Source organism: Gymnogyps californianus, chromosome 11 (genome assembly GCF_018139145.2).
Source record: "Gymnogyps californianus isolate 813 chromosome 11, ASM1813914v2, whole genome shotgun sequence".
Taxonomy (NCBI): Eukaryota; Metazoa; Chordata; class Aves; order Accipitriformes; family Cathartidae; genus Gymnogyps; species Gymnogyps californianus.
Genome location: NC_059481.1, coordinates 13,551,413 through 13,667,585, shown reverse-complemented (window position 1 = coordinate 13,667,585; position 116,173 = coordinate 13,551,413). Strand labels below are relative to the sequence as shown.

Genomic DNA, 116,173 nt, shown 5'->3' with positions numbered 1-116,173 from the left:
TAAGAGTATAGTAAGTTAATCTAGTTAAAACAGTGCATTAAAGACAGTGGTTCCAACTAAACTAACCATAGTTGCCTGCTGCCACAGGAACAGTCCTGTAAACGTGTCTGTATATTCACGCTGTTTCAAATCACATAATACAAATCATATAAGACTGGAGAGAAGCAGCTCAATAACATTGAATTCAAAGGAACTGAATTAGCTGTTCATTAATGCAAGCAGGCATTCATTTTGCTTTGACTAATTTGCATCTTCACAAATTTTTCGGCATAAGAGGCTCTTTGGTAAGAGCTCTTCTCTTGAAGTAAAGATATGATTTTTTAATGAAAAACTGTATATATACAGCCATTACAAAGACATTAGAAATACTATATCAAAGAACTTCAGACTACGGCCTCTTCACAGCCAGGACATATGATACCCTATCCTCAAAACTGAATAAAGATTTGATCCTACTGTTAACTAATATGTACTGGTATGCCAGTGAAAACATACATACAAATTTGTACATACATATATATGTATATATATATCTCTCCATGTCTAGCACAACACCATAATTTAGTGAGAAGTCATATTATTTTTAAGCCTGACAATCAGAAATGGAAAAATAAAAAAAAAAAGCTCTGAACAGCACTGAGACATCAACTGGTGACCCCTACATTGGTGAATCAAGGCATCAAATACTTGTTACATAAAGAAATTCACAGACAGAATCTTTATATGAATCAATTTACATAAAGTTCAAGCATGGGATGTCACGTTACTGTGTTGATATTGAGGAGAAGTTTAATGAGTATTTTCAAAATATTGTTTACAGAATGGGTATGGCAAAAAAAAAAGAATTTTGTGGGTCAAATTTATAACCACTGTTAACTCCACTGGTTGCAGTGGATTTATAGGAAGAATTCATATGACACACTTTGTTCAAATGGATTGGCCTGTTCCCTTTGGCATAACGGAGGTCATTCCAAGACGGTGATATTTTATGGAGCAAGTAGGTAGCAGCATTCAAACCTCAAATAAAATTCAGTTACATATTCTGCTTACTTGAAGGATAAATATGTACCAGTTGAATAACCAGCACTCCATAGATAGTTCTCATTCAACAAAGAACTAAATGAAACAACTGAATTTATTACAGCTTCTTCAAAAATCCTTTCCCAAACACATTCCAATTCCCAAATGCATGGGATTCTGCTGCACATTTCCACAATGCCAAAACTTTCCCCTAGATGCTAGTATAATTAGCCTTAGAGACTATCCTAGTTTCAAAGTTATTTCCATGATACAAAATGTGGAAGGAAAGACAATGTGAGTATGCTGACATAAGCAGGTCTCCTTGGACCCATTCCTGGGATAGTGTTATTTACAGTGTTTAGGAAACTATCTGATCTCTGAATCTGTTTGTCTAGTTTAGTCTAGTGAGTACACACCTAAGTAGTACACTAGCCTAGTCTAGTATTCAGAAAGCATTACTGTGTTCCTAACCTGATCATCCCAAGCTTATGCAACTGTGTTTTCTGCCTTTCCCACTAACTTTTAAATCTATTGGCCAATCTCAAACAAATTTGATAGAAGAGCAGCGATCTCAAAGATATTAAGTTCTACCCAGCTACATGAAAACTGATGACTAGATAGATGACTGGCCTCATTAAGGGAAAAACTGCAATGTGAACTCAAAAGTTCTGTTTTGTCTGGCTTACCAGCTGGACAATCAACACACATACAGCTCATAACCAGCCACAGGACATGCTGCCTCTTGCCCAGCTAGTAATTAGGTATAGCAATGAGACCTCAGGATACTGTGTATGGACAGTGAGAGAGGACAAGAAAGCACAGGTGGAAGATTTGAGGTGCTGGATGGAAGAATCATAAGGTACGTGAGAGGAGGTAGCTGATATTACTATCGTGGAGCTGTACAGAGACATAAGATTAAAAGGCAGAAGTGTGGGTGTTGACTTTTGACAACATTCTTCATCACAGGGAAGGTGTGTAGTTGGTGGTTATCAATAATGTGCAACTCTTCCTTTTTGATTTTTAAGAGAAGAATGCGTATCTGAGAATCTGATATCTAGGTTAGATGCTCAGTCCGAAGACAGAGCTAAGACGATATTCTCTGCAGAACATTTATAGCCTAAACCAGAAATTTTCCAGAGTGTACTTTAAAGGCAAATCCTGCACTGACCATGTTACGTCAACCCTGCTACAAACTGTACCATTGCGTAGATGTCACCAAGAACAGGATTTGGGTTTAGAATATTTCGCAATAGTAAAATAGGGAGTTTCCACTGGCATTCACTGCTGTTGGACATCATATACACAGGTGGTATAAGTTACCTTCTAGGTTACACAGATGCTTGAAGTTATACATATCAGAGTATACTAATAAAATAAAATAGGGACTACCTGGTGACATGCCATAATGCTCCATGATAATATCTATAAATACTATGGAACATAATACCTCTTCAGCAATATGTGAATATATTGACCTATTAAGGTATATGTTGTATAACCTAACTACAGTGAGTAGTTACACAAACACTGTGTATTTGCATGGTACGCTTTACTCTCTGATAATGGTGCATATTCTCATCATGACCTCCACTTGTTAGTTTTCAGTGTGCTGAACAAAACTGAAGAAAATGTGCTAAGATCACAAAAGTGAAGTTACATTTTCAGTAGTTACCCTTTCTCATACAAAACTTCAGTAAAATTCTTCCCAACAGAATAAGGAAAAATGTAGAACTGGATTCTTTTCTTTGCCCAAAGATCCCAGGGTGCAGATGAACTGCAATGTATGGAGCATTGCCATTGCAAAGGAAATGGTACTGATCATGCATGGGGTTTCTTCTGAAAATAATTCTGCTGATTTTGAGTGGGGCACCCGAGTACAAAACTGGGCCCTGTAGTGTCTGAGTGCTCTTGAAAGACATTTTTGACACAAATTTCATGCTTTCGTAGACCCATTATGCTATATGACTAAACAATAGGGATACTTTTCTTATGACACCTTAAAAAAAGCTATCATTATGCTATTCTCTCCAAGTAAAAGGAAAGCAATGACTGTACAAATAATTCAGTATACGGTAAGAGAATAAAGGCAACAATTTTGATCTGCATCTCTGACTCACGTTCATGAATTCATTAACCTCCGTGGACTCATTCACCTCTGTCCAAGAGTAAAAACTATTCTCAGTGAAAGATTAAGCTGCAAATGGTAACATTTCCCCAAACTCGTGGCTGACAAAAGCCATTTCATTGTCTGGTATATGTTAGAGAGCCGTTAGGGTTGCTGTGAATTAAATTCCTCCACCTACAATCATCAAAGGACTGATGCTTCAGCTGGGGATCAACAGACATACACACTAGTGACACTGTTGGAAATGCTGTATATGAAAAGTTATTCAAAAGGAATCGACATCTGGAGATACCTACTAGCTTTCTGGTTCCTTTGTATCCCCAGAACGATACATCCTGCTCAGAGCTCTTGAGCAGGACTCAGGAATTAGCCCCTGATTAATTTATCCATCTCAGTACTTCTACTGGGCTCATCAACATGATAACTTGTTAAGATGTGCTTAACTGCTTATTCAGTTGAGCGTTATTATTGCCATCAGCATTTCTTGTGGATCTTTCAGTGAATTTACAATTAACCAGTGCACAGCTTGAATCCACAAATTCTTGGCATCTGCCACTAGCAATGGGGCGATTGGATTCTTCAGTTCATAATCAACAGCATTAAATAAATATCACTACAGTGCATAAAAATCTCTATTTTCCCAGAGCAGAACAAAAAGCATAACCTGCCTCTTTCCTTTTATAGTCCATTAAATTATATGTACTGTACTTCCCTATAATGAAGTAAAAATACTATCTGGTAACACTTTTCCTAACAAATAGCAGTGCCCTGAACAGTCTTTACTACTGTAACTTCAATGTTTGTAACAAAGTTTATAAATTGTTTTCTTGAGAAAAGTTCAGCTTACACAATTAAATGTTTAAATTCGCAAGCTCTTTTCTAAACTACTTTAAAGGAGATCATGTTCTGACATATTTGCTCTTGGTGCTTCCTGATCCTTAATTGACTAACCAGGGAGTGTTATTTTTGATTCGCAGCTGCAGATTTCATTTACACAATTTCAGTGTTTTGTGCTTGCATTAATGAAATCTGTTAGAAGCAATCACCTGTGGCTGTGTCTTTTGCTTTTCCACATCTTGTAGATTAGCAGCATGAAAGAGAAAATATTTACACAGAACTACTAATGCAGGTGATTTTTGTCATAAATCAAAAAACATAGTCACAGAGCCATTTGTCTCTTTCCCTGCAATGAATTCCTGTTGCTTTCTAGATTGTGACTTTCAAGGCTTCTCAGATCTATTACATATATAAAATATTTGTGCCGGTCTTTTGCCAGCTGACAGTTAAAACCAACACAGCTCATTGTGAAAATGTTCTGCCCGGGTTTTAAAATCAGATCTAGGGTTAAACTAAAGATTGTACCAACTGTATGCCTTAAATCCATTCATTCCATCTGACCTGCAAGTACACATCTGCTGCATGTTAGCCTTACCCTGCTGTCTGACAGTGGCACACATTTGAATCCTCATCATTTTGATTAAAGACTTGGTTTTGTTAGGATGTCATGTACAGTATATCAAAGGAGATCAGTAACCCGTCTGAAAGTCAGATGACAAAGAAAACAATCAGCATATGCACAGTTAAGCAGAGTTTCATGAAAAGAAGGCTTAATGTAATGCGTCATAATTTGGAAAAGTGTCTGTAAGTGGTCTCAGTACTCAAAACTCATAGTGGGCAGTTCAGGATTTTAGAAACGGTTACTAAGTATGGATAGTCTGTGCTACTCTGAGTAAAAATTGGTTATCTATCTCAGATCATCAAATTGTACAGCATTGAGACTTAGGACAGGCAAAGCACAGTACATTTCAAAACATTTGGTAATGACTTTTTTAAAGTTTTTGAGATTTGTCCAGCTGTTCAGTAAATTAATGTAGATTAGGAAACTGTCTTTCCTTTAATCAATGGATAATGAAGAGCATTTGTTTCAGACTTGTAAGACTATCCAAAATACTAACTCTGCCTTTTTTTAGTAAAAATATGATTTTTTGCCTTACCACATTAAAAAACCTGCTGGTTTCTGCCTTCCTGACTGATTTCTGGTTTTAACATCTTAACCTATTATGTTTTCTATTTGTGTTTATTAGTGTATATATGAGCGCATCTGTGTCTGTGTGTCAAGATCATTATTAATCATAGCAACGGCAGGAAAAAGAAAGAAAACTTCTAAGCCCACTGGAAGAGCAATAGTGTTCCAGTAAGTTCAAGGTCTGCTAGGATTAAGGTTTGGCTGATCTGAGCCACCTGTTTTTCAAGTGAATGCAAAAAGATGTGAATACAGTTCCTGAAGAAGAGAGCAAGGATTAGCTAGTCTTAGGAAAAGACAAATCCAGATCTTTGCTGAGAAGAAATGGTCAGTATTAGCTGCCAATCCTACCAAAACAAACTTTAAGGCCTGCTGTTTGTAACAGTTTCTTTGATGGCTACCTCTCTACATGTCTTTATGTGATATTTAAAAAGTAACAATTATTTATGTAAGACCTTTATATATGTGTCTATTTCTCAAGGTATACAGGAAAATTTGTTACCAATCTTTCAGTTAACTTTAAAACTGTGTGATTATGGTTCCAATGGGTATACTCTTCACTAGGTAAAAAACTGGCTGGATGGCCGGGCCCGAAGAGTTGTGGCGAATGGAGTTAAATTCAGTTGGCAGCTGGTCACAAGTGGTGTTCCCCAGCGCTCAGTACTGGGGCCGGTTCTGTTTAATATCTTTATCAATGATCTGGACAAGGGGATTAAGTGCACCCTCAGCAAGTTTGCAGACGACACCAAGTTGGGCAGGAGGGTTGACCTGTGTGAGGGTAGGAAGGCTCTACAGAGGGCTCTGGACAGGCTGGATCAATGGGCCAAGGCCAATTGTATGAGGTTCAACAAGGCTCAGTGCCGGGTCCTGCACTTAGGTCACAACAACCCCACGCAACGCTACAGGCTTGGGGAAGAGTGGCTGGAAAGCTGCCCAGCGGAAAAGGACCTGGGGGTGTTGGTTGACAGCCAGCTGAATATGAGCCGGCAGTGTGCCCAGGTGGCCAAGAAGGCCAATAGCATCCTGGCTTGTATCAGAAATAATGTGGCCAGCAGGACTACGGAAGTGATTGTCCCCCTGTACTCGGCAATGGTGAGGTCACACCTCGAATACTGTGTTCAGTTTTGGGCCCCTCACTACAAGAAAGACATTGAGGTGCTGGAGCACGTCCAAAGAAAGGCAACGAAGCTGGTGAAGGGTCTAGAGAACAAGTCTGATGAGGAGAGGCTGAGGGAACTGGGGTTGTTTAGCCTGGAGAAAAGGAGCCTCAGGGAGACCTTATCGCTCTCTACAACTACCTGAAAGGAGGTTGTAGTGAGGTGGGTGTTGGTCTCTTCTCCCAAGTAACAAGCAATAGGACAAGAGGAAATGGCCTCAAGTTGCAGCAGGGGAGGTTTAGATTGGATATTAGGAAAAATTTCTTCACTGAAAGGGTTGTCAAGCATTGGAACAGGCTGCCCAGGGAAGTGGTTGAGTCACCATCCCCAAAGGTATTTAAAAGACATGTAGATGTGGTGCTTAGGGACATCGTCTAATGGTGGACTTGGCAGTGGTAGGTTAACGGTTGGAATCGATGATCTTAAAGGTCTTTTCCAACCTAAATGATTCTATGATTCTAAATTCACTAAATTGTTTTTAAAACAGAAATCAGTGTTTTTATGATCCACCAGTCCTTTTGGTTGTATCACTTCAGGATTTCACAAGTGAGTAATTCGTAATCACTTCAGCTGTCCACTGAAGGATCAGGCTTCCATCCAATATACCTATGGCACTTGTGCCTTAAGGCTTTGGGTTTTAAAGCCTGTAAAGAAATGCAGTCAGGCATAAAGCGGACTACCTGTGACCAAGAAACGTGCTCATTAAAGAACACCTCTGCAGGATGGAAACAGTATGGCAGCTGGGAAAGCTGCATCAGGGTGGATTTACTTGGGTCACTATGTTAAACGCATTTGGAAGAAAAAAGAGCAGCTTCTTGCACAATAAGAAAGATATTACATGAACACTCCTACTAACTGGAAAATGCTGATCTTGAACATATGATTAATGTATTTCCCAGGTTTCCTTTTAAAATCATCTGTGTTGTTTTAATGCAGTTAAGGGCATCCTGTCTTGTATCTTCTGCACTGACATCAGTGGAAAATTTTCCATGGTATGCTAGTATTTGTGCATGATCTTTGGCAGGAAGCTATCCTTTGGTCCTCTAAGTCATGTGCTATTTATTATAGAACTAGGACAGGAGCTGATATTTTCACAAGCAATTATGAGAATGGGGACCACAAGCCCTTTTGACTTTCAGTAAAACTCACCTGAAACATTTAGGTATTCTGAAAATTTCAGCAACCGAGTTTTGAAAGAGCTTTTGAAAGAGCATGAACCCAATCCCGTGCTTCACCTTTGTGAAAGAAATCTTTTCTTTCTTTTTGATACTCAATCCCTCTGTATCTTTAGACCAGGCTACAAGCAAAGATAACATTTACTTACCAATTTGAGTTCACAAGGCTTTGTAAACATTAATTTACTAATAGAGTAATAGTTTCATTGGGATTTCCTTGCAAAGATTGACTGAACATGTTCACAGTCATAAGAAAATGTGGATTGCTATATTGGTGAGCCCATCACATCATAAGTGATTTTGACTTGTCTTGCTTTTGTAGACTTCACTGCCCTAAAAAACATCCAAGTATCTTATCAGACCGGAATCCATAGATTAATAGGATGGCTGCGGTAACTGATTTTTCTGTTAGTGCTTGTTTAAGCTCTGTTAAATCATTCTCTCTGTCTTGAGTCACTGGAATAAACTTTGGAAAAAGGTGGATTGCTCTTACTCAGCAAAGTTCTCTTTGCTGCACATCGCAAAAGAATTAAGGTGATCTTTATTGCAATGGACAGCATCAGAAATTATAATGCAGTTTAGGCTCTCTTATTGACTGAAGCTAAGGTACATTCATTAATCCTTTTCCCTTCCCCGTCAAGCTTTTGTTTCTTCAGCGTGACCATAATCAGATGTCTGCATCCTGGGACATCCCTCCAACAATCATCCTCTCCCAACATTAGTTTATTTCAGGATTTTCCTCTTCCTTTCCCAGGCCATTTGAGAGGTTTTGTAGAGAATATATTTTTATATATAAGATACTTTTCAATTCTTTAACATATTGAAGTCTATTAATGTGGTTTTGCTGTATTAATACATAGATAAATCACAGGTTTATAGTAAGAATTCTTATTCAGGATAATCTGCAGATGCAATACCAAATTTGTGTTCAGTTTCAATGATGCACAAGAAACACATGCTCGTACTCCTTAGCTATCCTATAAGCTACTCCTTTACATCCATGTAGAACAAGTGGTACCATGGCTGTACACATAACATCAGAAGCTTTCCCTCAGAAAGCAGTGCAGTGTAGTTCCATTTAAAGAACGAGGGGATGAATCAAGCCCCGCTGATTATTTCTAGGAGATGTGTAGCATCTATTTCCATTAAAAGGACATTAGAACATGAAAAAGAGCCTACTGAGTCATGGCAAGAGTCTCTCCTGCCCTGTATCCTATCTTCAACATAAATGGACGCCTAGGGAAGAGGAGCAATAAGACAAATTCTGCAGAACACAACACAGTCTTAGTGCTACTGATGCACTGCATCTGAAAGCAAATCTTTGCTTAGCTCCTTTTTCAGTGAGCATTGCCATTTACATTTAATCTGATGTTTTCTTCCAGTTTCTACAGTGTCATGCCTTTTCACTTTAGCAAACTGTAAAGTGTTTTAGGAAATTAAGATGCTACAACAACAAAAGTGCATATTTATCATTAACAAAGCAGACTGACACTGGTAGAAACCAAGAACTTTGTAAACACAAAATAAACTCCACAGCACTGTGAGATAATATGTGTCTATAAAATGCAGTTTTCCAATTTTCTGTCTTTCGTCTCACTTAGGAAAAAAACAGAACATTTCAGTAGCAAGTTCATGGAAGCCCTCCCTGTTATAACAAGAGACCTTCAAAGGTATGTGCTAATTCTCTTACCTGGTGCTCAGCCAGCAGATGGGGCTATTAAAGTCACATGAATGAAACAGAGAAACAGTGTAATTTGCAAAATTAATGAAACTCTTTTAGTATTAAAGGACAGAATAAAGTATACTCTACAGCTTAGAAGAGATTTGGATGCATTCAATAATGCAATAATTTACCGTATTTTTTTAAAACAATGTGCATGTGTTGGAAAGTGAACTAAAGGTATTGCACATATTCATTTCTTTTGTAAGGGGCTGATCTTTCCAATTTTATTGCCTGGGATAAATCTCTTCCAGAAACGAGACCCACTTATGTCAATGTGATAGTTTTCAATTAAGATCTACAAAAAAAAAAAAAAGAAAACAAAAAAGTAAAGGTGTCATGATTGCACACCAAGTACTAAATCAGTATAATTTCAGTGTTTTGAATCACCATGGGAATAGCTGAGTTCCCATCAAGTTAAGTCTTGCATAGGTAGCAGACATGCTTCTCTTTTCCTAATGGTGCTACCATCACTCCCTTCCCTGTTGACTATTGTTCAGGTATAATTATAATGTGCCTGCAGAAATCCCATTAAATGTCTAGCTTTTGTTTGTAAATTACATGTATCGTAACGTTTATGAACTGATTTGTGTGTTAAAAATTCACAGAAGAATTCCAACTAAAGAGCCTTAGAATATTATTTTTCAGTAAATAAAAACAGCAACAGTAGAAGCCATGTCAGTATTTTAAAATGGAGATTTGGGCCCTTTTCTCCAGCTCAACCAAACCTGCCTTTCAAATATTACAAAGGACAATTGGGCATTGCCTAAAGGCTGTCAGTTTGCAAGCAACAGAGCCAGTGAGCAATTTATTTATTAAGGGCACAGCAGACAGGTCATTCAGCTGCACATTTTGCCCAGACCTAAACCCAAAAATACTGTTAAGGACCTTAAGTTCTTGAATTGCTCCTGACCCTACCCAAAATATGTTGCTGGAGTACAGTTTTGTTATCAAAGTTGATCTGAAAAGTGATACAACCAGAAAGAGGTTTCTTGTTTAAAAATAAAAGTTCATCTGCTCAGAGATCTGAAATCACATAGGACACTGAAGAAAATACATTAAAAAGAAAACAGCGAAGGAGAAAAGAAGTGACATATTTGATGAAGTATGAGGTCATCCTGCTGTCTCAGCAATCTTGTCTGTTTCTTTTTATCACCGAACTTGTGTATTGGTTTTCCACATATCTTATGTCTGGAAGGTTAGGATTAATACTCGCTGAAGGGTATATGGTCCACCAAACATTCAGACTGCCCAGCTGCACCGTAACCTGCAGCTGAGATTTGTACTTTTATAAAATTTAAGCTATCAAAACTGTTACCTGATTTCTTAAAGGGCAAGGATTACACATGAGAATTTTAAACCCTGCATCTAATGTTTCTCCCTAACATGACTTTCAAAACAGGTGGCTTTTATACATCAATTAGTTTTTGTATATTTAGATGGACTGAGACGGAGAATTACGTCCAATAAATCTGGAACTAGCATACTAGTAGACATAAGACCAAACCCTAGCTTTTCTGTAGTGTACTAATTTTTACCTCACTCTAGAGCTGAGAAACATGGAAATGCTAGTACTGGTACATCAAAGCATTGGAAAAATTTAATCAACGGCACCTTCAAGCTATTATGCATATCAAGTGGCAAGATAAAATCATGAATAACAAAGTTCTGCAAAGTGGTTGCACAAACAGTGTTGAAGCAATCTTATAAAAGCGTAGTTTTGCTGGACTGGACATGTCCTCTGCATGGAGGACACTAAGCTCCCAAAGGAAAAAACGTGTAGTAAACTTTTAATGTGTGAAAGATCAAGAGACCGACTGAGGCAGAAGTAAAAAGATGCCCTGGAAAAAAAGAAAAAAGAACCTCACCCATTGTGACACAGGTAGCAACACATGTGGCAAACAAAACATGTTGGCGAGGCCCATTAACATCTGCTGCAGAAAGCTTGGAAGAAAGACATGTAAGCCAAGAGGAGAATAGGGTAACTGGCAAGCAGAGAGAATGTGAGAGTGGGAGCACGTGCAGAGAAGCTGCAGAAACAGCCAGCAAAAATGTTCCCAACGTACGGAAGTTGATGTCACACAAACTCGTGCTTCTTCTTTCGTCTTCAGAACAACAGGCATCAACCAACGATGACAACTCCACATTTGGACCTTCATGCCAACCCTTAATCTGTGGTGCAGCAGCTAATGTTATTCTTGGAGCTACACAGAGTCTTGCCTAAACAGAAGTAGCCTAAAAGTGTTGTGTTCACTTCAGCTCCATTAAAAAATGTGGGTGGAGTGAAATACATGGGAAAGAAGCAATCATGAAAACAATCCATAAGGAAGTTCATTTCATGCTTCTAAAAAGGCTTTGGCAATAAGCAATTGGGGATTTTTTGATTAGGGAAAGGTCCTTCTACTAAAAAAAAAGAGAGACCATTCATACAATAGATTTGAGAGAGAAGAGGTTCAAAGGCATCCATTTTTATAAAAGAAATCGCCTATTTTTTGCATTTTCTCCTTTTCCCCTGGCAACGCTTGCTCCAATTCTTTGTTACTGAGCTTAGGAGACTTTTACTTTCACAGGAGACATGAAAGAAGGACATTAAGTTCACGTCACATCTGTGAACATGTTGCCATGTCAACAGGCAGTACTTTGTGGCTTAATTATTGATTGACTCATGTTCCTTTAGGACATAACACAAGCAATAACAGCACACTGAGCAGCTTTTCTAACTTAGATACCTATTTATGCCATGTAAGAGGTGTGGTACTTCCAGCCTAAGCATGGCTAAGGTCTATATCGGAGTCTTATTATAAAAGACCCTACTGCAGTCATCTTGCATAAAGAATATGATGGTCTCAAACATACATAATTACATTAATCACATTGATAAAGAACTAGGATTAGAGCCTTTGTCTTTAAGATCAAAATCCTTAGCCTGCACAACTCCAACTAAAGAAGAGCTCTTTTAGGTAATGAATGGATTAGTTCCTCAGTCATTCAACAGGTTAGACACAGCAACCAGAACAAGTTATTTCCAGGCATTAACTGTGAAGTAAGAAAAGGTAAGAATTTACAGTGTGTTACCTAATCCACGGTAGCTATTCACGCATGCACTGTTTTCCTGTGGTGGGTACAAGGTCGCTTAGCCCACTTTCATTGAGCAGCAAACTACCTAAAATTACCTTATGTTTACCAAGATGTAAGAGCATATACCCTAACCATTAACTATGCAGTACCAAACGCTACAAACTACCACCCTAACTTGCCCCACAGGAAGTTGTTCCCACAGTTACGTGCCAGTTATGTGTCTATATGCATAAAGCAAGGGGACTACAAACAGGCAGAGAGGAGCATTGAGTAGTTCCAAGAACTCTCAGTAAAGTATGGGGAAGATAAGCAGAATGGGAAGAGAGGAGCAATATTTTTTAAGATGATAGATCTGGATCTGATCTGTTTCACATAGCACGGTAAATCAGGATTATCTACGCTGAAGTCTTATGAAGTCTCCTTTGCAAGAGCAAATTCGGATCCTTTATCAGAAGCATAGTCAGGCAGGATTCTTAGGCACTCAAAACCAAAGCAGAACGGTAGGGAGGGTATTTAAACTGGGTATACGGTAAAAGGCATGTAGGAATGCAAGATGGATCTCTAGTCTAAAAAGAGAAATTTTTTTTAATTTTTTTTTTTTTTTACAGTATAGGTAATTCCTTTGAAAATTTCATCTACCACTTATGATTTTAAGCTTAGTATGCTGGGAAGTGGATGCACAGAAAGAGGCAGCCAGCATCTTGGAACATCCTTTTGATGTGTGTGGTCATGTTCACATCTTGCAAATTTTAGTATTTCAAACCCAAGTTGTAGACATAGTGGTTCTCACACTTGCTCAATTTGTCACTGCTGTACCATTATCTATATGCTGTGGGCCAAAATACTTGCTCTTTGCAGCTTAGTTCTTTTATTCTAACATATAGAAATAATTAAGATATGGCTTTAACTTAGAAAGTTATATTTGAACCAAGCAAGTTTTAATCAGGAATCTTGCATCATTTTTTGCAAGATTTTTTACATCATGGAGAGATAAGTCTTCAAAATGTGTTCTTGTAAGTCATTTATATATAAAAATTACATTTCTTACAGATGCATAAGTTATGCTGAAAGATATACTTTTACAATAAACTTTAAATCTCTTTTCTGGTTAGAATGTATATTTATTTGGAAACGCATTGCACGTTTGTTGGGCTGGCAATATTTGCTTTTCAGTACTTCACTGTTCTTTGGAATTTACAGTTGTTTCCTGTGAAGTATCATCTCCAAATCAGAAATCTGGTCTCATGACTAAGAAAATGTGTTCACACATCAGACCTACTGATTTTACTCTGTGGCTGGGATCAAGTCTGCCCAGGCCTCAGAACCTCCTCTATGTAATCAGGAAAATAACACTTCCCTTCTTCTACTTTTATTCTACAGTGTCTACTTGGCTGCAGGGACAGTCTCAATATATACAGTGCTTAGCACACTGGGATTACAAATCCTGTTAGGGCTTCTTAGCACTACAAATGAATGATAATGAGCCTATTTTAGGCTTTCAAAATGTATTTCAAAAGAGTACATTCATCCAAGCCATTTATGTAAACAAGTTAACTTGATACACAGAAGTGCTGCAGCCTTACGAGTTCTGTTTCTCCTAGTCTGTAAAAATGACATTTTTAGCTCCTCATTGTTCTTGCTTAGACCTACTTTTCAATTTAATGAGCGAACTTTTCTCTTGCCCCTTCCCTCCCCTCTCTTTAAGCATTAATCTCTTGGGTAAAACATTGTCAAATGACTCCTGAAAATCTAAAAATATAATGTCCATAGTATACCCTATCTTGGCACTGTTATCTTCAAAGAGTTCCAGAAGGCTAGTGAAGCATGACTTCTTTTTTCCTAAATCATGTGTATACAACTAATCAGGCTCAAGGATGCTTTTACTAGGTACTCCTTCTCCTCATCTGTTAAAATTCTTTCAAATATCTTTACTACAGATGAAATTAGCCTAACTGGTCTGTAATTCCACATGGTAAGATCTTTATTAAAGAAAACTCAAAGTGAAAGAAAATAATGTTACAGAAGAGCATATAATTTGTGAGGGCTTGACATACGCTGCTCATGCAGCTGTAATAGAGTCAGAAAAGTCCTCGTTTGCCTCAGAAAGTGTTACATGAGTTATTATGTCACAATGGCTCAAACTTTCTTTCCTCTTTTTAAACACTGGAATTACACTGACCTCTGGCCAGCTCTGAAAGAGCCATCTCACTGCCTGGGCAGAGAGGCGCCCACAAGAAGTTTCAATTGTTTTGTGTAACCTGAAGGAAGCAAAATTCAAGAGTACTCTTTTCTTGCTACGTTTGTTACAGAGATAGCCAGTAGAAAGGAAAAGAGCGATGGACCTGGTCCCCACAAAACTGATCAGTACAGTCACGTGTACACAGCAGTGGACATGCAAAATGCCTCCTGCTACTTCCTCTGGATTGATACACCTTGACATTACCCAAAACAAATTAATATCCTTGAAAAGCATATATTCATACATCTTAATGAAAAGTAGCATTCACTAATACTTTCTTTGTTATTTTCTTTTTTCTGCATTTTGTATGGTTCATTGTATGATGCAGCAATCCAACTGCCAACCACAGAATGACAAACCAAGAATTTGTTGTTTCATGCAATTCCTGATTTCACCATTGCCACTCACATTTACGGCCCCACAGAGAGAAGAATCTCTCAGCTGGCTTAAGACAGAGACTGTAGCTGGCATGGCATTACTAACCAGTTGTTTAGCTGAATGATAGCATAACCTTGCATGTTCATCCCGCAATAAAAGTACAAGAGGAAACAAGATGAACCAGAAGTGAAACAGCGCCATATCATTTTCAGCAGTATGATTAGACTGTTTATTTCTTTACAGCTGGTCATGTATCCTTCTTATCTACTAGCTGCAGTGAGTCAAAATGCCAAAAGCACAAAACATAGCTGTATGAGGTCACAGTGGCATTAATCAAATTTTTTACTCAAAAAAAAAAAAATTGAGATGCTGTTCATTCTATTGAATTTATATACTGATACATGATAAAAATCCTACCTCTACCAAAGATTCATGTAGGGACACTCTTCAGTGGCTCAACAAAAATGTGCAGCTGGCATGGATCACATGATTTTTTTCCCAGTGGTTAGAACTGTGAGTACTCTTAGACGCATTTTCCAAAGATTTTAGAATGCAAATAATTTACAAGCTTTGTTTATCAAATGCTATAGCTAATGTTTATTATGAAGTTACAATACAGTCATTATTATATGACAAGGCTAAGTGATTCACAACAGAACTACTCCTGTACCCTTTATTCTTCTGATAAGTACAACTCTTCTTTTTTCTAATGCAGTTCTAAACAAATTATGGGCAAATGTTGCTTCTCCCATATGTAGTACGTAATAGCATCTGAGTGACCATGATGGAGTGAAGTCATCACAGCTGGAGAACAGAAAATAACCAGAGGGTGAAGGGAGTCAGAAAATAATCTGATCTGGGGTCCAGAATGTCTCCTTGGCTGCTGGGGTCTGCAGTGGCAGTGTATTAATGAATTAAACACAAGAGTGAGAATAAAAGGTAATGATCTCTGGTATATAAGAAGTTGGACAATATAGGCTAATGAAACCTCTGGCCTTAAGTTTTATATGTCTATTTATTTTTATTTCAAAGTTGTATTTAGTCATACTTAAGGTTCAAAGACCCTGAAAAAAAGAATAATTTATCCAGGTTTATATTTAGTATTGTGTAATATGAATCTCTACACGACTGAAAACAGTTCCAAGTGATTCTTGACAAAACCTTCTACAGGTACAGTTCCTTACATTTCTTCCTCAGCCAAATATAAAAATTAACCTTGAAGTTTGGGTATTTATTTGAAATTTAGTGTTATGTTAAGCACTCCACTAGGCCCAGCCTTTCTCTCAAATACTTTTAAGCGGGCTTTCCCCGGCTTATCAATTTCCTGATTTAGCAGTCAATTCATTTACTTGTGCAAGTCTCTAGGTGTAGGACACTTATATCAACCAGCTGTAACTGTTGCATGTGGAGATTTTCTTGGACAAAACAGATGACTCAATGCCTCTTCTTCTCACAAAAATTTGAGGTGTGGTCACCTACCTCAGTATGTTTCTGTCTGGAATAGCAACCTCACATGACACGTGGCATGAAGGAACAACTCTTGTAATGCTTTTGCTCCTTCTGATCACTCTTTAACGTTCCAAATATTCATGATGTCCTATGCCATTTACTTCTGAACAAGAACATCAGTTAGGAACTGATAATTTTTCAGGAATACAATTTACTCACAGTTCTGCTTAGGAAAAAGTCCCTCCTTCAGCATTGTTCTTCCCACTTGGTAACCCAGACTGAACTCCTCCAAGCAAGAAATGCTTGCCTTCTTTTCCAGCTGCCCTAGAAAAGGTATGGAAGAGATGTCATCCTCCCATTCCTTGCACATTTCTTCACACTGAATGACAAAATTTGAATAATCCCAGTAGGATGATCCAATATATGGGTCCTGGTAGTATGGCCCAATACATTGCACCAAATACCTTAACGTGATAATCAGAAAGGCCTGGGTTTTTTTTCAGAAATCCATTCCTGGGGTTCTGAACAGTCAACAGTGAGCAACAGGAAAACAAAAGACAATTTAATACAACTTTTCTGAAAACCTTTAAAGGCACAGTTTCCAAAACTGCTCTCGAACTCTGAATGTCCTCTGCTAATTACTGCTGGCTAACCTAGTTTGTGGAAGTAGATCCATTGCCTTGTCTTCACTCTGTCTCCTTTTATTGATCAGGCATCCTTTGAAAAGTAGATAAAACACACCTGGAGATTGCAATTCTGGCTACACCTCAGGCAGAGCTCTCTAGTGAGGAGACCGTGCTTGCTAGCACACACCTCTCCATTTTAATATATGCATGTTTCAAAGTAAACAGAAGTGCTCATAACATATTTGCATTCCCAAATATTCACATTGATTTCAGAGTACCAGTACCAGTATTCAACAAAATACTGGGAAAAAAAATGCAAATAAGTATCATCTCAAACATCCCATTTTGATTTACTTTTTGTGGACTAACATCCGTAGCTGGTCACAGTCCTGAATTCAGACTCTCTCTGTTGTAGAGGCTGACTCTCTACTCCAGGGTCTAACACAACACTGCACCATGAAGGAAACACTAGTTCACATTCCAGCCCTTTCACTAAATGGAATGGAAACTGTATACATTCATTCCACGTATAAAATTAATCTCTTCCTAGTGCTCACTGGACTATTAGCTTGGCAGCCTTTCAGCACTATGCTTTTAGAGCATTGACTCATTTCAAAGAAGAAAATAATGAGTCTTTAAACTCCTGTTTATAGAATTGAAGATTCTTTGATTCTGTTTCAGAATCGTGATGATCATGACATAAAACAGGAGAGTTGTGTGTAGAATGAGTTCTCCATAAGATCTCTATTATTCACATGCATTTTAAACCTTCTGAATTTGAAAATACCCATTTACTTGAAGAAGAAACATTACGGTTTAGTGAACTTCACTATTTTGGTGATTGTATGCTAAACATTCACAAAAGATTCATTTAAGAGACTTTTTTCTGTTGTGTATTTCCCACATTTTTATTGCAAGACTAAATAAAGAGTAGTAGTAACTTCACTTGTAGCATTAAATCAATACGACTTTTTCCCCCAAAGCTGCTTGCTTTCTGAATAGTTTTAACACCACCTGGCATTAAAGAATTTCAGTGCAGATATTATATGTATCAGAAACCTCATATTATGTCCTCAGTTTGCCTGCTGTAATATGCTTAATTTATTTCATTATTTGAACATTTTTGTCTGATTAGAAAGTTGATTCTGTAAACACTTTCTCATGATTAACTGTGGATAGTTGGTTGACTTTAGTTACTGTTTTCACTAAGACTCAATGAGATTGCAGAGGGCATAAAGTGATTACAGGGTTCAAATTTTGTACGTCATATGAGCATCTAACTATATTCGCCTGTTGCTATATGAAATCATATACAGTGGTCCTTGTTAAGTACATATTATTTAACAAATAGTAAAACTGTAAAGGTGTAACTACATCCATGCAAACTGATCTTCCAGAACTGTATAATAACCTTTTAGCCTAGTTAAAAAGACTCTAGCTATTTTGGCAAGAAGGTACTAAGATATTTTCCCCATGTGTTCTATGTATACGGTAGGCACAAATATAATTTGTATATGGCACACAATGAATATGCAATAGCCTCTTTTTTATACATGTAGTGACCCATAGGATCCATACCTCGGAGTCAGTATTTCTAAATGAGTGTATCTTCTTGGGAAGGCAAATGGAATTCAGACAACTATTCACTTTTCTGTTCCTGACCGCATTGGTGGCCCCTCTTAGCTGTGGAAGCCTCTAGAAGAAGAGGAGGCAAAAGGTTAATTCTCTTGTCACTTGCCCAGGTTTTACACTGATGTGACTTCACACACTGATGTGGCATCACTCCCACTTTACACCTTTTTAGAAGTCAAATTCAGACTTTTCACGAAACTCTTTCTATGCAGGTGCACTGACTGACAGGAAAGGCCACCTCTTGTCAAAGGGGCCTGAGCACCTTCCCTCAGTGGGTGCGGCGGTGTGAAGAGGAGCCTGCCCCACGGGTGGCAGGTCCCCACCAGAGACTTCTTGGAGGAGTCAAGGACCGTGCTCCTCACCATACCCGAGCTGTGGCCTTCTCCAAGCCAGAAGCACTGCCTCCATGTCCAAAGTGGCTCCGAAGCCTGGCGGGGCAACACCCCGGGCCTGGCCTCGGCCCCCCTCCCACACCGCCCTCAGCCTGGCGACGCTCAGCCCCGCTGTGAGGAAACTCGCCGGCGGGCACAGAGGGCCAAGGGTGCCGCCAAACCCGCGCTCCTGGCGGAGCGGCCCGCAGCTGAGGGGAGCTCGCTGGGAGCGAGGGAGCCGCGGCGGCGGCGGGGTTGGCGAGGCGGACAGCCGGGATGGCGGCCCCCTCCGGCCGGGGCCGAGGCGGGCCGGGGCTGCAAAGCGCTCCCAGGTGTGGCGGGGCGGAGCGGGGCCGCCCAGCGGGGGGTGACAGCGGCGCAGGTGACAATCAGCCTGTCACCCTCCCCCGGCCAGAGGGAGCGGGCGTTAAATCATGAGCGGCACAGAACCGCCCCGCCTGGGAGAAGAGAGGATGCTGCCGTCCGGCTCGGGTCGCCTCAGGACCAGCCCCTGAGCCGGGTGCTTCGTGGCCCCGTCGGACATGGACCCCGTAAGTACCTTCCCGGGGGGTTAACGGGGGCGAGCGGGCGGCTTCTCCTCCAGCGGCGGCCAGAGGGGACGTCGGGGTTACGTGGCGCGGCGTTGGGAAGGGAGGAAACCCCGCTGGAGCCTCTGGGAAGGGCCGGCGGCTGAAATAGCGCCTTCAGGAAGGCCGCCTGGTCCCTGACTGGGACGTGCCGGCGGGGCTGGGTCAGGGCTGACTCCGCCGTGAGGCGGCCGCTTCGGTCCGGGCGGGCGGGCGCTCAGAGCCTGGCAGGCCGGCCCCGGCCGTCGCTTACCCCGGCCGGCGGCACCGCCGCGCCGACCGCACGTGGCAGCGCCCGCGACGCCGCGGCGGCTTCGGGGGCGGCGGGGGACGGAGCGGGACGGAGCGGCTGGGGCGGCGGCGGCGGCGGCCCCGTGAGCGCGAGCGGCCGAGGGCACGGTGGCCGCTTCGGCGGGAAAACAGGCTCTCTGTCGCCCCGTCCCCTCGCGTCCCCGAAGGCGCGGAGAGAAACGCCTCACGGGCGCATGCACGGTTAATTTCCCCTTACCCGTGCTCCGGGAAAGTACGAGGTTGCTTTTGGCCTCAATTTTTTTACCTTTTTGGTTTTTTTAACTGCCAGAGGACATGATTTTTTGCCCTTTCTATTAGGACACTTAGGCGTTACGCATTTAGATGATGGTTAATTGCTACCTTTTAAAGACTTTGATAGCAGTAATGTTTCTGTGGTCATAGGAAATTATTGAAATATACACGTATGTACGTGAAATCATGGAAAAATTGACAGCAATATCACAGGCTTACCATCAGGAATCTTCCACAAGACCCTCTGATTTCATTTTACTTGTTCCGCTATTTAAGATAAATTCTCAAGTTTTAATGAGTTACACAAACACTATGTTTTGGTGTGATGAGTTAATGTTTAAGGTTTCTTTCCTCCTGCATTCAAACATCCCATCTTGTGTTTTGGGAGTGTCTTTCCTTTCTCAACTACTGAGAGGCTGGAACCCGGTTGAGCTCTCTTGTCAGCAAACTTTCTGATTATGTTTATTACTCATCGGTGAATGTGACCTTTTCATGTACAAAGGTCTCTACAAACCAAAAAGGCAACTCTAAGGGAAGTGCAAAAATGCTTTTATCCTTTTTTTTTTCCTTTACATCCTAGTACATTTTCTCCTGGAACCCTTTTTGCAATTCCTCTTGTAGCCAAATCAGCACATGTGTTACCTTCAAAAGAATGAACTGCTTATCTGTGAAATAGATTGTCTTAATTACACCATTTCATTTGATGTGTGTTTCAGTTGGTCACTTCTTCAGTTGCTGTATGACTGCTTTGAAGGGCAGTTTTGAATTAGTGAGGTTTTTTTTAATCTTTCAGCGATGCTTCTATTTTAAAAAAGCAACCAAAAAAGCCCATAAGTCCTCTGGCTCTTTTATGGTCTCATGTGAATAAAGGAGTGGATAAAAGATATTTCCTCAGCTATTGGTGTCTATACTGGCTGTCCCAATTCTAGCTTTTTCCATCCTCTCCTTTATTTTTAAACCATTATAATTTGAAAAAGAGTGCTAGTATTAATGCTGGTTGGGATAGCAAACAAACGTGCAGGATTTAATGATTTTAGCTAACATAGCAGTCTCTCAGCTATATGTGCAAACATATAGCTGGGCGAGAACCTATGGCAGATAAATCACAAAACACCATTGTTCAAAGTCAGATGCCAAAAATAGTTTTGGAAGTCTTCAATGAAGAGAATTCTTAGGTGGGAAAGAAGACTGATTTTAAGTTTTGAGCATTTCATGAATGCCACCGACAATCCCAAATATGTGACCACCTTGCTAATGCAGAAAGCTGTACGTTTGAGAGAGGGGAAAAGAAAAGGCTGAAAAGCCAGGTTCTCAAATTAGGAATGGTGTTTGCCTGGACAATCTTAATCTGGCTGCCTTCTGCTTTATTGTACTCCTTTATTTATCATTATGTGCCTTCCAGGGGACACGGTTCACTCGGCACACATAGAGGATAATGCTGACTTACTGGGTATCTTTGATATGTCTTTTGTCCTTTTTAATGGAATAATCAGATAATCATACTGTAAGACAAAACCGAATTGTGGTGCACACATACATGCAAGCCCTTTGCATTTCTTAACAGGGGAAGTTTCAACGTTGCAACCTGTATTATTATTTTCAACATGTATTTTAATGTTATTTTTCACTTAAGCAAAAACTCTGAAATAAAACCCATAGAACCATGTTCATTGGCTATACAATAGGATTTAAAGGGCAGAGCCTGTAGAAGGAACTTCACACATACGATCCTCACATCACTGGGCTTATTGGTAACAATAAACAGGCTGTTAAATAAGCTAACTGGGGAGACATCAGAATTCTGTTTTGTAAATGTATTTTGTAGCTGTTTGCTGACAGCTGTTGTTTGAGAAATCTACATTCCTGAGCTCTGTACCCTTCTACTTTGGCCCATCTATTCCTATCCCCCCTAAAGTCTGTCACCTAAGCTTGCTCCTTGTCCTCTGTTCCCCACAGCAGGAGCAATTTTTTTTTTCTTCTTCTACACTGTCTGAATGTTTTGAACACAGTGTGTTCAAAAAAGGCATCCTTTCTCCTCTCTATTCTGGTACCTGTTGTTACACTGGCCACTTCCCTCATCTAATAGAGGTATTTTCCTTAAAATTCGCCTTCAGTCCTTGCATACCCTGCAGTCCAGAGCTTCTGCAGTCTCAAGCACTTTATAAATGTTTATGAATTAACTCTTGCTGTACCTTTGTGGTAAGAAAGCATTTATTTTCTTATGCACAGAAGAGAGGGAGGAAGGTCAACTGATGATTCAGAGGTGTGAAGCACTGGCAGTAGGAGCTGCACATGAAACCCCTAGTGTCCTTTGATCAGTTTGCCTAAGATCACAGAACAGATTGGGCCAAGCCCAGGAGCAGAACCTCCACCCAAGAGCTGTGCTTTCACCACCTGGTTCTCCTTCCTCAGCGGCCAGACCTTGTCTGCTAATTTTTTTTTGTTTTTAATCACATTCCTTCTTTAGTACTCCGTCATAGAAGCATCAGTTGCGTAGTTAATGGAAGGAGCTGCCCTCCACAAAGGAGCAGCACACAGTTCCAGGCTTGTTCACCTGAATTTAGTCTCTGTAGCTTGAATCATTTTACAGGGGGACATTTATATCCTGAAACACACAGCTTGATAAGTAAGTAATGATGTGATACAGGATTATATAAATCTTATCCGTTCAGCATAGGTTTTGCTAGAAAGCAAGACAGCAAGAGAAAATACATTTAAAATTAAGAGAAAACTGTAAGCCTAACTCTTCAATTTCAATCTCTGCCTAATAAAAACTTCAAACCCTTTTTAATTATAAAAGATTGGTTTGCTGTCTCATGTAATATTTGCAAAGCTTTGTAAACTGCTCTGAAGTCCTTATTGAAGTATTTTAGTTCACAAAGTTAATATAGTATCTTTGAATAGTACAGTTTTATAGAGATTTTTGCAGAAGTCATTAATTTGGCTTTTGAATAGCCTGGAAAAGTTGAGCACTGGCAAGCAGAATCTTTTTTTTTTTTCCTTTGTACTTCCTGAGCAAGTTCTGACACACACAAGTGACAACACATCTAGGTTGCGTTTGAAATAAGTATCTAAATGTTTTGTGACAAAAAAATCTAAACCAGAAGTCAATGCCACTATTTTTGCTTTTGCTTTCCTGCTGTTATTCCAAGCAGGAGTTTTACCTCCTCTCCTCTGTAGAATACACTGAAAAGAATCAATACTGTGCCTTTGTGCCGAAACCTAGGTCAGTTTCTGCCAGCTACTTGTTGGGCTGTTCCTACTTAAATCTTGTTTGTAATAATTCTTTTAAAAAATAACTTTAAGTGTTATGTTTGTGTTTAGCTTATGTCTAACAAACATTTTTAGTGCAAAGCCCTCAATAACATTAGCATTTCTTTCATTCTAGTCCAGAAAAGTGTCTTGTCACTCAGAATATTGATTCTCACAGTTGGTCTTTTATTCATCTTAGTATGCACAGAATTTCTCTTTATATATTTCTATGCCCTTTTTTTTAAGTACAAAGATACATATTTATAAATTAGTATATCACTATTTAGGTATAGACTACTTAGCAGATGATGAGGTACTTTTTAATTTTCTTTGGTCTATCCCATATTGATTCATACTTCCAAAGTCAGGTCTTACACCATGACTGGAACCAAATGTTACTTCCTAGTGAAAAGTAATGTATGATACATGAAGTGTCAGGCAATTCATTGGGAGTAAGGAGGAGATGGCCCTAAGGCAAACAGTTTGCTCTTTAGAATATAATGGTTACTTAACCCTTTAACTCATATAGCACATGTGTAAAGAACGAACTTGGGGAAGAAGATTCTTCTCAAGATACTGTTGCGAACCATACAATGAAATATTAATTCTCTGTCTTGAAATGTTAGTAAATGAGAACAAGCCCTTAGCCCATCAGTGTTGATATTTATGAGCAATTAATTTAAATTATAAAAACTGCATCTGAGTTTGTTTCTTGTGAACTGTGGATAGTTACTGTAAGTGTTTTTAACATTATTAGTGGCATGTTCCCCAAATGAAAAATATTTGCAGGCATGTTAATTTTTTCTGACCATGTTCAACACTGATTATTGTATGTTTCTTTTCAACAAGAGCTGAAATAACTATTACTTTTAGTGTAATTTCTTCCACAAATGATGGAAACTTGAAATGTATTCTTTATAACTGTTTAAAGAAATACTGATGTTCAACTTAAATCTCCTAGCCCATTGGAAAGCAAATCAGAAGCAGTTTTAGGAAGTACAATATTCATAAGTACATTTGTCAATAGTGCTAGCCTTGCAATATTTTCTACTGAGTTATTTCTTTTATGAAAAGCCACACACAAACTGGAGAGGTGAACACATTTTGTACAAGAGAGAGAAATGAAATTGCCTAGATAACTACTTTCAAATCCACAAAGTAAACTAGGTGAAGAATAGGGGCCAGTCTTACTCTGAGAGCTGTGACCACTTGCTTGCTGTTTATATCCACAGACACTTTTACCTGCAATAGTATACAAAGAATCTTGGATACAGTTCAAATTTATCATTATTATTTTTAAATAAAATTGATTCTGCCCTTTCATGTGAAGTGGTATGCATTAATATTGGCTGATGGCTTTTTAGCTGCTGTTTACCTACTGTTGGGTCAGTATGTGCTTTTAGGAATCAGTATGTTTGTTTTGTTACATTTTTTCCTTTGGTACAATATTTACAGAGGAAAATTGTTTTTAACAATGTTATTCTTTACATGGCTTCTGTTTTCATTTTAAAGTAGCTGTCTTAGACCCAGAGGGAACAAAGTACATAAGCACATGTGCAACTTTAAGCCCAGGGACTATTCACAAACTTAGAAGTTGCATGCAAATTTATGTCCCTGGAGCCAGATCAGACCCAGAGAAACAGTTGTAGAGTTTACCGTACGGATTTTGGATTAGAATTCCTGTTGATTTAAGGCCTGAATAGTCTGTTTGGCTGAAGGGCAGTTAATGGGCATTCCGATTCCAAGAAGGTAAAGCAGTGTCCTAGGTCTGAAAAAGTGAACATAAAACTGTTTTGAAATTTTTACTGTGTCATTTTAAATAAACATGTGGGACCACAGCATGGTATGAAAGAAGGAACGTTGTTTAATGCTAACTCTTAGCTTCTAATTCCTGTCTTTAAGGAAATACAAGGACTGATTTGCTAATTAACACTGATAGCCCACTATCTGTCTTCTAGTTAAAGTTTTATTAAGCTGGATTAAGGGTGGGGTTTTTTCCTCTTTCTACAAAAAAAGAAAGAGCGATTACTTAATAAAGGTTCAGCACAAACCCCTTAGTTACTCCTGAAGGGGTTAATACTGCAAAACTCTTCAAGACATCTGGCAGAAGCTGTGGGTGTTGGGTGTGGCAGATCCCAGGGCCGTACCAGTCTCTACAAGGGAGCTGTCATCCTCGTTGATTTATCCTTCCCTAATGTCACGGGGTATGGATGTTGAAACTGTGGCTAGAATGTGAAATACGAAAAACATGAAGATTATGATTTAGTGTCTGGGGAGGCTCATTGTTGGCCTCTGTTCACAAGTTGTAAGCATCGGAGGTAGCTTGACACAGGTTACAAAATCTGGTATGTAGCACAAAAAAAAAGGCAAGAGTATTTTGGCGTTTGGAACTCCTACATGTGTTAGTGCACAAAAATGAATGACGGCAACAATTAAATCAAAGACTGCGCTGATGATATATTACATTTACAAGCACCTTCGATGTGCCTCCAATAACATTTAAATAAATGTACTTTCTGGTCCTTCATTTGCAAATAAATATAACGGGTACAGTAGATGAAGAAAGTAGGGAATTAACTGTCTTTACTAACAACAGTTTGGATAATTAACTGATACATTAACAGAGCTCAAATGTAAGCATATTAAGTTCATGGTTTGGCATCTTTTTGAATCTGACATTTGTAGGAAGCTAAGTTTTAGTATAGGTTTACAAGCATTTTTTTCATAATAAAATTGACTTTATTCTTTACTTTCTTCTATCCTGACACAGTTAAATATTCAATAATTACAGCAGTTGGAACAAAATGAGTACTGTGGATTTTTGTCAAAATATCCCATATAATAAATGTTAACTAAGTGAAACAAGTTGGTTGTTTCTTTGACAGGATAGATTAAATTATTTTTGTCTCTTGAAGCAATATTTATTATTCTTATTGGAAGCAACTCACTGAACATTGTTGGTTTTCCCAGTATTCTTAATTTTCTCTCAGGAAATAAGTTAAGGCATAACCCCAACTTGCAGAAGTTTAATACAAAAGCAGTGGTCCTATTTATAGCATAAAATTGCTTTTCCTGCTTCATTTTCTTAAAGCATAATGATAAATGCAATTGTGCTTTCATGATGGTAGAATGCAGATGTAGTCATAGAAGCTGTTAGCACTTAAGTATCAACATCACGTCTAGTATCTAAAAAATTTTCTGATATAGCATGATGTATATAAAGTCTTACGGGTAAAGTTCTATTCTTTTGGACATATATATATCATTTGGATGATTTTCAATAACAGTTGTGTATTTTCAAAGTGAATTAAACCGCTCTCTGCAATCCAGTTTTCTAAAATACTGCTCACTTTAAAAATATCATAAGAGCTCAGAGCCTAATGTGATATCTATGCTTGAATAAGTTCTAACTTATCCAGTTGATGCTGACATTGGAGCCTGATTCATAATAAATAAGTTTCAAATTGGGAAACACATTTTGGTGGATTCAGGTATGAATGATATTCCTAGGAATAAAGGGTATTTGCACTGAAGTCAGGGATGCTATTTTTTTGATTTGTATTAGGATAAATCTTGTAACAGGACCTGAAGAACCAATCCTGCCTTCCTTATCATTATGGTAAAACTCATATGGACTGTGGAGCAAAAGCAGTGCTAAATCCTTATTGAGGAAAAGACACAATTAGGTTTTTAAAATATTATGTTTAATATATAAAACAATGTGTTTAAACCCATATTTTAAATATTTTTCCTGGGCTTTTTTGTGATCTGATTTGTTGAATTTGTAATTATTTTAAAGGGAAAAAGTAGTGTTGTGCTGTTATTGAGGTATTTTAAATTGAATTTTTTTTTTTTGCCAGTCACAGTTACTCACACTGACAGCCGAGTAGTTCTTTTAATTTTAACGCACCTGGATGTATGATAAAAATGCTACAAATCAGTTTATACACTCAGGAACATCTGTGAAACTACTGTTTTTAGAAATGCTTTGCCAAATGTGTTTAGAAATTTGCAGTCATTTCTGAGATTTAGGGTAGGACTGTGTTTTGAAACATTGCTGACATTATCACGTTCCCTAAGATGTTCTGCAGCTAGAATTGTACTGGGATTCTACATTAACCTGCTTCAAAGCACTGAAGTAGCTGCTTTTCTGGTACCTTTCTTTGTACACTGAAGTCTGTCTTGGCATCACTTTATATTAACTTTGCACAGGTCTAGGTGATATACCTGATGCAATAGAAGCTAAAGAGCAATGAAGACTTAGGTATCAAATATTTATTACTCAGTGGATTATCTTTCTGATTATCTTTGCTGTCTGAGTCTTGTTTGGATTACCAGGTCATTTGATTTCAGTTATATTTGTTGGGATCTCTGTATAATCTTATCTTTGTCTTCTTGTGTTCTCATATAGTACCATCTGAGCTCATATGCTGTAACTGTCTGAAGTAGTCTGGAATAGTGGAATACGGAGCCAATAAGACTTTATTAAAACAACATACCAGTAGTAAAAATGAAAAAGAAAAAAAACCAACCCCAAAACCAAAAAAAGAGGATCACAATATCATAGGTATTCTCTCTCAAAATTATGTAGATTTGGACTAGTCAGGACATCTGGAGGGAGCCTGAAGCCGGAGAAAATGGCTCAGCTATACAAGGTCAAATTAAAAAAAAAAAAAAAAAAAGACAGCTACATGGATTCATTATATATGCATAAAACAGGAAATGAACAAAGTGATGAAGTGCAAGATCACACAATGATGTGCTAATAAATAATGTCAGCCTACCCAGCATCTTTCATAAATGTGATATGTTTATAAAAACATTAAAATCAGCATTTTTCATAAACAAAAGCTTTACTTTTGTTATCCTGCCACCCCGCTGTATGCATGAAAGTAAAAAGTTTGAGAAAGCATGTACCAGCAGAGTTCTTCTACTTCCTTTGGTGTCTTCACAGTTGCGTGTGTGACTAGAAATACCATGCGTTACTATGCTTATGAATTATGTTACTCATGTCTTGTCATGATCAGGCAGTGGCCCTTTTTAATGTCCAAAGAGTGTTTTCCCGGTAAGTATAGGTATGGGTTTCTAACAGCCAGGCTACTCTGCTGTTTTGCATCACACCTACCTGCAAAAATGAGATCAGCTTCTTTTCCATTTATGGATGCCTTCATTTAGGAGATATGTTGGAACAAGCTAAAAGTTGTCATAGAGAGAAGGATCATTCCTACTAGCTACAGAAAGCCCATGGGCTTGTGGTTTGAACGGCCCTTTTAATTATAGGAAAGGATCTAGGCACACACGTAAATTCAAACCTGTTGGAAGTTGGTTTTCCAAAATCTTTGGATCTTTCTAAAATCACACCTTTCCAAAGTAAGTGCAGCACTTGAGGAAGTTTAATGCATTTTTTAAGAGCTCTGTTTCAGATAATGAGAATAAATAATTAGAAATACATTTTTACACCATCTTCCACTGGGTTGTTTTTGTTCACGTGGTCTACTCTCTACCTTACAAACTGATAATGAAGAATCTAGAGACCTAAATTGAGGGTGTATTAATTCTTATACCTGTCTTTTTAAAACAGAGTGGCTCATATGGAAAATTCAGTAGAATGCAAGCAGAAAAGAGTTTTTTGGTGGCAAAACTACTGCACGCTTTTCTGAATCTTGCTCTAGAAAGCAAAGCAGCTTTATTTGTGCAAGAAAAGGTAAAGGTTTTTAGAACACGAGTTTGTCTTACGCAAATCCCATTCAAGGCCATGAATATTTTTGCTAGCCCTGAATAGGCTTTCGATCGCTGGAGTCTTAATAAATTAATCATGTTTGGTTTATTCATCCTTTATAAAGAGACTGTTTGAATCACATGCTTTATTTGGAACATCCAGTTATTATTTTTTTCATAATGATGCTAAAAACAACTTGTTTTGTTGTTGTTTAGATTACGTCTGTGGGAAAATATACAGGAAAGTATAGTATATAGCCTACTTCAAGTCTAAACATGATTGCTAACGTATATACAATTAAATGAAACATCTTCAAGATTTGAATCTAGCCTGTCAGTTGGTTGCCACATTACAATAACTTAAAATCCATAGCCCTCCTTGGGCCAGTTACTATTAATAATCCAGAATTTGATGAGAATTCAAGCTTAGCATATTATCTTTGCTGTTCATTATTTGTATTTTAAGATGCAAGTTCATCATAGCTGAGAATTCAATATATTTTAAGGAATAACATTTCTATCTTAAGTGCAGGCTTTTGGGAACTTCTGGTGAGCCATGACATTCCTGACCACTGTAATAAATAAGATTCAGGTTGGAAACTACTTACTCAAACTGGAACTGTTCCTCCATTAAATCAGTGAAATTATTCCTTTGAGTAGCTGTTCAGCAGTGTGGATAAGAGATTCACAATCTGTCTGAAAAACCACATGCATATTTTCCAAGAGTGTTACACATTAGCTTCTGTTAGGTCAAGCAGTTGCTTTCTATGTAGCTAAATCCTCTTCAGTTTAAAGTAAATATGATATTCTTTGCTTTCTATACGTCCTGAATATTACGTAGGAGTTGTGTCTGCTGTTAAATAGCTTTCCTTCTCCACCCAGATGTAGCTGTATTTCAATGAAGAGCGAAATGATCCTTGTATATCTCTTTCCTCACTTTCCATAGAGGCAGGCGGGGGTGGGGGGGTGGTGTGTGTTAATGAATTGGTTGTAAAGGAGTTTGCAGTGCTTACATGAAGTGCGCTGCTACGGAAGTATGAAGTTATTTACTTTCAAGATGAATAGTTCTTTAAGAGATGGTTTAAACAGTCTGGCTAATATACAAGACGTTAAGTCTCTAAAAAGTCATTGTACGTATCATTTGAAACAGCATAACCCCTCCCTCCATCTTAAGTTTATAGCAATAATAAGCTTTGCAGATGCTTTTCCTGGGAATTAAGGACCAGCTGGGGTAAACAGACCTCAAACTATCCTCTTAGCCAGTCATTAATCTTCAGGGAAAGCCTGTGCTTTGATCATTATTGCTAAAATATGCCTAGTGCAGCCTGGTCTTACATGCCAGTAAAAGCAAAATAGTATTTTGCCAAAACATGAATATTCTTTTGTTTTTCAAGTAGCCCTGTGTCTTGGACTCATTTTTCATGTGTGTAAGCATGCTTGTGTATATGTGCACACATACAAACAGACATGAGGGGATGAGTTTACAAGTTGAATTACTCATTCTGCGTTTATACCACTGTAAATTAAGTGGGGTTTCTGACTCAACGCTGTTGTATCGATCAACCTTTTAGTTAGCTTTGGTTCTTCTCAAAACTTGTGAAAAGTGTTGGATCAGGTATCTTTGCTTCTGAAAATTGGTAAGAAATATTTTATCCATTTATGACCTTATGGAGACCTACTCTAAATTATGCCAGTGGGTCTCACTGAGGACCAGAAAGAATCAGGAACTGTGCAACATATTCCACCCCAGCATGGCCTTTCCTGGTGCAGCTAGTTGACTGAGAAGTATGTGCTGGTGATGTTGGTGCTCTAAGTCAAAAAGCTGACAGATTTCCCAAACCATTTTTTTCTTATATTTTTGAAAGGGACTTGTTGCTGTACAGTGTATCTGTTAAATAATCACAGGTTTTAGAAGTCAGATGTGGTACAGTATTTCTGCATACAGGTCACAGAGCTGAAAGTCCAGCAAGCAGTCTTCCTGAACTTCCAGGCTTTAGTTTTCCTGAAGTGTTGCAAATACAGAAATCTGCGAGATCGGAGGTCCCATGAATCACGCTGCTTCCCCGATTAGCTTGCCGTGTGTTATGCATTAGACAGTGAGTGTCTTCTGGTCAAGAACTAACAAGAAAACAATGTGTACTTCAGATATTTGCTGCTTTTTGCAGAATTACCTGTATTACTTGTCTATATTTTGTCATCTTAAACCTGGATTAAGGAAGGTATTCAATGTTTGTAGTGTTAAAATGGTTGTTTCACTAGAGACAGCAGAGACAGCAATTCTTGGTGAATTTCTACAAACATCCCTGAATTTGAGATAATATTGGTATTTCTTGAAGGAAGAAAATTCCCCTAATTGCCTTTTGTTGTAACTCTCTATTTATTGGGGGGGGGGGGGTTACTTTTTATTTTCTTCTGTGTTGTCTGTCAAAAGTAGAGGTCGTGCGGTGCCCTGTTCCATGAGGCATCAGGCACTGTAGCAACATAAAAGAAGGTGCAGTCAGGTACGTGGAGTTTACAATTGAATTGCATTGAATAGATCCAGAAGAAGAGAGCTGTTTCACAACCTGTGTCCTTTGCCCTAAAACAGACTTTTGGATCTTCCCTGCTACCGCCAGTGTTGATTTTCTTTGTTCTGTGTCGCCTAAGGGGAATCATCAAAGTAGCAAGAGAAGGAAATCATTCCTATATCTTCTTGCCAACAGCATCTTCCCTATTTTACTATAAATGAGCACCATGGAGGAAGTGGAGAGGGGGAAAAATCGTGCAGAACCTTAAACACCCTGAGCAAAATCTCTGCTGTTGCAGAGTGTGAAGCTTATGATTGCCTTTGAGAGCCCTGATGGACCTTCTTGCAAGAATCAGGCAGCTGGAATGAAGAAGGCTCCTGCTGGTAGAAGGCTGGATATAATCAGTTACTGTATGGTGTGATCAAAGATATAAGTATATTATGTACACCATATATAATGGGAACTTAGAATCATTTTTTACATGTTTAAATCATATATTTTAAATGGCAAGAATTCACCACTGTGATATATTGCTATTAGCTTCAATGGGCAGAATCCAGTTGCACTTCATTTGCTACCAAGTGCAGTTACAGTGTGATTTTTCATTATTGTATGAGAAGAATATTTCAGGAAACAGAGGTCTAGATACAGTTGCTTGATCTTGTGTCTTGGTATCAGATTTTTTTTTTTTTACAACCCCCCTCTCCCAAAAGTGCAAAGCAATAAATAGTTAGGCTCGGTGCTCTGTAAAAATAGGCTTTTGACCTTTCCATTTATTGGCATACCTTTAACCTTGCAGGTTTCTGACAGTCTTTCTGCTTGGTGCCGTTTTCCTCTGTGTAAGAAGAGAAACTGCTGCTAAAGTGTGGCAGCAATGCAGCGTTGGGTTGTTTTCTGAACAGTTCTTGAACTGTTTCTCATGTATTAAGGGAGTCTTTAATTGAAATTATCAGTTGCAATTTATCTCTTTGTATTTCAGCTCAGGCTGACTACTTCCCATTTAAAAACTTGATGCTTCTATGCAGTGATAGACTGTGCAGGCTATCAGTGTTTAACTAACTTGTCTGCCTCTATAGAAACTTCAACTAGAGTAGGTAAGTAAATCAAGGTGTCCAATTTAAATTCATTACAAAAGCTGCATCATTATTGTTTAGCCCATTCCCATCATCCCCTTGCAGTTACTTTGGTTTCCTTATTAGTAGACAACCTTGGATGTCTCTGGCCTGGAAAGTCATTTGAAAATTCCTGTCTGTTTCCTGTGCTGCAGGAAAACTGCCTACATGTTCCCCAGTCCCACAGAACCATTGCCAGCATTTTTCTTTTGCTTCCTAGCAACTGCCAATTTGGCAAAAATGAATGTGTGGGACCTGGAACTTTCTAAACTGCAAGAGATGCAGAAACAAGGATCTGTTTGTATTGCATGGATATGTTTTATAGTTGTTTCAATAGCAAAGAGGTGTCAGTGTCACCAGCCTGCCAGCATGAGCGATCAAGGAATAAATTTTCAGGGCAAAAGATATCCCTCCTCTGTAAGAAGTGTTTGTAGAAAGGAGCAAAGACAGTGTGAAGAAACCACTACTATGCAATGTGCGGTGCCATTTCTCTGTTTAACTAATGGTCTTCAGCCTTGGACAGTATGCCCACACTGCAGTCAGGAGTGTGAATGCAAATTTAACTGGGATGGTTTTAAAGAACTGTCTTATTCAGATACAGTGTTTTCAGCAAAGAGCTCATGGCAAGATGATCATCTCAGTATAAAACTGCCTGCTCACTTGAATTTTGCAGCTCACACTGAGTTTTGTGCATCTTCCATTACATTATTTTTGGTTTAAACTTAGTCTGAGGCACGTTGACACTAGCTGCCAATACCATGGACTACAGTGTGCCTGTGTAAAAACTGTCACACCTCTGGCTCATCCCTCACTCAAGTGACGGAAGACTACATTGTCTGTGTGGTCCTTGCCCTACTTTTCACTTTTTAAAAAGGTGGTTTGTTCCTCCCTCCTTAAAATTGCATAGGTCACTCTCTCTTTTTGATCTAGCCAATCCCAGTTACAAAATTGCTTGGTGCTTGTTTAAAAAAAAAAAACACAAAACCCCCAAACATTTGGGATTTTGTTTTCCTTATTCCTCCTCTCTACTTGCATGATCTGCAGTCATGCTTCTGCATAGTATTTATGATAAGAACCAGGAAGCAACTTGCTTTCCACTGAGAATTCATAATTAAATGTTCTTTTTTTAGTGTTTTGTCTCTTCAAGCACATTTAAAGCATTTGAAGCACCTGATTCATTTTTTTCAGAATGCTGGAAACAAGTTATCCCCTGGCTGAGATCTTGTACAAAATACTTCAGCCTGCAGCAAGCTTTTCTTTTTAATCTGGAGTTTTAGTAAACCCTCAAAAAATTGGGTTTATAATTGAAGTGACAGTACAACCCTAATTGTAGCACTTCTGGCACACCTCCATAACCAGAAGCATACATTGCTGCAATTTTTAAGAATAAAATTAATCCCTAGTATGCTAGGCAGTGGACTTTATGCTTCCTGCAGTTTTCTAAATTTGTTATATTTTCATAAAAATCTGAAAATTATAATTTGTGGCATCGAGGATGGACTAGCTATCTCTCCAGTTGGCATAAGTCAGTGTGATTCAACTGGAGGCAGTGATGTTGTGCAGATTAGCCGGAGGTGATAGAGTGGCATAATAAATTTTAAAAGTGTGAGTTTGTAACATGTAGGGAGTTTGTGTTTTCTCAGGTGGAATAGCTGGGTATGTTTGACTAGGGGGTTTTTGTGTACAATAGTACTGAGAGCGGCTGAAATTTCCAAGTCCCATTTTGTACTAGGAAACATCTCTTTAGTAAAGAAAATGGGGCAGCTTCCTTAACCACACTTTATGTAAAACCTTATCTTTTCTGTGAGTTGTTGAATTCAAGAAAAATAAAACTACTCTTTAAGAATTTGAATCATGATCTTACATTAGACCTAAGTGGCCTGAGCTGCTGGGTGGTCCTGAGGACACTGTAACCTGCTGGTCAGAATTTACATTGTATAGTGACAGAGGTGGGGAAGAAAAATAGACCAGTGTCATCTTCTCTTCTCATGCATGTCTTGTGATACTTGTTAGCATATTAATATGTAACTCTTTATATAATCACCTGTAATTCTCAATGGTGTAACACATCTAGCCTTGGGACTCCAGGTCTTTGGCAGGAACATAATTGCATATTAGATACTCCTTGTTATTTTCAGTTGTCAGGAGTGACAAGTGGAGCAGAGTATCACAACAGTCATATTCTAACAAGGGGGGGGGGGAAGTACTTTGAAATGCCTTGCATTCAGCTCGACAGCCAGAAGTCATGGCCGTGAGGGCAGTTTAGGGATCTATACTAACAGTTCTCAATTAGCTGATAGTCTAACCACACTAGAAGAAACAGGCAATCTTTCACACCTTGCCAGGGCTACTGACATTTGCCTCAGGACTTCTGTCACTTGCTATATACCTTCTTTATCACTGCCAGCAAAGCTTCTGCTGCCGCTGCGTCCAGTTTGAGGAGCAAGGTGCAGACACACCCAGGCTTGACCCTACATGAAGTCAGCATAGGTCTAGCAGAGCTTTTTCATTTGGGCTGTACGTGCACGACAGAAGGTGCACACTGCGCGATTACTGGAATTTGCTGATCTGCATGCCATTCCTTGTCCCTCCATCCTGTTTTCTGGAGATGTGCCAAGGACACAAAGGCACAATACCTTGTTAGCAGTTGGATACCCCTTCTCCCTGTGACAGAAGGGAAACTGAAGGGTGAGTGTTTATAGAAGATAAATGGTGGCCTTGTCTTGGAAGGGTCTCTTCTGGCCCAGGCTGAGGTCAGCCTGTGCAGAGAGAAACTTAAACTGCAGATACTATTGCTTGTCCTGCCTTTGTTGTATGGACTGATAAATATTTTGTCATTTAACATCTGTTAATCTAAGACACCTCACAAGTATGCCCTTAAAAAGGCACATAAATGACAGTATAAATTAATGTGCTTAACACTTGAGGCAAACCTGCATGTATTTAATAGTTTAACTGCATAGTTATGAATTTAATATTGCATTGCTTAACATTCCTTGATAGCTATTGCTTCAGTGTTGAGTCCTGCCCCTCAGATCAAGTAGCTCCATGCTTCCACCATAGTCCCTGTGGGGAGTTGTTCAAATCATATTTGATTCTCCCTTGAAGAGTAGTAAATGGAGGAGGCACATGACAGAAATCTGCCAGTCTGCATCACTTCCACCAGCAGTTCTCACTGGTGTTATCTCTGACACTCAGGCTAACTTTTTGTAACCATCATGCAACATCATGAGTAATAATCTGTTGTTAACACACTCTCCATCAGAAATGTTTACTCACAGAGTGACAGCTAACAGATCTGGACTACATATTGTGTTTGATCTGAAACACTAGACTCTCTCTACTGTAACAATGACAAAACCATGCCATGGTTGTGCAGTTCAAAGCATAAAATTTAAGGACTGTATTGATGTCTGATTTCATTTAAAATATTTATATAAATATAATTCTATTGGTTATTATAAAATATATATTAACAAGTATTGTATAAAAGGAAGAATATAATCTGTAGCAACAGACCTCTAATATTTACTTCAGTGTGCACCTTGACAGTGTAATTAGTACTACTTCAAAGTTAGAAAAATCATTCTTGAACTAGGTTTTATAAGTGTACTGTTTAGTGAGTGCACTGTACAGTAGAAGCATAAAACATATATAAAGTCTATCTTACTACTTCCAGTAAAGATCTTCTGTCAAACCACTCAGTTTTGAAGCCAAGGTATCTCCATTGTCATCAAAGTTGTATTTTCATGTAAATCAAGAACTGGGAGTTGTTGTGTCCCACACTTTATTGCAGAGAAGGATTTTTTGACATGGACTATATCTTTTGCCGATGTAAAGGGGGACTCTGTAGACAGCTCTCTCACCACCTGGGAGCCTCACACAGGGTTTTCTGCGGCCCTGGGTGACTCAGTGAGGGGAATACAGTATCTGTCCCCTGCTGTCTGCCTTTCTTTGTGTCTTTAGGACCCAAAAGGGAGCAGCAGCTTAGCCCCAGCCTGCCTGAGTCCGTGGTAGAACAGCTCCGGAGGAGTTCACTTTGCCAGTGAAAATAGTGGCTGTTGTAGACTCAGGCCAAACAGATAACATTTGCCCCCAAGCCTATTAAGTGGATAAGCAAAACCTGACCATTTGCCCTATTCATACCCTTAATACATTCACAGCTGCAACTGCATTTTTCTCTGAGGAGGCATTCTTTTCTTTTCTAGCCATAGCCTATAACTTTTCCAGTAGACTATCGTCGTATCTGCAGGACACAGGTACAATACTTGTCTGATTGTGTATACAGAAGAGAGCTTGCAAGCCAATAAAATATTTATTAGAAGAAACTTTGATGTTTAATAGAAAGATCATCATTTCGGATCAACTCATTCAATAAATTGTTAGCTAGGACATAGTGGTTTTGTTTTCTTCCAAAAATATAAACCATTGATATACTTCAAACTGATAGTTCATGAGACTTACCCTTATTAAAACTCACAAGCTATAGGTTTTCCTTTTAGATTCCTGGTGAAGTTTTCTCTCAAGATTTCCTTTTATTTACCCAAAAATGATATAATAACCCTCAAAAGTAGATATTTATGTTTTCAGAATGTAAGTGGAGGAGATGACAGCAGGGAAATAGGGATAACTGGAAGGGTACAGACGGGAAGTAATGACTTTTATCTATTTCTCTGGATCATGTTTAGCAGGATACAGTGTAGTAAGTTTTTTTGTGGATTGAAGAAGTCTGAGATGCTTATGTTTCTTGTTTAAGGTGAAGAATCAAATAGTGCTGGGTGGTTCATTTAGGATGATGCTGTAAGGCAAGAAAAAGCACTCTCCCATGTCACATGAAAAAAAATGATCAAATAGACATTTCATGACTGGAAAGACTACTAAAGGGGCTGATAAGACAGAAAAAATAATTATGCAGAGTTGTCTCTCAATTCTGCCTTTAATGATCATCCTCCCTTCTAGACGACCTCCACCTTCAGACAAAAATAATCATGAAAAGACTAATTTATATAATTTTATCCTCTGAAACTACTGTTCTTCATAAGCCTACGAGTGTCCTTTTGCAATAATTATTCATTCTAAGAGGTAAGGATATATGGTGGTTTTTTTCCTTTGTTCTTTTACACCCTGGGAAGAGCTTGTTTGGGGGCTTTTGTAGCGCTAGATGGTATATAAGGTGCACAGGAAAGATTAAGTTAAAGAGGAAAATGTAAAGGTAATTTTGGCATCTAACAGAAGTTAGAATCTTACTTTCAAAGTGATACTGAAATATTAAATGGCAGGGAAGGTACTGCAAAATGAAGAAACAGTGTGTAGGTATTCCCTGGAAAGACCTGATTTATGTCACAGGCTGAAATGAGAGGTCTTTGGAAAACTGGAGACCCAACTCTGAGCTCTTTTTCCTGAAGAGATCTGTAGGAGTGTCATGGGTTTCCTAACTGCAGTCATGAGCTGCTCGCTGGCAGGAGCTTTCAAGCTACCTGCCTTTTTCTGATTAGTCAATAGAAGAGATTTCTAGAGTGAAAGCAACTGGACTTGTGGATTCTTCTGCATCAGATGAGCGGTTGCACTCTAGGTTATCTGCATGTGAACTGTTTCTAGAAATTGCAGCTCTTCATGAAATTCCTTACCGTCTTGTAGCTTTAAAACTGTAGATGACTGTATGTCTTGTACTCTAGCTGTTTTCTGCAAGGGGATATCTGTGAGAAAAGCAGAAATACAGCAAACATTGTGACCTTGAAGTTCCTGATTCTGGATTTGCAACATGAACATGGAGCACTGCCACAGCATTCTGATGACCTCTTTACTTGCTTTGTGCAAGTTATAGAGATTAAAGTAATGAGGAAGCTGAGAGATGTTATCTTTTGTTTCTCTGCACAGAAGGTACTCTTCAATTTGTACTCAGTTGTTCACTTTATAAGTAGGTGGAACTATGTATGCATTAAAGGTATAAATGTGATAAACATAGCAAAGTTAAAACTAGCATTGAGAAAATGACTGAATCCTCTGGGCTAACAACAGTCCTCTTGTTTATGTTTTCATATATTTCATTGGACAGTTTTTATGTTAAAGCCAGCTGTCACAACCTGATGTTTCACAGCCTTCACTGTTGGAACATGCGTGTGTTCTGGCATCAGTCTACGTGGAATATCTGTTTGAACAAATGTAGTATCAGGGCATGCCAACTATGGCCAGTTGCATTTAGTTATAGCAGTTGCTGAATGTACCTGGAGGGTCGGCATTCAGCAGGAAATGAAGTCACTTTTGGCATCTCTCTAATAATACTTTGACTTCAAAATTTGTACCTCATCATAGTACATGGGGAAAAAATGACTTTTCTGTTGAAGCTGGGATAGCTTGCCTGGCTGCAGGACCAGCATAGCTGTGAGGACTCAGTTTGCAATTGGATCGTGAAGGACATTGCAAAGGCTTAAGTGAAATGCAAGTCTTAAACTGAAACACCGATCCCCAAGACCACTGTAAAAACCCCAAAACCATTAACTGCTCCCTCGATTGTCTCCTCCCACAGATTCTTTCTGGTTACAAGAGCATTTCTAAGTAGCTGTCCTGCTCCCATGAGTAACCCTAAGGTAGCAGCAGAGGTTTTTTGTTGCCCATAGTCCGATTTTTGTGACATTCTGTAGGAGCAGTATGTGTATAAGGATGCAAATAATTTATTAGAAACACCAGAATATACATTAGGCCTAACTGCAGCCCTAGCATTCAGAAGTGTAGAAGGTTCCCCTAAAATAACCCAGTGAGGTCACAACTTCATTCATGGGAATGAATGTAATGTACGTGCTATGCCATAAATGGTCCTTTCTAAAATATGCAGCATGTTCATCTTCTTTGCAGTTTTGACTGTTTGAAGTGAAAGAATCCAATAGTCTGCACTAGACTAGTTGTACACAAATCAAGTTGTCATTAATCACACTTGGGGAGAGGGTGCCCTTTTTGGAGTGAATTATTGTCAGAAAACTACAAACAGCACAGCTAGATCATTGTGTAGGAATAAAGATTCATACACAAAAAGAGTAACAAGTAAAGTATTTGGAAAATTAGTAGAGTCAAGTCAGTGAGTTAATGTGGGTTTTAAGAGAAATATTCTAATTAATCAGTTGAACCTGTAACGAATGTTATGTCTACAGGTAGGATAGATAAGAGATATTAAAGAAAAGGAAATATTTCCTTCCCCAAATGTAGGAAGGTTGATCCTGACAACTCCCACTGACCTCATATTCGAACTCAATGAAATAATGGATCACAGTTAATTTTGGGGCCTGTCTGGTGCTGGGAACAATATGGAGCAAATACACCTCAGGGTGGTTCTGCTGAGTGTTGTTTGAATACTGTCTGGCATTCCTGGGGAGCACAAGTGTTGCTCCATCTTGTGTCTACTTTCACAGTTCTGGTGGGATGAAAAATGAGACTTATTTATATCTCATTGTAACACTCCTCTTGGGGTGCAAGAAAAGAGCAGGAATTAGTTTGCACTCTGAAGAGTGCAAGGGCTGTAAAATCTAACTAACTGGTCCATTGAGGTGACATAAAGGGCTAGAAAAAGTCCTTGTTTTCCTTCAGTTCCAAATGATAAAGGAAAAGCCAACTGGATCTAAGCATGTTGAATACACTGAATCATGACCATTGTCAAACCCCTGCAAGGAAAAAAAGCTGAAGCTTCAAAGCAAACCCTGGAATTCCAAACTGCAGGCACCAGTCTATAATCCAAAGATGCCAAATCTACTTTATATTCTGGCGTGTAGAAGGGCCACTTACAGCAAAGTTACTAAATTCTGCGGAGTTATAACAGATAAAATCTAAATTTAAATACCAATATACTGCTCCTTGATATTTGGCACTGTCTGAACCAGTTTGGGGCTGATTTGCTTTAGGGAAGTGGCATAGCTACCCTTGCATAGTGTTTCTTCCTAGCTTAAACCCCTACAAGGAAGATTCAATGCAAATGTGACTTTACTGCTTCCAGGCTTGAACTGGTACCTCCAGACAGGTCTGCAGAGCTTTGTGAAATCTTACGGTGTGAGTCAGCACTCTGCCCCATGCACTGCTATGCAGTTTTGACATGAGCCAACATTCATGGGGAATCCATGGGCCAGGAGATATTTTGCAGGCTAAGTAAGCCCACCAGCTGTTTGCTTGGCACTCATGCTCTAATTCCATCTTCAGAAGAAGTATTTTTTCTGCTTGAGTACAGACCTCCATGATGATACACCTTTTGTGAGAGAAGGTTACTCATGGAAGAAAAAGTTTTACAAGATCAAGCCCAAAGAAAGGTCACATTGAATATAAGATATAAGGCATGTATGTATTACGCTGAAGTTGTATTGAATAAGGTATTACACAAGGAAAGCTCTGGAAAACAGAGCAGTAAGAGAGGTTCCGACACTGGCAGCAGTCAGGTCTAGTTCTCAGTCTTTAACTTCTTTCTATATAGTTATTCCACTGCAAGGTAGAAATACTGTTGATAACCACAACTAGGATAGGCCCTTAAAAATATTTATTTAGGCTATTTCAGAGCCATCTGAAATAATTCTGAACGTGTGTACAAACATGTTTTGATTGGGATGCGAGGGGGCTAAGTTTTAGAAGAATTTTTTTTCCTGGTAGATGGAGAGAGATTTTTCTCAGTGCAAAGCCAGGGGATTTTGGTTGTGGACATAACATACATAGTGCTACAGAATGGCTTACTCCGAAGAAGCAGAAGGACAGCCGTGGTTTTTTTTTTTTAACATTAATATGTGTAAATTCCAAATATAAATCATATAATGAGACTCTCTGATGGGAAAGTGGAGCACTTTGTCAAATACAGATTAGATTTCTATTGGCAGCCATGTATTTTCCTAAGTTCAGATGACAATGTTTTGTCCAAGGAGAAGTCTTTAATTTTCTACCTGACCTGAGTGATTTGCATACAAAGGATCTATGGCAAAAAAACCACTTAAATGTTGGTATTTTTATTGGTTTAAAAAGACTTGCGTCTGCACCCTTCATTTCAGAAGATCAACATCTCTCTCAAGATCTGTATATAGATAGCAATTACAGAAAGCAGTTCGCCCACACATACAGTGGCTTAACTCTTTAATAACAGTTTATTTTTGCAAAAAAGCATAAACATATCTCAGTCACTTAATGCATTTTTGTTGTTCTGCAGAATTTCTTATTTTCTTAAATTTCTTCAGGAGCACGAGCTGATAGCAGTGTCACAGCAGCACTAACTACTATTGTGCTTGCTAGTGTCCACGCACTCAGGGGAAAAAAGTGGTAAGCCTGAAGAGCTCTTAATTTATTCTCTCCATATTAGTCCCAAAAAAGAAATGAGCAATGAATGCTTCTACAGCACATAGTGCAGAAAATTGATGAATATCTTATGAATGAAGAATAATTTAACTTTACCCTAGCTAATACTGACGCAGCATATATAAAACCAGGAAAATGAATGCTATTATGTGAGGTTTCAATGGCATTTAGGTAGTGCAAAGCCATGTTTTATCTTATACTATAAGAAAACTCAACTTTATACCTGCTATTTTTTTGTGTTCTGTTGTTTCACTGTTACCTTTTCCTTCCCATCTCTGTTTATACTTTTGGTATCTTGCACAAGTGTTGATATTGTTATTTTGGCTCCTGCTGAATCCAGTCTTGCCATGACAGTCAAAGACAGTCAAAGACAAAGCCTTCAAGCACCACAGAGGTTGTCTTGAGGACCCTTTCACTTCCATTCCTCTACTAGCCTCCAGTTACTCTTCCATAGTAGCCGCAGCACGTCCTTTACCCTTCTGAGGAACAAAAGCTTTTTGGGTAGGGAAAGTAGCATTCAGCAATTCTTTCACAAAAGACGCAAGAGAGAAGGAGTTGTGAAAAAATCATAGTTATGGGGCTCTGCTTTTGTCTTATTCATTTTCTTTTGAAACCACTTAACTGTTCTCTCCTGTTTTTTCTTCTCACTAATACTCCAGCACCAGAATCAAAGAATTTGCCCTGAAACCACCACCAAATGTGCTTTGGAGGAGGAAAAGCCTCTGAAGCTGTGGAAAGGGCAGATGGGTGCTCTTGGGATGAAAGGGCAAATATGCTAATGGTGACTATGGATGATGCAAAGTATTGTATAGCTGACATGCAAAAGGCATTTGGTATAAGGGCAGTTGCCAGAAATCTTTTTTGGCCCACTATAAATTGCAGGTGAGCAAGGCAATGGAAAAATCAGAAGAGAACTAAAAAAAAAAAAAAGAAAACCAAAACCCAACCCAATTAATTCAAAACCTTTTTTGATCAACATAATTTAAAACATCCTTCATTATCTGGATAGGAGTAACACAGGAGACACGTGTGTGTGTGTGTGTATACGTGTGTGTATACGTGTGTGTATTTATGTACACACTTTTTTACTTTGTACTTCTGTTCCTGGCAGTACCATCTGCGTCTTGTATCTCTGCTGCCTCTCATCCTGTGCTTATATAGATTTTGGTCTTGCAGCCTTCTTTTCATAGTACATATGTATGATTCTGAGCGCAGTTACCAGCTTAGTCCTGATTTTAGGCTACAGAAAGCCTCAGTTATTAAGCAATGGTAATATTCAATGCTTATAAATGGAGAAATGAGTGGGGGGGGGAAAACTGCAGATGCACAGTGGGTGTTTCCCCCTTAAGCTGGCACGGGTTTTCTTAACTCTGATCTATGGTGGTTACTAAAAGAGTTAACTTTTAAATGACCAGGTATCGTTTTTTGCAAAATGGATTGCAGGATGGACTTTTCTTAAGGCAGAAGAGCCCTGCTTGTTGTTTGAACTTCAAATAATATTCAAGTTACTTTTTTTTTCGGCCTCTTGGGCATAAATGGAACAGGTGTGCATTTGCCACAGGCCACAGCTTGGGAAAGCTATGTCAAAGCACAATGAGGTCATTGTGAAACATCAGTGTTCTTCCAGAGACCTGGCTATTACAGACAGGAATACTTAAGAAAGCTCTGTGAACTGGATTCCAGGTGATAGACAGAAAAGACTTCAAGAAAAATCTTTACATCTGCCTAATTGTGTTTGCCCAGTGAGAACTACATCTTATCACCTACCTCTGAACAAGCTATTTGAAACAACTTCTGTTGACAGTGAAGTGGGTTTGCACATGTCCAGTGTTGGGTTGATCTTTGAGTGCTAAGGAGATCTGGTTTCTTTAAACAAATCATTCTGCATGTGAACAAGGTGAATATTTTCATTGTAAAGTGTGCTTTGACTTTGAGTGTGTCGGGAAATACTGTACCCACTAAATGATTATTAAATGGAAAGGAGGGAGGAGTTCCCAGGCATTATGGAGCCAGCTTGTGCTGCCGGACTCCTAGCTGACACCGACAGCACTCTGCCAGGAGTGAAAGAATATGTTGTATAACTCACTGGCTCTACCAAGTACGTAGTGGTACTCTGCAAATAAACTTTCTATCCAGGTATTTTTGGACTTCTGCCTCAAACCAAACGGATAAGGAGCATTTATGGCTCTAGCCATAAAATTCTGCAGATGTTCTTTTTTGTACGTGCAGTACTAAAAAGGAAAGCCATGCTATGCTTTTATCAGATCAACTTGAAATAAGTACAAGTGTAGCTCAGGGTTGGGATTTATGCTTTCGCAGCAACATATCTTTTTACTCCAAGAAGGCTTTCAGTGTTTGTGCTTAAAGTCCCACATTAAGCCCCCCAAAGTGACAACAATATGGTTTTCTTTGTGAGATTTGAATGTCTGGATTAGGTCACTTCACTCTTTTATAGCTTTAACCAGCTTCAACTTGTACTGTGGTGACACACATCTGCTGACTCGATGGATCAGTGCATTAAGCTTCAGGCTGACTGGTGGGCCATGCTTGAAAGACTTTTGGCATGTGCTGGTGCCTGCATTTTTCACCCTTGACTGAAAGCATATGCTTCATACAATTGAGACAGTGTTAGCATGTGGGTCTCAGGCAGCCTCCTACACATCTGGCAGAGCCTGGCCCTCCTTCCAGGTGAATCATCTCTCCTGGGAGGGTGGCTTGCAGCACTGTGGCATCTGCAGAGTGGCAGGAAGTGTCTGAATTCATCTGAGAGTGATTTTTATCTTCACATGCTTTTCCAATTTCATCAGGCCCCTCATGCTACATTCCAAGTGACATGATTAAACCTGCCAAAGGGAGGCCGATTGATAAAAATTATCTTTGACCCTTCACAATCTGTCATAGCTTAAGATAGTAGTAATAATAGTAGTAATGATGGAATGAAATAAGTGTTATGCGAAGGAAGCTATTATTGTTTGAATAATATTCTGTAAAACAGGATTACTTCCTTGCTTTTTGTTTCCATTTTATCACCCAAATTAACTTGTCATCAGCATAATAGAAGAATGGACTGTAAAGGATTATAAACTTTATGTTGACTTTAAGTGGCATTTTGCTGTGATTTCCATTGTCTTGGTTTTATTTTAACATGTAGGTTTGAAGGCACAATAAAGATGCAGACCAACAGCAAAGGATCAGTTTTCACAGAGGAGGTTAGACATTTAGGCAGGGGTGTTTTTTAACAAGGAGTGTATGGATCTATTTTTCTCAAAATGAAAAGAAAATCCTTGAAGGAAGTTTCTAAACCTAACTGGTACTGCACAGCAAATAGAATATTTTATAAGTACAGTACATAAAAATATTTTTATTCTTTAGTCTGCTGCACTAGTCCAGGCACTTGGGTTATATTTCCTCCCAACCACGCATCTGGACTGATATAGATGATCTGCAAGAAAGGAGATTAACTCTTTGCACCCTGAGATGTGTTGCAGATCTGTTGCATTTGCTGGCATTTCAGTAATGCCAGCGACAAAATGTTCTGATAGAAATATAGTCAGTCTCTTGCGTTCTTCAGAATCTACCCTTGATTTTGCCAAAGGAAAATGAAAAATAGTTAGGCCATAAAGCATATAGATATTTTGAAGTACAAAAAGTAGCACATCTGTGTAAGTTACAGTGAAAAGAGACAGTGCAAATTTAGCTCTTGGTTACTGTAGTGTTAATGATGGTAATTCTGTTGATTTCGTTTCAGTTATTCTGAATTAATGAATCTAGCGAGGGCAGAATCTGACCCACTCTGCTTTGATGTGTGCTCTGCTCTGTCAGGAGCTGCTAGGTTCTTTTGAACAGATGCCTGTATTCTACTGATATGCGGGGTCATTAAAAAGATCAAGATGACCAAGCCTGAGACATTCGGATAGCTGCAGACAGCTGTGCTTTGCCTCTGCAGTCTACATGGGGTGGATTCTCTATGAATTTTCCCTCTGAGGTTAGTTGTGTGTGGGAGCATTTTGCATATTGACCACTGCTAAGCCTCAGCCCGATGGCTAGATGTACGAATCCGGGCAAAGATTACAAGTTACAGCTCTTTCTGAGAAAGCAGTAGGTTCCCATGTATCATGTAGGAGGAAATCCATGCAGGGCTTTTGTTAGGCAGGCTATGAGAAAGTTGCAGGGCTTTTCCCAGAGAGACAAGACAGCAAATAAATAGTTGCTGAGTGTATTGTTTCTGTACTTACAAAGGTTTGGTGTTTAGTGTTCTGTAAGTACAGGACTTTGCAGTTCACTGCTACCACAGCAAAGCAGCTGGTCACCAAGTAGCTGAGTCAATGTTAGATAGCCTGCAAGGCTTCTTTCCAGATATTTTACAGAGGAGTTAAAATTGCACAGGATACTAAGATATCCTCAAGTGATTGCAATGAATACCAGCTATCAACTTAATCAGGAAATAATACTTCAAATGTTGCCAACTTGCTAACAAGAAACTTCTTTGGTGCTCTGGTGAAGAGGACAGTTATGTCTTACTAAGAACCAAATGCTTAATTCTACCTGTTCAGTGTTGTTTTCATGCCTTTTTATCTCTTTACTGCTGTTATAAGGTACCTTAATTCAGCATATGCTTCAGTAGATTGTACCAGCATGCATTTGTTCATTTTGTGATTTTTTTTCATTTAAAGTCTATTGGAGATAAACGGTGAATGACATTATTGCTTATATACAAACACATATGTAAGCAGAATAGCATCATTTAGCATAGTAAATACGGGGTTTGTTCCTCAAAGCAAATAAAGTTCTTCAGCTAAATTTAGCTCAAAACATTGAATACTTGAAATGAGAGCAGAATAAAGCTGTACTTCACTGTTAAGATAGCGAAGCATAATCTGCAGGTTTTTTAAAAAGTCGTTACACACTTGGGATCTTTCCCAGCTGTATTCCCTGACTCAAGAAATCTGTTGGTAAAGGCAGTAGGATGGGGCTCTGAAGAGCAGGGCTAGATGCAGCCATGATTTGGATGTGGGCTGGCAGAGCTACTCAGCTGTGACTTTTCCACGTGACCCCAGACACAAGCAGTGCCTTCAGTGGTGCTGTGGGGTGGGAGGAAAGGCTATCGCACTTTCCCCCAGTGAATCCATTCCAGCTGAAAAGACAACAACCCAGTGATGAGACTGGGCCACTTTTAAAGCACTGCGGTGGAATCCTGTGAGATGGCAGCTAAATAGTCTTTCTCATTTGGACCTGCATGGTTTTCCAGAAGAGAAGGAGAAGGGCAAAGTAGACTGACATTTGATCCTTCTCTTGGAAAGCCTCTTTCATTAAGTAGCTGCTGATAGGAAGTGTCAGTCAACAGCTATGAAGTCTGACAGTTGCAGATAGGTCTCTGGAAAGGCCAAACTGAACTTGAAGCCTACAGAACCGAGGAGGGGACGCAGGTGTAGGCGTGCTGAGGCAAAGCCTTACAGAACAGTACTCGTCAGTCAGACCAGTGTGCCACTTGCATGTCTTGTCCACTCTGCAGCCTGAAGCCAGGTAAAACTGTCTGATCTTTAGAAATTTTGCAGTAACTTGCATTTATGGCAAACTGTGCATGTAGTAGTCATTGCCTTTTTTTCCCCCCACCAGTTAAGGTGCAGGGGATTTTTTTTAATGAATCAGTATTTCTTGCCATTCACCATTTAGCAGCTTGTGTAAGTATGTAAGGATATACACGTACCATGCTTCTTACATTCAACAGTAATTCTCTTTGAAGATAATTGTAATAAGGCATAAAGATATACTCCATCGTGGCAGAATTATCCCATACCTGTAATAAAAGAAGTGGGCCTGCAAGGTTTTTTTCCCTGAAAACAAATACAGTAAGAATTGTTTCAGAATTCCTGTTTCCAGTATTCCTGACCTGGCCCCCATTTCGTTGGTCTTATGCTCCCACTTGGAATCTCTCCATTGTTCAGTAGGGTTTTCCTTCTTGTCTTGTATGCTTTAAGATTGCTAAGATAAGATATTTCAGATCAGGAAAAGTTAGAATATGTACAGTTGTTCATATATATTCATGTAGGTAAATTTAAATGTACAATGCTACATACTCTAACAATGTATGTGTCTATCCTTTTCCCTACTCAGTTGCACAGGTTGAGAAATCAGTGCTTGTGAAGTGACACTGCATGTGTAATTGTGAGCTAATGTAGCAAAATGTAACATTCTTGCTGTATTTCTTGGCACTTATATTTAATTGTAACCATAACACTGTATAATGAATTGATTAATTTAATTTGCTAAGTGCAGGGACTGCACTAAAACTTACTCCCCCCCATACCTCCGAGTGCCCTTGCCACTAGGCAACAGTCTTTTTCCAGCTTGTGTTCTCCTTGTCTGGTAAAAAGGTCTGACAAATCGATGCTGGAGGTGTGTGTGTGCATGCATGCACATGTGCATGTGTTTACTTTACTCTCATTTAGAGCCATTAAGAACTTGATCTCACGAGGTTCTGAGCATTTTTATTTCCTGCTGGCTTTTCAGGGGGAACACCTTGTAGGAAGCATTCGGCCTTGATGAGACTGTCCATTGCAGAAAAAAAGAAGGGGGGGGGGGGTAGCAGGGGAGATTGGAGAGAGTGAGCAGAGGAACATGACCAAAAGCACTGAATCCACCATTCTTGTTTCTGTCTGGCCAGTGTGTGTGCTGCCATTAGATTCACGACAGCCAACCAGTTTGGAGACAGGACTTTAAATAGATTAGTAGGTGTGCATGGCTTTTATCTACCACTGCCCTCTACTGAATAGAATATGAGATATGATATTTCAGCTACCTGTTTGTAATAATTTCAGTCTTGAGGTATCTGAGACTCCATTAGCTCAGACAGTAGAGGTCACATACTTCTGAACATCTTTAATTTTGTGCGGGAAGTGATATACAGCCTTCTGTCATCTAATGCAAAGGCATGCAGCTTGGACAAAACACTCCTACTAATGTTAAAAGCACAACACAGCTTAAACCCCTTATATTCTGTGCTTGTAGAATTAATAGTTCTCAAGTCAATGCATGAAATGTACACTTAGCTTTAGGAAATGTATAATCATCACCAACTCTTGTCACATACAAAAAAAAAAAAAAAAAGCACTAGGCAGCCTGTAAGTAGAACAAAGTTTAATTTTCATGTAATCTTCCTGTCCGTAAGAAATTATTTTAATAAATTAAAAAGAGCAGCAGTTGTAGCTTTTAATTTCTTTGCTTTAGACAATTCATGGCAAAAATTGTATTTGTGTTGTTTTTTAACCTCTGGCATGGAACGAAATAGTGACTGAAGCTAGATCTGGTCTAGGTTTCTCTCAATTACTGGGAAAAAAACTCTTTTGGGCTGTCTCACTGTTTCGTCAGCTTTCCCTTTAACTAAAGCAAGGGACACAGTTTCATGGTGAAACAACAGAAAGCAGTAAGAGAGCTTAACAGGGCCCTCCAGGTAACATGAAAGAGTGCCTCAGTCATCCTCTGTCTTGTTACTCTAAACACCAACTGCATTGTCTCAAGTCGTTTTCCCTTGCGGGAACACTTAGCCTTACCAAACACAGCTCAGCCTTACAGGTACATTCCCACCAATTAAAGAGGAGGGGTTCCTCACAAGTCCTGCCAATGCACCCACCTAGCTTGAGCAAAGATTGCCAAGTACAACAAACAGTGCCAAAGCGTGTGGTGGTTTTGGGCTCTGCTCCAACAGGGACCAAGATGAGACACTCAGTCACAACTTAGCCTTTACATAAAGCCAAATCTTTGTGTATTCCTCTAGATTAAACTTGGAGCTGTCCTTATAATGGTAATGGAGCTATACCTGGGCGGCTGCTGGCCTCTTCTGCTGGCCTCTTCTGCTGGCCTCTTCTGCTGGCCAGAGCTCCACCCTGGGAGAGACTGGGCAATGGTGCATGCTTCTGGTTGAGACTTAGTTTGGGGGTTGCCAGTTAGGTTGGCAAGTCTGGTTTGTGGCAATCAAAATTGAGATTCTCCTCCCAAGATTTTCAGCTGTGAAGTGTATGGATTTGATGAGGCCTTGCAAAACGCCAGCCTCCCAGAAGACAGAAAATAGGTACCTTCCAGTCTTGGATCTAACAAAGAACTGAACCCAGAGGGTGGGGTTTGGATGAAGGTTCAGATCTGGATTCCCTGTTTAGTTTCAGCATTGTGGTTTTGGACCATCAGTAGTGGTTACATACAAATGATTTTTCACTCTAAAGAGCACAGTAAAATGATATTATACATGCTAATCTCCTTTTTTTATATCTTGCCAAGTGAGGACTGCTATGCTGCAGCAATAGAGCTGGTATAGTGGAGGTGCCTGTGTTTTTGCCACTCTTTGTTCATGGTGGAATGAGGACAGTTTTCTGTACACAGTATTCTGCCCTCCCCTTAAAACATCTGAGTCACCCAGCTGTTTCCCAGTTAAATCGCAGGCTCAATCTGACTGTACATTAAGTTGTGTTATGCAACACAGGCTGGCAAATTTGGCCTGTGATACAAACTGCATAGAAAAATCTGAAGATGGACGAAATCCCTGGAAGTGGGTTTACTTCTCTTTGTGCCAGTGACACTTCCATTATAAGCTCACCCTGCCTTGGTTTGCTAAGAGGTTTGGTCACCATTATTCCTCGTTGCAGTAGGCTCTGCCAAAGACTGCTTTAAAATCTGCTTGAATCTCTGTAATAGAGCCCACAGTAAAAGATGCTTACACCACGACACCTTGGGTTGCCATAGCTATGAACCTGCCGTGGCCAGGCTGCTCTCTTAGTGCTGCTGCATTTAGACCCCCAACAAAGAGGAAGGCTGTGGGTGCTTTCCACTGCTACAGCCTCTCCCTGCTTTGCTGGCAGAGGCCGCGTGTCCTGGTTTACATTGGCAGAAGCCAGCATAGCTCAAGGATGAATTTAGCCCTTGGCACTCCTTGGAGAGCTGACTCAGATGACTGCACATGAAAACTACAAGCCGGTCTCTTATTTAATTCTCCTGAATGTTCAGTATTATTTTTTTATTATTATTTTAATTTTTACTTTTTGTAAAACTGTTTTTGTGTTCAGTGGGAGAGCTTTGCTGTTGGACTGCCTGGGATGTTCTGGAGTTATTACAAGAAAGGAGTAATAATAGTTTTCACATAGACAGCACTTTATCCCAAAGGATCTCAAGTCCTTCACAAAAAATAAATTCAGCCTGATCAGTGGGTCAGCTGATAGATAATGTTGTTTATCTTGTATATGAGAAAAGGAAAGTATGGAAATTTTAGGTGATGTGCTCAAAAGTGCATGGCAGATCCATTTCAGAACTAGGATAGAAGGTAAATATCACAGTTCCTTCCTCTGAAAACTGTGGGCAAAAGGATGACCTCTGGAGCCAGGATTTCTTTTCTTCTGCCACCAACTGCTGTGGATCACATTAAGGCGTAACTACATCCGTTTGTGTATTGGACATCTTTTGAAATTGATTGATTACCTCAGAATTTCAGCTCATATTTTGAATTGAGCATCCTTCTGGTTTTTACTTTGAGGGGGGGAAGCTTGAAAATGTGGCCAGAGTATAGACTTGGAAGGTACAGTAGCCTCCGTAGCAGCAAATCTGAGGCAGTAGCTCTAGGAACGTACCTACACTGCTCAGCGTGCTGCTGCTAGTGTCCAGTGCTGCTGGGGGCCTGATACACAAAATCCTGCAGTGGGAAGAAGTGACTGGAGTTCAGCCAACCTATCTGAACAGATACGTGGTATCTGCTGGGTATGTGTTGGTTGGGGGTCTCACGAAGGAGAAAGGAACCCCTGGTGCCAAATCTACAGCTAGAAGGGAATCTTCAGTTAAGTATCAAATACCCATGAGTTTAAGCTGGGGGAGATTTGTGCTGTCCCAAGTAGGTGACAGGGTCACATCTTATGCATGTTATGGCATTTGGGAGGCTTACGCATTACATGTTAGGAGGTATCTTTTCAGCAACCAAACGCTATCTGTGCCTAGGTCTTCATAGAGGCTAAGACTCCTTGCACCGTTTCTGCTGTCTTACAGTTTTGCAGCATGCAGCACATTCCTTAGATTTTGAGGCAGAAAAATTGGAGTTTGTCTTTCATACTGTGTGAATAGTTTGGCCTTGGAGAGAGCTCTAGACAAGGACAGGAGGAAACAAAGTAGAGATTTGCTTCAGAAATAAAATTCTGCTGCCCTTGTTGCCATTTGCCCATGAAACTTCTTCCTGCCAACTCTGTGTCTGACGCACAATTTATATCGGAAGCAGAATTGGTTGGGGCAAGTTTGTGACTGTAGCTGGCATTTCTGTCATGCCTCGTGCTGAATGCACAGCCTCTCCCTGCGTCCCGGGTGTCTGAACACATTAGGAACATTGTGGGGAGGAGGGCCTTGGAAGTGAATGCCAGAGGAGGAGAGCCACAGGGCAGACGACTGCACAGACTCAGTGAGCGGAGTTCACTGTCGCTCTTCTCAGGTGATCAGAGTCTATTGAAACTGTGATGCAAATGTCTGAGAGTCACCATTTGCTAATATAATCTATGAACAAAATCTAGCTACTAATGTGAGATTTCTGTAAAGCTATAAAAGATTTTTTTTTTCCCTAAATCGGTCTCACATGCTACATGCAAATATATCCACTTTAAAAAAAAAACCAACCAAACACAACTAACAAAGGAAACTGAAATCACTGGATTAGTTTGCAGTGGAGGGACTATATTAATTGTTCTAATAACATTTGACTGAAGAATTACCCTGCTACTCAGTAGTGCTGGGTTTTGTTTCTTAATCCAATCACCTCATGACTGCTCTCTAAGCCTTCTCCTTTCTTTTCTATTCTTAACATGCAATTAAAGTGAAACTCCCCTGTATTATTACCACAAACAACATGAAAGTAAGCGAAGCACATATTTTTCAAATGTCAATGCTTTTCTCACTCCTATCAGTTAAACTGTATTGCTCTGATAATTTAGTTGACTTCATTGGACTTATGCCAGCACATAATTTGTCCCCTTACTAGTAGAATAAGTGGATGTTCAGTAATGAATAGATATGATTTTGGTTGTCTCTGATATAAAGGTGGGGTTTGCTCTTGATTTAAATAGCTATGCAGGTCTCTTACTGCATCCACTAAAGACACAAATGGGCATGTGGAAGCTGCTAAGCTACAAAAATCTGTCCTTTTGGAAGTTCCCAGCTTTCTTCCACTTTTATTTCTCATTATTAAATATAGTATGTAATATAAAAGTCCAAATGAATTGGACAAAAAAAATGTACTTTCAAAACAAAATATTTCATCATTTAATTCAAACTAAGTGATTAATTCCAACTTTCCAATGAAACTTTCTAATGCCATATACCAAAACATTTGGTTTTGACTAAGTTTCACTAAAACTCTTCCAATTTAGAAAGTTTTTGACACTTCTCTGAGCTGCTTTAGAAACTTATTAAAAACTCTGACTGAATTCTATTGCTGCATGTATTTCTTCTCAGCCCAATAAGCCATGACTTGGCCCTCAGTGGGCATTGGATCAGGCTCTTTATGCGTGTTAATTCAGTGCAGTGATGCCTTTGCTAACTTCTGAGTGGGATTCTTTAAAGATGATTGTACACTACGAAGCTGGCCAGATGCTGTGATTTTTGTGATGAGGGTAAATATCCAGTAGGAATTAAGGTGAATTAGTCAAACTGCCTTTATATACTTGCCAAGCTTTCAAAAGTGAAAGGCTGCCACTAAGCCACAAGACCCTTACCACAAGCAGCACCATGCTACTGTAACTGGTATTTAAATGACTGCAGTGGGAGGTATCTCTTAATAACCATATTACTAGTGCAGAGTTGCTTAATGACTTCATAGGCAAATAGATAATTAAACCATTAAACACTATAGAACTGAAAATTGTGTCCCCAGTGAACTTCAAAGTTGTCTGTCTCCTTAATGGACTGTGAAACCCAAGCCCAGGTCTGAATCACTTATGATGTGAAGTGGAAAGAAGCATAGGAGAATATGGATTTAGATTTTGCAGCTTGAGCCATTCTTCTGATTAGTCAGGTTTTTCTGAGTTGTCTACTTTGTAAACATACATGTAGATGTTTACACAAGAACAACAAAATTCTATCAAGTCTTGAACTATGAAGGGGGTTCTGTGTATATAGTGAGTTTCTATCTTCTGTCTCATGGAAGAATAATATGGAGTTCAATAGGAAGATACTGTGAGAGATATAATTCCAGTAGAGTTCTACTTTTGGATTTACGGGTACAAGATTTCTAATACTGCAGAATTTTTGCAGCATTTATGTTAGGTGTGTTTGTATCCTGAGATAAGGCAGAAAGTATATTCTGAAACTGGTCCATTTCCTCACTGGAAGGAAAGGGGAGGGGGCTGTCTGGGTGTGTGTACGCTTAGAATGGGAAGAGGTGGATACTTTAGTGAGGTCTCCAGTACTCCTTGGAACTTCAGGCATATATCTTAGTCTTTTATCTTGAAAATTTAAAGAACACAAATAGCAACAAGAATGTCAAATGTCTTGGATCTCAGATGGCAAGATTTGCAGTAGTAGTTCTTTTTCTAAGAAAACAAGAAGCCACAGATTTGGTCAGTAAATGCTATGTCATAGGAACATGTATTATTTAATGTACATTTCTGCTCTAGTATATGCATACATCTTTTTTTGTAGGCTAAAATTAAGCATTTTGATACAGAGCTAAAGCAGACTGCAGTGTTTGTAAGATTAGAAGACGAGGTCATCAGGCCACAGGGCGTCTTCAGTTTCATCCTCTGAAAATAGGTGAACATATTAAAAAGCTATGGGAGAGTTTTTATAAGTGAGTAAATCTGACTTCTATAACAAGACTTTTATTTCTTGTCACCTGTCTGTTTTTATTAGATTTTTCAGTCTTCAAATAACATTAAAAAAAAAGAAAGAAAACCCTCTGAAGAGGACCCTGGCCTGTAGCAGGAAGTATAATCTCCCCGTTTCTCTCTTTCTCTCTCTTTTTCTCTCTCTCTCATTATATGCTGGCATGAACACTCTGACATTGCTAATTGCCTCCACATTACACTGGCTGAATTCCAACAGTAGTGGCATAAAAATTAATGAACAAGACAGGGCTCACACATAAGGAACATATGGTGCAATAGCGGTCAATTGCATTCTAGTTTAAAATAATGTCTTGAGAGAGTCATGATCAAAGCAGTTTCACAAAATGAAAAGGGCCAGATTCTACTTGCACTATATATCTATGCTACCTCACTGTCCTCAGTGAGAGTGCGTATGTGAACAAGGAGATTCCCCAAACTGTAAATAGAGAATGCCAAAAAGTTGCTTATTTTTCAAATATAATAGGAATTTCCTCCACCAGTATTATTGTGAAAAATACTGTGAGTTAATTTTCCTCTGTGAAGCAGGACTAGGGAAAAAATGTTCTTAGAAATGGAGAGAATTCTTCAAAGATTTTACCATTGTCTCTGCTAACAGTGCCTTCACAGAGCGAGCTATGCAGTTTACAAAAAGGTGACACACAATTATTTCCCATTACCCTAAAATGTGCAATTTAAAGTTAACATGAGTTGTTTTTATCTGTGTATATGCTTCACACAAAATCCAGATTTCAAAGCAATTAAGATAGTGTTAATACAAGCTACTCTCAAGATTCTTTCAAGTTGAAAGCTTGCTTAAGATTAATGTTAAAATTCAGGTTTTATTCTCTTGCCAAAGTACATGCTAGGTAACTTCTTGTTAACGTTAATGGGAGTTAAATATTTGCACTTAGAGGAAAATAGACCCCAGTCATGATACAAACCATGGTTATATTATATAATATAAATAAAAATTGCTTGTTTAATAACTTTTACTGCCTTACTATGGAACAAACTGTTACAATAGTATTGCAAGGCCTTATGATATAAATTATTGATTTTTATTATGCTGGTGATTTCCTATCATTATAAATGTATAAATGAGGTGTTCTTCGTCTCATGAGATTTGAACACTAACTTACGGGCCAAGTCCTTCAACAGTTTAAAGAATGACTCAAATAAATCACTGTATCAGTACAGTACTTCATATACAAGGAAGGGAGCTTTATATCACTTCAGTACCTGTATCCTCAGCCAGCATACTGTGGTCCGTACCCCAAGTTAGAGCGGCCTGGGTGTTGCCCAAACTGAACTGTGGCTGCAGATGGCCCCGCTAGGTCATTACAGTCACTGGAGAGAGCTGGAATGCAGAAATGCTCAAGCCACCTCCCCAACATGCCTCCTGCTACTCTGCAGGAATTTCCTTGGGGCTAACTCACACTGGCTCATAGCCACTTCTACTTTAACTCCTAGCAGGATAAAGAATAGGTAGGACAGCTTATTGAGGCAATGGGAATGAATGGTAGATAGTTCTTTACCTATCTGGATAAGATTCTTATTTGTATTTGAATTTTTGTCATCTGCTTAAAGTAAGTGTTTCTCAAAGAATTACTCAAACATCCTTTCAGTAATCCTGAAGTAGTAATTGCTTCTCATCTGGATTTTCTGTATAAGATATAATATTTTTTTCAGTTGAGCTTTTATTTACTTATTTTAAGGTTAAATAAAATAGTTGATTTTCAATTTTGGACATAGTTTCAATTTTTGCTTAAGACATTACAAATTCTGTTTTAAAGGAAAAATCATACAATAGCTGAGAGCTGAGTTCAATGCAGTACAGTGGCTTCAGCATAACCCTTTCCATTTACAATGCAATTAGGTGCCTTTCTCCTGCAATTAATGGGCCAGATGACACTCCCAGTTATTATAATAGGCTTCCTGATATAAATCTGAGATAACTCAGATTGATACAGAGACTTATGGAAATGCCCATGTTCTACAGAGATGCAACTGGGAGAGAAAAGCACCAGCTGAGTTGCTGTTTCTGCTGCTGTTACCAAGAGTTGGTTTTGGCCCACTGTGTCTTGTTCTATGTATGAGGAAGCAGCCTTTCTGTCTTTTCTCCCTTTTCATAAGAAGGCGGCAAAGGGTACCAGATGGCATGTGTTACAGAGCTTTTCCTTCTAGCATAGAATTTATTTCCAAGATGTAGAATTGTGAGGATTCCTTCAGTCATCCCCCTAGAGTCACAGGTTTGGTATCTCGCCAATGGCATGTAATACACTTCCTGGCATGCTGTAGGAGAAGTAAAATTAGTTCAGAACTTCACTTTACAGTTGAGGCTTTTTTTTTTTTTACTGTGTTATTTGAACATGCCTGGAAAAGGATCAGTGTTTAAGATTTATTAACCGTTTCATTTCCGAGTTAGCCATGGAACTGGCTAACTCCCACCCTGGCTGTAGATTTGGACAATCGTCAAAATATGCAAACACTTCGAGTCTTGTTGCTTAATTCCAATATGCAAGTATCACTCATGCTTTGTTCTGTTTCCTTGGTATGAACTAAAGCATAGGGAGGGAACTGGAAGTGATATTAGATGAAAGATTTTTCTTATGTGGCTTTCCTTACAAAAAAGTATTACTGGTAAAATTTATTTTTCAGGAGTTAGGGTTTCCCGGTGTAGTTTCAGGGTTGCTTTTGTAGACAGAAGAGAAAGAAAACAAACTAGAAAATTCAAGTGAGTAATTATTGTAGGCTGTTTCCCTTAATAAGGTTTTCAAGTGAATTTAAAGCCATGTGAAAAAAATCCTCATGAAACAGTTGTTACAACCCAGTGATTAATGCATACAAACAGATATTTCTCTGGTTTGCAGATTTGGGTGCAACTTAACAAGTTGAGTGTCAAAAGAAAGTTTATCTCAAGGGGCTTCAGCAAAAACTTCGTTTAGCTATTGGGACATGACAATGAAATTCGTTTATGGCATTTGCCTCTCAAAGGCTTTCTTCCTTTTTTTTTTTTTTTTAACAAAAAATCTTATTTGTATTACATGGATATGAGTATTTGTTTAGTATTATGAGGAAAACTTCCTGGGTTGTCGGGGTTTTTGCTATATCTCTCATACATTCCCTTGCCATTTTATGGGTGTGCTGCACTGTTATCTCAAGAACAATACACATCACACTGTATGCATGTAGTTGAGTGCATGTTTATATGAAAAAGGAGATTGTTTCTGTCTTGCTATAATCCATGTTTGTACAATTCTTTCAATGTCTTTAATTGTTTTGAACTCTAAAATGAAATGACTTCTAGATAAAATGAGCTTTCAGCTCTCTCCTTTTGTGACAGATTCCAGAGCATCTCTACCTCAAGGCACGTTTGGTCACCATTTTGCCTTTGTGACCCTTCCTAACCTGTACCACTCAGCAGGCTAGCACTAATGTCAGTACTGTTTACTTGGGCAAGACTGATAGCATCCAGGTGGAGTTTCCAGTCCTCTTTTTTTCTTTTTTTTTTTCTTTTTTTTTTCTTTTTTTTTCTCCCTTCTCTTTATACAGCCATGGAATGCATACCCTAACCGAAAAGTCAAGCAGCAGACTATTTTGCAGATCTGCCAGGTCTTTATTTTACAAACTAGTTAACATTGTCATTTTCTTTTGCATAAACACAGGACAAAACCTCAAGTTAGTCGGAAATGGCATGGTTTAACTGACCCCAGTGGTCTTATACCACTCTGAGGTATATTAAGGATCTGGCTTGCAAATCTGAACTTTTCCCTTTATATGACCTTTTCCAAATACAGTTTCTTTACACTTTGCGGTGAGCTTGTAGTCCTCACTTCTCACTAAAATACTAACACCAGCACATCTTTAGTTCATTGATTTAATCAGTTGTATGTTGGTTTAGTGACACCAGCTTACTCAAATGCCCTGTCCCTGTTTTTCTTTCATTATTTACAGATTTCACCTAGATGAACGAGGTTGTGCAAATTAGTATAAATCAGCCCGCTTACAATTTGTGACGCTTATGATTTAAGTACTGAATTGCTGTCCTTGACAGCTGAAAGTTGCACAGTTTCTCTCCCTTCTGAATTTAAGACTGGAATGTAATTCTTAGCAATTAATAATAGATCATTAGAAATACTCTGAAAGTATCCACAATTGAACTGTAAAAGCGGTGCAACTGATCAGAATCCTACAGAGTACTGCAGCAGTGCCTGTCAGAGAAAGAATATTTCACAGCAAGTGCTTGCCTGCCCCTGCTACATCAGCTCCTCCAGCCAGCGTTAAAAGCAGGGTAGGACAAGTCCCCAGTCAGGTCTTTGGGGACAACCTTTGCAAAGAGCTTAAATACCATTAGCATGGCAAACTGTGCTGGGCACTTCTCATAGTCAAATACAGGAAGTCCAGTAACCCCGCTGCTCAGCTGAGGTTATATTTCTTTAACACACAGAGAGCAGGAGTCTGCCACTGAAATGCGGTATGAATCTCCATCCTTTGGCTCCAGTTGTAGAGCTCATGCTCTTACCTCATTTCCAGATAACAGCTGATGTGATAACTGTTTTCCAAACCTTTAACTGTAGCTTGATGCTGATACCTGTGTAGGTTTCTTGAGCAAATGAACAGATGCAGCCCACTGAATTTTAGAGGTAACTGAATGAATTGTTTGCCCATTCAAAAAAGATGGATTTTGTCAGCAGGTGAAAATCTCTAGGGATGAGTTTTTTTCAATACATTTTGTTTCCTCCCATTGGTCTTGAAAGTGGTGATTTCCTTTTTCCTGATTGTAGGAGTGGTGTGAAGCACTCTGTCGTTCTGTGCTCCCCTAGTTAGTGCTGCAGCATCTTTGTAACTGTGCCACTGAGGATTTGTGCACTGATGACCTAATGCTGAGATGATAAAACTAAACAAAGTACCCCAAAAATAATTATTTCCCTTAAGTTTAAAACTGGAGAACAGCAAAATGTCAGTGACTTTGTTTCTGATTAGAATTACAGAGCTATTTTAAACATAGGTGAATTTATGGTCGTTGATCGAAATATTGAGCAAGAACTCATTTTTGAGAAGGTTCATAGATAACATTTGTGGACTTGTTATAAAATGCCCATCCAAGAGAACAGTCAAGATATTTAAAAGTCTCAAACTAAAATTCACTTACCACAGAATATCAAAGTGTCCTGTTACTATTCACTGTATCTTTGTGCAGGAACACAGTCACTGTTGCTGCTTTTATCACTGATAATATACTGGGATCTAATTTTAAATATGCTTTAAAGGGAATTTAAACTAAGAAATCTGTAGGTTTGTGACATTACCTTGATTTGGTAGTGTTTTCTTCAATATGTTTGGAGGCAAGAGAGAAGGAAGAGAGGAAAGATGATGCTTAATGCAGCTAATCTCCCTAGGCCCCGTGTATCAACATTTCTGTAGAGGACTGTGCAAAGCTATGCAGAATATCTGCGTTAGGCTTCTGTTCTGAAACACCTGCAGAAGGAGCCTCTCCTTCTGCACTGAAGATAGAGGAAGCTGGAGAGAATAATCTTTCAGAATATCCTCTACTGATGCTTATTAATTATCAGAGAAGTCAGGAAACTGTTGTGCTAAAAATCAGTTTATTCAAGATTCGTTCTTTTGAACATATGGTTTTCAAAACTTGACAAGAGGTTAACTAATGGTACAAAAGCACTAGACTATCTGGCTCTGAAACAGCCCTTAGCAGTGCAGCCCAAGGTCCTCTCTTGCTTCTGTGAATCGGGCAAACCCCTTTGCACAAGCAATAGCAAGGAGAGAGAGATGGAATCACCTGCCTGTAGTCGCACAATTGTCTGGCAGAAGGTTGGGAATACAGTCCAGGTCTCTTAAGTCCAAAGTTAGCATTTAGCCCATTAGGCCAAATTCCCTGGAAAACTGTATAATAAATGTATATAAGTCCAAAGGTATTTGAGCTTAAACTTGCATCATAAGGTCTTGCTTTGTTATAAAAGAACCATTCAAAAACTTTTGTTGTTGAATGCTACTGAGTGAATGACCTTTTTATATGTAAGATTGATTCAGACAATGTTTCTGCAGAAGTTATGTGGATACTTGCAATGCTAAAATGAACACTTTCTCCAAAGATAAGAAATGTCTGGCTTCATTGCTACCTCAGGAATTAAAAAAAAATAAATAAAAATTACACCAATAAAAAGGTCTTGCATCATGCCTAAGGTCATTAGCATCTGGCTTTGGGAAGCTGCCAAAGGGAATGAATTTCAAAGGCTGAGACTATTAGTTGAGAGCCTGCCAGTCCCAAGAGATCTTACCTCAGTCTTAGAGCAAGAGCTTCCTGGCAGATCTTAATAGCTGTGACAGTACTTTCAGTGCGAGGATATCACTTACGATTGAGTCTAGAACTACACAGGACTTGGAAGAAACTTTTCCAGCACAATGAATGGCTCCAGGAAGTCACCCGAACCCAGCGAACGGCCTGCGTGCAGGTGTTGCCTGCTCACATAGGTTCTCTCTGCTCCGGGGGAAAACAGATGCTTTTCTGCACCTGCTCTACTTTCAGCCCAGCTAAGAAGAATGCACTGCATCAATCTTCTATAGAGGTGACCAAGGCAAGGTGAATCTGTATGGTCTCTTCCCCAGCCATAAACAGGCAGCTCTCTAGACAAGCACTGTTGTATATAAACCCATAAGCCAAGAATAGTCAGTGCATATGCAGAGCAGGCACTGCTCCTACTCAGTCCTCCAAATACTTCTCCAGCCAAAAACCTCAATCTCTTCTAGATAATCTGAAATGAGTCACAGTCAGATTGTTTCATAAAGTCCCCTGACTTTGTCAGGCACTGAGAAATGGATCTATGGTTGAATGTTATCTGCCTGTTAATGTGACACTGCAGATCAAAATAGGTGCCCATGCCTTCCAGCAGCCTTTACAGACACAGTAGTGAGGACAGAAGAATACAGAGTTTTCTGGGGTACAAACAGCTGCCCAGGGGTGTGCTTTGGAGCACACCCATTCATTTTAAAAGGGGACTGTGTGTGTGCTTTAGCACATAACAAAAAACAAAAAGAACTTTGTCTGAGAGGCATGCAGGAAGTGAATTTCCAAAAAACACTAATAAATAAATAAAGCAAACCTGCAAGTCAAATACATCACTGGTGTAATTCCTTTTCTTCAGTGCTTTGTGTCCCTTTTCCAGTGTACTTTTGTAGTGAGTCAGTTACTGTCTCCAGACATTAAAAAGCTGATGTCCTTGCCTTATTACTGATGGAAATGTGAAATGCAGTGATTACAGCGGATAGAGGTCCTTGTTTTCTTTTACAGGTGGTAAAATAAGCGAGCATAAGCACAAAGGTATTTAATTGTTCACCAAAACCTGCCTTGCTTCACTTTCAAGTTCACCCTCCTGTTGTTCTCACCTGTTCTTAATAGATCATTGGTAATCCAGGTGTAATTGCAAGAAGTGCCTAAAATCACTTGCATGGCTATGCAAGTCGACAAAGAAACATGTGACGTTTGTTCCAATAGTGTATTGGTGTTGCTGTACATAAAGAGATGAAATATATCTTCTACAAATAAAAATCATCATTGTTCCACAGAGATAAAATGTTGGCATTTAAATTTAACCTGTGGCTCATCACTCTTCTACATGAGATCATTGCACAGCAGAATGAATTTCACAAAGCATAGTACAGATAATTTTAAAACAGGATGGATTACTGTCTTGCTTTAACCTCAATAATGATGACTGGAAACTATTCCACCATGTAGAAGTGAAAGTTGATAGGTTTCAGTTCACTTCCCATATGGATTCAGTTTAGTTCTCACATGGGAAGGTGTACACATTGCTGAAACTGCCATCTTTTTTTCTGTTCTCTCTTTTTTTTTTTTTTTCCCCCTCCTTCCCCTGGTAAATGATATCATATTCAGCAGGACCAGGGAAAGCAAGGATTTGAGTGAGCTATGAAAAGATAACATGTTTTTTTAGAGTTGGTCTCTCGAGAGCTACATTTGGGTGGTAGGTGGGACAGGATGGGAAAACATAGACGCCTAGTTGCTGTCTGCAGGCCCCTCATATGTCTATTTGATGCCTTTCCTCAACAGCTAAAATAAGACATAATTTTAAATATCTGCTTGAGCTATTGTGGGGCCTGTGGATTTTGTTGTCTGAGGAGCCAGAGAATTTTTTGCAAGAAATAGAGAAAACCTTTCTCTCATGGTTGAGGTTTGTTCATTTGTTTTTTAATTGCAGGTTCAGTGACATCCTTTGTGCAGTGTCATCTGTAGGGTGAAAATTTAAAAGTGACACACAAGTCACTTAAGTATTTTAAAAACATTAACAATCTTATTATGCTTAAATTTAACTTTAAAGAAACCATCTGAATCTGAAATGAAATATTTTTTACACAGATTAAGCAGTTTGACCCAAAATAAAACTATGAAGAGCTGCTCAAATATTTTTTTCCAAATTATACTTGGAAAATAACTTGACAATCTTTTTACTGTTAATATTAAGTGAAACTCAAGTTCATTGTTTTTAAAAATGCAATTATTATAAATTAAGAAAAAAAATCATAAATACTTATAGGTAAGTTAAAAGGAGATCAGTGCAAATGTCACTCCTGCTATGCAGCCCTAACTGCTTGGTGCAAGGTACTGGCATTGGTAATTGCGTGTATTTTTGCCTAAAGCATCACAGCAGGATGCTGGACCTGGTATCCCTTCTGTGCTCCCTACGTGTATGTTTGAGCGATACTTGTGCTTCCTGGTAAAGAACTGTATGATTTCAGAGAGGAGGAGCAAATGCTCATTAATATGGATGTCTGTCTTTTCCCAAGATTACTGTTACTTTATCGGCTCATTATTTATCAGCCACGTTTCAAAGTTAGCTGAGTGTTGAGAGCTTGCTATAGATGGTAAGAGGCCAGTTGGTAATTTCTAGTCCAGGATACAGTTGTTAGTCATCTGAGGTTTGCAAACTGCAGGTCTTTGATAAACGTTTGTTGTTTCAAACTGTGCTTACCTACTGTATTATCTCTCTAGTAAATATCTGCTGTACTCCTGATCACAACTCTTGCTTACTTATGCTCGTTGTGCCAGTTTTTCTAATTATGCCTGGCTAGGTGCAATGCAACACTTTAATTGGTAAGTAAAATAAGCAGCATGTTCCACTGCTAATGGCTGGGCTGTGCAGAGCAGTTTCTAATTAGACTAAAGAAGCACCAAATATTGGTGTTGTCACAAACTGGCTTTCCAACAGCTTATTTACATCACAAAATCTGTATATAAAAGTAGCTTGCATCCCGCCTCCCCTGTAAACACGTGTTTCACATTCTGTGAGGCTGATGCTTCACAATGAATGTCATCCAGATAAGGTAGTTTGGAGTATGGAGAAAGCATCTTGATAAACAGAATACACAATTTCTATGGCTAGAAATGAGTTTTTAGAGCTTTCTAAAGAAGCCAATTTTTTTTAATAGAGGTATTGCAAAGGCTCTGCTATTTCTCTTTACTGGCCAGTATAATATGATGGTTCTGCACAAAAATGTCTTTTTCTAAGTCTATAGAGGAAGAGTTTGTAAAGGCAGGGATTGTAACTATACTCTGCTATTTTTATAAACAGCAATTGTCACTCATTTGCTAAAATGGAGGTCAGGAGAAAGTGCTATTCTTGGGAGGAGGATGAAGCCACAGAACTGACTGAATGACAGGCTGGCTCTGTCACAGGTTTATTATATAACTTTGGGTAAATCACAAATTTACCAGTTTGTAAAAGGGAGATAATGCTAAGCTTACAGTGAGGGTTGTGATGTTTTATTGGTGTTTTTTTAATAAAATGCGTTGAAATTACTTGAAAAGAATGGTCTCAGAGGTATATGGAATTTATTACAGATCTGGTATAAATTGCATTTCTTGGAACTAAACTGATTTATACCAGTGAGGATTTGAATATATTCAGAGTACAAAAAGGTATTTCCTTCTTAGTAGTCCTTCTTTACTATAGAGAAAATTAAAGATCACACCAAGTATTTAATTTCTATTTTAAAATTGCAATAGTTTTTTAATAAAGATTATGCTGACAATATCACAGCCTTATTTTAGCATGAGTGATTTTAAAAAAAGATGACACTAAATGCTTATTTTGAGTTTAGTGTTTCTTCCCTATTCAGGTTTTTGTCTAACCAATGTAAAGGTTTAGTGCTTCTTTACTAGAGAGTCACAGAGGCTGGATGACAGCTGCATCTCCTGCTTGTAGAAGAGACAGTTCAAAAAGAATATTCTCTTAATAATCTGTTGGGCAAGCTGCATATGGTAGAGCCATATCTGGGTGAAGAGTTTAATGCAGAAAAATTTATGACAAGCCAGGGGCTTTGGAACAAAGCATGTGGCCGGACTAATAAAAATGTCTCATAGTTACTGCTAGAGGGCTTGATCCTGCTTCCCTTGAAGCAAGAGACACAAGTCACATTGACCGTGCAAAGGCAGGATAAAGTCCTTTAGCTTGTGGAGACCCTCAGCAGGAGGGGACACCTGTCCAAGCCATTGAAAAAGGCATCAAAAGTAATCCTGAACTCCCATTAACCCCATGCTGCTCCAATACAGTCTGTTGCAGTATAGTCGCCTTTACATCCTATAGGGCAATGACCATTCGGCTCTTCTCTGTAGGAGCCTCAGGCTCCTTCTTACCACCACTGTATGGTTTATTTTAACATTAGGACAACATAAAAGAGAAAAGGAGGTTTGTGAAAAGTCGCACAAACCGTGTGTGTGTTTAGTATACCTGAAGGCTCATTACTTCCTTGTGGTAATCCTGCCAGGCCTCCTGCTTCAATCACTTCTGTGTCGGTCTGGCAGTCAGCTTCCTGCAGATATTATACCCCAAACCACTGCTCCATAAGAGGCTTCTGTTTTACACCTGCCATCCTTCTTTTAATTGTATGATTTCGCACCTTGTTCTAGGCCTGGCGCTCCTCCAAGCAATTCCCAAGCGTCTACTAAAAAGTGGTTGGTCTTGAAGCACTTTTCTTCTTTTCCACTTTTCATGCTATGGATACTCCCCTATTATTTTAAACCAGGGTATTAACGGAGGGAAAGCCCTGGTAACTAGTCCAGTGCTTCAGAGTTGTTACCAGGGCAGCTCTGGTCTCACCCTAAAAGAGGCTTGCACTTGTTCAAGTGCATTTCAAGCAGCATGGATGCTAAAATTTAAGGGACTCGGTAGCCAACACAACACTTATTCATAGCAACTTCGTGCTTCTTGAATTGCTTCTACTTGTTGCAACATTCAAACTTTCCCACGTTATTTAGTTCCCAAAGTTGCTAGCTGTCTAAATAAGCATCCCAGCCACTTTACCCAAGTCTAGTGTCCAGATCATCCAGATAGATACAGCTTGAGCTGACAAGGAGTTGAGTTCCAGTCTGAACACATTTAAGCTAATAATTTCCAGTATAAAAGTCTGTTATTAATGCTGCCTAAAAAATACCAGGTAGCAGAGAGATTCTGAGTTTTTTCTGTATAAGCAGAAAGCTTTCCTGTCAGAAAGCTCAATGAGACAGGGATTGGCAGAAGGAGGAAAGGGGCTGGAAAGCCTGGGTGTCTGTAAGCGGAGAAGGGCTCTGTGCTGGAAGGCTGCTCTGTATCCTGGGTTCAGAGGAAGGCAAAGTGGTGAGGGTAAGAGAGGAGGGGAACTGCGGAGACCGCCTGGGCAATGGGGCAAGGCAGCACTGGAAAATAAATGAGAGCTCACGGCAGATGCCGATTCCTCAGCCAGCTATTCTTGGCAATGAATAAAAAGGCTAAAGCAAGGAAGAGTTATATTTATTTATATATGTGTGTGTATGTATATGTATGTATGTATTTTATTTTTAAAAGGTTGCTTTTATTTCCAGGTTTTCAATTATTTCAAAGGTTGCCTGTATTGGAGGTGCCACAATAACTCAAAGCTTCAGAGACAAATCTATTATTGCTTATATCACAGGAATGCCCAGAGGCCTCTTGTAGGGACAAAGCCCCATTGTGTCAGATGTTATGGAAACATCATGTATATCTTTGATTCATAGTGGATTTTGAATCACCCTTAATAGTTTAATATTTTTTTTCCCATCAGTTAATTTCAGTTTTCAAGTTCTGAAAGGGGCTTTTACACAGCATTTGTAGGTTCTGGCAAAAATTTCTACAGATCACTGCAGCCACCTCTGCATACCATTTCTATACACCACCATTGGCAAATACCAACAGCAGGCAATAAAACTAGATGTAAGTGATTCTGAGAATGTATCACAGTGGTAGATTCAAGCATGAACTGAAAAAAGAGTAGGAAAACCAAACTTTTTTTTTTTTTTTTTTTTTTTGTGAAGTAATCTTCTTAGAATTGAAATGTTCCCTTTACTGGCAAAGTATTTAGACATTCTGTGACCAAAAATGAGGAAGAGAGTAAGGTAATGAAAACACTGAAGGATTGTTTGGAAAAATTCAGTGTAACATTTTCAGTAAAGTATTGTCAATTTTAGTTTTTTCCCCAAGAACTGTAGGATCTGTCCTAGCTGCTGATAAACTGCTTTTTTGGATAAGACAATATAACAGACACTAGGTCGACTCTACAGTGTAAAGTTGTCCTATTGAGCAGACAAATAGTGGGATAGTTGCTCACTCCATTTAGCACCACACTCTGCAAATAATCTTTGGGAGCAACTTTGAATTTGTTCAGCATAATAAAATAGCATCCGCTATGCACAAATGTTGGAAGACATTTGGACTATGGCTGCATAAAGTGATGGTTTGTGTTGTTTAGACTGGTGTTAGCCGGAATTCCAACATGTTTGTTAACACCACTCACATCGTCAAGGTATATCCAAAGCTACCACCAACTAGCCAGGCAGCTTTCACTGCAAGTTTTTCACATATTATCCTTCTGTACTCCATTTCTAAAGTCTTATCTCCTTGTCCATAGCCAAAAGCTACTAACTTGGAACAAAGTTCAATCAAGACCCAAACATAATGAAGAAGGAGAAATCACAAAAGATGGAGTTAATGGCTGCAGCTACCGCTGTGGATCCTTTTGCCACAGGCTCTGAAAGTCTGGAAAATTAATCAAAGTTCAATCAAGGATGTATGATATTGCGGCTGCTGCAGCAGCAGTGTCTGGTGTCACCTGGGAGCTGTCCATTAAAAACAGCTCACTGCAAACCATCCTGGTATCGATGTGCTATCCCGGTTGAAGGGGGTAGTCAGATGCTACTCCAGGACATTGCTATACCTTCTGCTTTCACTCCTGGGTAAACTTCAAAAGTTCAACACGTATTTTAGACATAAAAAGAACAGGCACATGTCTGGAGTAAGTTAATAAAGAGGCAGTTTTAAAGGAATCTGCTAAGTGGAGGATGGGTGACCCTTTCAATGAAGTTTTCTTGGAATGTCACTGTAAAATAGGAACTGTAATTTCTTCCTCCCAATCAATAAGAAGGGGATGTAGATGGGAAAAGGTAACAGAATAGAAGTTTTGGCTAAAGCATAAAGTTGTAAGAAAAGTCTTCAGCAGAGTAGGAGAGGTGGTAAATATGCCTCCGTAATAAACATTGATTGTCCTAGTAGTAACAGTACTTCAGGCATGGCTGTTAAACTCAACTATTTGGTCAGAAATTTGTAGCTTATGAGCTTGGAAAAAAATCTTCCGCAGATAAACTGTAGTAATTTTTTTGCAATAATTCTTCATCCAAAAATTCATTTAAAAGTGTAGAATGTTTGCTTTTTATTTCATTGCCTGGAAAAAAAAAGTGTCCTGTAACCTCTGCGATGTTTATGGTTAAAACTTGACAACACTTATAGGCAGGGAAAATTCATTTTTCATTTTATCAGTCTGCCACTGAGACATGTCCTAGTCATCTCTCTAATACTCTAACACTCCCATGAAACAAAGTAAAATTGCCACCACTGGTATTACTGCTATGTTACTCATCGGTTATTATATGCCGTAGTTTAAACGGTTGAAAACCACTACCTGGTATTAAAGAACAAGAAGGACAGGAGGAAGAAAAAAAAAAACACACAAAAAACCACAACCAAAAGGAAGGAAAATGCTGGAGGCTGTGAAAATAAATATGAAGCTCCATACTGTAGGTGAAGTGTCTCCTGTATTGGTAGGACTTGATCGTCTTTGGGAAAAAACCCAACAGCATTACTGTTTCAGGTATCATACTGCCAACTCTCCTTTTCTTTAACCATGTGAATATGAGTGGCTACCAGTTTTATGGCAGGCATTTTATTCTGACTTTGACACACCTCTGGCCCGATGTCACACCCTTTGGCCCAGGGGCACAAACGTGGTTCCTGACTACTCCTCTTATGACAACACGAAGTCTCTGGAATTCTGTCTTGGCTCTTTCAATCAGATAGCGTAAACACGTCTGTCTCCCCATTGTTATTTCTGCCTGGTTCATCAGTATATCTTAACTGAAATTACTGGTATTCTTTTGATAAACCATTAGTGTTCGGAAGGGGGTTGAATTTTTTTGTTAATTACTAAATCTCAGTGACAGACAGAATCTGCCTGTTAAAACTTGTGCTGTAATTTGAGGATTAAATGCTGCACCTCTGAGAAACATCAGTATCAAAACTGATTTGCTCTAAGAGACTTAACGTTGTTAGGAGCTGCAGTTTGACAAAGTAGATTCCTTAATAATGGAGTTAGCAATTAAATGTTTGAAACTCCTCACAGGATTTGCAAGGTGAGAGGGTGGTTGGTGGAATTGTGCCGAAAGGGAAATGTGTAGCCAATACAGCTCCCACCTTAATCTCTGGCAGCAAAAGACTTCAACTCCCATTGTTGTCTGGTTATTAGATAAAATTTGAAAATCGCATTTCACTTGATAACACCTTTCTCATCCAGCCCAAAGATTTGCAGGTTCGTATTCTCTGCTAGCACTTTCGTGCAACCCCACTCCAAACTAGACTAACCATGCAAAGAAAGATGGGCAGAGCTGCCAAGAACACTTGGATATCTCGTCCTTGCTGCAGCATTCCCATCTCACTCTCTAAAGAGATATCTCTAGTTGGGTAGGTATCTCATACATATGACATTCATATATGACAAAATGATGCAGTCTTTTGCCATCCATCTAGATGGAAGTTGCATACTTCATTGTAGTTTTAAAAAATTTAGAAAGGTAGAGAACAGGATCAATGGGTAAGCCAGTTCTCTTTCTCACAGCCCGGGGTGGGGGGGAGCGGGAGGAGAGAGCAGAAAAAGTCCTTTAGTGTATGTCTAAAACTCTTCCGATTCAGGCAAGTCACTTTAAATATGCTTACTTTGGATAGCAATGTGTTGTGATTTGTATTTTTGTAACAACTTTTCCGATCTTGATATTCACTGCTTATATATACAAAATGTTTCTATTTCTGTGTTTTTAAATAAATATATTTATAGGGGTCAGACAACTTTAAAGTTAGTGCTTTTTTGGCCTATTTGCAAGCTTTAGTTACAAATACAGATTTGGATTGTGAAGGTCTCTTCTTGAAGTTTTAATTTTGTGGAGGTTGATCTGCTTTACAAAACATTTTAAAGATGATAATGTCACTATGTAAGCCCTTTATAATTTCTTTTCTTGTACTATTTGGTTGTACATATTGAAATCCAAGTATAGAAAGCTACTAAGCAAGAAGGTGAAAGGTAATGTATTTAGTTTAACATTATAAACTGGCAAAAAGACAGAGAACAAACAATAGGAACAACCAGTGAGTTTGCAAATGGCTAATAGTTAGCTGGATGCTCCAGGGTCCACATTGGGTCAGATGGTGTTTATTAAAAAGCTGAGGATGGTGGAGAGAGTACAGAAGGAATGCTGCTTGCAGAGAAGATACATGTTTTAAAGTCATTAAGACTCTGAATTGTAAGGCTCTCCGAAAGGATCTAATAAACCTGCCTAAAGAGCAGATAAAACTGTTGAAAAATGCAGAGTAGACCATGCTGGAAAGACATAATTTGGAGGTTTTGTAAATGCTGTGAGGTCCTGGAATGAAATTGCAAGCATTCAACAGAAAGGCCCAGTTATCACAAAACTGGGTGAACTCACCAGTATGGCATATATGAACAATGGATTAACTCTACTGCTTTCATTAGGAGAGAGAAAATGCTATATTTATCTGTTTGTCATCAAGTATATACAAAAAGTTGCGTGTCTCTTGCTCAGTGCAAAACAGCATTAAAGGGAGGAAACTAAAATGCTAGAAAGCAAAAGAGTGGAACAGAGTACTATTTAAAGTACGTTGATGTTGTCAAAAAGTCAAGTGGGGCAGTGTATCCCTTCTGGTGATCCTAAGACATCTCCAAAAACATTTAAGCAAAGAATGAAGAATGAAAATTGGAGAATCAAAATCCACAATTACAGAAATCATTGGAAGCAAAGGAAGGCTTTGTTAGGAGGATCATCAACAGGACCACCTCAATTAGCAAAGAGATTAATAAGATATGACATGAACAAATGTAGTTATTAGCACAGAGAAGTCAAACCAAGTCCTTTGGTTTATTCTGTTTCACATTTTAAAGCAACATGATTTAAAACCAGTATATTAAAAAGCTTTTTCTGTGCAATGCATAATGAAGCTATGTTGTATAAATATGGTTCCATCCATGCTGAGAAATTGGCCTTGAAAAAGGATGTAACTTAAAAAAAGCAAACTATATTAGATGGCAATCTCTTATAGAATCTAATTTTTCAAAGACAAATACATTGTGGCATAAAGCAATAATTAATAAATGTGAAAAAGAAACTTACTATTCAGGCAGGTCTTTTCATAATTACTAGTTGCAAGGTTTCTTGATCCTAGTGACTGTTTCAGTGGAGAGGCACTGTTTCACAGTGATGGATCAGTGGTATGATCTGGTATTGGTGAAGTCTTTCTGGGTCTGCCATACGCACTACTTTAAATATTAGTATTTTGTAATGGCCAGTGCTCACAACTTCACTGCTATTTTGAGCTACAGAAGAAAAGTAATGCAGTGAACAGTTAGATGAAAACTTGTGCTGAAGCAGGGGTGCAAATGCAGATAGTATTAAATAAACTTTTTATTTTCATTGGGTTCTTCTTGTCTAATTGCACTAAAGGGGATGTAAATAGCAAGACAGGGATCAACATTTGAACTCTGGTTAAACTGTTAGTGGCAAACAGTTTTGGACACTTTATAGCTCAGTATTATCTGCTTGGGCCACCTTACAAAATCAGCCCACCTGAAAATTCTGAACAAGAGATTTGGGTTTCTCTGTTGCTTAGATGAGAACTGGAGTGCCCTACCTGACCTTCCACAGATCTTAAGAAACTTTATCAAGTACTTTACGGCTTTAGCAGGCCTATTTGTAGTTTGAGTAGTGCTCAAAACCTGTGCTGCAGCACACTATGTTTAAAACTATTTTAATCTTCATGTGCAAAAGTTTGTTAAATTTAAAAAACCATTGCACTTGCAAGTTGTTTGAAACCCACAACTGTGTTTATGTCTTGCTGACAGAACCTCAGTTCTCCTTGTTTTCAAGGTCTGTTTCCTCTTTGCCCTCCTACCTCCCCAAAATCTTATGTCCCTTCAGTCCTGGAGAGCAATTCCTACTCCTGTTGGCCTTTCCCCCTGAAAGGTGACCCAGTGCCCATCTGTATGATCATGGGGCTGACCACTACTTCACATGTCTTCTGAAAGGTGAAATGTTTAATCCACACATCTCTCCAAGGCGATAAGTGAGCAGAGCATTAAATTAGCACTAAGATCTTTGCCAGCACTGATTTAAGTAAGAGGAACATAGTGTATTATGTGTTTGGAATTTAGGCCAAGCAGGCAGGACACGGAGGTTAACACTGTTTTGCAGCTAACTCTGGTAGAAGTGTGAAGCAGGCAGTGTGTGGTTGGGGAAGTTACGTGCCCATTTGCCTAGAGAACGCAGCAGCAAAGACTAAACCTACTCCTAACGTTTAGTCGGTGCTTGATTAGTTTCTTGATATTCTTTTTAGAATTATTTTTTTTTCTTTTTTGAATCAAACACCAAAATTCAGGTCATGATTGAAATTTAAAAGGTAGGAGAAATCTTTTCCTGGGGATTGTCTTGCGCTTTTGTGCTGTATCACACTGTCTCAATTGTAGTGATTCCCTAGGATTAATACCCATTTTTTAAAACATCCTAGATAATAAAATCAGGTAAGAGCAGCAGCTTTTTGTTTATAGTCAGTTCCATGTGTTGGAGCTCTTCTCAAAACTATGAATACTCTTGTATTTGGTTAAGTAGTTTTAGCACTTCACCATCTGCCCCACATCCCCTTACATTCATGCTGCTCTGAACACACAGGCTGAGACACGGAGGAGAAGAAACAGGCTGGGGCAGGTGGGAGGAGAAAGCAGCTTTCCTTGGGCTGTGTTGTTACGCCATGATTCTAGGTTATTTATGTTATGACTTACATGGAGTTCAGACCTGGGGACCCCTTTCCTTTGCCCTCAGCACTGTCCCTGACAACAGAGTAAGATGCCATGGTTTCCTCAAGGAGCTTACAACTCAGATTAAAAAAAAAAAAAAAAAATTCACAAGCAAGGAAATAGAAATCAGAATTGAAATAACTTGCCCAAGATCAAATAGCAACTCAGTGACAGAGCTCCAAATGAAGCTCAAGACCTCTGGCTCAAGCCTCGTGCCCTGTCCCGATGCCTGTTTCTTTCCACAAGAAGCTGGTTTTCCATTAGATTTTACTGCTGGAAGAGGAGTTATGGGAGTCACCCTCTGGTTTCCATTTTGGTCATTCTTCAAGACACATCTTGATAACTGTTCTGTACAAGCAAGCTTGAACTATGAATCAGCTGAAATTACTGAAAACACTGTTAATGTGCCAGTATTTCTTTAAAAGTTGACCTACAGATACAAACTGTGCCTTGCACATGTCACATTATGCTAGAGATCGTTTGAGTTTACTAAAAGGTGCACAGATAGTAAAATGCTGAAAAATTGTTTATCAGTAGTAGTGAATAGTTAGAAAAAGCAAGGCATTAATATGTTCCCATAAAATATTCATTGAAAAAGCTCAAATAATTAAAATAATGCTTAAAATAAAAGACCGTTAGTAGATAATAAATTTTAAAAAAATTAAATTGGTCTTAAATTGTTTGCTATGGATAGTTAGCCCATTTAATAAGAATTACCATCTTCCAGGCAAATGGCAGATAGCTAGTAAATAGGTTTTTCCTGGGAACTAGCTAGAGGGGAGAGCAGCTCTCCACACATCTAAGTTTTAGTCACTTATCATTTTGAAGTCAATTCAGAGCTTCTGGCAGTTTATGTAATCTTAAGCCACTCTTCCCACTTCTGTTGCAGAATTCTCAATCAGGTAGAGTCCTTTTTAGTTACATCGCTGCTTATTTGATTAAGAAGGAAATATAATTTTAGTAACAAGGTGTGCCTTTGGCTTTGAGTTATCATCATGAGAGAGCAGTTAGGTTTTGTCCTCATCACAGAACACAGGCTTTTAAAACACTGCTGTTAAGAATCACCTCAAATAGCATGATGTTGGCCATGACTTCTCAGGCACTTTTTACTATAGCTTACAAGACAGCTGATAATCTGTGTCCTGCGTGCCCAAGAGAGAAGTGCCCCGGCATGTTGCAGGGGGCAGAGATGGCACTGGAGCCCCCATGTAGAGCTCTACTGGGGAAGGACCAAGCCGCCATCAGTGGTTTACTCTTCTCACGCTTTAGTGGTTTTTGGCAGAAGTATCTGGCAGACCATACTATGAAACTAAATCCACCTCTCTGTTTTCAGTGTCGTTCAATAGCTCAGTGAGAGAAATAAGGTATAGGGTGGAGAAACCTAGGGATTTAGGGAAAGCGTATGCTTCATGTCGTGCTCTATTGGACCAGATTCTGGTATCACATTGGCTTTACCCTGGCCTGGTTCCAGCTACTGCTGTGGAGTTAACATTAGCTGTACTCCAATATTTAGTAAAATGTAAATTAGGTTCTCTCCTTAAGCATTGTGCATATATCTAGCAAATAATAAATAGGATTAGAAGAAGACAACAAGTTAATCAACAATAATAATACGTTAGTTGTCTTCTCCCTACAGCCATCTTATTTCCTGCTGCCTTTCCTATGGAATTACAGGTATTCATCTGGTCAAATATTGTCCTGGTATGTTCCTACAAGGATTCCCACTGAGTTCAATGTGACTTGCTCATGTCTATCTCTGGGCATAGTACAGTGTATTCCTAGGTTAGGAGAGTGCCAAGAAATTATCTACAGGAGGCAAAAGTAGAGTAGAGTGGAGGGGGGAAGTGTTTTGTTTGGGGTTTTGTTTTGTTTTTTTAAATAGGTAAGAAATGACTATGACAGAAATCCTGCTCTAACTCATGAATGCAACCCAACACCTGAGTAACTGAAACCAGATTTTGCCCCAATTACTGGAAAGTAATTCTTCTCCTGTCTTTATGACCTGTATTTCTCTTACTAGGAAGCTTCAACTTCATAAAAAGAAATAAAATTCAGCCCTAACTCAAAAGTAAGTTGATAGGGGGGAAATGTTTTAACTTTAAAAAATACACACCCCACTCAGTGAACCTTTGAGACCTGCAAATGTTTAAAAAGAAAAAAAAAAAACAACACAGCAGCTGCACTTTGAAAAACAGCACTCTGACACTAAAAATAAGTAATTTTAATCATAAGTACCTCATAGCTTATTTGCAGATAGTTGTACACTCTGAGAAGAAAAAAAAAAAAAACCTGTAATAGGCCTTAGGTCAGCTGCATTGATTTAATGCATTACTTAGGCTGCCAGAGCAGAGGTAGAATCTCCTCGCACTGCATTAGGAGCGCCTCAAGCCTCCGTGACTCCTTTTGATCAAATCTCTGTGAAAGATGAGTGTCATGCCCTCTTCAAGCCAGCTGTGAGGGGACTGCCCTGCGACTGGAGGAGCACGCTGGAGCACACCACTCCGGGGCAGCGAGGTGAGAGCTGGCTGCAGAGGTGAGAGGCAGACACAACTTCGTACTGTAGGTCTGGAGAACACCAAGGGGGAGGATCTTATTTCACTCCCCTGTGCACAGCCTGAGCATACATCAGACCTTGAGGTGCTCAGAGTCAGACAAGAGTAAAGAGGCGTGTGATGGTTCTGCCTTAGTACTTGTACAGGCAGGAGTGTTTCCAGTACTTCTTTGTACAACTCACTGAGGGAATGGGAAACTGTTTTATAGCTCTGGAAACATAAGCACAGTAAGAATGTCTGAGGTAAGGAAAGTTCTTTGCAGTTCTATATGAATGTGTATTTTTACTGTGCAACTTTTACTTGTGGTTATGCACTGTGGAGATATAAAAAAATCTTGCAATGGTGTTGTTTTGGGTAATGAACAATGGAGATGAGAGCTGTAGGGAGCTGTACTCTCCATTTCCTAATTATGAAAAGATACTGTGAAAGTAGAGAACTAGTTTATGTAAAAAATCCTGTTTTTCTTTCTGCTGTGCACTGTAAACAACTGTATGACTTTTCTGTTCTACAGTAAGTAATGCAGAATTGCAGGCTGATTATAATAAGCAGAGCCATCACTTGTGTAATTGTTTTCCAATTGAAGTAGTAGCATGTAAATCATAAATACTTGACAATGTTTAATTGTACAAGTCCTCAATATACATTAATAGCAATAAAATCTGTGATTTGTGACTCAGATGTGTTCTGAGTCAAGTGCTTTAAGCAGATACATTATCATTATCATGACGTATAAATGCACTGGAGAGCAGACAACAATGTAATTTCACTACAAAGTTCTTTAGAAATTACCACTAAAGTGGAGTATAATGTATGCCCTTTATATACAATTTATTGTTGTCTATTTAGCATCCAGAAAATAAGGCCAGTAATTCTTTTCTTAAGATCAGTCTGTTTGTATTTTGGGGGGCGGGGGGGGGGAGCGGGAGGGAGAATGAGTGTGTGTTTGTGTGTGTGTATATGGGGGGAGTATGTTGGGTTTTTTTTAAATATATTGCGCTAATTAAGAGGTTAAATGCATCAGAATACAAGACGCTTATTTAATTTATTTTGATTTTTTTTTTCATCACATAGAAAAATAAACATGGTTTAATTGTCAGCTCATACATAATGAGGTTTTGTTAGATGTGTTTAAGATACAGCATTTTACTTTCTGGCTTATTAATTGGCCAAATACTTCTAGTCCTCTGTGTAACGAATCCTTGGTTTAAAAATGAGGAGAGGGCAGATCGCTAACCCAGGGGAGGACTACTGACATACACAGGCTGTGGTTTATCCTTCTGTAAAATCCTATGGATAAAAAGTGATACTATTTCCCCCCCCTTATTTTTTTTTTTTTTTTAAATATATTTTTCAGTTTGAATAACCTGGGAGTCAGGCAACATTCTGACATTTTGGGGATGTGGGAGAGAAAATGAAATAAACTAGGTTTGGTTTAATTTAAAAGAAACCATTGTTTGAAAGGCATTTAGCATTTCACATCTGATCTGAAGTTGGAGTTTATTGTGCTCATTTAGTTGAGATTGTTGCTCAAGCGATTTCTATATAAATTTTTGTAATTCATGTAACTACTTGGCTTCTTGAACCTCGGGAGCTGATTGTTTGTCTTATCTTTTGGTGAGCTAACTCTGCGTTATGTTGCAAAACCTTGAGGCATGTTGTGTTTCTTCGTGTTCCTGCAGTCTGCAAGTGAAGTCAGCTTCATTAGTTTCATGATGGCACATCAGTGCATGGCTGGTGTTGCCGCTTCCTTCAAGCTACTCCCGGAGCATGATCTGGGCTGCCTTGGTTTGGATAAGCTTGTAAGGATTTGTCAGCCAGATGTGACAAGATTGTCAAGAGGCAAGTAAAGAAGGAGATCTGATATTAATCAGTGCATAGCTTGGAGCCAAACTTTCTCAAATGCAGTGTAGTAACATGTTCTTCTCATTTACTGCTTCTCTTTGTGGCTATAGAACTGCCACTGTCTGAGTTTGACGGTTAAAAGGGATGCCAGCTAATATTCTTTAATTGTAAGGATACAATTCTAGGTGGGAAAAGATCATATGCTTCTATTTTCAACATCCTTTTGGAAAATACAGTTCTGTTTACTGCAGTTTGCTGAAAAATATGCAAGCGTTATGTTAGACAAGAGTCTCTGTTTCTGTACTTTGGTTTTAAAACACTGAAATTGTGGCTCAGCTCTCAGAGCTGGGGGAGTGGGAGGTGGGGAGCCTCACTCCACTTCAGGTCATGGTGCAAAGTAGGACTAGCATTATTTTTAACTACTAACAACAGTGCGTGTTAGTTTTCTTTGTTCTAGTGATTAGAACAATATACAATAAAGAATACCTTTCTAATTTCTTCTTTTACAGAAAAGGGAAAAAATACGGACTTTCAAAGAATGTCTCATATATATTCCATTAGATCTGTTTACCATTATGTGTATAATGCTAATAAGTTTTCATTATAATCAGTATAATTGTGCATTTCTGTTTGAATTAAACTCTAGAGTTTTTAGTAATTTGCAGCTTAATCAGACTTTTATTTTAACAATAGGTGACTATGTAAAAAGTAACTAATCTTATGTTATGGAAAATACATTTTTGTTATACTTAATATATGGATTTTTTGCTTGATTGATTTTTAAAAAGTAATTGTTCTGTTTATTCTTTGAACTACCGAACCATCTACATCCTATTCAGAACCCTAAAAATAATGGTATCTGCAAACATATCCAAACCTGCAGGAGAGCTAAGTCTTCACAGAAACGGGAAAAATTATTACCAATGTTGGGCCACTTCATGGGCTTTACTATAGCCGAGAAGTTCTACCTTCTTAGGCTGCAACAAGGTTTGGCCTTTTGATACCAAATGTCTGGACTTCCAGGTTCTGTGCCTGTTCATGATATTGTTAAAAAATCTGTTCATACAACATTGAGCATGTCATTCCATTTCCAATCAAACAAGCCAGTGATTTATTTTGTTTTCAGTAGTAAAGACTTCATTATGATAATATTAAATACACCTCTGATAAGAACAGAAATGTTTTCATTTTATTTTAGATTGCAGTTTTTGCTACATATACATGTTTTAAAAGCACTTTTTGTATGATTTGGCATTTAGTATACACTTTTCATGCAGATTTGCGCTAAAATTTAGGTATGGATCTTGAATTCATTATTGCAGCAAAACATCCACCAAATGCAGGGAAGAAAAACTATTGTTTTGGCCCTCTGGATCATCTCCTCCCCTTCCTGGCTTCAGTGGAGCAGGAACTCTCACAGTTTCTATGTGCTGGGCAGCCAGCAGTTTTTGTCCTAGCGGATGCTACAGTTGAAGTTTTCCAGCAAGTGTCATTGCCTTTCTTCTTTTTAGTCTTTATTTCTTATTATTTTGTTGCTAATCGCTATCTAAAAAATCTGGTTAGGGACTGAAATTTCAATATTCGGACTAAAAAAAATATTATTGAGGGAACGAGGAAAAGTGACAATTTCTAACAGGCTTCAGTCATTTTAGAATAAAGAACAATGACATTTTCATTCCACGCTTTAAAACCATGGTAGGATTGTTTCTTTAAACAAATGGGGGGGGGAAGCAAAATGCAAACTTTTGACTTCAAATTTCAAATATAGCTGATTATCAGTGAGAAATGGGCATTTTTTAATTTGAAAGTAGCTGATGTCTGAAAACCAGTTAAAAATTTCCTCACCTGTGTTCAATAAAAAGGAACACTAAGTTTTAAATTGTGAAATTACCAATGGAGCTACACTGTTGCGTAAAATATTGCATAACTGTAGCACCATAGATAGTATCATGTGTATGTGTACAAATACTGTTTGGGTTTAAAATTTATTAAATTACATTAAATGAAATTGTGTAACGCTAACTATTTCAGAGAGCTGTTATTTTTCTTTTATTCTTTAATCTATGTCTTTGCTCTGTAACAGGAAAAAAGGAAAAAATTTAAGCATGCATATTTTATGGCTTTGAGACCTAAGCAGCGGTGTGAGGAGCTGAAAAAGTTAGGATTGTCTTTGAAACATTAACTCACCTATATTGCACACATATAACATTTTATAAACTAGGTAGATAGTTAAAGACATATTTTAAAGGCTTTGTGGTTGATTTATGCTAATATTCTTCATTTCTCTGATACTTGTGCGTTTGTGTTTATAACACTTATTTCTTGCTAATATAGGGCTCGGAGTTAAATATTTAATTAAACTTCAGTTCATGGATAGGTCTACAGTTTCAGCATTTAACATGGTATGCATAGCATGTCAATACGGATAAATAGTATGTGCTCAATTTATTTGCTAGATTAAATAGCATCTAGTGCTTTATCATAAGGAATTTCTATCCAGTGTCTTGTCTTTACCCCTAAAGCCTGAGCTTTCTGAGAAAGCCAAGTCTTTCTCATCGGTATGCAGCAATCTGTTACTCATTTTTGAAATGCACTAATAAGAACAATTTTTCTTGTAAATTTATTAAAAAGGAAAATTATTTCAATATCTTGTGATAGACACTGCTTAATACTCAGCAAAATGTTTCTGACCTACACAGGCTAGGGCAGGTATGCCATGGGAACTGTAGCGCTGTAGTCTGTTTCAGAATCAAAAGTAAATAACAACTATAAGATAATGATAATGTGACATTTTTCATTCCTCAATTTGTATTTCTTGTTTTCTCTTCCAAACCAAATGGTAAAAGAGGATCTAAATACGTTCCTGAGTTTGACCAAGCTGTCTGTCAGCACACACCTGTTGTTAACAAGTGAGATTAATTGCAGCGTAAGCCAATGTATCTACAAGCACAGTGCTGAACAGAAAAATAAAGTTTTACTGTCCAGTACTTTTTGTTTGAAGAGTAGCAGTCTGAGTGCGTGTGCTCACACACACACACACACGAACGCACATTCTTTGCTCTTTATAATTATTTTGACAGTGCCATTAACAAGAGTTGCCCTAAGGGGCCCTTTAGGGTAAGTGACATGTATGAGGAGTGATTTTCATCCCACAAGTTATGCTGTGATTAAAGTTTGGCCTTGTAGCATGCTGCCTTTCTCAGAAACGGCTCCCTTCTGCTTCCTCACCCAGCTGTGTTGCCCGAGACTGCCCAGAGCTCCTCTCCGTTAGCCGCGAAAGCTGCCGCTGAGCCCGAGTTGGCTGTAGGGTTGTGAGTCTGTATTTAGTTTAGTCTCTTATCTCAGGTCCTCGCTCTCAGGACTGTTATCAGTTAGAAAAACTTTTTAACAAAGTGGCAACGTGTGGACTCGTCATCCGTAATTCAGTAGCCAGCTAAAACTGCCTTTTAAATCCACAAGCACGGTTGATTTGGCGGGGTGGTGCCATCGTGTGAAGGTATTACCTAATTTCAATTCCATTTTACTCAGCTTTTTCACTTCACCTCCTCACTTTTTGGCTGTTTTTGAGGATGTTTTAGTCAATTATTGCAAGGACAATTAAACATTTTCAGCTCAAGGTGCTCAACTGCACCCACAAGAGAGATTTGGTCAAATTCTAGGCCAAAATTGGCTTTGTTCAGCCCCACTGAGGGAGAGGGTAATGGAGTAATGCAACTTGCTGCTGGATCTGGGTTGTAAATACTCTGTTTACGTGTATTCTCAGGCTGTGGCTGTTTAAAAGGAGGTCAGGTTTTGGTATCTGACCCCAAATAAACAATATGAATATATACATAAGGATCTAGATAATTAATGGGATGTATTCTGTGGTCTTATCTAGAAAATGTATTCAACTTGTGGCCTTTGTGTTCTTTTAGGAGTAAAAATCATAACATAATTTCCCCACAAAGAAAGAATAAGTGGGAGTCGAGTGGTATCAGCACCAGCCAAAATTTTCAGCACAATAGGTGTTAAGTTCAACTCCTAAATCCATGTTCAGCCTCTGAAACAAAAGCTTTTTGTCTGGGTTTTTCAAAGGTTCTTGCACCTCCTGAGCTTGGTAGGAGCATACATGGTCGATACGTATGAAAACCAGGCGAGTTATTGAGGAGCCGTCATGGATTTAGGAACTGAGTTGTGAGTGTAACTTTGTGTTTAGTGGCACTGTAAAAGGCAAGTTGTGGCCCATCTCCCTCCTAGTTGGTCTCTTAAGCAGGAGACAAGAATTTTGCTAAATTATTTTACTAATAAGCAGTTTGTCAAATGAATCATCTAGGGCTACCATTTTAAACATGTCTGTTAATGGAGAAGGTTGGAGCTATTTGGTCAGTGCTGTTTACTCTGTCACATCCGTGTACAACTTTTCTCTACTTAATTAAAAGCTCAAAATATGGAAGATATCAGACTTTTCTGGATACAATAAACTGTAAGGCTTGTTTGCTTCTCATGAAAGATGTTTGTTGTTACTTACTATGTTTATTAAATAACTGTATTAACGGCAGCTGTTACTTTGTAAGAAACATTTTTTGTGAGATAACTGTGGAAATAGTGCAGCATCCAGTCCGATATGATTAGAAATCTTAAAAGGACCTCTTCCTTGTTTTAATAATTTTATGTAATTATTTATTTGAGTCGTAAGTATTTTTAAACTTTAGTATAGAAGCAGCAGAACTTGCAACAACCAAATATACTTGAGTAGGCATAAATGTACATGAATGGAGATCCCTTTGTCTCAAGGGCTAAGGTTGTTAAAGGCAGGCAGTGTATGTATACTATCGGTGGTGTGTAACTTACCTGTACAGCTTTGACCTCAGCCATAACTGAGAACCTTAAACATGTGACAGAAGAGAACACCACAATACTGAGCTGAACATGTGCAAGTTGTAGCATGGGCCAAGTCTACTTTGTGCAGAGTAACTCTCAAATTGGCCTTGCCGTCAGACCTGTACGCATGTAAGTGCATTTCGGTGCACTATTGCTTGGTGAGTGTCTCCCTCTTCCCCATTCCCTATGTGTCCTCCCAGCTCTACTTACAGTCAGCAAAGGGTTTCCATATTCTGTCCATCCTCCGGGCATCCCATTTCCTCATTGAAGTGAGCATGTCAGGAGGAAGAAAATGGCCCAGAGCCTTTCCTTGAAGATGCTGCAGGGGCCTTCCTAATGTTCTCTACAGGCAGATGGGATTCACAGCCTTACTAAACTTCAAAGACATTGAAACTTTCAAGGAACAATAGAGATATAAGATGCTTAATCTAAACTCTAACAGATATAATATCAACATGCAGTTTAGGCTTAATTGTTGGGCTATGTCTTCAAAAAGTACTTACACCATCTGGAGCAGCCCAACACCTTTTGTGATTGTACTTGGAATATACTGGAATATATTTTAGTTCCAGTAAACTGCAGGGAGCTCAACAGAGTATCAAAGACTGAAGTCTGTGTTTAGGAAGAACGCACACCAGGGCTAAATATGTACTATAGAGTGGACAGGGTGGATATAAATACATATGGGATAGAAGAAAAAAAACAATATTATTAGTGTGATGCAGATAGGCACAGCTGGGTTGTGATGCAGTGCAAGTAAGGTGAGCAAAATATAAATTGAGAACTTGTTTTAAATCATGACAAAACTGACAGACAGTATTATTTATCAGTGGAATATATATCCCTAGGGAAAGTGACAAAAGTTGGCTGACAAAAAATGGACAAAGCAAAGCTTTGCTCACTGTATGATGTGGAAAAGTACGGCATTGACAGAGATGCTTAAGATAAGGTTTTTTAAATTTGTCTCTGCTTTCAGCAGGTGTTCAAAGGATTCAAATGCGGAAGTAATCAAATGTAACTGAGTGATGAAAAAGGAAGACTTATTTAAACTTTGCAACCGCAAGAAACCCAGTGGATAACAGTAAAAACAGGAAAGAAAAATTGGACAGGAAGGCAACTTCGCAATCTTGTATAGTTAGTTTTCTTTACTGAAAGATGCACACAGATTTGGATTTGGCCTTTGATTTAGCTGTGGACTGTACTTTTAATTTAAGAGGTGGTAAATGTATCCATCCCTTTACTTCCCTTACAAATCTCTTACAAGGTGCAAGCAAGAGAATATTACCTAATAACCAGCTGAACGTCCCACGTTTAATTTTATCTCTACAAATCAAAAAGAGAGCTTAATTTCTGTGGATTATTCTTAATATGTGAGAAAATTGTTACCTGTACTCTAGGAAGTAAAAAGGCTTTCATGTTTTAGCTGATTGGCAGACAAAAAACATCCTAATGCTTTACAAATTGATCTTCTTCCCCCATTATAAATCTTGCCACTTCCTCCCCAAGTATTCTTACTGTGGAGCCACTGCAAGTCTATTCTGCAGAAATGGGACACATCCCAGTTCTTTCCTATAGGATATGTGCTCACCAGAGGACATATCTTGGAGGATTACATATATTCAGTGGGATTACTTTTTCTGGGAAATGAAGGTGAGATGGCCATAGGAGATATGGCTTGTTGCTAGAAGCCCTCAGTAAAGGACATGAAAAGCACTATCTGTTATATCTCATCTAATGGAAGTTTCTCACACACAGTTCTTTCATGTAACTCCTATTTCTTCTTCAAACTTGCATTTTAAACTGATAGGAATTTCTAATCCCTGCTTGCAAAAGATGTTCATGTAACATAGCATCAGTGACACCATTTTGTCAGTAAACCTCATAGCAGAGCAGCGGAGCTCTCATGCTCTTCATGCGATGGCAGTACCTTAAAAAAAAAGCAGTTTCTAAAGGGAGGGGTAGCTTTGTGCAAAGAAGACAAGGGTTTTTCTTGGATGCCAGAAACAAGTGAAGGTGCTGACCTGTGCATTACTGACACTAAATACTACCAGGGTAATCTGGGACTTGCTCTTCCATTTTACTGGTGTCCGCACTTGCAGCTCTCACTGTGTGCACAGAGCCAGACTGGCTTTCTAGCGTGAGCAGAGATCTTTAACTCAGTCCTGACAGGGTCTTCAATATTTGCCTACTTTTTATTTCCCAAGCTAAGTGCTGTCAAACCAGAATCCACTTAACACTGAATGAGATTTGATACAGTTATACTGCCCTTCTTCTCTTGCTGCATTTTTTTAAACCTGCTGTTAGTATGTTGCAAGTGAGCATAGGTCCCAAAAGGCTTCAGGAGAGCATAGATGATCTCAAACTCGCTTTATGATACCAAGAATCAGAATGAACTTGTCCCATTAGCTTGTGCTTTTGTTGAGCTGTGAAGGCTGCGAGTGGGTTTCAAAGAAACATTCAGTAACTTTTGAAGCATAATCAAAGTCACATCAATATCTGGTAAAAAAGATGTCAGCAGTTGTGACTTTCAGGCCACAGATGTTAAGATTTCTTTTTCAGTGATTAGTAGTTAGATGTTTTTCAGTGGCCAGTTTAATGGTTAATCTGTCTCTCTTGTAATGAGGAATCACTTGTATTAAAAATCCAACATTCAGATTCCCACAGTCATGCTGGTAAAACCACAGAAAATTTTGATCAGAATTTTCAACTCTATTTAAAAAAAATGAAGAAAGTGTTGCTGATAATGGATTTGGAAAGATCCATTTGTGATGGAGAGAGTGACTGGAAAGCAATAACAAGATCCTTGATGATAGCATAAGATTTATTTTTTTTAAACATCTGCCTTATGTTTCTGGAAAATGAAACTAAATAACAGACATGAATGAAAGGATTGCACTTTTAAAAATTTCCACTTTAATTTCCATCTACATTTCCAATCCTTTAATTACTATTTTGAAGCTTTACATGTATGCAATATAGAAAGTTATTCCTTTGTTCTGTAGAATGAAATTGTGTGTACATTCCACTTGTTGGGAAAATAAAGCTCATTAAAAGACTTGATATAATTACAGTACCTTAGAATAGGCGTATTAAGGATAGTAGGATTAAAAGGCAAAAGACAGGCATATTAATCTCATGAAGTTTTGCTAAGTTTCTCTTCATTAAACTCTGATATAAGTTAATTTGGGAGATAATCAAAGTGCATCTCTTACAAGTGCCTTTTTAAGTTGAACAATGAAAGAAGATTTAAAATTGTGACTCACTGATTATTTTAAAAGTCAATTTTGCCATGTTATGTATTGTCTGTGACTATATTAACGCAAATGTTGCTAGCAAAGTTTTAGGAGACACAGACTCTGACAAGCACAAATGAAGCGAAATGCTACCAACCTGAAAATCACACTTGTTTCTTCTCAGGGATTCTTACAAGTAACTTTTTAAGTCAGTGACAGATCCCTGATTTGAGGGTATACCTTTGATATGTTAGCAGTATGCAAGCTAACAACATCTAAGACTGGTGTCCAGAAGCAGTAACGTATTGACTTGAGAGGGGATCAATTCCATATTAAGAATAGAAGGGGAACTCTACTCCCTTTCTAGTAGCCGCTTTCATATATGTAAAACAAAATGTCCTCCTTTTACTTTTCTGTCTTTTGCATGTGCAGTCTTCCATACATATACAGGAAGACAAAATAAATACATGTACCATATAGAAGAAAGATCTTACACAAAGCTATGAAATGCAAAATTTTGTGTGGTATATCTTTCTTGTCTAAGTACACAAAATAAGAAGAAAAAATAATTTCAAAGATCAGTGGTTTGTGGAACATGTCCAAAGGAAAAGGAATGAAAAAAAATTTGAAATCTCAATTAACTTATCATCATGACAGCTTTTTTCATTGTGCATATTTCTGTTACTTCTTGCAGAAAAAGGAAGTACTCTTTTGTAATTTTGTCTGGAGGGACTGCAAAAGATGCATTCATGGAATGCAGTGTAGCTTACTGAGCCTAGCAGGGTCACCTATGAAAGGGGTTCAGTCTGTGCAAGTCACAGAATGTTATGTATATACAGAGGCAGAAGTCTTGAACTGCATTATTGTTTGATATCTTGTGATAGAAATGAATCAGCAGCCAACTACCCCTTTTTTCCCAACCTTTCCATAAGAAATTTGTGGCTTTTTATTGTGATATGAAAGTATTTTAGCATCTAAGTGAAAATATATCCTCCATTAACGTGAAGCAATTCACACTGCATAGGGTATTGATGTGTATTTTACGACTTTATGGGGAGCACAGAGCTTTTCTCAAGAATTCAGTATTTTGCAATGGCTCCCTTAAAAGATTAAAGGCAAAGTGATTCAGAGATTTCAATAGCCCTGTTGCCACTTGTTCCGATCCTTCAAATAAAGATGAATCTCAGCATCAAGTCACTGCAGTTTGGAGATGTGCGTGTAAGCTAACTCCTTGATAAGCCAGCTACTGAGGTTTTAAAACCTCAGTCCAAATCCAGTCATGTAAAGCACTAGGCATCCAAATATCCTGCATGTGTGTGTTTGTAGTAGACTGTTGTATGTAGTGTCCTCTTCTGCCCTGAGTCAGCCAAATTCTTCAAGCCTAAAGAAATGCCCATTGCAAACCCCAGTGAAATTACCTTTCTCTTGTGTCCTTTTCATTTTAAACATTTCCTGTGTCCATCTTTCTTAGCCTGATTGTCCAAAAATGTGCTTCTTTGTATGTTTTCCAAAAGTGCTGATGTGGGGATGTCTGCACTGAAAAGGTGTTACTTTTTTGTTCAAGCCTTGTCTTGCTTTTCTATGGATATTAATAAGTAGTGGAAGTCCCCATTTTGCGTAAGACCCTAGGAGCAGGAGTAGCAGCCAGTAGTGGGCATAACTTTGCCTTATTTCATATTTGCCTCTCTGTACTTTAAAACATTTTGTTTTAAAAACAGAAAAATGCAGACATTTTACAATTGCATAATCTAACTTTTTTTTTGTATTCCAGTGCAGACTTTCTGCACATTAATTTCTTCACTTTCCCTCCCTTAATAAATATTCCATTTATGCAGGAACTATTCTCAGTATCAGAATCCTACAAATGCTTTGCTCTATAGCAATCCCTATGGAGCCTTAACTAGGACCTCAAAGTTGTCTGTCTGCCTTCTGCAGCAGATGGGCACATACAGAAGAAAGCATATATTCCAGGAAGCAAGTTTGTATTACCCTGTTGATTAGGAATTTCTGAATACTAATTTGATTTGTATTATAGATGACCTTGGTGAGAGTAAAGTGATGCACAAATGGAACTGTGCAACTGGTTGCTATCTGTTTGTGTGCTCTATTTTGCCTATTATCTTTAAAGCATTTCCCTTACAAAATGTGACTCCTATAGTCTTTGAGGAGTTGGACCACATTTTGGTGAGCTTTGTTACTGAGAAGTGTTAGTGAACTCCTGTATCTTTGACAGGATACATATGTTCTATATGGATACTGCTGCATGTAAGGGATGGCATCTATGCAGAGCTAACACATTGCTCATTAGAACTTCCTATGTTGCAGTATGGAGTTAGAGCAAAACTTCAAGAGAGTGGAACTTTCATCTGTATGTCTTTGTTTTCAAACCTTCCTGAAAAAAGTGATCTTACATGAAGATCATAGCTTAGGTGAATGCACAAGAACGCTTTGTTATTGTTATAAAGGTGCTTCAGCCTAAATAAATCCACAGAAATGTTGCTACGTATGTCATTAAATATTTTGCTTCCATAATATTCTAGTGTTCTAGCTGGTGACCGGTTCTCTTTAAAGCAGAGGTAGTCTTGCATAACTCAGGTTTTGCCTGGATTACTTGTATTGCACATTGATAGGTATGTGCTGGTATGTTAACTCTGTCTTCATATGGATTTTATGGGTGTATTGTATATGTATAACCTGCGCACTCTAGATGGTGCTTATATATTACCTATCATCCTTTCTATTGATTTTCAGGCTATCCGATGCACTCTCGTGAACTGTAGTTGTCAGTGTTTCAAACCTGGGAAAATAAATCAGCGACAATGTGACCAGTGCCGGCATGGATGGGTAGCACATGGTAATATTTGTTCTTACAATCTGTATAAAACATTTTAGGATCCTCCTCACTATAGCATGCTTTTTGTGTCACCCCTCATCCCCCCTCCTCCCCCCAATATTAGTTACATTCAATTTTATCTCTCTTGTGACTCAAGTTTATTTACATTTTGTGATTTTATTTTCAGCCCTGAGCAAATTAAGGATTCCCAACCTCTACCCATCAAGCCAGGTAGAAATAGTTCAATCCAATGTTGTCTTTGATATCAGTAGCCTCATGTTGTATGGAACCCAAGCTATTCCTGTGCGCCTTAAAATTCTGCTAGATCGGCTTTTCAGTGTTCTGAAGCAGGAAGAGGTGATACAGATTCTCCATGCTCTGGATTGGACACTACAGGATTATATACGTGGATATGTGCTACAGGTATTTATGAGGGGCTTTTTTAATATAAATATGATAGCTAAGTAGTATTTCATAATGTTTTCTAGCTTAATCTTATCAGTGGTTCACAATGTGTTAACAGTGTGGTACATCTGAAAGGCAGTAATAGACTTGTACAAGCTTAGCACCAGAAAAGAAAGGGTGGATTTTTGGTCATTGCTCTCTTTTTAGTCAGACTTAACTGAAATCTTCCTACTTTGCTCAAATCTATCAACAAAGGTAAGCCAAGATAAAAGGTTACTGGGAATGTATCAAAGTAAAGGCTTCAGAATTTGCTCTAGTATTATTTAAACAGTGAGTTTACTTTTATACAGTAGAATAATACATTGACAAATAAACTTGCCATTATTTTAAACACCAGTGACAATATTCATCTCCAGCGTAGTACTACTGACCTTACTGGAGCTACATCAAGGATTAATTTGGCCCTATGTGCTTACACTGATGTTAGTCCTTGCTACTGTGGAAGTTACCTTTTATGTAAAGTAACATTATGATCTTACATTATGACACGAATCAATATTTAATGGTCTTGATAATCTTGCTTTTTAGTGTTAGGATTAAAAATATGGAATCAATTACCTTGAACCTCTACCACATGAAAAATTTATAATGTTACGTTCTTCATCATCTTAGAAACTCTTACATGCACTGTGAAAAATCTCAGTAGGCCATCAAATACATGTTCTGTGATAAAATATTTATTGTAGTTATTGGGAAAAGTTAGGCATAGCTAGAGTTTGAAAGAACTGCAACACTCTAGTGTAATTACAGCTGTGCTCTGTGAACACTGGCAATAGATCAATACAGGTTCATTTGTTCTCTGATCTTAGTTGCTTGGAAGATTATTAAACTTGCAATGAAAGAATACTTGACTTAAATGAGGAGCTAAATCTTGGTCTGATTGCTCCATCTCTGCTGTCTGTACTTACATGATACTAACTGTTGTTCAAATGATGTGTCTTAATTTTTGTGGAAAAAAATAGTTTATTGGAAAGTATTACTGTCAGTTCAGAAAGAAGTAATATCACCAATGTGGTAAAATTTGGAAGAAAGTATCACAGAATTGGCATTAATCTCTCACTAAATAGAATGATTTTATCATTTTGCTAGAGGAGAATTTTTAGTCCCTGAAAAAATGAGAGATTTGGGGGGAGGGGTTTTTTGTTTGCCTTAACTAATGTCCCACTCATTTAAATATTTTTGGCTTTAGGATGCTTCAGGAAAGGTGCTGGATCACTGGAGCATAATGACCACTGAAGAAGAACTGGCTACTTTGCAGCAGTTTCTTCGTTTTGGAGAAACTAAGTCCATTGTAGAGTTAATGGCAATTCAAGAGAAAGAAGGACAATCAATTATAATACCACCACCAACTGCCAATTTGGATATTAGGGCATTTATTGAGAGCTGCAATCAACACAGTCCTAATTTTTCTGCTTCTTTGGACAAAATGAGTCCCACCAACATTCATCCCTTTGAGAATATTGTAAATAACATGGCTTTCATGCTGCCATTTCAGTTTTTCAGTCCAGTGCCTCCACCTTTGATAGGTTCACCACCAGAAAGACATTTAGTTGAGCAAGGTCAAGACCATAGCAATGAAACTAAACAAGATGTTCAGATATCATTTTCTGAAAGCAGCTTCTTAACTTCTAGTTCTGCACCATTTCAAGTTGAAAATGAGAGGAGCATAAATGGTCCAGATGTCACCACTAAAACAGAAGATGATGCCCTTTTAAGTGATTCCAGTTCACATAATACAGCAGCAAAGCTTGAAATGACAGCGCTATCTCCAGAAAACAAAATGAAATCTGTTGAAAAAAATGGCGCTGGGCCAAGGAAAGGGCGTGTTTTCTGCACTGCATGTGAAAAGACGTTTTACGACAAAGGTACTTTGAAAATACATTACAATGCTGTTCATCTGAAGATAAAGCACAAATGCACAATTGAGGGCTGCAATATGGTATTTAGCTCTTTGCGTAGTCGAAATCGTCATAGTGCAAATCCTAACCCCAGACTCCATATGCCAATGAACAGAAATAACAGGGATAAAGATCTAAGAAATGGTTTGACCATTGCTGGACCTGGAGAGAGTAAAAGGACGGAATTTACAATTTTAACTCCGGATAGCAGAACTATTACCAGCTATGCCAGCTGTTGTACAGATTCAAAGGGTCAGGCTGGATTTCCCAGTATTGGACAGAACGGCGTCCTCTTTCCAAACCTGAAGACAGTACAGCCTGTTCTTCCTTTTTATCGTAGTCCAGTCACACCAGCTGAGCTTGCTAATACTCCAGGTACTCTTCCTTCTCTGCCTCTCGTTTCTTCCTCAATACCAGAGCAGCTTGTTTCAAATGAATTGCCATTTGACATGCTACCCAAGAAGAAATCCCGTAAATCAAGTATGCCTATTAAGATAGAGAAAGAAGCTGTTGAGACACCTAATGAAAGTAGTGATGTTGCCAGTTCTGAAGACGATACACGTCTGCAAGTGGTAAGCGATGGAGAGCTTGAGACCTATGAGCATAAGATAGAGAAGCGGGTGACCGACAGGGTGGAAAAGCACCCCCATTCAGGTAATTCATGGAAATCTGTCTCTGGGGTAGAGGGCCCAAAGTATTTTGAATCTGTCTTTGCGCCAAATAACAAATGCATCAAGGATATCTCTGAGAATGAATTGCATCACTGTGAGAAAGAGGTTAAACCAGAAGAAAACCAACCATTAAAAATAGTTTCCCATGAGATTATATATGAAGATCCAAAACACCACCACAATGATGTTATAAAACCAATGACTGAACCCCCCATGTATATTAAAGAGCAGTCAAAGCGCAGGATTCCTAAAAATGACTGCCCTGAATTGCAACACCACTTGCTGACCGGGGGCTTTTTCAGCACTTTGTCAAACAGGGGTGCTGCCATTCCTTGTTTTGAAGACTCTAAAGATATGGATCATGTCAGTCAACATGCACTAGGGATTCAGAAGGAAGAAAGCCGCTTTCATTGTGACATCTGTAAGAAGACTTTTAAAAACCCTTACAGTGTAAAAATGCATTTTAAAAATGTACATCTCAAAGAAATGCATATTTGCACAGTTGAGGGCTGTAATGCTGCTTTCCCTTCTCGTAGAAGTCGAGACAGGTAAGAAAATTATAAACAAAATTGTATTTATTTTACCATCACAATGGAGCCTAATTTGAAATTAAAATGAGTGTTTGAGGAATGGAGCCTGCAAAGATTTTCTGTGTATCCTCGTATAACAGGTACGATAACTTATCAGAACATTCATGAAATGAAAATCCATTGAAAGAAACATTTCCTTTCCACTAGGCTACGAGGTATTAAATAAAGCCATGAAAATTTCATAACTGATAAAGACTGCAATAGTTGAAAGAATACTTTAGAACATAAAGGGAAAGCCACAAGGGTATGAATTCAGCAATTTTCCAGTAGATGCATGCGTGGACTTATATGTTTAATATGTACTTTCATGTGTATTTTAATGTATACAGTGTTCTTTAATGAAAAAGCAATGAGATCAAGTCAGGAAATGTTCACTTGCCCTTGTCCTTGCTGTACTCAAGGATTTTGAACAGACCGGTGGGAAAAAGCCCGTAAGAAAAGCAAGATTACTCTATGTCAGTACAAAATTAACATTATGCAGTGCTAGTTGAACTAACACTGTCTGGTGTGCATCCACATTGGTAGTGCTTTTATGTGAGATTACATACTAATTCCTAAACTGTATCATGAGCTTGATTCAGTTTACTGTTAACTGCAATATTGTGTTGCTGTAAATCATTTTATTTCAGCCTATTATGCACACAGGCTGAGAAACAAGAACTGGAGCTTTATTGTTGACTATCAGTTATGTATCTGAATTGACAAGTGATAGATAACAAACCTGTTGAAGTGCAACTAAGTGTTGTAAGTTTTCTAACTCTCCTGTAACAGTGTTACAGCAGCTTTTGGCTGCAGGAGGCATGCCTGGATAGTAGTTCAGAGTGACACAAGGTTTAGATTGTTGGTAATCTGCTAGGAGTACTGGAGCCAGCTAATGCAGTCCAGAGAGAGGATGAGCCAGTCTCTGAGGACTGGCCGCTGCATCTGAGATGCACAGATTCATCTGCTGCTAGCAGGGCTTCATACCCTGATCTGCTGCCTGCATCTTCCCAGATGTGAATTCCTCTCCACTGTAATTGTGATATGGGCCACAGGAAAGAAGGCCAGCAGTAAGATTTGCATTCACATGCCACGAATTCCTTCCCACACCAATACATTCAGTTAAGTTCTAACATAGGTGCTTTTGGAAGCTGGTTTGGGTTTTTTTGTTTTGTTTTTTTTAAAGCCAACTCACAAGAAAGTTCACAAGCTTTGTGCAAAACAGTAGTTATTTGGAACAACTTTGCAGAAGTTTCTAGACTTTAACAGAGAGCGCTGTGACTACAAGTGCAAAATATTTCTGTGCCCTTTTGAACAGTTCATGGTTTGGATTAAACCATGATGGCAAGGAGAAAAACGAATGTTTTCCCTGTCTTGCAATAAACCGAGTCTTCTAGCCAGAGCCTGAAAGTTCCCAGTGAGCTGATTGATAGTATTCAATGAGGAGCAGTGATTTCTTATGTTTTGGTGGTTTTAAACTGAATCCAGAGATGCCCATTCAAAAACTACAAGTTGCATAAAATGCAATATTCCTTTCTTCAAGGAAATTCCTGTCAAGGAAAAGCTCTGTACTGATGTGTACAGCTGTATCCTGGCATATGGTTACAGTACTTGAGATCATCAATATTTTTTGCAGACTCAGGTGTCACTCCTTTCCTGCTTTGTCCATTGGGAAAGAATCTTGTTTCTTCCCCTCCTCATTCCATTCTCTGATCTCAGTTCAGCATACAGGTTTTTAGTTCATCCCCCAACTCTTTTCGGCCCAGCACTAGATCTAGTGGAGCAGACAGCTATCCGCAATGCAGGAGAGAATCTGAAACAGTAATTCTGTAGAGTTATTTCTGATATATGCCAGTACAAGCAAGTTCAGATACCCAGTCACATATATAAATCATCCATGTGCACTCCCAGTGTGGCAGTTGGTCAAATTAGAAGTATACAGTTCATGCATGCCACTAAATATTGATTTTTTTTCTTTGTTAATGATCATTATGAAACAGCTGTTAAGTGAGGTGAAACACTTTCTTGCTAAGCTTGTCTTTGTTCTTCTAGACATAGTTCAAACCTAAATCTTCATCATAAGCTTCTGACTAAAGATACACTGGAATTCAGCAACCATTTCAATGCAACATACCTCTTGAAAGACATGGCTAAGGAGTTTTGTCAAGATGTCTCTTTAAAACAACATGTTGGACATACTTCTGTAATCTTCAAAGGAATGAACAGAACAGGCAGCTTGGTTTTTCCAATGAGCAAAATTAGAGAACCCTGTTCTGAGAGTTACGGATACGATCCATTGAATGATGGAGCTGTTCTGGATCTAAGCACTACTTCCAGCATTAAATCTGAGAGCAGTGCTCATTCTTCTTGGGATTCTGACGGAGGAAGTGAAATATGCACCATGCCCTTGGATGATAGTGATGAAAGCTGTGAAGGACCCAGCCTAATGCCCAATGATGAACTCTACCAAGACTGTACTTTAATTGAGAAAGCTAATCAAAACTTTACAAATCTACCTTCCAGTTTGCCGATAACTTGTCATATATGTCAAAAAACTTATAGTAATAAAGGAACTTTCAGGGCTCATTACAAAACTGTGCATCTCCGCCAGCTCCACAAATGTAAAGTCCCGGGTTGCAACACAATGTTTTCATCTGTTCGCAGTCGGAACAGGCACAGTCAAAACCCTAACCTGCACAAAAGTCTGGCTGGGTCACCAACTAGCCTACAGTAAGATCATGCTGATCTTAATTTATTTCTGCTAAGAATTAATCATTTCAATTAAGGAATGTGTTAACATTAGTTTTATTTAAACTCATTTGACTTCTAGCCCACTCAACAACCACGGTCAAATTCTTTTCTCTTGTGTGTGCTCTCCAGCAGTTTCATTTAGCAAAGCTTGGTCCTGTAGTTTTTGTGCAATTGTTTGGTTTGATGTTAAATAGCTAAAGCTTCTGTAAGAAAAAGAAAGCATATTAGAAATGGGGGAAATATGGAGACATTAACTAAGTATTTCTGATACCTGTGAAGTATTACCTGCCACCAATAGGAGCTTCAAATGAGAACCATCATCCCTTGTGTTTACATGTTAAACAAGTTGTTGTGTCGTGTAAGAAATGAGTAATGATTGGGGTGAGTTTCCTCTGGTTGGGCTGAGAGGTTTGGGGCTATCATTTCATTCCTGAGACCATAGTCTGAAGCTGACTTGCAGTATTAGTTGAATGTGGTATTTGCAGTTTATTATATCCCAAAATCCAAAAGATAAAATACAAATTTGGGAAGACTTTGCATACAGTCCAAATCTTCTGAAAATCCTGCAGTCCTTACTCTTTAAGTTTGCATTTCACGTGAATAAAGATTGCAGTATTTTGGCTTTCTTAGAATTTAATACCATTTGCTTTGCAAAAGGAGGGGCTACCTAACTTGGCAGGGTTGCCTGAATAAATCTGAGACATTCTATTAAATTGTAGTGATAGAAAGAATGAATGTGTTAAGCTAAAATTTCTAAACCACAGCAAATGCATCCATAAAATAGGGGGGAAAAGTAAACCCTTTAATTTAAAATGCACTTTTTGAGTTCCACTTTCAGGAAGAGAGAAGTTTTTGTTAAAAATAGATTTAAAAAAAAAAAGGAGAAAAAAAACCCCAACCAAATATCCAAACTGCTTAAGAGTTTGAAGGTGCAATTCTAAGCCTTTGAGAGACAGAGATAAAATGGATGCAGTAGATATCCTTCATGATTCAGCAGTTATTGTTTCTCTTGTCAGTGGGGGAAAAAACATGTTGATCTTTGTAACAATAGAAGAATGCTTATTCTCATTCACACTTTTTTTTTTGAGAACGTTGTTCAATATCTGTTAAAATGTTTAATATCTTTGTACTTTGTAATTAACAGTATTCTGCATTATGTTCTATGCACTTAAGAAGACTGGTCTTGCATTGTATTTAAAAAATACTTTAATATTTAATTTGTAGTCACATCATACAAATGCTGTGTGTGTACTTGTGGTGCATCTTCTTTGATTGAATCATTTCCAAAAAGAAATAAGAAAGCAAGTCTTACAGTACCTTTTTTTTTCCTACTTTAATTCACAAGTTGAAATCTGTTGATCAATTCTAGTATGCAAGCATGATATTGACAGCACAATCTGTACATATTATACCAAAGCGCTTACAGTATTTGTGGTTTCTAGAACTAGTCTAGTTTTCCAGTGTAACTGGATCTTAGGCTTTATTCATTTTTGTGACTGAATAAAAATAGACTGAATTTCTGGATTTCATATGTATGTAGAAAGAATAGTACAATGCTATTGCCATATGTCTTGATGTTTAACTTATTCTAAAAAATACTATGGTATTGTAACCATTTCATATTGTATAAAAGAAACAAAAGTGGACTGAATATTTCACTAATTCTTTTGAAAACTGGTTTGTGTGTGAGTATGGGTTATGCAAGGAAAAAACATGACACAGTTGTAAATGTTTGTGCTCACTAGAAATGGTTTCCATGCATTGTATAAAGTAATCTTCTATTTTTTTAATTTACAGTAGGTTTATGTGATATTTAAAATAATCCATTTGTGCTTGAAGCTGTCAGGAAAAATTATTAGCCTGGGGAAAGTTGTGCCATTGCTTTGAGTTTTTGTGGTTTTTGGGGGGTTGGTGTTCTGGGGTTTTTGGGGGGAGTTGGGTGGTGTTTTGGTTTTTTTTTAAATGGGAACTCATATCAGTGGAGATCATGGTTTGAAAGCTAAGGGCAGAATCATAGGAGACACAATTGCTCCCAGCCTTTTGATAGTATAAATCAATGATTTGTTATCCAGCTATTTCAAGCTCTTTTTTTATATATATATATATATATAAAAAAACCTATTTGTTTAATCATAAATGGTGTTTTTTTGAAACAGTGTGATGTAAACTAATGCTGTAATGCCCATTAATTTAGCTTTCACTGTGTCCAAAAAAGAAACACATTTGTATACCCTAATAATTTTGTATGTGTTAATAAAAACAAATAATAATGCCTCTGGTTGATTCAGAAAAGTAGGCTTTTGTGATTGAAAAAACTACTACTCTTAATTTTTATTAAAAAAAAAAAAAATTCTGAAAACACATTCCATCTGTAGAGAGTACTGTTTTGACAATGGTACTAACTTATTCTGTAATAAGGAAGTGTCATTATTTTAACAAGCCATTAGAAATAATGTAATAAATGTTGCCAGGTATTTTATTGATTTTTTTTATTTATTTTTTTCTTTTCTTTTCTTTTCTTTGTGCACTAGGCAAGGGTAGAGATTAGTTTAAATGCCATCAGCTGAACAGAAGGTAAATATCTCATCATTGAGAACTGTGCTAAAAGATAGATATTTTGGGCCCTATTTATACTTTATATTTTGGAAAGATTTTTTTGTTATTTCTCCAAAATCTGGACAGGATGGGAGATTTATCAGAATAGGCTAAGCCCTTAGTACCCCTAGTACAGCATATGTATCTCATGAAGCATTTGTGTAGCTCCCTCCTCCTAATGACCACAATGTGGCTGGACCAAGCCTTAACATCTCCTGTTAGTTTTAAATATGTGTGATGCTTATAGCAGCCTGTATCACATATTCACCACAGATGTTGAAGGAAGTAACCTCACTTCAGAATAGTAGTACCATTATTTTTTGAGCTTTTCAGAGTCGGTCTGGAAAGCTGAAGCAGCTTCCACTGACTGAGGCTCAGTTCCAGAGATGTTTACATCTGTGATGCTGCGAGTATGTACAGTTGGAGGCTCAAATATTTACGTGACATTTGAACTGGGCCTGGATGTGCCCACCCTTGCTACCCAAGTATGTTGCTCCATTTTTTTATTTGTATCTTTTTTTTTTTTTTCCCCTTAGAAAACAAGACCCTCAAAAACTAGATCCTGTCATCTTTCTGTGACTCCAAAGGAGAAGGCACAGATGCACACTGCGGGGTAGCCACTCTGTACGTTTGAGCATCCGATTTCTCAGAATACAGGTATTTTCAATAGTTCTTGGTAGCAAGCCTATATCACTCTGGAACGATGAGTGTCCTACTGCTTACAGGAATATTTGCAGAAATCCATTTTGAACGGAGTGTAAGGGATCTGTTTTTATAGCTCCAGTTTTCTAAGTACTTTGAAAAGAACTGCAGCAAAACCAGAGGCTATTGTTTCTGATGAATCTTTAGTGAAGTTACACACTATAATACTCAGCAAAGTGGAGAAACAAGTTCTGAAAATACCTGTCTGATGCCCTGCATTGAATAGGGAAGCCTAAAAAACAGCTAAACTACTTGAACTTAGTCCAGGGATTTTTTAAATAGGATGCCAGGTCCTCCTTGAAAGGGGTTCACAAGCAGCTTCTGATTAATCAGCAAGCACAGGTTTAAGAAATGCAGCTAAACTAAAAACACCTTTAGAGTCTGAGATACAGCCCATAAGGATTCCATTCAGCCTGCAAGCGAGCGATCATTTCCAAACTGAAATGAGAGTTTGACTCTGAATTAGGAAGGAGACAACAGTGCAATAAAAGAAGGAAGGTTGGATCAAAGAGGTTTTGTAGAGAAAGCCAGGCTACAGATTTTGTTCAGAGCAGCATTTACTGCCAGTCCCCCCCCATTTGAGGGGAGGGCAAGACAATATATAAAAGGTAAGGTTTGAAGCTGGATGAAGTATGCATAGCGTGATCAGGTCAGCTTTGAATTACTTGGAAAACTTTTGGAAAACTCTTTTGAACAGTTTGCTGGCTAGTGAGATTTCCACGTAACCTCAGCAAGCAAGTTTCTGAAGGTAGACTGGCTTTTAATTTCCCCTTGCCTTCACCCCCCACCTCCCCGGCTCCCCATGCCTTTTGGCACTCCTTGGATTACGCAAAGTTGCTAACTTGCAAATGTACTGTTGAAACATCACCCTGTTAAGCTCTAGCCCTGTCAGCTCCGTTCCCTGTGAGTACCCTTCAGCTTTCATGTGTGTTCTATAAACGAGTAAAGGAAAGGAAATACCGTGAAGTGACAGTCCCTCTCTGGTGAGCACTTCATCTAATTCTGTGCCGGTTTAGAGCTTCACAGAAGCACTTGTAGCCCTTTGTATTGTGTCTCTGTAGCTCCTATCCTAAACTGGTAAAACTGACTGTGAATTACTTGCTATTATTGCCTGCAGATGCATGTGTTTAATAAGCAGAGAAGTTGCTTTTAACTCCTGAGTGCAGTACTAAAAGAGTTTGTCAAATTTGTGCTTGCCAAAGTCTTAAGCAAAACTCTCATTAGTTTGAATTGTAAGGAGTACCATATATCAGCATCCTTCTACAATTTTTTGAAACTTTTTTTTCTTTTCAATAAATTAAGGCCAATCCAAACATGTCTTAATTGTGAGCTGATTCTTTGCTTCAGTCTTTTAAATCTTTGGTCACTAATCTTCTTGTTCTATAGTTTCTGCTCATTCAGTGTAGGGATTTCCATAAAGTGTCCTCTTATTACTGTTATCATTAGTTCCCACCTCTACCACTCTTTTGAATCTTACAAATTAAGTAGAGGCAATCATTGAAGACTATACGCTTAGTGGGTAGTTGCAAGTCCGAGAAACTGTCAGGGTTGAACTGTGGAAATCAGTTACCACTTTCTGGGAAAGCATGTTGATGTGCTGCTTGAAAAGAGGTCCTAGAAGCACCATGTACTAGAAAAAGCCCAAGCTTTCCCTGTCATATGATGATACGAGTGAGAGAATTCAGTACTTTTGAAGCTTTCCTGTTGACTTCTTGAGGTTTTGAGTCAGACTGTAAGTTTCTTAACACGTGTAACACATTTCCTACTCATTCCCTGTCTGCACATCTCCTACCACAGACTAGCATTTCTCAAGTCCAGAAGCCCAGCCTGCCCTTCTCATTGAAGCCTAAAGCCATAAACCCAGCTACCAGTGAGGTGACTGTCAAGGATGAACTGAACCATCCTGGATTTTTTTCACTTCCTCTTTGTATCCATTCAAATTCAGAAACAGCTAGTCCTAACATTTGTTCAGTCACAATAATAAACTGCAATGGCTTCCTAATTTTTTTAAAAAAGAGGATCCTTGAGTTGCAAGTTACACATTATTGTTAAGGTCTGTACTGAGCAACTTACACCACAGTAAAACTGAGCAGACAAAAAGATTTCAGCCTGAGTTCTCATTTTAATTCTAAAATTATTATTTTTAATTATAGTCATTACACAAGCCCTCTAGAAAAATATTTATCTTATCTGAATCTGCTGATTTATAAGAATGACAGTATATATATGCATTCCATGCATAGGTAATTTATGCACACATATCAATACATAGTATAATTGCATATGCGTAGGGCTGCATATTCATGTTAAACCTAATTCCACTCTCATTTGTGGTAATATAAGTTGGGAGTAATTTCAATGAATTCAGTAGAACAGGGCATATAATACTGGAGTCATGTCTCAACAAGGATCCTAAGTTACATGTGTGAGTACATATGCTCATGTTGGCTGCTTATACTGCTTTGTAATCGCTAGCTTACTGAAGTAGGTCAAAATATAATACTTTGAAAGAACAAATAAGTTTTACTAATTTCTACACCCCCATCTCCACTATAAATGACTAGTTTGCAGCTATATTTCTACATGACCAATGTAACAACTGTACTATGAAAAGTGTTATCTTTGCTGGTAAGATAGCATGAGACAGATCCTGTGTAGATGTAAAACACTGAGTGAGCTCTGCCAGTTTAGGCAAGTTCAAAATCTGGACAGATACACCTTATGACATTCAGACAGTCTCCAGCCAAAAATTCTCAATGAGAACAAAATATGTGAGTCTATGGCGTATAGAGATGGAAGAACCAGGAGCAGCCAGAGTGACTTCAGAGGAGATGCTAGGAAAACAACATAACTTACTAGAGAGGAGACACATTATTGCTGCTCTGGGAAGCAGACATCTGCACCTCTGTGTGGGATGATATAAACCTTACGTTGGATTCCTGAGCACAGAGAGGCCATGTGCAAGTGAGAGGTATACGCAGGCTTCTCAGGCTGCGAACAGCTTGAACAGAGCGTGCTCCTAACAACTTGCCTAATACTATCATATGCACAGTAATCCACGGCTTGTTAATAATATCTACAAAAATGAGGGCTTATCTCTCTTCAGAAAGTCACTGTGCAGACCTTCCAGCCTTTGCTGATGTTCCATAGACTGTAAGCCTCTCTGCTTTCCTAGGCATATGCAGGAAAAACTCATTTGAGTGAAATAATCTACTTAGCTTGCTTTCCCAGCACCCTGCCTCCCCCTGCTTTAGCAAAAACCCATGTCTTTACCCTCTGTATAAAAAGGATGGAGTAGCTAGAGCTTCTGCTGTGCCCATCCTTACCCTTCAGCTATTTCTTCATCTCCTTCCTTTCTGGGGCGGGGCACCTGGGTTTCTCACTGCTGTGGAGTTCGACCAAAATCTCCAGGCTGCTTTTGCTTTTTCTCAGCCTTATCTTGCACAAACAAGAATGAAGAGCAGCAGTAGCTGGGAATGAAACTAGGGGGCTGTAATGTGGAGAGCAACCACAGGGTGGTTCCAAAGGGTGAAGGAGTGCATGGAGCACATAGTTACTAATGTGGGTGATATTTGTGTACTTTTGTGTGTTATCACCATTCACAGAGAGAGAATCTCTTACGAGGGGTTCCTTCTAGAGTATTATTTGTGGCAGAAAGGGAGGAGATTGTTCTTTGTTGAAGAAAACAGTAGGAACTGAATGGAGGAGAACCCATTTTAGAAGCTATGTGGGCATGAACGGCCACTGCCAGTGAGCAGGTGATGATATTGTGGGAGATGAAGCAGGGATGGAGAAAGATCTGCATGTTGAAGATGAAAGGGAAAATTTCTGTATTCTCTGATTCACTTGCTCTGTTCCTACTCTTTCCCCTGTTGCATTTGAGAAGGCTACTCTCCCTTCTTTTTCCTGTATTCTGTCATGATAGAAGAAAACACTCTTGTAAGGGGACAGTTGGAAAGGAGTCTCAATTTCTCACTCATATCTTTGCAACACTCTTTATGGTAAAGGGGTGGGGGGTTTCCCCTCTCAGACCGTGCAGTTCAACTGTAAGAAGAAAAACAGTGCCTCCTCTCACACTGAGCTGCCAGCACTGCATTACACACTCTTTGCTCTCTTGCTAGTGCCCTTGAGCAGATGTAATGTGAGTCTGGAATGCATCTCTGAAGATGCATTCTTCATGCGGAGGAGGGGAAGTGCTATCTACAGGTAACTGAGCTGGTCTGGAGCTCAGGAGACCTGCATGGAAACTCCAGCCATAACTAACTTTCTGTTTAATTTTAAGTAAAGAGCTGTAAAGGCATTTTATGCCTCAGTCAGAATCGTAGTTTCCGACCTCATAAGAAAATTGTGATAGTAACTGAGCTAATAAAGGCTTGGATGTATGCTGTGATATTGCAGAACATGTAAGAATCTGGTTCTATAAAATCCTTTTTGCGTCCCTTTGGAAGATTATTGCAAAGGTAGTTTTTGGATGACATTATACTCCCCCACCTTTTAATTCCTTATTTTTAAAAAAAATCTTCAGTATTCATACGTAATCACTTCCTCCATCACCACTCTTTTTGTTTACAGCAAAATGGCAATAAAAAGTAAATTACTCTGTTTTCAGAGCTAAAGAGCAATAGCCGTTGTTTGATGTCAACTCCCATCCCTTTTCTATTACCCTTCTATGCCACTGAAAGAAATCAATTTGTTGTTAAACTGGCATTTATTTTGTTTTACATGTCAGGCTATTATTGCAGGGAGTGGGTGATTTTTTTTTTGGCCATTTTCTGAGTCTGTCCTGTGAGGACTTGTTGAGCATAGGTATATACTGCTGCACTCTTCTGGATGGAATCAGAACTGGCCAGACCAGCCCTTTCATTGCTAACAATGGGAGGTGATTCTGGTTCTGCCACATAGTAGATGCCTGTGTAAAATCTACACAGGCATGCTTTAGAAAAATAAAATCTAAATTTTCTTTCCTCTTGTTTCAAGAGGTTCATAGCAGTAATATCCCAGGCAATGCCTAACTTGACATAGATTCCTTACAACACACTGTATTTTGTTTTATGAGGCCTGTTGGTCATTGTAACAGACCAAGATCATGAAGCGTGCAGCACAAACCAACTGTTACTGCTTCACAAGTTGAGGTAATAAATACACATGATCATGGTAAGTAATGGAAATATATCAAGTGTTGCACATCTGGTTTCAGGGATGCATATAACCCAGACAAAAACAATAGTCAAATAGGGAAAGTCGAATAATTTCTAGGTCAGTAATAACTGTTCACACAACACTCAAGGGAAATCAAGCATGCATATTTGCATTCAGATATGTACTGCAAACTCAAGAAGTCTGCATACCCTTCTATAAAAGCATGCCAAAGTTTCTTTGAAAACTTGTGGTTTTCATCACATTAATTACATGTTGGATTTGGGTAGGAGACCACCATCATGACATTACATCAACAACTTTTGCACTAATATAAATACCACAAAGAATCCTACAAACTAAAGTGAGCACACTCTATCCCAGAAATCTCTGCAGAACATGATTTAGCAGAACAGACCAGAAATATTGCCCTACTTGGTGCCCTGCTCCTGAAATTTAGAATACTTCATGAAGCAGTGATGCTCTTCTAGAAAGGGAGAAGATATCTTTCTGGTTTCCAATTTCTCCTTTTGTATTTATATTTTCTATCTTTATATTAAATCACAGTTCTTTCTTAGATGTGTTTCTCCTGTGCTTTAACATGGATGTAAGTGGAAAACTAATACAGTGCCTTTGAAAGTCCTAAAATTGCACGAATTCTGTGAACAGCAAAGAGTGTACCCCTTTCCTAACTTAACATCAAAGGAGAGTCTCAGGGCATTTCAAATGAAGATGAAAATGTTTAATTCTGTATACAGAAAATACTTTCAAGTGAAACATACATTGGAAAGAGAAAGCTCCCTCCCCAGTGTTTTGGCCTTGCAGCCTCTCTAAAGTCCCAGGACTGAGACTGAGTCATAAGTAGAATTTGAATGCTTTATTTGTTGTTGTTCTTCTTGTCTAAAATAATTACATGCTGCTATGTTAGTGGAAGAAGGTTACTGTATGGAAGAAATGGCTAGAGGTAGTTGGATATTCAAGAGAGTTGTATGTTTTATAGAAGCCATGTCTAAGCTGGGGGATAGTCCAAGTTTCTGGATCCGGGTGCATGACCCTCTGTCCATCCTGGTGCAAGAGTCAACTTACAGCCTTCTTGTGTCTTAAGGACTAGTGCCCTAAGGCATACAAGGGCATGCACCTAGGGTTATTTTCATTGCAAACTGCATGGCTTAAAATGTGTCAGAATAGTATAGTTGGTTTGGGTGTGCTTTGAGGTTTTTTCTGCATAACACAATGATTGACTTTTTCATCCCACTTTTCCAACCTAGGATCCTGGCACCAGGTGCTACACTCTACTTAGCAGCTATGTGGCTTCTTTGCACCAACGCAAAAGTTCAGAAATATAATTTCTGAATATAAATAAAAATCAAATATATTTTTATTCTCAGTCCTGAGAATACTTACAGAATCTAAAGCTAAGCGGGAATTAGAAATTTGAGAAAAAGGACCCAAGCACAGAGAAATCAGTGCTATTGGCATGTTACAGTAAATGTGGTTTGGGAATGCTCAGATATTCAACATTGTATTCCTCCAGCCAGCCAGCTCAAAATGTAATACATCTTAATTCCAAGTGTTGTTAATAGTCTGTTTTTATCTGTTGTTTACAGTGTGAAAACCAAGCCCAATGTTGCATCCTTACTCAAGGACTATGTTACGAGATCTTTGTGGACTGTGATATAAGGAAAGATTATTCACATGATCAAATCATGGCCTTCCTACATGTTTCCTCAGGCTTTTTACCCTGAAAAGGTGATTCTCATTTTAAAAATGCTAACTTCGAGTAGCAGTACACAGCAGAGGTATATTATTTTTTGATTTTTAAAAATAGTCTGTGCAACTTTATCATGCATGAAATTGACAGTGGCTGTTGGAATTATACTATCTAATCTGTTGAAAGCCTTGAATTCACACCTGCAGGTAACAATTAATAGCACTCAGTTTTGTAAAACAGCTAAATAATGGCAGTATTATGCTGAATATCTGACAGGTGGAATACATAAGAGTTCTCTTCTTCTGCAAGTATTGAAATATTGCTGAGATCTTAATGTTCATGGCTCCAAAAACTGAGAGTAAAGAATTGTAATCTCATGACTTGCTCCCTTCTCCACATTGTTCAGCAGTGTTTTTTCTGTTGTTGAGCACTTTGTCTGTTGTTTTCTTGTGCTGTGGTAAAAGCTGTGTAAAAGCTGTGTAAAAAACCACATTCCAGGTTTGAAAGTGAGGATCTTGTATAATTTCTGCACTTCTGCTTCTGTCTTCTGTTATTCCCAGATTCTGCTCTCACATAATAAATGTATATCTCTGCTGAAGTCAATATGTAGGGGGAAAAAATTTTTTTTTTCCAGGCCAATGGTGAGCTTTCTCAATAGAAGGACACCTTTAAACGTTTCGTTGTAGCAGGTGTAAAGCAGAAGGATAGATGTTGGGGGAAGATATGTGGTAAGATGGCTCTGAACCTCTCTGCTAGAATTTTTCTACAAAGAACACATGCCAGGAAAAAAGACCTACAAACCCTCTTTACTGGTTGGATTATTCATCACCTTCTGCTGGGTTCATGATCCATTCTTGCCCTATTTTCATTTCTTGAAGGTAGCTATAGCCTACTGAAAGGCCTTACATTTTGGAGCAGCAAAAAAGGAGGGACCTAACTCTTGTTTAGGGACCTAAACAAGGACAGAAAGTTCCTCAGTCTCTCTGCTTCTTTCACGTGAAGTCAACATAAAAGCCACTTTTGGACACAAAACAGGGCCAATGCATCTTCTCTTTTCTTTCTCTATTGCTCATCTTTTCTTTACTTGATACTTTTCTTCTGCATCCTGGTCCCTTGTATGGATCAAAATCCAGTTAATAGTTGAGCTCAAGGCAGACCTTTAATCTGTGATATTCTGGTGAGCTTTAAATCGAATAGACTCACTTTAAGCTTCTTCAGGTGCAAAACATGATAAATGTGCCTTTGAACTTTTAGCCTAAGTTCATTTGCCTTGCCATTCATTTGATTTCTTCCTAATGTAAGCTTTTTGAATTGTCTTGGTCTGAAGATCTTGGCTCATAACATTTTGGGACAATATAGAATGTTTATGGAAAACTAAGAAAAAAACAGTAAGAAGGAGGGATATGATCAATTGTACTTACTGTTCCAGACCACAGTGATACTTGTGTGGTAGCTGCAGAGCTTCAGAGGTGTTAATGAAACAGTCTGTCATTCCTGGGATAAAGGAGAATATTGCTGTCCTTGGCTTTAGAGAAAGGGAAGGATAGTCCCCTCAAATGTAGTCACTGATATTGTTATGACTTCTAGGTAATTTTCAGAGGTTCTGAACATCCATAACTCCAAATTAAATCTTTGTGTTGTTCCCAGAGAATTCTGCCTCCCCTTGTAGCTTCTTCCAGGGTCTTTCAGTTATAAGATTATCCGGCAGGGTAGAAAGAGGAGGGAGTTTTATCTACAATGTCATCCAGACTTGCAGCAGCTATGTGGGAGGAAAGCATCTAACTGCAAAGTGTCGGAACTGGAACTGAACTCTGATATCCAGAGGTTAAGCAGGTCTGCCTCTCATCTCCCCGTTATCATAATCACAATACATTTTTTCAGCTAAATAGAAGGTAGCAGGACAGATTGAATTATGGTGAGTTCCCCAAAAAGTCAACATACCATCTTAAATCAGAGACAATACTAAAAAAACAATGATCAGCTTTAGCTGGAATGCAGGTATTTGCTGGGAAAGAGGGAGTGAAACATGAATCAAATTCTACCCAGAGTTTGCAAATCAAAGAACTACTGAGTTGCAAGTGAGTTTTTTCAAAGGACTGCAAGAATATCTACTAGAGTACCAAGGGACTTCTGTCTCATGGTGAAGTATAAGCAGAAGACAGGGGCAGGCATTGATTTGACTAAAACATTCAGTTTGAGACACAGTGGAACTTTTTGCTGTTTGATTAAAATTCCTCGTGCTAAACCACAAGCAGTTCCTCTCTTTCACTTTGTCCCGAAGGGCTTGCTATAGTGTGGGACACTGAGCAAGTGAGCACGTTATCAGTCTATTCATTCAATACACACACCTTCTGCTAGCTGTGCATGAATAGGAGGGAGTGAGTCAAAGCTGAACAAAGAATTACAGTGCTGTTGGAATTTGGCCTGCAATCACATCCATATAACGCCACCTTAACTCCAGTATGATTACGTTGGTGTAGGTCGGAGTAAATTGTGCTCCTGTGCTAAGGTAAGTTGTAGGTCTTGTGCCATGTGCTGCAAAGAGCATAATACCTTTTCTCATTTTGCAATTGTTGTTTGTTGTGGTTTAAGGCTGAATTTGTTTTCAGTGTTGTTCTCAGCGCTATACATGCATCTTCCAGTACTGCCTCAATGCCCCAACTTGTAATATTTTGTGGAAATGAAGTGAGTGAGTGAAAGCATGCATGTATGTAGAGTTACCATCTAATAATGCTAGATTTTATGACATGAGTAAAGACTATTAAGAAATTGGCTTGTGATTCTTCAGGCATTCCCCACAAAACCTACTGCTGTGAGTCAGCCCACTGAGATTGGTAGGATCAGACCTTGCATATGCTCCAGTGGTATTTGTCCAGTGGTCTTCTCTTTACAGAAGCTGGTGGTGGTGACACAGATGTGCTGGACTGGTCACTGGCCTTGTTTCAATTTGAAATATGGAACTCTGATTTTTGGAAAGTTGGAGACCAAGGGAATGTGCACCTTTCACATCACAGTTGAAAGACTACGCCAGGATATGTTTATCAAGAAGCTTTCAGGGTGAACAGCCATTAGCAGTATTTTGCTGTTGTACCACAGTTATTGTAATGTTTGCACATAAGAAGGTGTTGCAATTGTACTATGAGCTGGGGAAATCATGGCAATTCTGCTGCAAGACTCTCACGTCACACTGCTCTCTGCCATAACAAAATGTATACACCAGCAAGCGGCTTGGCACAGAGGAGGGTAAAGTTCTTTCCTGAGGTAAGGGAAGGGAACTTGCCCCACCCCTATGATATTGTTTGAGCTGCAAAAGAGCCTCTGTTTGAGACTTCTTAAAGTTTCTTGGTAAAATGAGATGCTGCACAGAGCAATTAGAGACCAGACTTAAAGGTAGAAATGTTTAATCCTTATTTTTAGCACCTTGCATTTTACAAGTGCATCCCACTCAGTGAAGTAGATTAGTAAATAAAATTAAAGACAGGGGAATGTAGGCATAAAAATAAATCATTTTCTCATAAGCAGATGGTACGCTTCTATTAGAGCCAGATGAGAAGCAAAGAGATTACAGCCTGAAAGCTAAATGTCTCTTGGAGCAGTTCCCCTTGACCGTAGTTAGATCTCAACTAGGGATCACAGTACACTCTGAAAAGAAAGGAGTTGCTTCTTTTCTTTGCTTGAAATGAACTTGTCTGTTTTGCAACCAGAAGTGTGAGATTTACAGTTTAATAATTCTCTGATGTATTTAACAACGAAGGGCTCTTAATTCTTAAATTCTTTGAAACATGTTGGTTTTGGTAGATAGGCTACATGTGCTGTGCAAACCTCAACAGAGTTATTTAGAATATCTTACGTAAGGAAACCTTTCTTGGGAATCTCTGTGTGTGTAATAGATGGGTATTACTGCCCTGTGAAGCAGACAGTGATTTCTCAGACACTCAGATTCGTGAAGTTTTGTTTCTTAATCCTGTGAAGGGACAAAGCCTAACAATGATTTTTGAACCCTGCAGTGCGTAAGCAGTCCAGCCAGACTTTAATTACGAGTAGGCAGAGACCTCTGCTGGAAATTGTTCAGTACTTCAGGGAAACACAGATTTCTATTAACAGTTAGAACAAAGCTTGGAAAACCCTCCTGGTGAGAAAGGTCAGAGGCCTGGGAAGGGCTACATTAATGGCAGCATAGATATTCTTTATGTGGCTTTTCTCTCTGTCCTTTCTGTGAGAGCTGAATGGCTCTCTTTAAAGAAAATAAATGATCTACCTTGGATCTGTACACAAGTACAACAATGGCAACGCTTTTGGACTGCCTCTGGGAAAAAGCAGTCCATTTGACCCATTTGAGTATCTTGGCAGACAGCAGTATGTCCATGGCATTGGCAACAGCCATGCAGGAGATGCACCTTTGGCTAATGCAGGGGACCCCAGGGAGAAGAGAAAGCCCAGCTGGACAAGTCCTTCTGGCAAGTACACCATGGTAGTAGCACCAGCATGTGCCAAGTAGCTTCAGAGAGCGCCATTAACTGCATCAACAAATGATCAGCAAAATGTTGAAGCCACGATCCCTGTGCTAGTCTGTCCTGCAGAAGCTTCCTCACTGATACTTTCTTTTATCAATAGTTGCAGTGCTTTTGGATGCAATGGTACAGCTAGCAGTATGCTGCCACTTTCCCATCTCAGGGCAGGTTGTATAAAGATAAAGCAGGACTTGACCCAATAGTTTTTCCCAGTAGGCTGCAAAATTTGGTAGCTGTCAGAAGCACTGGCTTCCCATTTCTGAAAAGGAAACCAGTTTTGCTCTGGGACAGCACCAGAAACAACCAAAGCTCCTGAGATTCAATGAGTGTCCACCAGGCATAATTCTAAAGAGTCCCAAGTTTGTCTCCTGACAATAGGATTCAAGCTCAAAAATAAAAGAACACTTCTCATGGTAAGTGCAACTTACAAGCATGTGCTGTTATTTTCTCCCCAAATCCATAAAAAGTCACAATAAAATGTCTGGAAGCACCTGGATTCTTTGAAGTTGATCAGTCAGTCCATTGGTCTAGCATGGTACAGAGTTACAAACAGTACAATCAATGCAATTTGGAGTAAATTCTGCTATGAAATGGCCCTCATGCAAAGTTTTGTTAGCTAACGGAAAGATTCCTACTGACTTCAAGTTTTTGATTGTGTTCAAACAGAGCATCTCCACCAGCTACATAATACGCATATATAGTAGATCACATTTTAACAGTTTCCCTAGCCATTTACAACTGCAGCTTTCTCTGCTTTAAACTAAGTAGAGTGTAGCTGGTGGCCATGTGTACAAGGAATGGTAGTAAAGTTTTCTGTGTGAATGACAGTCTGACAGACTTCTTGGAGGGGTTGGGCTATTAACTTTTAAACTAAAGCTTCCCAGTGGACTTCCCATTTTTCTTAGAAAAATTTGCCAAAACTTTCTTGGTTTATCCTCAGACCAAAGCCCAGTTTAGAAATCCTAGCTTTGTAGTATTTTATGGTTCTGTTTGCTAATGTTTCTTTCAGTTAATTTTCATACAAACACATTCCCACTCCTACTGATCCAAACAGCCAATACTGAATACTTGTGGACTAGTTCCGTTCACACACATCTCTTTATTTGAAAGAATATCCAGAGTCACAGATTTTCTGATTAAAGAAGAAATCAGATAATATTGGCTTAAAGCTCTTTCCTCCAGCACTCCACCCCAAGGTCCAGCCTCTACACATAACTGCTTGTTCAAAATTCCTTCTCAGTGAGTTTTCATGTTCTGCCTCTTCTTATTTGGCCCTGTCTCTTTTCCTTTGACAAACCACTTCTCACACCAATCCCAGATATATCTTAGGAATTCCTGGGCTGCTTGGCTTTTGATTTTTAGAAGAAGCCATGTGTCTTACAACCTTTGTCTTTCTTACACAAAGAGCCCATTGACCTACCCATTTCAGTGGTGTTTAAGAGGCAGAGGATCCTCTGATACCTCCTTCCTAACACATTGTTTGACTCTTCTTTGATCTATGCCAACAACATCATTTTTCTGTGGTAAATAGAATGTGTGGCCTTGGTATATTTAAAATATACAGAATATATTACCTTAAATACAGAGTTGCATTCATACAGATTAGCTTCCCTGACATGCCAGAACAAATCACTCAAATATATTTTACATTACTTACTACTGATCATAAATAAAATTCACATTGTGATAACCCCATGCCTGCATGTTGTTCATTTCTCCAGATGTAGGCAGTTTTCATAACCTGTCTGTATCTAGTTTTTGTGACAAACATTTGTCACAGACATAGGCTCTACTGGCTAGATGCTAGACGTGCAGAGCAAAGAGAAAGTTTCTGATTTTTCTATACACTCCACCATAACATTTCCAAACACTGTGCCTGAACTCAGTTTTGTATTGCTTATCCCTGTGAGCATGCCAATCTGCATTGCCATTTTAGGTTATTTAAGCACTCTGGTGGCCATTTTAGTGTTGAAGGAGAAAAATGAATACAAATAAGGCGTTCTGAGTGCTTGGCTTCCATGTCATCCTCAAAAATATTCTACAAGGTCTAGTGATCCAAACTGAAAATAATTTGAACAGTTTTTGATAGAAATTGGCAGTACAAGCAATGTTCGTAAAGAAACACGTGGCCAGCTTAGGATAGTGAGTACAAAGCTGCAAATTGACTCCGTTATTTCACAGAGGATCAAACACTAGGCAAAAGTTTACTTACATCATTGTGCTCAACTCTGATGAAATAATTGAGATTGCAGCTGGAAGGAACATGTAGCCCATCGGATCCTTTAAAATGCCCATTGTTTTTCACCTGTTATGCACATCATTAGCACTGTAAGGAAAGCAAGAGTTGTAGTACATGTATTTCTGAAAGCAAGCTTATTTTAGAGAAAGCCAACGTTATCTTCCTTTTACACTATAAATAAGATGATTAGAAGTACAATGGAGAGCAAGAGTGTTTAGAAAGTCTGCTTTGGAGGCTACTTTAAAAGCATTTGTATGTTATAAATGATCACAGAAATGAATATGAAAAAATGCATAGATGAATTTTGAAATTGTAGAGGTTTTGGCAAGCGAGAAGCCCTTTTCTTATAGTGTCATCTGTTTTTACTTTTACACTAGAACAGCCCTGTGGTATCCTTTTAAATAGTGCAGGAGCCCCCAGCTGGGCCTCCCTGACTTCTAGTGCAAAACCCACCAAAATGTAGAAAAAAAGCCTTCCCTCTAAATAGCAAGAGCCATGTGTCAGGAATGCATGTGTGTATGCTATAATATAGAACCGAGTTGTGTGATTTGTGTAGATTTTACAGATTAGAAGTGAAACCAGTTTTGTCACCATATTGACACTTTCTCCTAGATGAAGAATTCAGACCAACCAGAAAACAAAAGCCCAGCATTGGGACTAATCAGCCTTAAAGATGGAATAAATTAACATTTTAAAAGCAAATCCATCCCCAGCAGATTTGTTAGCCAAGAAAGGGAAGGCTCCACTGAATCCAGTAGAGATTCAGCTGTTGACATTGCACAGGCATATTCCGATGCACGGTGACACAATGTCAAGAGATAACATCTTCAGTCTTTCCAAGTAAGAATCTTTAGTTTGCCTCTCTAGGATTTTTCATATGGAGGTGTCTCTACTACAACATTCATTCTACTCAGTCATTTATTCTTGGAGTTTTTTGTAGGACATCTGAGTGATTCAGTCAGTATATGGATAGACAGTAACAATAAAGCTCCAGGACTTAGGAACATCACAACATAACCCAGATTCCCATCGACTGCAGTAATAACAACTGTACATGTTCTGACTTGGCTTCTGCTCATTACTGTACCAGCATCTCTGAATGCTACTGCCCACTCAGTGGAAGACTGGAGCTGAGCATGCTGCGTGGTGGGGCAGCAGCCTTTGACATGTCTGGCAATGAACTACATGCCATGAATCTGGAGACAAGCATTTAGGTGCTCAAAGCCCTAGTTTTTAAGTGTTTGAAGCACAAGCTTCAAATAAAGGAGCTTGCAGGGGCACTTCACTAAGAAAAACGAGAGAAATGGAGCATTTCTCCTTAATCCAAACCAGAGTGGTTACTGACAGAAGAAGGACACTGAGAGGATCAAAGCCGTCGCCAAAAAAAATGTGGTAGTTAAAAGAGAGGGTGCAGCAGTACCCTTATTCCTACAGTTACTTCCCTCTCTGCAAAATGCTGAGAGAGACTGCACATAAACATTTTTATTATCATGTCACATGATGGTGCTGCATTGACGGTGATAGATTTCCTGGCAAATGTTTGTGTAGAAATGCAAACATATGGCAGAGTGATCTACTATGAGACGGCTATTTGGACCTCCGCCCAGCCCTTCAGGGATTCTCAGGATCAGTAAGAACCAGTAGGTTTGTTATAGTGTGTGTGTGTGTGTGTGTGTGTGTGTGTGTGTGTGTGTGTGTGTGAATGTGTGTGTGAGAGAGAGAATGAGTTCATATTCAATGAAATAAAGGAATATGTATATAACATTCCTAATGTCTGAAGGTTTACATCAGCTTTGTGTGTGTATACTTCACTGAATACAATTTTATGTGATATATGTATACAGTTTAAGTAACGTTTAGCATAAATTTAATCTTCCAGTTTTTCATTAGTAGTCTGTAAGTGTGCAGAACTACATAGTATTTATAAGACTGAAATTCTGTCTGGACAACTCAAATGCAGAATCTTGCCGGTTGTGCAAGTGGGCGGTCAGGATTAATGGGTGTTTTACACTCAGCAGGCTTGCGTGAGTGTGCTTCCTTTCATTGCCTTGTGCAGCAGAGTACTGGGTACACCAGGTACACACTGGCCAAATTATTCCTTATATTGGTATCAGCAAAGTTGCACCAAGAGCATTTGGCCTATTGACCTTTGTTACAATTACAATTATTGTAAATTACATATTTGCTAAGAAATTAATTCCTCACTTTAATTTGTATACCTGTTGTCACTTTATTAACTTTGGGAAATGAACACAAAATGGAACCGTCTTTTGCCTGTTCATTTAAAATCCCATTGCTGAAACAAACAGACAAACAAATTGCACAAAGTCTGTATAATGTCCAGTACTAGATGTAAAACAGCTTATGGTTTTCAGTTATAGAATAGCCTGCTGTTACTGGTTTATATTACTGCCCTGAATCAAAATTGTTCATATCCCTTATTAACAATGTTAATTTTATGTTATGTGGACGTTACTGATACCCAGGTAAATAGTTTATATTGGTTTGAATCCTTCTATATTGGATGCTGAAGTCCACCTAAGCTACCATTGTAAGGTAAAAACTATCCTGGAAGGCTGGTAGTGGGCAGAGGAGGACACTGCATGGGAAAGCAAACTGCAGCTCATTTCAATTTCATGCCATTGCTGCCTGAGACTTGTCCTTCACACAGGAGTATGGAAAAGTGGATCTTTTCGTGTTGGCAGGATCCAAAATGACACATAGGTCCAGAGCTTGCAGAGCAGCACATTTTAACTAAAGGTCTGTGGTGCCTAACCAGATGTACCAATTCTTGCCTTTCTACTACTCCTCTGCTAGCCATGCTCCAGAAATTCACTGTTGATCACTGGATGACAAAAAGCAGCTGTGAGTGTTCAAACTATTTCTCCTCTTTGGGCACCATGGGCCACATGGCAACAAAGACTGACTTTTGTCTTCATAGGGCCAGCATCTGCCCAGTACAGCAAAGTGTCAGACCCCATCAAGTTGCAGAGGGAGGACGCAATACAAGCAATTAAAACAGAATGGACAGAAGATTTGGATATCACTTTCAGTCCCAAAGTCTCTGCTCATCTCTAAACACGCAATACGCCCTTTGAAAGTTTCAGGGGGGGTTTGCCTGACTAAGACAGGAGCATCATGTCCAGTGGGAGTAACAGTCTATAAATACCTGTCCATTATAAAACTACCATTGCCAATTCTGTTTGGCTGCTTCATCTCATAATATTCTCTTTGACTTTCTTAATACTAACCAGCCTAAATATTTTATGCTTGTCTTCCAGCAATATACTAATCCCCTTGCTGCTACTCAGTGAAGATAGGTATCATTTTTCTGTTTATTTTGAAACATTGTAGTTCTCTAAACTACAGTGGGAAGGTTTGAACTAGTGTTTATGTTCGATAACATAGCATCCACTTAAACATAAGTGACAGGTAAAGAAGAAAATAAACAAGTGGCCAGAAACAAGCCATTTCCTTACCAAGTCACTATGTTGTAATTAAATAGTAACGTCACTTCTCTAGAAATATGTACATTTCCTGGCTTATAATAATTTCTCTGCAAATCTGTTAGGATGTGCATTATTTTGTAATATTTATATTGTCATTGTATCTCATTGAGATTTTACATTTTAGCAACTCAGTTTCTCGGTGATGAATCAGGAGCAACTTCACTGTATCCAAAGTAAAGTGGCATAAACAGTAGAAGAAACAGACCCTCTGAATTCTAAGAGACCTAGTGCATATTTGCTGTTTGCTAGCAAGTGCAGTAGCCCTGATTTATTATTATTCTATTTATTATTTATAAACATATAACTTTCCAAACTCAGAAGAAAAAACCATGCCGTCTTTGAAGAGGGCAGTGTTGAGGAAAACAAAGTCAGGCTATGGGGAGAGGGATACATTATACAACAAAGGGATCACTGAAACACCGGTCAAGGTAATGTTAATTACAAGTTATGCTCGTAATTGTTATTAAGCACACTAACTTCCTTTCCTCCTCCACGTCCTACTCGTGACCTTTTCTTCTCATCCTATATACCACTTTAATTCCAGGCTCTTTACATTCCTATGCTAACCCTCGCTCATTAGAGATGTGGTAGACCCAATCAGCTGTCCTGGGTGTCTGGCAGGGATGGAGTTTTGGGGAAGGAATTCAAAAGAAATGAGATTGTGATTCTTGAGAAGCAGGATATGAAGGACGTGTCACGAGCAGGGATTATAGGCTGGAGATCTCTGAGAGACAAATAGGTGAGCAGGATCTTAGATTTGGCATGGTTAATGGGGAAACAATCGACATGTGGCTGCCACATGAC

At 38.7% G+C, this 116,173-nt stretch overlaps 1 protein-coding gene across 1 annotated transcript; it reads left to right on the top strand.

Annotated features, from left to right (window-relative positions):
• Positions 1–19,497: 19,497 nt before the first annotated feature.
• Positions 19,498–94,972, top strand: BNC1 (basonuclin 1). The gene is made up of 5 exons (XM_050903268.1): positions 19,498–19,544; positions 88,531–88,633; positions 88,800–89,035; positions 90,267–92,194; positions 94,268–94,972. Exons 1-5 carry the CDS (start codon positions 19,536–19,538, stop codon positions 94,947–94,949), a joined length of 2,958 nt encoding a protein of 985 aa, XP_050759225.1. The 5' UTR covers positions 19,498–19,535; the 3' UTR covers positions 94,950–94,972.
• The last annotated feature ends 21,201 nt before the right edge of the window (positions 94,973–116,173 follow it).

Coding starts and splice junctions, on each gene's coding strand:
- BNC1 (XM_050903268.1), top strand. Junction 88,634..88,799: donor GCATGGATGGGTAGCACATG/GTAATATTTGTT, acceptor TTTTATTTTCAG/CCCTGAGCAAATTAAGGATT. Junction 89,036..90,266: donor TACGTGGATATGTGCTACAG/GTATTTATGAGG, acceptor TTTTGGCTTTAG/GATGCTTCAGGAAAGGTGCT.